The following is a 144,179-nucleotide window of genomic DNA, read 5'->3' on the forward strand; positions in this document are numbered from 1 at the left end:
TGGGCTTAAGGCACGCTGAGGCGGCGTTTGTGGACGAGTCATGTACCCATTGTGGGAAGATGACCGTCGCGGAGCTGCGGTCGAGACTCCACTTTCTGCAAAGGGGTGGAGTCCCGGTCCCGACGCCTCGTTCCAATCCTCCTCAGAGGGTTGCTTCGGGCGGCGGGGCTGGTGACTTGAGGATCACGGTGAGCGCGTTTCCTTCGGGGAACCAACCCCCTAGGAACCCTCACCCCTCTTGCGCTCCGCAGCCAGTAGAGCTGCCGGGGGAACGCGGTGGACCACCCCAGAGGTGTGTACCATCCGTATCCTTCGGAGCTCCCCAAGACGACCGGATGTCGATCGCTGCATCGGAGGGTGAGCCTGACGCTTCTGGGGATGACGATTCGGCGCAGCTGCCTCCCTCGGGAGTGACGACTGTGCCCGATTCAGACCCAGAAATGATGGCTATGCTTTCCCGGGCCGCCAACAGGGTCGGGCTCGTGTGGAACCCTCCACCGTGTCCCGAGCCCTCGAGGTTGGATGATTGGTATCTCGGGGTGGCAAGGGCTGGTTCTCAGCCCCCCACCCCAGTGCCTTTCTTCCCGGAGGTGCATGAAGAGCTCACTGGCACGTGGACGGCACCTTTTACTGCCCGAAGCCGTGTCGGTGGGTCCTCCTCCCTCACCACCCTTGATGGTGTAGCGGCTAAGGGTTATACGCGCATACCCCCTGTGGAACGGGCCGTTGCTATGCAACTGTGCCCTAACTCCACCTGGCGGGGGAGCCGTCTCTCCCTTCCCGGGCCTGTAAGTACTCGTCGGATCTTACCGGCAGGGCTTATCAGGCCTGTGGGGAAGCCGCTTCCGCCTTACACGCTATGGCGTTGTTGCAGGTCCATCAGGCCAAGGCACTGAAGGACCTGCACGAGGGTGGTCACGATCCGCAAGTTCTACAAGAACTTCGTGCCGCGACGGACCTCGCGCTCCGAGCGACGAAGGTTACGGCGCGGTCAGTGGGTCGTGCGATGTCCACCATGGTGGTCCAGGAACGCCATCTCTGGCTGTGTCTTGCGGACATGAGGGATACCGACAAAGTCAGGTTTCTTAATTCCCCCGTGTCCCAGACCGGCCTCTTCGGCGACGCGGTCGAGAACTTTGCCCAACAGTTCTCGGCTGTACAAAAGCAGTCAGAGGCGATCAGTCACATCCTGCCGAGGCGGTCAGCTGCTGCACCTCCACCGCCGGCGGCACCTCAGACTGCCCGTCGCCGAGGGCGCCCCCCTGCAGCCGCCCCCGCTCCGATGCCCCAGCAGCAGCAGCCTCCATCCAAGCGGCGTCGTGGAGCCGTGCCCAGCCCGTCCAGCCACCCCCTAAGAAGAAGGGTGGCAAGGCCAAGTCCAAGCGGCCCTAGGACGGGCGACCCGGAGATGGACGGGACTGCTCTTCAGGAGGTGGTGACCGCACCGCTCCTTCCCCCGGAGGAGGGCCGGGTGGAGAATCTTTTGTTTCCCCTTTTTGTTCCGCCGCTGGCTCAACGGCCAGCGGTACCCAAATTTTCAATAAAAGAGCAGTTTCCTCTATCTCCGGGTCTGAAGAGGGCTCGGAGAGCAGTGGGAGGGCTAGAACCTCACCACTCTCATCCACCTCTTCTGTCGCCAGCGGACAGCAGCGAGCAGCAGGTAGGCAAAACCTCGACTGCTCCCTCTGTCCACCCGTGGAAGCAGGTAAGTGTTGCACAGCACACTGTGACCCCGCTTCGGGCCGCCTCACACAGAGAGCCTCCCGGGCCGCGTCCCTGCGTTCCACCTCGCTGCCCCGCGGCGGGTACGCCGGTGGTCCCCTTGGTGTCGCTTGCGCGGTCTCTGGGAGCCTGGCTAGCGCTCCCCAGTCCGTCTCGCTGGCTCCTTCGGACCATCAGGCTCGGCTATGCGATTCAGTTCGCCCGGCGCCCCCCCAAGTTCAGGGGCATCCTCTTCACTACAGTGAAAGAAGCCGATGCCCCTGTTCTGCGTGCGGAGATCGCAGTCCTACTGGTGAAGGACGCGATAGAGCCGGTCCCTCCAGCCGATTTGAGGTCGGGGTTCTACAGCCCCTACTTCATTGTACCCAAGAAAAGCGGCGGGTTACGACCGATCTTGGACCTGCGAGTTTTGAATCGGAGCCTTCACAAGCTACCGTTCAAAATGCTCACGCAGAAACGCATTTTCGAGTGCATCCGTCCCCGAGATTGGTTTGCAGCGATCGACCTGAAGGACGCGTACTTCCATGTTTCGATTCTTCCGCGACACAGGCCATTCCTGAGATTCGCGTTCGAAGGTCGAGCATATCAGTACAGAGTCCTACCCTTCGGGCTGGCCCTGTCTCCCCGCGTCTTCATGAAAGTCGTGGAGGGAGCCCTTGTTCCCGTGAGAGAACAGGGTGTTCGCATTCTCAACTATCTAGACGACTGGCTTATCCTAGCACAGTCTCGGGATCAGTTGTGCGAACACAGGGATTTGGTGCTCAGTCACCTCAGCCAGTTGGGGCTTCGGGTCAACTGGGAAAAGAGCAAACTCGCCCCAGTGCAGAGGATCTCTTTTCTCGGTATGGAGTTGGATTCGGTCGAACAGATAGCACGCCTCACAGAGGAACGTGCTCGGTCGGTGTTGAACTGCCTGAATACGTTCAATGGCAGGACAGCGGTCCCACTGAAGTTCTTTCAGAGGCTCCTGGGGCATATGGCGGCTGCAGCGGCTGTAACACCGCTCGGTCTGCTTCATATGAGACCGCTTCAGCACTGGCTTCACGGCCGAGTCCCGAGATGGGCGTGGCAACGCGGCACGTTCCGGGTGCCAATCACTCAGGAGTGCCGCCGAACCTTCAGTCCGTGGTCGGACCCTTTGTTTCTTCGGGCAGGAGTGCCCCTAGAACAAGTGTCCCGGCATGCTGTGGTTTTCACAGATGCTTCTGCCACCGGCTGGGGTGCCACGTACAACGGGCATGCAGTCTCAGGGGTTTGGACGGGACCCCATCTGCATTGGCACATCAATTGCCTCGAGTTGCTGGCAGTACGCCTTGCTCTGAGCCGCCTCAAAGGCCTGCTTCAGGGCAAGCATGTACTGGTCCGTACGGACAACACTGCGACCGTTGCGTACATCAACCGTCAAGGTGGTCTACGCTCCCGTCGCATGTCGCAACTCGCCCGCCATCTCCTCCTGTGGAGTCGGAAGCATCTGAGGTCGCTTCGCGCCATTCATGTCCCCGGTGTGCTCAACCGTGTGGCCGACGAGCTATCACGAGCTGCGCTGCCCGGAGAGTGGCGACTCCACCCCCAGGTGGTTCAGCTGATCTGGAGAGAGTTCGGAGAGGCTCAGGTAGACCTGTTTGCCTCACCAGAAACCTCCCACTGCCAGTTGTTTTACTCTCTGACCGAGGGAACACTCGGGACAGATGCACTGGCTCACAGCTGGCCCCGGGGCCTGCGCAAATATGCGTTTCCCCCAGTGAGCCTACTTGCACAGACCCTGTGCAAAGTCAGGGAGGACGAGGAGCAGGTCTTGTTAGTTGCGCCTTACTGGCCCAACCGGACTTGGTTCCCAGAACTCTCACTCCTCGCGACAGCCCCTCCCTGGCCCATCCCTCTGAGGAAGGACCTCCTCTCTCAGAGACGGGGCACTCTTTGGCACCCGCGTCCAGACCTCTGGAAACTCCATGTCTGGTCCCTGGACGGGACGCGGAGGTTCTAGGTGACTTACCCCCTGAGGTACTTAACACCATCACTTCGGCACGTGCACTGTCTACGAGACGTGCTTACGCCTCGAAGTGGAACCTGTTCGTCGAGTGGTGTTCTTCTCGTCGAGAAGACCCCCGAAGATGCTCGATCGGAGTCGTACTTTCCTTCTTGCAGCAAGGGTTGGAGCGTAGGCTGTCCCCCTCCACCCTCAAAGTCCATACTGCTGCCATATCCGCTTACCACGACCACATAGATGGCAAATCTGTTGGTCAGCACGACCTGGTCATCAGGTTCCTTAGGGGGCGAGACGGTTAAATCCTCCTCGTCCCCCCTCCATACCCTCTTGGGACCTTACTCTGGTGCTCAGAGCACTCCAGATTGCTCCCTTTGAGCCTTTGCTGTCAGCAGACTTAAAGATTCTCTCTATGAAGACTTTGCTGCTGGTGGCATTGGCCTCCATCAAGAGGGTAGGGGACCTGCAGTCATTTTCGGTCGACGAATCGTGCCTAGAGTTCGGGCCGGGTGACAGCCACGTGGTACTGAGACCCCGGCCTGGCTACGTGCCCAAGGTTCCTACCACTCCCTTCAGGGACCAGGTAGTGAGCCTGCAAGCGCTGCCCTCGGAGGAGGCAGACCCAGCCCTGGCTTTGCTCTGTCCAGTTCGCGCCTTGCGACTGTACTTAGACAGAACTCGAAGCTTCAGGACCTCAGACCAGCTCTTTGTCTGTTACGGAGGCCAGCAGAAGGGAAAGGCTGTCTCCAAGCAGAGGATGGCCCACTGGATAGTGGATGCCATCGCCCTGGCTTACCAAGCTCAGGGCGTGCCCTGCCTGCTCAGGTTGCATGCCCACTCCACGAGAGGTGTGGCATCCTCCTGGGCGCTGGCTCGTGGCGCCTCGCTGACAGACATTTGTAGAGCTGCGGGCTGGGCGACACCTAACACGTTCGCTAGATACTATAGCCTTCGTGTCGAGCCGGTCTCCTCCCGTGTTCTCGCCTCAGGTCAGAGGCACGGAGAGGCCCCAGCTTAGTGTCGGCTTGCTGCGCTACATGCGCATTCTATTCTCCAGAGAGTCCCTACGGGCAGACCCTGTTGAGTCCTCCGGTTACCCTTCGGCAGCCGACGTGGCGGAGCGTCTGGCGCCAGGCCTATACTCCGTTGTATCCTTGAGAACCGGATTTAGGCTGGGTTCCATATGTGTGACCCTACGGGGATCCCATATGGCTTTTTCCACGGCTGCTCCTAAACGAAGCCCGTGTCTTTCCCTCTGGGAGAACCCATCTCTCATCGAGTGGAGTCACCCCAGTTCTTCCATATGTTGTACAACCTACAAGGTTAGTCCATATGTACTTATCCATATAACTCCTTCGGGGAAGGATATGGCTTCCGCAGCGTTCCTTATCACATGTAAGGCTACGCTTCCCAGCGTTATCCAATTGTCGCACTGAGTGGGTTTTGGGAACAACAGTGATCGACCCTCTCTGCGTGAGCCTGGTCCCACCGTCCTTAGGCAAGGGGGTTCAGGTGGCTCACGTCAGAGCGCTGGAAGAGGGCAGCTCCTGTGGTGCTTTGGTAGGGATTCCTATTCGTCGGTCTGTCCGACGTACGTCGAACGTGACCGACTGAATGGGAACGTCTCGGTTACATAGGTAACCCTCGTTCCCTGAAGGAGGGAACGGAGACGTACGTCCCGTCGCCACAGGCGTTGTCCTGCTGATGCTGCCGCCTGCTCGGTTCGGCTCCTCAGCGAAAACCTGAAGATGCAACGCACCTGCTGCTCATTATATACCCGCGCTGCGAGGCAAGCAGCTGATGCATATGATTGCATGCCAATGTGCATTGGCTCGTTTAGTTACACTCGAAGTAGATTGGCCTCTCTAGCGAGATTCCTATTCGTCGGTCTGTCCGACGTACGTCTCCGTTCCCTCCTTCAGGGAACGAGGGTTACCTATGTAACCGAGACGTTATGCCCCACAGCACATATCCCTAAACCTACCCGTCTCTGCCCCCTGGTTCTAGATCCAACTCCTCCCGCTTTACATATGAAAACATGGCTGAAACATTGGGCACCACCATCTCTCAGGACCTGAAGTGGGACAATCACAGTGAGCCACTGCGAAAAGGCTCAGCAGAGACTGTACTTCCTTCACCAGCTGAGGAAGTTCAACCTGCCACAGGAGCTGCTGACACAGTTTTACTCAGCTGTTATTGAGTCAGTTCTGTTCACTTCTATAACTGTTTAGTTTGGGTCAGCCAGCAAATCAGATATAAGAAGACTGCAACGGATTGTTAGGACAGCTGAAAGGATAATTGGTGTGCACCTGCCCAACCTTCAGGACTTGTACAACGTCAGAGTGGAGAAACGGGCAGGTAACATCATCACAGACCCCTCTCACCCTGGACACAACCTGTTTGCACTTCTGCCCTCAGGCAGACGTTACAGATCTCTGTGCACTAGAACGTCTACAGGCATAAGAAAGAGTTAAAATTATTTATGTAAATATATATATATATATATATATATATATATATATATATATATATATATATATATATATATATATATATTCATCCTGTTGTATATACAGTACAAATCTGTATGTCTTCTGTTCCAGATGTATACCACATTAGTATTATTATTTATTTTATTTTACTTATTTATTATTATTTTCTTAGTTTACTTATTTAAATGTTTCTGTTCTCATGTCATATGTACAGTTGTAAGAACAAGTATTTGAACCACTTGCAGAATCTGTGAAAATGTGAAAAATTTGATCAAAATAAGAGATCATACAAAATGCATGCTATTTTTTGTTTAGTACTGTCCTGAGTTTTCAAGCATTTTTTGCATATTTGAACCCTTTCAAGCTGTGACTATGATTTTTAAGTCCATTTTATCACACTCAACTATTAAAAAGGTTCAAACATTCACTGATGCTCCAGAAGGAAACACGATGCATTAAGAACCTGGGGTGAAAACTTTTTCAGTGGGGCCATGTGAATAATTTAAGCTTTTTTTTTTTTCTTGTGGACTATATGTAAACATCTTTTATGTAAAATATCTTACTCAAGACAGTACTAAACAAAAATAACATGCATTTTGTATGATCTCGCTTATTTTGTAAAAAAAAAAATTCACATTTTCACAGATTCTGCAAGTGGTTCACATACTTTTTCTTACAACTGTATCTGTGTACCAAGAGCTTCTGTAGAAAACCACAACAAATTCCTTGTGTGTTTTTGCAAACCTGGTGAATAAAGCTCATTCTGATTCTGATATACCTTAACCTACCTGACTCCGCCCCCTGAATCTCGAGTGCTCTGCAGTGAGGGGCTACTGGTCACAGAACAAGCCTCAGTGGCTCCCTCCGATCGCCACCAGAGGGCACTATTACCTGAGTACTGACTTTCCTGTGGACTTAAGCAGCTCTTTCTCTCTCTCTCTCTCTCTCTCTCTCTCTCTCTCTCTCTGCTCTATGCAAAGTTTTGTTTTGCCATGGCTGAAAATCCTGAGTGTTTTCTTCCTGTGTATTGTTTTCCATGTGTATGACCCTGAAATGTTTATTTTGTTATATGACCCATTGCTGCCTGCCCTTGATTTATTGCTCTGTTTGTTTGGATTATCGCTTCACTGTCTGCTGCCTGCCCTGACCACTTGCCTGCCTTGTGACTATGATACTGCTCTGCCTTGTTTTTACCTGTTACCAGTGATTGACCTTTGCTTGTTTGGACTATAATTGTTCACAATAAAGCCGCAGATGGATCCCAACTCCTTGGGATCAAAATCAAAATAATGACTTATTTTATGAATTCAACCAAATAAATAATTATTTTATTTAAATAGTTCTTTCATGTCAATTGTAAATAATTTTATTTCAAATGTTTCAGGCATGTTTCAGTTGAGAACTTTATTCCTATTTAAATTCATTTCTACTGCAAATAATAATTGATCTGATTTCAGCCATATCTGAAACATATCAACTGCGAATCAAATCAATTACATTTCTCAAGATCTGAGCAGAGGATGATTAAACAACTCCAAAAACAGATTATTACAGACCAGTTTAATTTTATTTCTTTCATAAGTTGTTTTATGTTTGAGAATTAACAGAGGTTTAGCTCCAAGTGATGCTAGTGCAAGTAGCTATATAACAAATTGTTCAAACTTTGACCTGAGGAGGGCAGAAATACACTTAGCAGCATCTACACTGTTAGAATTCTAATAGAGAAGAAGAAAAGAGCTAGTTCAAGATGAGCATTTATTGTTAAAACGTATATACGTTTTTTTTTTTTTTTTTACACAATATTCAGTCAATAGCTACCTCATCTTTTGCGGTCAAAACTGCATCCACGCCAGTAAATCCCGCTACATTAGTGCTGTTTTCGACAGTAGCTATACCTTTGTGAAAGTGTGGATTTAGCACTACTAGCATGAAAAACAAATATAGGCCTAGACACAGACTGCATAAAGATTTAAGATTAAAACTCTCTTCGATAGAAGCGAGTTATTGTTTTTAATGTTGATCATATACCAGTCCAGCAAGAATGCAATGTTTCCCGAATATCCACACAATTTCAAATGTGACATTGATTTTATACAACAGTTCAGTAAACAAAAGGGTGATAAGTGATATTAAGTGACAGTATTTTTGCTCTATTTTGCAATGAAAGCCACAGAACTGCAGCACACAAGCTGTGATTCGTGAACGAATCTGCGGCTTTGAACGAATCGTCAATGATTCAATGATCCATTCATAAATACAGCTGCTTGGTTTGAAACTGAAAGAATGAATGACTCGATGATTCACTCATAAAAACAGTGATGTACCGCCACCTACTGACGGATTTAATGTAATATTTAAAAGTATCACTTCATTTTTTTATCATCATTGTATTTATTTAAACTAGGGCTGTCAAATAGTTAATCATGATTAATCAATACAAAATAAAAGTTTGAGTTTGCATAATATATGTGGGTGTAGTGTGTGTAATTATTATGTATATATAAATACAAACACATTCATGTATATATTTGAGAAATATTTACAAGTATATGTATTAATTTATAGTTTTATATATTATATATAAATACAAATATTTTGTACATAAATAACATATTTCTCTTAAATATATACATTAATTTGTGTGTATTTATATATACATATTAATTACACACACTACATCCACATATATTATGCAAACTCAAACTTTTATTTTGTATTGATTAATCATGATTAATTATTTGACAGCCCTAATTTAAACATTTTTAAAGCATGATTTATTTTATAAAGGTAAAAAAAAATTCACTAAAAAAAACAATTCAAGAAGGCAAATATTGTCCCTTAATGGAAATGTGTAACTGCAGTCTAAGTGGAAAAGAGAGGGTACACAGAAGGATGTTAAATCCCTCACGGTGTACAACACTAAAAGGTTTGAGAACCACTGAAGAGGCCGGATATGTACAATTGCACAAGTGCTACTGCTACAAGTGCAATGTCAATGCAGCCTGTTACCTTGATTCAAATTTTTCATAAGCTTAAATGAATTGGTCTAAAGAGAAAAAATATGACCATTTTGTCTAAAGAATACTTATAAAATAGCAATCAAAATTAATGTTGGTAACTGTAGTTTGACTTAAAGTAATGACTTAAACTTGATAAAAATACATTGACTTTTCGTCGACTAAAACCAGAATAAAATCTTAAAGACAAAAATGTGACTAAGAATAAAGAGCATTTTCATCCGAAGATAAAGATTAAGACTAAATCAAAAATGGCTGCCAAAATTAACACTGATACAGTGTTCAATCCTCACCCGACACGACTGACTGAACAAGATATTTGTGTTTGTTGAGATGCTTATAGATTAGTTATCTGTTCATCATTCTGATGAGGAAATATGAGCACAAGTCCACTGTTTCCTTCTCATATTCAAATAACAAATGTATACTGTACAGTGCATTGTCAGACTTTCCACACATATGGCATTCCATATGTGTAGGTTTTTTTCTTCTCTTTTTCAGTTTTAACAGTTTGTATGTTACATTTTAAATACAGATGCGTTGCAGAAATCGGCTTGATTAAATTTTTATTTTTTTAAACTAGGATATTCTTCTCAAATTAGAGTCTATTATATGGAGCTTTTTTGTCTTTTGTGGAATGTGGAAAAAAACATTTTCACAAACCCACTTATTACATCACACTGTTTATTAGGAGGTAACTTTGTAACAAAACATGTATTAAAATAAAACAAAAATACAAGCAATTTTAAGATATCAGCTGTTCATATACTTATTTTAATAGTTTAGTTATAAAGGTAAATCCCCTACACCTATGAAACCTGTGACCTTCCCATCTGAAAATATATTTTACCATATGAATATTTAAATATAAAAAGGATCCTTAGAGAAGAAAGTAGCTTTCTGAGCTCAACGTCCTGTAGGTTTCAAAAAGGATTAAATAATACAGTTTATAAATTCTATTTAGCAAAAGTTTTTTTTTTTTTTTTACCATTTAAAGACATGGGCTGAGGCTACATTTAACATCCAAAACATTGATTCTGTGTATTTAAAAATAACATTTGTTACAAAGCAGCAGGGAAAAGGAGGAGCAAGAATCAGGATTGAGCAACATTGATTCCAAAAACACAAAGATATTCCACATCAAAAATCCAAACCAGGAACAGGAACAAAACGCAAGGAACAAGAACGTAACAGCTTTATGAAACATGCTAAAACAATGACATACTACATTCAGACTGTCAGTCCAAATCCAAATTTTGCCAAACATTGAATGCGATTTTTAAAAATCTGTTTCGAGCAACATTCATATGTGGTTTGAAATCCTATTCAAATTGCATTTCTAGAAATCCGTTTCAGTGAGTCTGGCTGCTCTAATCAGATTTTGTGTAGTTTAAGTGACTTTCTCACACCACGTAATGCCAAGTTTACACTACAGGACTTTAAACGTCGGCAGATCGCTGTGCTGTTCAGTCTGCATGACTTGCTGTGAAGTCTTGAAGTCGTTGTGGTGTTCACACTACGTGACACTGCGTAAATGATCCCCAACAGGGGGTTACACACTAGACGAGCTGACGACAACTGTCACACAACGACTTTATTTGAAAATGGACATTGGAAAGAAATTAGATTAAATTTTTTATTAAATTTAATAAAAATCAGATGAACCCTTTCACACACAAATTTAAAATATTCTGGCTGACCTTCCAGAGTTAAGGCCATCATTAGAATGTTTCCTTTATATTTTCCATGAGGATGTCATGATTGTCACGTGACACACCGCGGCCACACTGTACGACAGATGTATGCTTTTATCACCATGTCATCAAATATCTGATATTCCGATTCTCAAATATTTGCAAGTAAGTGTTTTGTCATTTAAAACATCATGATAATGCCGGTTTCACACCGCAAGCATCAGCGGTATAGATACTTTAACCCAAACTGAATAATTAAAAACAAGTTTAAATGAGTAAATCTTCCAGAAATATTTTTAATATTAATTTTCTTTCCTGACATACTTCAATTCTTGTTAAAACACACTATATATGCTTATCCTGTGCATTTTGAGCACTTTTTGTGTGAAATCATATTTATTTTGTCCATCAAAGGTGTACTTTCACTTTAATTGAGCGTTAGCAAGGCTGCCGCACAGCCTCTGTGTGTGGTGTGAATGCTCTCATCTGTTAACATGGGAGCCAAAAAAAAAAATATACGCTGCTTACGCTCTGCTGACGCATGTGGTGTGAAACCGGCCTAAATACACAAGGAAACCATGGGGCTAACGAGAGACAGGTGTAGGCAACAAGTGGCCACGGTGCGTTCCAAACGGGATATATCGCCCTCCGAAGGGCACTTCGGAGTGAAAATAATCATGGCCGCCATATTGAAGGGTCGTTCCATACCGAAGTGCTCAAAACTTGCCACTTCAAAGGGCCCTTCGGAATGAAGGATTTCGAAGGGAACAACTGATGGACACTTCGGGCCCCCATGATCCTTTGCACAGGGAAGTTGTTTGACGTCACAGAATGGGTACAGGAGGTTAGGAGTTCGATTTTAACTATAAAGGTATGTATAATATTTTTCTGTAGTACTGTAATATTTATACGAGTTAGATTTAGTACATTATTATGGTCAAAATTACATTGTACTTAAAAAAAAAACAAAAAACTTTACAGCTCATTTATCAGTCCATTCAAATGTTTCAAATACATAGATACAATATAGCCTACATGCGGTAAACCTAAAATAAATAAATAAATAAATAAATAAATAAATAAATAAATAACGTTAAACAAAAGGCGCAGCTTGCACAATTTATCATCCTTGATTGTCTCGTTAAGATGACGCTGAAGTTCCAAAAGAACAGTTTTTTTTACCCCTACACCCTTCATCCCTTCGAAGCTCTCACTCCGGAGGGTAAACCCTCTGAAGGGATTAGGGCATAGGGATGAGCCCTTCCGAATGGAACGCAGGGACAAGGACAACAAGGAACTAAACACAGGAAGTGAACACAGAAACAACTGAACAGAAAAACTTCAACAGAAAAGTCCTTGACAACATGACAACAACATCAACTGCAAATCAATCATGACAATCATGACATCACATGTATATTATGTACTTTATTTCCTGAAGATGCTGCTATCGTCCTCAGTGTTGTTTGCGTCCACAGCAAAGACATCTAAAGCATTTCCTGTACTGCTGCCTGACCTGGACAAGAATGAGACGAGAGGAGCTTGTGACATCAATTTAACCTCTGAAACTCATCAACCACAATGGAATTATAATAAACGGGTAAAAAAACAAAACAAAACAAAAACACAAGAAAAAAAAACAAATGTTTTAAGAGACTTTCTGAAGTAAACTGATACTTTTCTTAAATATACTGTTTGAAATGGATGAAACGGATTTCCTATGGAGCAGGATGATAAAATGGCTGAATTAATTACAGAGGACAAAATAGAAAAAAAGCCGGGCCTAAAAGTTTGAAGTCTTTTTAAAAGCTTGGAGTTTGAAAGCATTAATGCCATGCAGTTAGACAGACTGATCAGACAGTGTCTGCTTGAATAGTTTTGAACATTCAGTCACAGGAAGGAAATGGAAAGTAATACATTAAACAACTGCTTCTGACATTTCTCTCTAAAAGACATGGATTGACAAAATGACAGGAACTCCATGAAAACAACTGTAATAGTCTTTCATATTTAGATTTTGACATTGAATATAGTGGCAAATTGAGTGATGTCTGACCTCATTATTGAGGACACAATAGACCAGGAAGATGAAGGTTCCCTGCTGGGAGTTCAAGATCAGGAAGAGGATCTCCAGCTCCTTCCTGCCATTAGTGAAGAAACCCAGAATCCAGGGGCAACCAAGAACCACAAACTGAGCCAGTGTTTTAAATGTCATAATCCTGCAGAGAAACAGAGTTAATGTGTCTTTATTGACTGCATACATTTTTCAGTGGAGTGATCAAATCATAATGTTTGTTACTTGGTTTGTTTCATCTGTGAAACTTCAGCGTTCAGATTTTTGAGAGTTGAGTTCAGTTTGATAATGATGTTGATAAAGAGAATCATGTTTATCTGAAAAGCAGAAAAAGAAGAAATCACCTTTTTATCACTTATAAATTATATAAATTATATAAATTAAAATCATGAGAAATAAGTGATGTACTTACTGCTAGTATGACACAAACAGGACCCAGAAAACTCCAGATAAAACCTTTATCCATTTTAATCCAGCAGCTGTTTGGAGGAAAACAATATGAGAACTAGATGAGTTTGTCAAAAATACTATTTGACTTTTTTTTTTTTTTTTTTTTTATCTTGTATGTATCTATACAGAGTGTGTAAAAACGTCTAGGTTACTGGTGTAACCCCCGTTCCCAGAAGGAGGGAACGGAGACGTTACGTCGATACTGACGTAATGGGGTCTCGCTAGGAAGCCCAATCACCTCCAAGGATACAGAACAAGCCAATGGGAATTGGCCTGTGAGATTTACATGCCGGGCCCCTCCCCCGGCATCCGGGTATAAATAGGGCTGGCATACTCACCTTCATTCATATTTTTGCTGAGGAGCCGAGACAGGTATCTGGCCGCTCAGCGGTGGCTCAAAGCTATGGCAAGGGAACGTAACGTCTCCGTTCCCTCCTTCTGGGAACGGGGGTTACACCAGTAACCTAGACGTTCCCATTCAGTCAGTCACGTTCAACGTTACGTCGATACTGACGTAATGGGGTCCCGTGGAAAACGCCATAGCAACCAAACCACATTACGAGTGTTAGGGAGGCAGTGCCAAATGCAAATGCAGCCCATACTCGCAACCCTCCAGCGCCCAGAGCAAGCCCAGGAATGTCTTCCATACAGGTGGGGCGTTACCGTGGAGAAGTCGAAGCTGCTGTTCCTACCCCACGGGGAAGAGTGCTTCGGAACTCAATCCCTCGTTTTTCAGCAACGACAAAAACGCCAGGAAAGCATTCCCAGAGGAGGGGAAGGCTACGGAGACCACACCCTGCCCGAAGGGAGGTAACGTGTGGAAGACACATATGGACTGGTCAGAGAACAGTAACGCATATGGAAGATCTCTGATGTAGGTCCTACCTTCCGGGAGGAACGACTAGCAATCAGAGACGAGGCAAAGCGAAGCCGCCCAGGGAAAGACACGGGTTTACCGTCAGGGAAACCTTACCGTGGACAAACACACGAGGGATTACCCGAGGGGAATCACAGCATATGGGCATCTAGCCCAGTACAAGGGCAGACCAACCGGGCATACACACGAGTACTGGACCTAGCGCCGGACGCCTCCGCCACGTCTGGCCGCCGCAGGATGCAGGAGGAACTCCACAGGGTTCGCTGTTACGTGGAACTGAACTGAGGAGCGGAAAAAGTGCTCGCATTCCCTCTCCCGAGGGAAATGGCACAGCAAGCGAACACCCATGGCTATCTACGAGTAGAAAGCACACGGGTGGACATCGGTTCCACTCGGAGGTTATAATACCTCACAAATGTATTCGGTGTCGCCCAGCCCGCAGCTCTGCAGATGTCTGCAACAGAGTCGCCGTGCGCCAACGCCCAGGAAGAAGCAACACCCCGAGTGGAGTGAGCTCGCACCCCGAGGGGGCACGGCTCGCCTTGGGTCTGGTACGCCAAGACTATCCAGTGGGCCCACCTCTGTTTGGAGACATCCTTTCCCCTCTGCTGACCTCCAAAACAGACAAAGAGCTGCTCAGAGCTTCTGAAGCTCTGCGTGCGGTCCACGTAAACGCGCAGGGCACGAACGGGACACAGCAACGCAAGGGCTGGGTCTGCCTCCTCCGGGGGCAGTGCTTGCAGGTTCACCACCTGGTCCCTGAAGGGAGTGGTGGGGACTTTGGGCACATATCCAGACCGGGGTCTCAGGACAACCTGAGAGTAGTCCGGCCCGAATTCCAGGCACGAATCGCTGACCGAAAACGCTTGCAGGTCCCCAACCCTCTTGAAGGAGGCGAGCGCGGTCAGGAGCACTGTCTTAAGAGACAGATGTTTCAGCTCAGCTGACTCGAGGGGCTCGAAGGGAGCTCTCCGAAGGCCTGAGAGGGCGATGGAGAGATCCCAGGAGGGAATGAGGCGAGGCCTAGGGGGATTTAACCTCCTGGCGCCTCTGAGGAACCTGATGATCAGGTCATGCTTTCCTAGTGACTTGCCATCAAGCACATCGTGATGCGCTGCGATGGCGGCCACATAGACCTTCAGGGTGGAAGGGGACAGCCTCCGTTCCAAACCCTCTTGAAGGAAGGAAAGCACAACACTGACCGGGCATTTCCGGGAGTCCTTCCGGCGGAAGGAACACCTCTCAACGAACAGATTCCACTTCATGGCATAGGCGCGCCTCGTAGAGGGGGCTCTAGCCGAAGTGATGGTGTCGACTACCGCGGGCGGTAGGCCACTTAAGTCTGCCGCGTCCCGACCAGGAACCACACGTGGAGGTTCCACAGATCGGGGCGTGGGTGCCATATGGTGCCCTGCCCCTGAGAGAGGAGGTCCTTCCTCAGGGGGATGCGCCAGGGATGGGCTGTCGCGAGGAGCATGAGTTCCGGGAACCAGGTCCGGTTGGGCCAGTACGGCGCTACTAGCAAGACCTGCTCCTCGTCCTCCCTGACCTTGCACAGTGTCTGTGCAAGGAGGCTCACTAGGGGAAACGCATATTTGCGTAGGCCCCGGGGCCAGCTGTGTGCCAGTGCATCCGTGTCGAGGGTCCCCTCGGTCAGCGAATAAAACAACTGGCAATGGGCGGATTCCCGAGAAGCAAACAGGTCCACCTGTGCTTCCCCGAACCGGCTCCATATCAAATGGACCGCCTGGAGGTGGAGTCTCCATTCCCCCGGGAGCGTGAGCTGTCGTGAGAGCGCGTCGGCCACACGATTGAGCTCGCCCGGGATGTAGGAGGCGTGCAGGGACCTGAGTCGGCGCTGACTCCACAGGAGGAGATGGCGGGCGAGTTGCGACATGCGACGGGAGCGTAGACCACCCTAATGGTTGATGTACGCTACCGTCGATGTGTTGTCCGTCCGGACCAGTACATGCTTGCCCTGCAACAGCGGTCGAAACCGGCGCAGCGCAAGGAGTACTGCCAGCAACTCGAGGCAGTTGAAATGCCAATGGCGATGGGGTCCTGTCCAGGAGCCCGACGCCGACTGGCCACTGCATATGGCACCCCAGCCGGTGGTGGAGGCATCTGTTGTAACAACAACATGCCTGGACACTTGTACTAGGGGCACCCCGGCCCGTAGAAAAGGAGCCTCTGAAATTGTTTCAGTGGGACCGCTGTTTTCCGCAAGAACGAGTTCAGGCAGTTCAGCACTGACTGTGCACGCTCGTTGGTGAGACGCGCTGTCATGTTGACCGAGTCCAGCTCCACACTGAGAAAAGAGATGCTCTGCACGGGGCAGAGCTTGCTCTTCTCCCGGTTGACCCGAAGCCCCAACTGGCTGAGGTGCCTGAGCACCAGGTCCCTGTGTTCGCACAACTGCTCTCGCGACTGGGCCAAAATGAGCCAGTCGTCGAGGTAGTTGAGGATGCGAACGGCCACTTCCCTGAGCGGGGTAAGGGCCCCCTCTGCGACTTTGGTAAAGACGCGAGGAGACAGGGACAGCCCGAAGGGTAGGACCCTGTACTGATATGCCCGCCCCTCGAATGCAAACCGTAGTAATGGTCTGTGTCGAGGAAGGATCGAGACATGAAAGTACGCATCCTTCAGGTCGATAGCTGCAAACCAATCCTGGGCACGAACGCACGTGAGAATGCGTTTCACCGTGAGCACCTTAAACGGGAGCCTGTGAAGGGCCCGATTCAAGACACGCAGGTCCAGGATTGGTCGTAACCCCCCGCCTTTCTTGGGTACTATGAAGTAAGGGCTGTAAAACCCAGACTTCATCTCGGCTGGAGGGACAGGCTCTATTGCGTCCTTCGCCAAAAGAACCGCAATCTCCGCCCGCAGGACAGAGGCGTTGGGACCTGTCACCGAGGTGAACAGAATGCCGCTGAACCTGGGGGGACGCCTGGCGAACTGAATCGCATAGCCGAGTCTGATTGTCCGAATGAGCCAACGGGACGGGTTGGGAAGGCGTAGCCACGCCCCCAAGCTCCGTACGAGTGGAACCATTCGGACAACAGAAGTACCCACGGGGGGGCAGCATAGAGCACTGTGGCCCAACTCGGGAGGCAGTGTGTCCCGAAGTCGAGGCTGTGAGTGGGGTCCACTCACATGGCTCCGAGTGGGCAGGGTGGCGTGTGAAGGCATTGCGTTCCCGGGGCGCCAAGACCCTGCCCGTGGCGAAGGAAGGAATGGCTGAGAGAGAGACCTTCTGCAGACCTTCTTATATGACCCAGAGGTTTCATAAATTGCTCTTTTATTGAAAGGCCAGCGGCGGAACAGAAAAAAACAGACGGAGGCACGGCCCGAGGCGGATTGGTGGCATCATCACGCCTGGGCAAGATGTGTTTGATGGCCTCCGTCTGTTGCTGCACCGCCGAGAACTGCTGGGCAAAGTCCTCGACGGTGTCGCCGAAGAGGCCGGCCTGGGAGATGGGGGCGTCAAGAAAGCGAGCTTTGTCGACTTCCCTCATCTCAGCCAGGTCCAACCAAAGATGCCATTCCTGGACCACCAGGGTGGACATCATTTGACCCAGGGCGCGTGCCGTGACCTTCGTCGCCTGGAGGGTGAGGTCGGTCGCGGCGCGCAGCTCTTGAAGCAACCCTGGTTCAGCACTACCCTCGTGCAGGTCCTTCAGGGCTTTAGCCTGATGGACCTGCAGAATAGCCATGGCGTGCAGGGCAGAAGCCGCCTGTCCAGAAGCGGAGTAAGCCTTGGCAGCGAGAGCGGCCCTTGGCGGCTCCTCCATCGAGGGTAGTGAGAGTGGAGGAGGCAGAAGACCGCAGTCTGGGTGTGTGAGGTGCCAACCAGATCTTCTGGAGCTCCTCATGCACCTCCGGGAAGAACGGCACTGGGGCGGGACGCGGCTGAGCACTACGGCCCGACCCCAGAAACCAGTCATCCAGCCGCGAGCGCTCGGGACACGGTGGAGGGATCCACTCGAGCCCGATGCCCGCGGCGGCCCGGGCAAGCATGGATGTTAACTCAGAGTCCGCCTCCGACTGAGCAACCGCCCCCGAGGGCGGAAGCTCGGAGTCATCGTCGGACTCTGAGCCGTTCAACCCACTCCCCGATGCAGCGATCGACATCCGATCCTCTTCCGGAGCGCCGAAAGTGACTTGGGGCACCCCCGAAGAGGGCCCCGCGACAGCAGGCGGCATCTGAACGGCACATGGTGTTGTTGAGGAGTGGGAGGTTTGTGGGGACGGACCCGACGAAGTGGCTCCCACCGTGATCCTCAGATCTCCCAGAGCACTAGCCTGGCCAGCGGCCGCTACAGCCGCTGACGTAGTGACAGAGGGGCCTCTCACCTCCGTGTTAAAGAAGGAGAGGCGCGATCTCAACACCAACATGGACATGCCCTCGCAGTGAGGGCATGTACCATCCACGAGCGCCGACTCAGCGTGCGGTCTACCCAGACACGTGAGGCAGTGATCGTGGCCGTCAGAAGAGGTCAGGAAATGACCGCATCCAGAAACAAACGGACGAAAAGTCATCTTGAAAAAGACGCTGATCGCCCGTGCTTGCTCTTTCAGTATACCTCACCAGCCGAAGCACCCAGGGATGGGCGTAGCACCATCCTGTGGGCAGCGCGTCGTCACCCCCACCGCTGAATGTGCCTTCCCACCAGCTGGAGAGACTCGAGCAGGCCACCGGAACAAAAACAGGAAGTAGCAATTAAAATTGCTGTTTGCAGGACCGTGTCCTTATAGCAATTAGAATTGCTGTTTTTGCTCTCTGAAATTTCACTCTTTTAAGGAGGTGAAAGATGATCAGCCGATCGGCTCCGAAGCAAAAGTATGAATGAAGGTGAGTATGCCAGCCCTATTTATACCCGGATGCCGGGGGAGGGGCCCGGCATGTAAATCTCACAGGCCAATTCCCACTGGCTTGTTTTGTATCCTTGGAGGTGATTGGGCTCCCTAGCGAGACCCCATTACGTCAGTATCGACGTAACGTCGAACGTGACTGACTGAATGGGAATGTACTTATATCAGATATAAGAAATGTCATAAAAGCCCAAGCTGATTTATTTCCTTTTAATTAAATTTATTTCAAACATCAACTCACTGTTCGCTGCCGTAGCCTTCAGGAAGCAGCCCGACAGACACGGCCACCACAACCAGAGCAACCGTATATCCAATCACACACAGGAATCCACTGCTTAGCACCTCCCTCTTTTTGGAGCTGATCTGTGATAGGTTCCTCACGCAGATGAAGAGCAGCACAGCTTCAATGAACATCCACACAAAGCCGGAGAGAAAGAGGAAGTGCAGCACACCTGATATCATGGCACACAACACCTGGAGACCAAGAGAGACGGTTATGATGATTCTCAGTGAGGCTGTGTTGAGCTGTAGGGCTCCTTCATCATTCTCACCTGCTGACTGCGTATGAGGTCCAGGAACTGTTGTGTGAGCAGGAACAGAAGGTGAGCCAGCAGAAGACTGATGCAGATGTTGATCCGAGCCACATTATTCACTCCAGGACTCCACTGACAAAGGGCAAAGGTCGACAGGGCCAAACTGAAGAACACCAGCCCCACGATCACACACACCAAATTCAACAGATCCAGCTGTGAGTCGCTCTGAGAAAACATGTCAGAGTACATGAGTGCCAAATCTGTGCTGCTCTTCAATGGTCACTATGTAACTACTATGTTCTCGTACCTCTGGTGGTCTGCTGGTTTGCATGATGAGAGCGAATGTCGACAGATGAACACAGGAACACACAGTGTAGTTGCTGTTGGTCTCTAAAACAGAACAACCATCTACAATCCACTGACTGATATTCCAGTACACACAAGACAGAGAACCGTTGGGGTCGAACTCCTGCAAGATGAAGAAAGAACATGCAGAAATATTACAAGCCTGAATATTAGATGTTTTCAGATGTTCATCAGTTCTCAGGTTGGTCAAAAACACATTTCAGTCTCTCACTCTGATGTGTTTGAGGGTGAAGTTGACTGGTTTGGTAAGTTTAGTGTTGTTGGTTTTGGGAAGAGTAGCTGAGATCACAGTGGACATCATGGTTTTAACCGTATCATTTGATGTGTTGAAGAAGTCGGGCTTCAGTAGATTCTCCATTGTGTTGTAACTCATGAAAGCCACAGCAGCTGATCCTGTGTGACAGAAACAGAAGTTTACATGCAATACCATGCTAAAACAACAACAATAATAATTAAATAAAAAATAATAATAAAAAATATCAAAAGTGGTTTAGTGACAATGGTAAGACATTTCTTTCTAAGATTTTTTTAATTGCACAGAGACATTTCACATACCTTTATTGTTCTTGGCGATCCCAATGAGATCAATGTCCACAGAAGAATTTGTCGTGTCAAGTCGAGGGATTTTATTTAAAGCGACATTTAGTCCAACCATGAAGACTTCAACCTCTGATTAAAAACAAACAAGCAGTTGTGTGCTATATTAATTTATTTACAATATTTATCTTTTTTTTTAAATTAAAGCACAATTCAATCATTCAATTTGCACAAAAGACAAACAAATAAAATGACTATTCATTATTGTTGGGTTTTCATCTCTAATGTCATTTTGAACCCTTCAGTTTGCTTTCATTTTATAAAAATAATAAATATAAATCGAAGCACTATTAACTGTTAGGTCATCAGGAGGTCAAAGATTAGATCTTACAGCACAGTAAATTCCCTGTGTTAAATCAACACCGCTCTGTGTTGATATTGGAATCAACAGCAGGGTGTTAAAAGTAACACAGAAGCAGTTTTAGAGTTATTTAGATACTTAAAGGGTTAGTTCACCCAAAAATGACATTTCTGTCACTAAGTACACACTCTCATGTCATTCCAAACACCTTTGTTTATCTTTGAAACACAAATTAAAATATTTTTGATGAAATACAAGAGTTTTTTTTTTTTTTTTAGAAAGCAACAATTATGTTTTATTAATGTAGTTTGGGAGGAACAAGTCAAATAAGCTACCCAATTATCACGTCATCTCAACCAGGTGTCAACAATCTGTAATCAACATCTACCCAATCAGCATGAGTACAGGCCTATTAGGGGTTGCACAACTACTGATTTCAAAACAATACTCAAGTTACTCAACTACTCGTGGTTCATGCTACTGTAAATGAAAAGACATTAAATAGTTCTTATAAATGTTTATTAATTCATAGCCTAATGTAACAACTCTTCAACTCTCCTAATGCAGTAAACTCTCAAAACTTTAGAATTATGACATTACATATTTCAATTTTCATTTTCATGCATAGTAAAGGCAAATAAACGCGCGATAACCCAGGTTGCCTCAACAGACGATGATCATGTATAGACGATAGAGATATTGTCAAAAGCATCAAATATTGGCAATATTAAGAGGATTTGGCATTTCCTATTAATGTAAGCCTGTTACATTCTTCTAGTCTATTATTATTACTATTAGATTAGGCTAGTTTTATTATTAAATTAATATTAATAAATTTGCCCCGAAATAATTTAATAGCGCATCACCACATAACTGACTGAGGATAATAAAAGATTAGGATATTAGCTCATCTTTGAAAATGTTTTAAACATTTTTTAGGTCTATTATACTATAAATTATAGTCTATAATTAAAATTATTAATGGTCTATAATATTTCCTAACACTGACTGCAGTCATCAATGAAAATTAAGAGCTACTTCAAGCACCGACTTAAAAATACAAGCTGTTTAACACAAAATAATATTTTTCTCATTTGTTTCACTATATACAGGCCACAAGAAAAATAATGGATACATAACGTTATCAGCATATTATGCTGAAATTCATCTCTGAGAGAATATGGTCTGTTAATGCAGCGTCAGGCAGCTCCGTCACTTTTTACTTTCACTTTGAATAGCCTACCGACCAAGCTTTCCCCGGGATAACTCTTGCGCAAAGCTTGCACGTTGCTTCTTGTGTGATATCCATTGGCTCCGCTTTTTGGTTTAAAACCGACAGATTTACAATATTGTGATGTATCACTCTTTTTAACAATTAATTTATAGTTAATGCACGCTCGAGTAGTCGATTGTTTCCGACAGCGCCAACTAGTGGTTGAAGTAGTCAATCTCACGACTACTCGACTAGTCTATGCAAGCCCTAAGGCCTATATATAAACACAGTCAAACACACCTAAAGATCCTCGACAGTTTTCAGCATTTGGCACCGCCCTAAGATTCCAACATGTCCGAAGTTGATCTCTTTGTGTCCAATGAAGAATCTTTCACCCTCGAGGAATCTTTGCCACAATCCTCTGGCCTTAGGAACAATTATTCTCTGATCCCACGGCATTACGGCATCTCCTTCTGTGTATTTCCCTACTCCAGCCCATTCAATCATTACTTTCATAGAGAAATGGACAACAAGGCAGTCAAGCACTAAGCTTGAGTCTTGGGCAATGCCACCTCTTCTTGGAAGGAACGGGCCTTCTTCCAGCGCCAGGCCACCGCAGCAGGCCTTCAGCAAGCCAGAGCCGCGCCGCAGCGCAGATCCAGTTCCCAGCCAGCTCACACTCTCCACCCCATTGGCTCCACCCCACAAGAAGCACAGTTTAAATTCTTCTTGTTTTCTTTCCCTTATTGAATTTATTAACGATTTATCAACAAATCTCTTGGAAACGTAGTTTTAGTATGCATTTCTGTAACTTCAACCCACAGCTTCACTATTGGTCAAGAGACGCAGCACAAATTCTTAAAATCAATCTTTTGCTGATGTATTCAAATAGATCTTACCGTTCCTCTTCATCTGTATTTGATTTAGAACGAGCAGAAATCTGTAAGTAACGTAACGAACCATAGACCGATAACCAATGAATAAACTGTTATGTATGTTATGTTCCTACGCAATTTGGGTAAGTATGGAATTTGATTTGAGTAATTTCTAGGTCTGGATAAGTATGGGAAAGAAACCTTAAAAATAATAATAAATAAGTAAATAAATAAATAATATCATACAAGCAACGTGTTCATGGTAAATTTAGCGATTGTTGAACACAATTGAATAACAATATGAAATATCAAATTGAATAATTTTTTATTATGCAAAGCTCTGTCTTTTTACAAGTGAGTCTATTTTGATCTTTACTAAATTAAGGTGTGTGTGACTCAAACCAGCAACAGCTAAAAGAACAAACGATCATCTAAATCAGTCTGTACTTTGCTGTTTGCTGTTTCAAACAATGTACAAACAGTACTGTCATTTAGAGTATCAAACCATCTTGCCATCTTGAGGTGAATATATGCAGGTTATAAAGCATTTTAGGCTGCTTCTGAAAAAACGAGTCTGCAGTACTGGTGTGATGGTGCCTTTCAGCGTATTCCAGTGTTCCTGCCTTGCCTGTTTCACCTGAGCGCTTCAGTACTAAAAGAGTGTTTCCTCTAAAAGAGCTTCACGGATTTAAAGTGTCGTGACTTTTTAAAGATATCGTACTGCCCTCGGTTTCTGGGTGCGGACGATATATGGCTCCTCTTGGCGGCCATGATCGCTGTCTCACGTGTTTGGGCTTCCAGCACGCTGAGGCAGCTTTCGTGGATGGTTCACGTTCTCATTGTGGGAATATGACCATTAAGATGCTAAGATCGAGACTCGATTGCCTCAAACAGTATCGAGTCCCCTCTGCCACACCGAGGGGGCTATGTCGGTTGGTGGCCAGGGTGATCTGAGGGTTACGGTGTGGAACAACCCGATGAGTTAGCCTCCTCGGGCCGCACCCCCCTCCCAAGCATCTCAGCCGGTGGAGCTCCCGGATGGGCCTGCTGCCTCCGCCTCTGGAGGACCCAGCATCTCATTCGGGGTCCTCCACCCCGTCCTGAACGCTCGAGGCTGGATGATTGGTTCCTGGGGGCTGCACGCTCTGGTGAACGCCAGGGCCCCCCACCGGTTCCATTCTTCCCAGAAGTGCATGAGGAGGTTATCAGTTCATGGAAGGCACCTTTAACTGCCCAAAACCGTTCTGGTGCTTCCTCCGCCTTCACCTCCCTCGATGGCAGGGCAGCTAAAGGGTATTGTACTAAACTGAGGGCCAGTGATTAATATGTTCATTCATTCTTTGTACGTGTAATGGTTAATTTGCTCGTGTTATTTAGTCAGGCATCAGTCACTCGCCTATAGTTAGGACCCAGAAGGTGGAAAGGACCCGTATGCTGACGCAGTTTAGAATTCATTTATTATCGTCTTTATTATTGCTGCCGCGAGACGATACTAACAGTGATGATAATGCCGTTCTGCCGCGATACTGAGTAATCGCATGTGTGCGTGCATCAAAGAGTAAGTTTGTTCTTTATACTGTTTACATTTGATCGCGAATTTGTCCTTAAAGACGTGCTTATCGCGTCTGCCAAGCACATGTGTCTGTAAGCTAATCTTATTACACGATCGCTGTACAGACGTATTTTCAGTGTTAATGTCATAACAAATGTGAATATTATTCATTTGCATATTGATGTTTTATCAGTGTGTATATTTATACTTTATTGTTGTTTCTCTTTCTAGAACCACACTTTATTAAAGACTGTTCAAGTTTGCAATGGGTGGTCTATGAGTGGTGTGTGCATCTAGCTCCTTCTAAACGGACAACACTTAATTGTTCTGATCGGACACAATTTGGTGGTTGCCACCGGGTATTAATTGGCACCTAAGAGCCGAACAATTCTTTACATGGTCCTTCGAGCCGGATTGGGCAACTTCTGAATTAATATAATGTCCGTACATAGTGAGGAGAATAGCGAAGTTACAGTTCGCTCACGTCGCCGAACGCAGATGCCAAGGTATCTTGAAGATTATGAGGTGGATTATGTACCAGAGCAGCGATCAGCACACACACCCTCAAACCACTCCAACGTAGGAGAACAGCTAATAGGGGCTACAGGAGGTCCATTACCACCTCACAACACCCTGGTTGCTGGCATTGATCACTTTCCTGCCTATGAAGGGAATCCACACTTCTCTCCTGAAGCACTGCAGATGCGCTTGAAGGATCTGGAGGAGGAGAACCGTCAGCTCAGACGCAACCTCAGTGAACAGTCTGCACCTCACACTCCAAGGTCATTGTCTCCATCTCAACTATTTTGTTCACCTAGACACTTGACACGCAATATGGAGGATCGAACTTCACCGCCACATCACAAAGTAACGTCAACAAGAGATCAAAGAGATCCACGTTATGAAAGAGAAAGGTCAGTGAAACACAGTGAGGATAATTTGCATGCAGAACGTCAACGTGACAGAATTGATGAGATCATTCTTGAGCTTCAGAGGATGAAAGTGAGTTCCAAGCAATTCAGATCAACTTCGCCATCACCAGAGCATGCACCCCAGAGGGCCGAGCGTGCTGATGAATGCTACCACCAGCCAAGGCAGCTATCCACACACTATTACAGCCCTAGCTCCAGGCGACAGAGACCATTCATGCCACATCGTTCGTCATCGCCACCCAGTCAAGAGAACACTTATCGTGGTCCAACCCCAACCATTCCTAACTTTACCAAAGAGGATCCACGGGAGTTCACCAGGTTAAAAGTAGCTCTTGACAATCTCCCGCCTGCTGATGCAACAGAGCGCTTTAAATTCCAAATATTGATGGATCACTTGAAGCATTGCTGACTCCTACAGTAACAGCCGGTATCCTTACAGTCATACTATGCAGGCTCTAACAGAACTCTATGGGCAACCCCATCAACTTGCACTTAAACGCATTGCTGTTCTGATGGATGGACCCAGCATAAGAAGTGGTGACACCAGAGCATTCAGGCTTTTTGCACTGAAGGTACGGGCCCTGGTTGGAATGCTGGATCAACTAGGAAGTCCTGGACATACAGAACTGACTTGTGGGTCTCATGTCTCCCGCCTCCTTGCTAAACTACCTCACGACCTCCGAGCAAACTTTAAGAGGTATGTCAATCCACTCAAGACACCTATTCCTACCTTGACTGAATTTGCAGAATGGCTGGAGTATGAGGTGAGGGTGCAGGAAGACGGTACTCAGTTCAGTATTGACTCCAGTAGAGAGAGACAGAGTTTCCGCAAAGACCAGCAAAGAGTGCCAAAATTATCACACAAATCTACTGCCATCTTCCATGGAAGCGAGCAAAGTCCAGTTTCCAAGACCGAATCGGTTCGCCAGAAAACAGTGTCTGAGGTGAGAACACTAGAGAAACCAAAGAAATACTGCCCCTTTTGTAATACAACTCAACACTATCTAAATCAGTGTTCAAACTTCAAGCTACTGACCAAAGAGCAGATTGTGACTTGGATCAGATCCAATCAGAGATGCTGGAAATGTGGGCGTGATCATCAAGCAGGTCAATGTACTCTAAAGGCAAAATGCAAGAAGTGTCAAAGGAGACATTTAGAAATTCTGCATGAGGCCAACAATGAAACAAGTACTACTGATATCAAAGAAAGAGGAGAGATCACCCAGTCCACCAGCACCACAATAGAAACTCTATACGTCAATCGACCAACTGGAAGCAGTAGAGTGTTACTGAAATTGTGCAGAGTCATCATACGCAATGGAGACTTTTCACTTGATACATATGCACTGCTAGATGATGGTTCAGAGCGCACCATACTTCTCCATGAGGCAGCTCAGCAACTCAACCTCCACGGTAAGCCTGAAGACCTGTCTCTTCGCACAGTGCGCCAAGACGTCCGCATTATTCATGGCTCCACAGTATCATTCTCAGTGAGTCCTGCGACACAACCAGATCGCAACTTTGCAATCAAGAGAGCCTTTACAGCTGAGGAGCTTGGATTAGCACCTCATTCCTACCCAATTGAAACACTCCAAAAGAGATATCGCCATCTCAGAGGCCTACCTCTTCAGTCAATTGACCATGCACGGCCATTATTACTCATTGGGTCAGATTACCCACAACTGATCACCCCCGTTGAGCCAGTTCGGTTGGGACCCCCTGGAGGTCCAGCAGCTGTGAAAACTCGTCTGGGATGGACACTCCAAGGTCCATCAAAGTTCCTCGAGCACATCCCACACATACAACAGTGCTTGTTCACAGCTGTAAGCCTTGCGCCCAATGATCTGTTCAGTCAAGTTGAGCGGTTGTGGCAGATGGACATCTTGCCCTACCAAAATGAACGGCTTGTGACAAGGTCAAAGCAAGATGCTGAAGCTATTCGCTTGCTGGAGGAGAAAACAATGAGGGTTGATGTTGAAGGTGTGCAAAGATATGCTACCCCCCTCCTGTGGAAAATCAGTCCTCCACCTCTAGCCGCTCCAAAGGAAGCAGTACTGCCTCATTTGCGAAGGACTGAAAATCAACTGGCACAGAGCTCTGAGAAATCTCAAGTGTACAAGTCTGAGATGAACAAGCTGCTAGAAGCAGGCTATGTGAAGAAAATTCCCCAATCCACAGCTGTACAGACTCCAGGGTGGTACATTCCACACCACATGGTCCATCACAACGGAAAGCACAGGATTGTATTCAATTGTTCTTTCAACTTCCAAGGGCTGAGCTTAAATGAATATCTTCTTCCTGGGCCAACTCTGGGTGCGACCTTGCTGGGAGTACTACTCCGTTTCCGTGAGTATGCAGTAGCCATTAGCAGCGACATAAAGGGGATGTTTCATCAGGTGCGTCTCCTGCCAGAAGATAAAGCATTCTTACGATTCCTGTGGCGAGATCTGAAACCAACCAACGCCCCTGATGTCTACCAGTGGTCAGTTTTACCATTTGGCACCACGTGCAGTCCGTGCTGTGCAACCTTTGCTCTTCGGAAACATGTTGCTGATCACAGCCAACCAGACAGTGAGGTACGAGCATCAGTAGATCGTTGTTTCTATGTGGACAACTGGTTGCAAAGTATTCCCTCTCTTGAGACTGCCAGACAATTAGTAGATGATATGCGACATCTGCTGGCCGAGGGTGGATTTGAACTGCGCCAATGGGCTACTAACACACCCCAACTGCTACAACACCTACCGCAGCAAATCAGGTCAGAGAACCATGAGCTTTGGTTTAGTTCCGACAGGGCCGACCCCCAGGAGCGTACATTAGGACTTAGGTGGCAGTGTAGATCCGACACCCTTGGTTATAAACATGGTCATGTCGTAAAATCTCAGCCCACTATGCGACACATATATAGCATCCTTTCCAGTCAGTACGATCCATTGGGATTCATCACCCCATTTACCACTAGAGCTAAGATCATAGTCCAGAGGCTCTGGGACAAAAAAAGGGAATGGGATGACCCTGAATTGCCCACAGATCTCAGGAATGCATGGCTCACATGGGAAGATGAGCTTCCACAACTTTCCTGTGTCACACTGCCCAGATGCTACACTACAAAGGTAGATCCCTTGATCAGCTCAAGAAGTGTGCACACATTCTGTGATGCCTCAGAGCGAGCATACGGTGCTGTAGCCTATCTCCGCACTGAAGATAGCAAAGGACAAGTAGAGGTGTCATTCTTGGCAGCTAGATCACGAGTAGCTCCAAAGAAGCAGCAGACAATTCCCCGACTTGAGCTATGTGCTGCTCTAACTGGAGCACAATTGGCAGCAGTTCTGAAAACAGAGCTCTCACTAGACATCAGCAGTTTCAGATACTGGACTGATTCTACAACCGTTCTCAACTGGCTTCAATCAGACTCATGTCACTTTAAAGTGTTTGTAGGAACTAGAGTTGCGGAGATTCAAGAGCTAACTGATTCAAAATCATGGGTATACGTGCACTCACAAGACAACCCTGCCGACGATATTACTCGCGGCATGTCACTGGCTCAGCTAGCCAAACCTACCCGCTGGAAGAATGGCCCAGAATTTCTGCAGAAACCTCCATCATCTTGGCCCAAACTGCCCAATCTAGTGCCAGCTGACACTTCAAAAGAACTGCGTAAACCAGTATCTTTCCATCTTCTAATAACTGAGGCTGACCAGCATTCAGACAGTGCTTCTCAATATGACAACTTTCAAGAGCTTGTAGATGCAACAGCCAGAACCCTTCACGGGGCGGCCAGTCCCACAGACACTGTCACTGCTGATACATATAAGAAAGCCGAGCTCAGAATTATTCAACAGTCTCAGATGGATAGTTTTCCTGACGAATATGCTCAGCTTCAAGCAGGGAAACCTATCTCCTCAAACAGTCGTCTAAAGACTTTATCTCCCGAATTTGATTCTGAAACCCAGCTGATCAGAGTGGGTGGACGACTCCGAAGATGTCACTTGCTGAGCCCTGACATTCTTCACCCAATTGTCCTAGACCCAATCCACTCAGTGACTAAGCTACTTATTAGGCAGTACGATGCACAGCTCCATCACCCTGGTACTGAAAGGGTCTTTGCTGAAATTAGAAGACGCTTCTGGATCTTGAGAGGTCGTCAAGCTATTCGATCAATTCAATATCATTGTACTGAGTGTCAGAGGTGGCGAGGTAAGCCCAACATACCTAAAATGGCTGACTTACCCCCTTCCAGTTTAAGACTCTTCCAGCCAGCCTTTTACTCCACGGGCATGGACTGCTTCGGCCCATTTACCATCAAAATTGGGCGACGAAACGAAAAACGCTGGGGTATCATTTATAAATGTTTGACCACAAAGGCAGTGTACATCGACCTTCTCTCTCAAGCCGACACAGATTCTTTCCTTATGTCTCTACGCCGATTCATCTCCCGTAGGGGAAAGCCTCATGAGTTGTGCTCTGATCAGGGTACCAATTTCAAAGGTGGAGATTGTGAGCTTAAGGAAGCCTTCAACAATATTCACCCTCAGTTGCAAAGAGAACTTGCCAAGCAACAAATTGATTTTCAATACAATCCACCAAACTCCCCACATTTCGGAGGATCCTGGGAAAGGGAAATCAGATCTGTTAAAGCTGCACTATACACCACCATTGGTGCACAAACTGTCACAGAGGAAGTGCTCAGGACTGTCCTTATTGAAATTGAGGGGATTTTAAATTCAAAGCCGTTGGGATATGTTTCCTCGGATGTAGCTGATCCGGACCCAATAACCCCTAATTCACTCTTAATGGGCCGGTCAGACTCTGCCCTGCCTCAGGTAATTTACCCTGCATCTGAGCTGCTCAGCCGCAAACGCTGGAGACACAGCCAGATACTGGCAGACCAGTTCTGGAGCTGTTACCTGCGCAACTACCTGCCTGGACTCCAGTCTCGCCATAAGTGGCAACAAGAGAAAGGCAACCTGACAGTAGGGACAGTGGTTATGATTGCTGATCCGCAATTCCCTAGAGCACTCTGGCCCATTGGGACTGTGAAAGCTGTCCATACCGGAGCTGATAACAAAGTAAGAGCTGCAGAAATCCAGGTCAAAGACAGAACCTACATCAGACCTGTTGTCAGACTGATTAAACTCCCTTCACTCCCTGAATGATTGTGAGTTCTGGCCCAAGATACAAATCTGCAAGCACATTTGGGGGCGGCTGTACTAAACTGAGGGCCAGTGATTAATATGTTCATTCATTCTTTGTACGTGTAATGGTTAATTTGCTCGTGTTATTTAGTCAGGCATCAGTCACTCGCCTATAGTTAGGACCCAGAAGGTGGAAAGGACCCGTATGCTGACGCAGTTTAGAATTCATTTATTATCGTCTTTATTATTGCTGCCGCGAGACGATACTAACAGTGATGATAATGCCGTTCTGCCGCGATACTGAGTAATCACATGTGTGCGTGCATCAAAGAGTAAGTTTGTTCTTTATACTGTTTACATTTGATCGCGAATTTGTCCTTAAAGACGTGCTTATCGCGTCTGCCAAGCACATGTGTCTGTAAGCTAATCTTATTACACGATCGCTGTACAGACGTATTTTCAGTGTTAATGTCATAACAAATGTGAATATTATTCATTTGCATATTGATGTTTTATCAGTGTGTATATTTATACTTTATTGTTGTTTCTCTTTCTAGAACCACACTTTATTAAAGACTGTTCAAGTTTGCAATGGGTGGTCTATGAGTGGTGTGTGCATCTAGCTCCTTCTAAACGGACAACACTTAATTGTTCTGATCGGACACAATTTGGTGGTTGCCACCGGGTATTAATTGGCACCTAAGAGCCGAACAATTCTTTACAGGTATGCTGGGGTATCCCCTGTGGAGAGCTCGGTTGCGATGCAATTGTGTCCTCCGAGCGCTTCTACATGGCGTGCTGATCCCAAGCTCCCGTACAAGACCTGTAAGTTCTCGTCCACGCTTGTGGCCAGGGATCTAGTGCTCAGACACCTCGCCTGTCTGGGCCTTCGGGTCAACTGGGAAAAGAGCAAACTCTCCCCCATGCAGAGGATCTCTTTTCTCGGTATGGAGATAGACTCGGTCGCCATGTACTTGCAGCTTACGAGTGAGAGCGCGCGCATATGGCTTCCACAGCGGTAGTTATTCCACTGGGGTTGCTCCATATGAGACCGCTTCAGCATTGGCTTCACAGCCGAGTCCCGAGATGGGCATGGCAACAAGGCACGCTCTGGGTGACCATCACTCCGGCCTGCCATTTAACTCTCTCTCTGTGGTGGGACTTGGTGTTTCTTCGGGCAGGATTTCTCCCAGAACCAGGGTCCAGGCACATTGTAGTGTCAACCGATGCCTCTGCTACGGAATGGGGTGCCATGTGCAATGGTCATGCTGCGTAGGGTTCCTGGACAGGACTCCAACTTCAGTGGCATGTCAATTGCCTCGAGTTGCTAGCAGTACGGCTTGCTCTGCACCGCTTCAGGGCCCTGCTGAGAGACAAGCATGTGCTGGTCCGTACGGACAATACGGTGACCGTAGCGTAATCAACCATCAGGGCGGTCTATGCTCTCAGCGTATGTCACAACTCGCCTGCCATCTCCTTTTATGGAGTCGGAAGCATCTGAAGTCGCTTCGTGCCATTCACATTCCGGGCCGACTCAATCGTGCAGCCGACGAGCTCTCACGACAGCAGTCCCACCCTGGGGAATGGAGACTCCATCCCCAGTCGGTCCAGCTGATTTCGGAGATGCTCAGGTAGCTCTGTTTGCCTCTCCAGACAATGCCCATTGCCAGTTGTTTTATTCCCTGACCGAGGGCACTCTCGGGTCAGATACCCTGGCGCACAGCTGGCCGCAGGGTCTACGCAAGTATGCGTTTCCCCCAGTGAGATTCCTTGTACAGACTCTGTGCAAGATCAGGGAGGACAAGGAGCAGGTCCTGATGGTTGCCTCTTATTGGCCCGGCTGAACTGATGCTCCTTGCGACAGTCCCTCCCTGGCCGATTCCTCTGAGGAAGGACCTTCTTTCTCAGAGACGGGGCACTCTCTGGCACCCGCGTCCAGATCTGTGGAGACTACATGTGTGGTCCCTGTATAAGACGCAGTCGGGTTAGGTACCTTACAACCTCAGGTGGTAGCTACCATCACTTCAGCGCGAGCCTCGTCTACTAGACAGGTTTATGCGCTGAAGTGGAACCTCTTCGTCACCTGGTGTTCTTCCAGGAATGAGAACCCCTGGACATGTCCGGTCGGGTCTGTGCTTTCCTTTCTTCAAGAAGGGTTGGATCGAAGGCTGTCTCCTTCCACCCTTAAGGTCTATGTGGCTGCTATTGCGGCCCATCATGACCTTGTTGAAGGTAGGTCTTTGGGGAAGCACGACCTGGTCATTAGGTTCCTGAGGGGGCGAGGATGCTTTTTCCTCCTCGTCCCTCACAAATTCCCTCTTGGAACATCTCTCTGGTTTTATCTGCACTTCAGAGAGCTCCCTTTGAACCTTTGCTTTCGGCTGAGCTAAAGTTTCTATCTTTGAAGACTGGAAGATCTTTGAAGACAGCTTTGGCTTCTATTAAGAGGGTTGGGGACCTACAGGCTTTCTCTGTGCCTAGAATTCGGGCCGGATGGCAAACGTTATCCTGAGACCCCGGCTCGTATATGTGCCCAAAGTTCCCACTACTCCATTCAGGGATCAGGTGGTGAACTTGCAAACGCTGCCCCTGGAGGAGGTAGACCCAGCCCTGGCATTGCTATGTCCAGTACGTGCTCTCCGCACTTACATAGACAGAACTCAGTGCTTCAGGACTTCAGACCAGCTCTTTGTCTGTTATGGAGGTCAGCAGAAGGAGAAGGCTGTCTCCAAGCAGAGGTTAGCCCACTGGCTAGTGGATGCGATTGTCTTAGCCTACCAGGTTCAAGACCTGCCATGCCCCCTGAGAGTGAGGGCTCACTCAACCAGAAGTGTAGCTTCCTCTTGGGCATTGGCCCGTGGCGCCTCGCTGACAGATATTTGTAGATCTGCGGGCTGGGCGACACCTAACACATTTGCGAGATTTTATAATCTCCGTGTAGAGCCATTGTCCTCTAGTATACTTGTCCCTTCAGGCCAGTAGTTGGACCTGCTCGGTGTCATTTGCTTGCTGCGTCATTCCACTCTACGGACTGGATACGTGCGCCATTTCTCATTTGAGTTCCTGTTCAGAACACTAGGTTCCTCCAGCACTGTTGATGTCTACACTGGTGTGCTTGCCCCTCTGGTCAGCCCCTGCGTTAGACTAGGTAGACTGAAAGGGAACGTCTAGGTTACATATGTAAACCTCGTTCCCTGAAGGAGGGAACGGAGACGTTACGTCCCTTGCCACAATTGTTGTTTCGCTGATCAGCTGGGTCACTTGGCTCGGCTCCTCAGCGAAGACTTGAATGTGAGTTGCTCGCGCTGCTCCTTATATACCCACAGAGTGGGGCGGAGCTCGCGCATGCAAATTCTGCAGACCAAGATACTCTTTGTATCATTGGCTCATTTTGTTAACACTCTAAGGTGATTGGGCTCTCAGGCAAGACCCCATTCATCAGTCTCTGACGTAACATTTTAGTTCCCTCCTTCAGGGAATGAGGGTTACATACCTAACCTAGACGTTTTCAATCACCCTGGATAAAACCATGGGTCCAACCACGCTCATTAAATTTTTGGGCTTTAACTTAAATACAGTTAATTTTTAGGCCTCACTACATAAGGAAGCAATAGGATATTTTTTGTTCGTTTCCACCTTCCTAGATAGTCCAAGCTGTTCTAAACAGGAACTGCTATCTTTGCTCAGCTAACTTCATGATGCACATTTTTCTCCCCAGCTTCCCTCCACTTAGCCACACACTGCAGGTTCCCTGGCGCCACACCATATACAACAATGCTCACCTCTCTTGGCGAATGCCATCCCTCCTAGCGTGAGGATGCTTTCGCTAGCAGAGCAAGCTCAACTGTCTCAGCCATTTCATCCCGCCGCCTCTTACCCTACCCACTGTCTGTGGCCTGTAGACCCTAGCATGAGGATGCCTCCGCTAATAGCGCAGGCCCAGTCGTTAGTCTCAAACTCTCTTTTGGTCTTTGGTCTACAGCTCAACCATGGACCTTAGCGTGAGGCTGCCTCTGATAGCAGAGCAGGCACAGATGCCTTATTGTTCTCCCCAGCTTCCCTCTTTTCTACACTTCTTGTTCCTCCCCAGGCTCCAGGGGCCGACCTGAGTGTGAGGCTGCCTCTGTTAGCGTCACATGCCCAGATGCCTTATTATCCTTTCCACTTTTCTACCCTCCTCATTTCTCCCCAGATTCCAGGGGCCAGCCAGAGCATGAGGCTGCCTCCGCAAGTAGCCTCGGTCCCAGCCATTCCTCCAGCCTGCCTTTCCTGATTTTCTCAGCATTACTTTATTTATATATTATGTAAACAGCATTAAGAACCTCCAGCAGACCACTTTTCCAGTCATTCGTTCCGCATAGGAGCAGCAATCACAGCCGCCCAAAAAGGGCCTTTCCCAGCATCAGATTCAAACACTTGGTCACTGGTCATCAGAAGCTTTTAAGAACTACATCAATTGCTTCCACATTAAAGAAGCCCAACGAACACTTATCAGCTAAGTTTTCAGCTCCAGGTCATTCTCTCACACAAACCCGCAAGCCAACTATATCCAACTCAACTAATACCATCATTCCAATAAAATGGGAATGTTCTATCTCATTGCCACAGCAGAGATGTCGCCTCAGCTCCCGCAGGAGCTCAATTCTTCTGGCCCTTCTCTTCACTGCCACAGCAGTGATGATCTGCGGGAGCCGAAGGAAAAGTTCTTCTGGCTATTTTCTGTACTGCTGCAGCAGTGATGTCGCCTACGTTCCCGCAGGAGCCCAGCTCTGCCTAAACTTGCCCTCATCCAATGTTACAAGAAATCTCCCGGTCCTTCAAACTAACCCTCTAAACTTCACAGACTATTCAAACCACCCAGTCAAACCTCATATCAGTCCGGATCCAATCTGGCATTTCAGCAGAGCACTTTTCAGGCCACTGTTTTTGCATAGGTGCCGTAACTACAGCTGCCCCCCTCCCATAAGAACCTCAGAATCGGCCCAATTCTATTCTCGTTCGACTCTGGTGGGGCTTACCCATCCGATCGCTGGGAGTATTGAACTCCCGTCAGATGGCGCGAGAGCCCTCCCAGTCGAAAATAGCTAAACATTTTGCGTTTATGCCAGTGGGGGCTTACCCGTCTGATTGCAGTGAGTATTAAACTCCTGTCGGATGGCGTGAGAGCCCTCCCAATCTAAAATAACTAAACGTCCACCCCACCACCAGCGGGGGCTTACCCGTCTGATCGCAGTGAGTATTGAACTCCCAATCGGACACCGTGAGAGCCCTCCCAGTCAAAATAGCTAAATGTTTCATTTTCCGCCTCCAAGGGGCCTACTTGTTCGATTGCTGCGAGTATTGAACTCCCGTCGGACACCTCCTGGGCCCCCTCAGCCGAAGATTACCCATCCGATCGCTGTGAGTATGGAACTACCGGCAGATGCCGAAAAGCAGTTCCAAAATTCAAACTCCATCACGCACCAGCTGGTGGGGGGGGCTTATCCGTCCGATGCTGCGAGTATTGCACTCCCGTTGGATGCAGAAAGAGCCTCAGGTTAAAACAAATTTTCACCCGCCTTCCGGCCAAAGCTTACCCATCTGGTCGATGTTCTGGCCGGTGGGGTTTATCAATCTGATCGCTGTGAGTATTCAACTCTCGTCGGATGCTGCAAGTGCCCCCGGTCAAAATATCTAAACCTTATCATAGTTTGCCAGTCGAAGATGTTTATATTCATCTGTTCGCCGTGAGTATCGCACTCCCGTCAGATGCAGTGAGAACTCTCCCGATCTGGCAAACAGCTTTCTCCTTGCAAACACCACAAACATCAGCCTCATTATTTCTATTTTTTGGGGAGAACAGTTACAGTTCCTGGCTGCTGTCCATAGCTAACATTTTGCATTCTTTGAGGGGGTACTCTGTGTTTGGGCCAATTACCGAGCTCGGAGCCCTCTCCCCGGACAGCACGCCAAATACGTTTACCAATTAATTTATCTCACTTATTTGTAAGTGTGAACTCATGAAATTATGTTTTATTAACGTAGTTCGGGAGAAACAAGTCACATAAGCTACCCAATTATCATGTCATTTCAACCAGCTGTCAAAAATCTGTAATCAACATATCTATCCAATCAGCATGAGTACAGGTCTATATATAATATAGGTCAAAAAGTCAAACACACCTAACGACAGTTTTCAGAATCCCTCCACCACCACGTCTCCTCACACTCACTGGGTCACTTCCTGTTTTTTTAATGTAAGTCAACTTTCATTTTGAACTATATGTAGATTTTAGCTTGATAAAAATGTATTATTTTTTTAAGAGAAGGCAGACTAGGGAATGTTGCAACTGACGTCACTGCCATTACACGATAGGCTGAGAGGTGCCGCACGTGATTAAGTTAGCCGTTATGCTTTCTCCAGTGGTAAGAGATACAGACCCTCTTATCTCCCCATTATATACAATCTCTGTCCACAGTCCTGCAGAGTTTAGCTCCAACTCTAATCAAAATCACCTGAACAAGCTAATCAAGGTCTGAAGGGTTGCTAGAAAGCTATAGGCAGATGAGTTTTTATCAGGGTTGGAGCTAAACTCTCCAGGACCAAACTTCACCACCCCTGTCCTGAAGAATCACTACTGAATCATGTGCGGAGCTGCTCAATATTGTCAGCAGGTGTGTCTGAGAGCATCTGTACACACAGTCTCATTTAGAGCACAATCTCTGACTGTATGGGTGATGTGTTACTTTTATCTTATTATGACTGTGACGTCTGGATGGATCCGTTCAGCGTCAATAAACTTTGGAGTTTTCAGAACGCCTTTAACCTGATGAACTTTGTTTGTTAATCACTAACTCGGCTCCGGACGACTGTGACTTTTGGCAGGTTTGTGGACCTGTGAGGGTAAACAGAAAACTCCAACTTCCTCACTTTGGTGACTTCAAAAGGAGCACCCCCCCAGAGACTGACCAGATCCACATTCCAACACCCACACACACAAGCACACACAAAAACACACACACAGACACCTACAGAAACACACAAACATACATTTTTGACTGTATATGTAACAGACAATTATGCCAACATATACCCATCCTGTATTTTGAAGCGTATGCATGTTTTCTAGTGTTTAAATGAGTGTATTTGTGCTAGTATGCATTTTAATTGTGGAATTTTTGTCTGGAAACCATAACTTCTTTTATATGCATTTCTGATGTATCGAGTTTGATCTCTCCGTAAAGCTCCGGACTTGAGCTATTCACTGAGAGATGTCACATAGCTGACAGATGCATTTTTCTATGTGTTTAATGATACTGTGAAGAATGGACTCCATCTCGAAATCCGATTTGATAGTCATTCAGTATCCAAATTCATCTAGGAGACCAAACAAAGAAAGAGCTTGCCCGCCAACTTTGCATCAATGTCATTGGCCATTCCACCTCAAGGAGGTGTGTCGGCCTATCTGTCATAAAAAGGAACACCAAGATTCTCCTGTGTTCTCTCCCGATTGTCTCACGAGCACCTCGTGCACGTTTTTCCCGGACATCTCCGGTGACCACGCGCTGCCATCGTGCTCAGCTTCGGGACCACCATCTTCCAGCGAAGCTCACTCTCAAGTCCTCAGTTCAAACCTTCCCGCGGAACGGAGGAAGCCAACGAACTACACCAGCGCCAACCTGAAATTCGACCCGCACAACCAATGCAAGTATACTGCCGTTTCTCAATCTTAGATGATGAAACTGATTTCCGTGCTGGCTTAGGACTGGTTGTGAGTTTGCTACTTGCCTCCTACTTTCCTTCTCTACTTCCACTCTTGTACATAGGTGTGTATATTCTTGTATATATATTTAGAAGTATATTGTATATTATATTAACCTCTGTATTCGTAGTTTGCATATATTAAAACGTTATTCACGCTCGATTGTTCTGTTTGTCACTTTAAAGTTTTTTCGATCGCTTTATGCTTTGATGCTATAATAGGAATATTCTCTTGGCCAGAGAATAACTCCGTTTATAATATTCTGTGAGGGGCTTAGTTTGCTGGACAAACGAACAGTTTCTCTAAATAATTATTAAACCAGAACTAATCATATATGTAATTGATTATAATTCGTTGTAATTGATTCACAATATATGTTTAATTCCCCGTTGGGTCGATATATGAATCATGATTTAGTCATAAAACCATATGAATTATTATATTCATATTTCATCCATAAATTGAGTAATAACTGTTCGAACCGCTACATCGTTACATATTACATGACAGACCTGAGCTTCTTCAACTGAAGGATTTTTACAAGTTTCTTTGCTCAAAAAAAAAATCAATCAGACGCACAGAGACATTAAGAATCAGCATATGAATTAACAATGGTGACAATAAAAAAAGCTTCATGTTGCAGTGCATTCTGGGTCCACCAATCAAAACTCATCCATGGCTCCCAGCATGAATTGTGCCATGAATAAATTATGATCTTAATTGTCTTTCTAAGTAATTTCTTTTATTACTATTTTCTTTTATTTTTGATGTTTTTGATGTGACTTTTTAGTAGCTTGTTTTGTGATGTTCTCTGTTTACCTGAATATGCTGTTTGAGTGTGACCTTTGTTAAGATGCATATGCAAATTCTTGATGTCTCTGTGTGTCTAAATTATAAAGTAGTTCAAACCTTTATATGCAGAGTCTAATACTGTAAAGTTACAGGATTGCTATATTTAATAACACAAAGATTAGATATCAACCATATAATCAGATATCAAACTCTATATGAGATCAGAGAATCAGGTCACTCCACGGTAATTATGTCACTATCAAAACAACTTTGTCACAATAAATGTCCTTTAACCCTCTGGAGTCTGAGGCTGATTTGGGGCCCTGGAGAAGTTTTGACATGCTTTGACATGCTTTGACATTTGTGCTTTTTCAGTTGTTTATAAACATATTAATGGAAAAAGTGTCATTACACTGTATTTAGCACAAACTAGGCTACCATAATATGTGAGCAACATGTATGTGTTTGTATTTTTGAAGGAATAACGTTCATACGTGGTTATTAAAATAAAATAAAATACTTAAGTCACTGAAATAAGGCCAAAAAAACTCATATTAATCTGTGTTCACAAGACTTCTGGGTATTGGAAGTTGTAGACTAGATTTTTTGCAACTTAAATTAAGACACTTTTTGTCAAGAAACACAGTATGCATGGAGGCATGAATCTTCATTAATAATGCTGTGATAGACACCTAAAAAGACTAAGACCCACATAATGACCTGCATTATGACCAGCATAATGAGCCTTTCAGTCAGGTAGACCAGTGGTTCTCAAACCTGTCCTGGGGACCCCCCACCACTGCACATTTTGCATGTCTCCCTCATCTAACACACCCAATTCAACTCCTGCAGTCTCTAGTAATTAGATGATGACTTGAATCAGGTGTGTTAGATGAGGGTGAGATGCAAAATGTGCAGTGATGGGGTGTCCCCAGGACAGGTTTGAGAACCACTGAGGTAGACTATGTGAAAAAACCCTCTGTGAACATGTCTCAAACTTATATACTTTAAAATATAATGCATTTCTTTGATGCAAAGTGACTGAACATTCATGTTACCTCTATGGCATTTCATATAGGCTTTTAGCATAAAAACATGCACATTTGGATAAATATTGATGGATTCTCATATGTTTATGTCAATTTTCTATACAGAGGAGTAATACTATTCTATATTTATTATCATCACTATGAACGCTGGATACTGTGTTTTCACTTCATACTTGCAGCCAGAGGGTGCTCTGTGCACCTTTAGTCCAAAAATGACAAATGAAGAACAGGCATACCATGTGACATTCCAGGAACTAACAGAGGCTTCCAGAGACCGCATTAATCATAGCTATAACATGCAGATAGACACTTTTGAAGATAATAAATACACGACTGAGACGATGTATACATGTATTGCCTCAGAATTTGCATCTGAATAGCACTTGCTCCGTGGGCGTGGCTGAATTAGTGGATAATGAGCTGAATCACAGATGTCTGACAATGCTCTCTTTTCATGCAGATTACATAAACAGAGAATATTTGTTTTCGATATGACTTATACGATTTAAAACCTGATATTTCAATGTTTCTTTAGAAACAAGTCTTATTTTTGTGTCATTAGTATTCACTAAGTTACACTTAATTTTCTGAGAACTATTAGTGTACTTCGTTCAGAGGGAGACGATAGATCACACATCATGTTAGTTTTCTTTATTTTGCAAAAAGCACAACATTTTGTTTTTACTCTGAGTGTACACAAATAAAAGAAGACATTCTATAGTTTCAATTCATATATTAATTATGTCTCTATGACAAAAAATGACGGAGTATTTTAAAGGTGCCCTTGATTCAAAAATTGAATTTACCTCGGCATAGTTGATTAACAAGAGTTCTGTACATGGAAATGACATACAGTGAGTCTCAAACTCCATCGTTTCCTCCTTCTTATATAAATCTCATTTGTTTAAACGACCTCCGAAGAACAGGTGAATCTCAACATAACACCGACTGTTACGTAACAGTCGGGGTGTACGCCCCTAATATTTGCATAATGCCAGCCCATGATGTTCCCAACATTATAAAAGGCATTAGACAAGGGCAGCCAGTTAACGTCTGGAGCTGCACACAGCCAAATCATCAGACTAGGTAAGCAAGAACAACAGCGAAAAATGGCAGATGGAGCAATAATAACTGACATAATCCATGATATCATGATATTTTTACTGATATTTGTAAAGCCAGGGACACACCTAACGATTGTAAGGCCGATTATGAATGTAATTTGATACTTACGACTGATCATGTCCAATCGGCCCGAGTCAGAGCCAGTTGCTTTCAGTCTGTGTTTACAGTTGGTGCTTAAAATCGTGCAGTGTGCTGTGTCTAACGATTCTAGTCTTAGAATTTTAGAAACAGTCATTGCCAGTCCTCCTCACAAAGATTCTTTGATTTGATAATTCCCACTTCTGAAGTAGTGATTATGAGCAAATCGCATTCAAGTTTCGTTATTTATTTATTTTTTTTCAAGGAAAGTCATCTTTACAATAGCACTGAGAGCACGTGAAGGCAGCATAATATTTGCGACCGATGACGTCTCTGTTTCCTTGGAGACTGTGTCAGGCGATTGTAAACAAGCGGCGAAATGGCGTCAAAAACCGTTTGAAACATAAAAACACATTGGACAACCGGTATGGAAGAAAAACTGGTTGAACTCTGGCAAGAGTACAAATGTCTATACAACATATCTTCGAAGGAATACCATAATAGAAGCGATAAGGAATGAAGCTGGGCTGCTATTGCGGAAGCTTTGAACGTGTCAGGTAATGTACAGGGCCGGATTACCCATAGACGGCATTGGGCGAGTGTCCTGGAGCACCAGCCAATAGGGGGGCAACAAATGATAAAGATAATACTTTTTGTTTTTTATCATGTTTTGTATATATATTATTTATCTGATACGGATACAAAATTAACAGTTGATACAATATATACAGAGAGAATATAAAGAGCCCTGCCCCTTTGATCGTGAAAGTGCCCTTTGAGGTCGCATTGTGGTAGTATAACGTTACTTCTGTGGTAATTTAATGGTCTGTACAGTGCCGTTTCAAGTCGAACAAGCTTCATTGAGGATCGCAGCTTATTGTTGCTTAACAACGGCCAACACCACCGGAGTGCAAGCCCTAAAAATAGATTTAACAAAGTTTACTCACCTCAAATTCTCTCTGTAGAGAACAAATCCACGTTGCCTCTCCAGCCAGGACCTCACACATATCCTGCGCGTTTTTCCTCTTTTTTAGTTATTTTCCGCACAAATATAGCTGCAGATGAAGAGCGTGAGCTGTTTGTTTACATCCATTTTCAAGATCCCGCGGTGTGTTGCTTAGCAGCGGTCTCAATCATAAACGTTTGTGTTCTTCTCCGACTGTCAACGATTAAAATCGGCTCCAGTCGAAGGAAACAATCGGTATGTGTGTTCAGTTCAGTCATAGAATGTTTCAGCTAATCGTTAGGTGTGTCCCCGGCTTAAATTGTCTTTCTAAAAGTTCTGTTAGCATGTTGTTAATGTACTGTTAAATGTGGTTAAATTTACCATAATTTCTTACTGTATTCACGGAGACAAGAGCCGTCGCTATTTTCATTTTTTAAACACTTGCAGTCTGTATAATTCATAAACACAACTTCATTCTTCATAAATCTCTCCAACAGTGTAGCATTAGCCGTTAGCCACGGAGGACAGCCTCAAATTCACTCAGAATAAAACTTTAACATCCAAATAAATACTTTACTCACATAATTCTAAGCATGCATGCAGCATGCATGACGAACATCTTGTAAAGATCCATTTGAGGGTTATATTAGCTGTGTGAACTTTGTAAATGCGCTGTAATATAGTCGACAGTTCATGTGGCAGGGAGCACGCGATTTAAGGGGGCGGCACCGAGTGTAAATCAGTGCATTGTTAATGATGCCCCAAAATAGGCAGTTAAAAAAATTTATTTAAAAAAAAATCTATGGGGTATTTTGAGCTGAAACTTCACAGACACATTCAGGGGACACCTTAGACTTATATTACATCTTGTGAAAGAACGTTCTTGGGCACCTTTAAGTCTGTTTTGTTGCAATGTTAAAAAAAAATCCTGCAAAAACGTGCCGGCGTTTCCCGGCTCCAGAGTGTTAAAAGCAGCTAGAAAAAAAGTACAATATTAAAAAGTCAAGGGCCAAGAGCCCAACTAAAGCAAACACTAATCACCATAATGGTGACTTACAATTGTGACTCTTATTTCATTGATTCTGCTTGTTAACAGCAGGTGTTCATCACTAATGCTCATACATAACTCAATCAATGACTTAAATATCTCATCAACTTTAACACTGCTTCAGCGTTACTTTAACACACTTGAGTGTGGACTCAGAGCAGAGTTAATTTAACACTGGGGTTTTTGATATGTAGAAGCTTCCATGCATGTTTTGGAGCTGGGTTGGATTTAAACTCTGCAGGACGCTGGCCCTCCAGGAACAGGATTGGGTACCTCTGCCAATAAGACTTTAGTTCTTCTTTGGAACACAAATTAATATATTTTTTGATGAAATAGTCCATGTGACTACAGTGGTTTAACCTTAATGTTATGTAGCAACTTTTTGCGCACAAAAAGTAAGGACTTATTCAACAATTTCTTCTCTTCTGTGACAGTTTCTGACACTGTTCATGTGATCACCACATAATATATTCGCGTTATGCTGACGTAGAACCCCAAAGAGCTGCACTGTATTTACAATGTGTAGTAAATGCTGTCTATGAAATAAAGCTTTCGGATTTCATCAAAAAAAAAAAATTATTTGTGTTCTGAAGATGAATAAAGGTCTTACAGGTTTGGAACAACATGAATGTAAGTAATTCATGACAGAATTGGGGAATTTACTGTGAATTTACTGTGAGTATACTGTTTACTGAAGTACTGATTTTGCTTCCAAATCCAAATTTCCATAAATTCAAACATTTATGGTTTTTCGGGATGAGTGATTTTCAGGACACCTGTCCATCTGACATCTGTGTAATTTGACGAGCTTCTACCAAATGATGAATGAATGTCTGCTCCCTTTCAAAATATTTGTAACTCTTCACAATTAAAGAAAATGAACAAGAAAATGAAACACAACAAAAAATGAAACACAACAAATACAACTGACTTAAAGCCACACAGCCTGAAAGTTATAGTTCACACAAAAATAAAAAATTATCAGTCATCATTTACTCACCCTCATGGTCCAAAACAGTATGTGTAATCAAATAAAATAGTTCTTGTTGAAGCTACTTTTTTGTAATGTCTATTTGATGCTTCACACATAATGACTTTAAATTATCTTTTGGGAGTAATTTCTTAGCAAAATTTAATCTGAGATTAATTAGATAAAAAATCGGAATTGCTTGACAGCCCTACCAAAACCTGTTTCTTCACTTCACTTACCAACAGCAGCAAGAGCCAAACTGACATTGTCACTTGTGTCTGTCGGCTTCACCAATGTAGAGATTAGTTTCTCACTGGTTTTTAACACACGGTTTCCATGGGAGGCGAGTTCAGCTGGGCTGACTGATGATGATGATGAGTCTAAAATCTTCTCTGAAGCGTTGAAGGCCATAGTCAAAATGTTCGTCACAGTCTAGTTTATTGATCAGATAAATAGACGTCAAAAGAGCCAACACAGTCAACACTGTTTTGTCAATCATCTATTATCTACAGTATGTAACTGACAGATATTTGATTTTATCAAGACTTACAGTGACAGAGAGCACTTGAGATGATGTAATGTTCTCGATCTGCTCAAGTAGATTTTGGAAACAGTTCTGACTCTGAAATCACAATTGTGAAAGCAGTATTTGTTGATTTTGATCATGTTTTTCAAGATTAACAGGGAACCAAACATTTATTTTTACTGTACTGAAGAACGCTGTGAAGATCCTTCAGACACACAACACACATCTGTCAACAATAAATAAGCACATTCATATTTCAGTTATCTAAAATTCACATTTAATTGTACTGCTCTTTGGACTAATTAGCTCCAACTTGATCAAATAATAATAATAATAAATAATAATAATAATAATAATAAAACAAACATAAAATATCTCCATTTCTATTCCATGTGTTCTAGAGAGCAAAATTGCCAGTTCCTGAAAAACCGGCACAAAACACCAGTAATAAAAATGGAAGCTGCTGCAACCAGACATGAAACACAATAATAAACGCTGTCATGTCATCTTTTGTTTAGATGCCTGATGTTCATGATTATGTGTAACAGGTCTGGTAGGTAATTATACCAAATCATTTTGAGAGGCATTTCAGAATAACTAAAACCAAATTTTAGATGGTGTGTGATGAAACTGATTAGTTCAGTAATCACATAATCTTATGCAATATCCCAAAATGTGCATGGATGGAAATACATGGATGGAAACATGGCTATTGATAGAAGCTGTGAGTCTAACTCTAAAACTTAATTTCATAGACTTACTGTGCATCCTTCCTGCAGTGTTATATTTATACCTGCAATGGTAGAAATCAGACAAATGAATGAGATAATTCTGCAAATGAAAATTCAGCAGGGTCAAACAAAACTTTGGAAAATAATCTCATAAAGCCCTCGTATCCATTTGTAGTGTTTTATTACTTTGAACTTAGTCCAGAGTGAAAGTAAGTCAGTGTCTCACTTTAAGGCCGTTATGATGTTGCTCCATTAGGATCAAAACTCATGTTACCAGCAATATTAATAGATTAGCAGCAGTTAGAATTAAAGAAAGCAATGATCAAAAATAAAATGATGGATGCGACCATAAATGTGGGAATGAAGAGAAGCTGCTCTTTTTTCCCATATATGGACATAAAATCTCTCTCATCTCAGTCTATTGAAATAAATAAATAAATAAAAAACATCCTCAAACATTCAGCCAAAATGCAATCCAACAGAGGAAACTACATTACCAGCTGATGTCGTCTCTGGTGTGACTGTTGTAAAGGCTGCACTGATGTCAGTAACATCTGAAAAAAAGATGAATATCAATGAATTGGCAAATGCAAATAAATAAAATGTAAATATATTTACCAATACAGTAAGGCTCTAGCACAGTGGTTCTCAACTCCAGACCTCAGAACCCATTGCTCTGCACATTTTGTATGTCTCTCTTAAAGGTTCTCTAAGCCAGTGAATCTCAACCTTTTTTGAGGAATGGACCCCAGTCATATTTGGAACCATCCTCAAGGACCCCAGAATAAAATTTGCTTATTGGTATGATTAATTTCTTTTGTGACGACTAAATGCAATAAAGTATAATTTACTACAATGTTAGTTGACTTGTCCTATATTTAGTCATATCATCAGTTATATTATACATATATTATCTTCTTCTTTTATAGGAACTTGTCAAATGTCAAAATATACAAAAATTCATATTCAGATAAGTGATATAAGGACCCCCTGGCATTATGCCAAGGACCACTAGGGGTCCATGGACCCCTGGTTGAGAAACACTGCTCTAAGCGATCCTGAGCGGAGTAACTTCCTGTTGACGTTCCAAGTGTTGTCAAACAAAACAGAGGCTAGCTAGACTAGACCCTCCATCCGCCTCCTTCTCCCCTCCCATCCGTGCTTCCTGAAACAGTCATGAACGCGCATTTAAAATCATTCTTGTCGGTTTATTATGATTCGTGGTCCAGGCTGCACCAGTTTGTTTTTGTTGCCGTTTTTGGAGCTTGTGGTGACTACAGAGACCGCGTTTTTTTACAGTGTGTTCAGGGGACAGGCATCTAGCGGATAGTGAGGAGATGTTTGCTGTATGTGACAAAAAATGTTTTGGCCTAAAAACGCGTGACATCACTTAGAGCACCTTTAACTGACACTCAGTTCAGTTCATGGAGTCTCTCCTAACGAGCTGATGATCTGAATCAGGAGCGTTAAAGGGGTCATGAACTGCGTTGTTTTATTGTTTTATAATGTTTCCTGGGGTACACTTATAATGTTAGTATGCTTTTTACATCCAAAATTGTCATAATTTATAAATAAAAGGCATTTTTCCTACCCTGATTTTAGCCCTCTGGTTTGAACGCTCTGTTTTAAGGGGCGTGTCTGCTGTGAAACTTCAGTGTAATCGCCCTCTGCTGTGATTTGCTGACATCTTTCCATTTGAAATAAAGGTGTATTCACGCGGCCTTGTAATTCCTGTTGTTACGAGATTCTAGCTTGGAAAAAGCGTTCACGTCCTCGTAGACGTCGTAATTACATTGTAAACTGAGTTTTCTGAAAGCTCCTAACGTTACATGTACCACGTTGCCGCTGTACCACCTGACCGCTGTAGTAGATTAATTTAGGCATTGATAGTGGTGCCATGGAAACGCATAATTCCCAGACCAAGGACCAAAGAACGTGAACAGCTCCGAACGTGTTGTGTAAATACGACGTGGCGTGAATGCAGTATAAGGCCGTGTGTCCACCAGAGCGTTTTTAACCAGCTGAAAACGCTAGGCGCTCGGTTTAAAACGCCTGTCTGGAACCGCTTGAGAGCGCTTCTGCAGCGCAGCGGGGTTTTTTTCCGTTGAGACGCTTTGTTGTTATGATACGGAATATCAGTTGGTCAGTGTTGTATTTGTCCCGCCCCTCCTTCACTCTGATTGGACGGCTGGCTAAAAAGTGACAGTGATTAGCGCAGCGTTTTACTCAAAGTTGAACATTCTTCAACTCGAGGCGACCAGTAAAAAACGCTCAGCTCTCAGCGCTTGAGCGTAAAAAAGACGCTCAACGCCTCGTTACGCTCTCGGCGTTTAAAAAACGCGGCGCTCCCATTGAAAACAATTGAAAAAGTACGCTCGAAGCTGGAAAAAACGCTTAGGTGGACACACGGCCTAAGTATTACTCTCTCTTTTAGCGTGTTTTTACTATTACAGCTCTCAAGGTTAACTAATCGTGAAAGTGTTGCATTACATTTAGATCTATGGCTTATATTTATATCGTGGTATGAAAGGCTGCAGTGATGAACAGCTGATCACAGACATGTTGATTGCATGAAACCAGTGATCTCGTCATTACAACTCAATTTCTGTACACTAACAAATGCTTACATCTTCGCTAACAGTGCAAACGCGGTATAACTAATAGATTTGTTGAATATCAGCAAAGTGTTATTCTATAGTCTTTGATATCAGTCACTGATAAACTCGGCTGTTTGATTGACAGCGTCAGCTCGTGCTGCTCCAACAATTGCAAAGGGAGCTTTCTTTGGTCGCTTTCTTTGATTTAGAATTATCACAGTTACTTACATGTTGTCGCATTACTGTCGAGATCAGGCACTGCACAAAATTTTGTAATTCTCAACGGCATGTTTATTGCTTGGTAGCTTGATCCGGATTAGCACCACATAGGCCTATGTTACTTAGGCTACTTTTGCATGTCATGCGCGAATCGGTGGGCGGGGCTAAACAGGCAGGGATGAAGTAGGCGTTGATGTTCTTCTGCAAAGGTGGTGCTTTCTCTCCTTTGATGTCATAGATCCCCACTTTGTAAATCCTGTCCTTCACTGGGTCTGGTGTCAATTAAAGCTTTTATTGGACTAACAAATAAGTTTTCAGCTCTAAAACTTACAGGATATTCTTAAAGTATGATGACCTCTAATATGTCAAAAGCTCAAGGAAAATTTGATTTCTCAGTTCATTGCCCCTTTAAATAAGGGATACATACAAAATGTGCAGAGCAGTGGTTCCCGGGGACTGGAGTTGAAAAACACTGCTCTAGCAAATCTACTACAATAGATTAGAATTGTTTATGTGTTATCAGCTTGAGCACACTGTGTTTGTCTATTGTTGTGACTTGGATCAGATCACATTTTATGGCAAATTACTGCAGAAAACCAATTCATTCCAAGGTGTTCACATATTGGAGTCAGAAAAAACATTGTTTTCTCATATTAATAGTCCTGTGAAACAGAAAGCCATGGCTGGACAGTTTGATGCTGGTTTGCTAAAAATTGTAGATAACTGGGGACTGTTCCTGTGATTGACACCACATAGGAGAGCCATTTTCACTTTCAAGCACAAGAAAGTGCAAAATTTCTGAAAATTTACTTTCCTTTGCATTATTTCTCATTTACTTCAAATTTCATTACTAAAATATTTTTTGCCATACTTAACAAAAAAAATGTAAATAGCAGTGTCTGTATCATTGTTACATACAGTATTAGTTTTTAACAGTTAGTGCAAATATTTCCCTTTCTTTATTTTAGCTTAAATAACATTTAAATAATATATTTCTATTTCTATTTCTGCAGGTGTCTATAGACACCTGCAGCGCTTCTGCTCACACAGCTGAGGAAATGACCTGCAGGCAGGCAGGTTGAGACCACTGACATAACCCATAAAGAGATCGCAGTGTCAGAGAGTTTGTGAATATTCACACATTATTTTTACACATAAAAACATAATATTAGACTTTTAAAATCAACATTTTAAAAGAGATCAATACATCATGGTTGTTTAAACCAATAAGCTTTAAGCTGTGTCATCAGCAAGTCGTTTCCCATCGTGCTTTTGGTCAGCACAGTGGGTGGAGAGCAACACGTTTATGTCGGAATACCAGTGTAATACCCACGTCATTATACAAATTTTGTATCCTCAAATCATGAAAGCAAGTGTGCATACACACATAGGTGTTAATAAGGGTACAGGGTGTGATTTGGAACACAGCCTCTGAGTTTCAATTTTGAGTGCTGTTAATTCACGGTATATTGCTGTAGGCTACTTTCTCGTATATGTCAAATATTACCCAGAATACATTGTTTTCAACTGTATATTACTGTTTTAATGGAAAACAGCATGTTGCTGTCGAAATTTGGCCATTTGTTTCAGCAATTTTTTACAGTGTGGCAAGAAACTATTGTTGGTGAAAATAATCTATTAATAATGAAGAACCACTTTTGGTCAGTGATAAGATTAATGAATGATGCTACTTTATGATGATGAAAATTGTATCACCTGTCTTTGTTTCTTTTAAAAGAGGGGCCTTTTCTCATGATATTACATTTTTATGTCTGTGTGGTGTTTTTAACATGCTTTAAGACAGTGGTTCTCAACTGGTTTGACTATGGGACCCACATTTTCCCATGGTCATTAGGCCCCTTTTTCCCCTTTTTTTAAATTCAGTAGGTCACTACATTATATGACATTGCTCTGTCAGGACCCTCTAGGCCCTAAACTATTGTAAAAATAATATTTAAAACTTTTGAATAACAGCTTAAAAAGTAAAAACTTATTTTAATAAAAATTAATCAGTTCTAATGTTATTGAATTTGTTATATAATGTTATAATTTGACAATAAACATCAAAAAAAAAAAAAAAAAAAAAATTAAGATAAACACAAACACTGATAAACACTTCCAATCTGCCTATTCAGTTTGTGTTATGTAGATGTTCATTTTCTCCATATTAGGATTATTCTGCCTAACGTGTGAACCAGCTGTGAATTTAGAGGGCCAAGCCATAGCAAGTCAATTAGAGACAAATTTCAAATGACAGGAAAATTGATCAATCATATCATTCCTCTAAATGGGTGGGCCTTGTTATCACCAACGTTATGATGCTTTCTGCCCATTGTGGGGAACACGATCAGAAAAAAAAGGATAAAATAGCTAGCTAGCACTATTCGCTATGGAAACCGCAAGGCGCATTAATGAGGACATCGTTGCTAATTTATTATCCATGCCATTTTTAAGATTTACTTAAGCTGGAGTTAATCGGCAGAGGAAGAATCTGTCACTAATGAGCTTTGGTCTGAGCGCTGTCAAGTTTCAGTTGTGAAGGCAGTCTGGAGGGACAGAATGCTGTCAGATTTTATCAAAAAGATCTTCAGGATGAACAAAAGTTTTACAGGTTTGGAACAACATGAGGGTGAGTATTAACAGAATTGTAATTTTTGGGTGAACTAACCCTTTAAAAACTTTTTAGAAACAAATAATGTAACCAACTACATTGACAAATAAAGTAACCAAAATAAAACGTTTAAGAAATGTTGTGAAAATACCAACCTGGTATGTTTTCTTTTAAGCCCGGGATACACTGCATGATTTTAGCAATCCTATGGTCATTACAAATCACACTGTGCGACATGGACCTTTTAAACTTGGGTACGACAAGCATGTAGACTGTACGATGAGGCTATATGTGGCGAGGGGGGCGTGGTTCAGCGAGGTCTGCGGCGGGAGAGAGCATCGGGAGATCTTTGGTGAGTGAGCAAGTTAAATGTAAATCACAAACACCTGTTTCTCATTTCAGTAATTGGCGCGGAGACAGGTTAAAACGCTGCGAGAAGCAGGAGTCGGTGAGAGAGAGGGGAACTGCTGACTGAGCCGCTGGTGCACGACTAACTGGAGTGAAGCCCATTGTGGATTGTACGTGCTGTGACCAGGAGTGAAGCCCTTTGTGGATTGTATATGCCGTGACTGGAGTGTAGCATTTTGTGGATTATTTTGTTTTGTTGTTGTGCCTCGCACAGTTTTTGTTGGACTTTTCTGAATCTTGAAAATAAAGCTCAGTCAGCAGTTGAACGCCGACCCTGTCGCCTTCCTTCCTAGACTTAAGAATCTTATTTGTACTACTGGTGCCGAAACCCGGGAAGGAAGCTGGGTGGCCGCTGCCATGCAATCTTCGTCCTCCCCGTCGACATTTGCGGAAGTCATCGCGTCCCTCGCGGTCCTGCATCAGGAGCAACATCAGGCCCTGCTGGACCTGCGCACCAACCAAGAACGCCGCTTTCAAGCCATCGTGCAGGCCCAGCAGGAGGACCGCGAGAGGTTCCGGAGCTGGATTGACCGGGAGGTTCACCAGGAAACCATTGCGCAGCTGGCTGCACCTACCCACCTGCCAATGAACAAAATGGGGCCATCGGACGACCCCGAGGCCTTCCTCGACCTATTTGAGCGGTCAGCTGAGGCAGGTGGCTGGCCGCGGGACCAATGGTCCATGACGCTGGTCCCCCTCCTCTCGGGGGGAGTCTCAGGTGGCGGCGCAGCAGCTGCCAGCAGAGAACCTCCTAGTATTTGACGATCTTCGGCGGGCCATCGTCCAGCGGGTCGGCCGGACCCCAGAGCAACATTGCCAACGCTTCCGCTCTCTGGACCTGGGCGAGTCCGTCCGGCCCTTCGTGTTGGCCCAACAGCTCCGGGACACGTGCCGCAAATGGCTACTGGCTGAGGGAAGCGACGTGGACCTGGTTATCGATCGCGTGGTACTGGAGCAGTTTATCACTCGGCTCCCCAAGAAAACCGCCGAGTGGGTCCAGTGCCACGCCCCACGTCGCTGGACTCAGCCATCGAACTGGCGGAGGACCACATGGTGGCGTACCAAGGGATCGGCGAACCCCTACCATCTGCCTCTCTCTCTCCTTCTTTTAATTCCCCCTCTCACTCTAAACCTGTCCCTCTACCCAGGGGGGCGGGACTCCCTGCTGCCGGGCCGGACTCCGCTCCTGCTTCTCCCCTCTCTCCATGTCAACCATTTAACCCGCTCCCTGCCACAAGAGCGGCGGGCAGGTCTGGGCCGGCCTGTTGGCGTTGCGGGGACCCGGAGCACTTTGTGGACAGGTGTCCAGTGATGGAGGTTGATCTGGGTCCCGGACGATCCGCAGGCTGCCCCCGGTCAAGCTGGCGATTACCAAATACCTGTGAGTGTCAAGGGGGGTACCTATCAGGCTTTGGTGGACTCAGGATGTAACCGAACCTCGGTGCATCAAAGCCTGATTTAGTGAGCCGGGCGTGGTGGTTCGCAGCCGGCCGTATAGATTGCCGGAACACAAGAAAAATGTAGTTCAAGCAGAATTAGAGGCTATGCTTGAAATGGGAGTAATAGAAGAGTCCAGCAGTAACTGGGCGAGCCCGATAGTTTTGGTTCCCAAGACGGACGGCTCAGTTCGGTTCTGTGTCGACTACCGCAAGGTGAACGCAGTGTCGAAATTCGACGCGTATCCAATGCCTCGGGTGGACGAGTTGCTTGACCGGCTTGGTACGGCTCGATTTTATTCGACACTGGACTTAACAAAAGGGTATTGGCAGATCCCCTTGTCGCCATTATCCAAAGAAAAGACAGCTTTCACGACGCCGTTTGGATTACACCAATTCGTCACCCTTCTGTTCGGGCTGTTCGGGGCACCGGCTACCTTTCAGCGTCTCATGGATAAAATTTTGCGGCCCCATGGTGCATATGCTGCTGCCTATCTGGATGATATTATTATCTTCAGTAATGACTGGCAGTGGCATATGCAGCATTTGAGGGCCGTCCTGAGATCGCTGAGGGGAGCCGGGCTCACGGCCAACCCGAAGAAGTGTGCGATTGGGCGCGTGGAAGTAAGGTATCTGGGCTTCCACTTGGGGCATGGACAGGTGCGTCCCCAAATTGATAAGACGGCAGCGATTGCGACCTGTCCGTGCCCCAAGACCAAAAAGGAGGTTAGATAGTTCCTCGGGCTGGCGGGATATTATAGGAGGTTTGTTCCTAATTATTCGGCCCTCACCAGCTCGTTGACTGATCTAACTATAAAGGATGCGCCAGATACGGTCCAGTGGACGGAGTTATGCCAGCAAGCCTTCACCCAGGTGAAGGCTGCTCTATGTGGCGGGCCATTGCTTCACTCTCCTGATTTTTCTCTCCCTTTTCTGTTGCAGACTGACGCGTCGGACAGAGGGCTGGGTGCTGTCCTGTCCCAGGAGATAGAGGGAGAGGAACGGCCGGTGCTGTACATTAGCCGTAAGCTCTCAAAGAGGGAAGCTAAGTACAGCACCGTTGAGAAAGAGTGTTTGGCTATTAGGTGGGCCATCCTCACCCTCCGCTATTATCCCCGGCCTGAAGGGGGTCACACACCGGACACGTAGCTCGGCGCCGCGCCACGTCTTTTAAAATTCGAACACATTTTTCGAACACTTTTCTATGAGAGTACGCACACCGGCGGCAACATTCGGCGCCTGTCCGCGGCGCCCAGCTACCACTCAGGAAGTTGTTCAAAATCCTTCCGCGCCACAGAGCACCATTTCAAGGTTTTATATTAAATTTATATTATATTTCCCTCAAATCGTCAATGTACATACTTTCACCCTGTGCTACAAGATACACTTGTTTTACATTCTGAGTTCAACAGCTTGAGTAAGGTCTAAACATATTTGGGGAAAATGTATAATAAACGTAGCCCTTTCTAATATATTATTTTGCTCTTTTGTGCCATTTTTCCATACACTAACCTCAGTGAGGCGAAATAACAAAGCACAGGCAAATTCGATTGCCTCTATTTTTCAGTCTTCGACGTAAAAGTAGCAGTACAGCAGTTTTTTTTTTTTGTTGTCCGTCAATATTTGATCTGTTTGAGGAGGACATAAAAAACAGGGCATTCAAAAACATTCATAGTCTACATTGGATAAATATATAATATAATGTAATTATGTCCGTTGAATACTGCATAATTTAGAAGTTAATATTCTTTAGTACTGTGAAATCCCCACAAAATATGAAATATTAAATATATTATATATTATTATACATTAGTTATCATGAACTAATAATGAACTGCACTTATACAGCCTTTATTAATCTTTGTTTAAGTTAATTACAACATTTACTAATACATTATTAAAATCAAAGTTGTATTTAACATTAGTTACACTGAACTAACATGAACAAAGAACAACTGTTTTTTAACTAACATTAAGTTAACAAAGCTTAATAAATACTGTAACAAATGCTCATAGTTCATGTTAGTTAACCTAATACATTAACTATGATAACAAATGAAACTTTATTGTAAAGTGTTACTGAAATAACTTGCTTTGCTGACGTTTTTACTCGGACTAGCTAGTTAACGTTAGTTAATTAATATTGCTACAATGTAACATAGTTGCCTAGACAACCGATACAACAAAACAATAACAGACATAATGTGATATTCATTAATGAACCTTCAAAAGTCAGCTATTATTCAATACAAATAAAAAAATAATAAAGTAAGCTTTCATCGTGCAGCTCTTCTGTCAGAAGCCGATTCAAAATTGAGCTTGCGCGTATAGAAAGTGCGCGTCCGGTGTGAGATACCTGAGACGTACGCGTCCAGTGTGCGCGACCCCCTTGAGTCGGGCGGTGGGGGTATGTGGCGAGGGGGGCGTGGTTCAGCGAGGTCTGCGGCGGGAGAGAGCATCGGGAGATCTTTGGTGAGTGAGCGATTTAAATGTAAATCACGAACACCTGTTTCTCATTTCAGTAATTGGCGCGGAGACAGGTTAAAACGCTGCGAGAAGCAGGAGTCGGTGAGAGAGAGGGGAACTGCTGACTGAGCCGCTGGTGCACAACTAACTGGAGTGAAGCCCATTGTGGATTGTACGTGCCGTGACCAGGAGTGAAGCCCTTTGTGGATTGTATATGCCGTGACTGGAGTGAAGCCCTTTGTGGATTATTTTGTTTTGTTGTTGTGCCTCGCACAGTTTTTGTTGGACTTTTCTGAATCTTGAAAATAAAGCTCGACCCTGTCCCCTTCCTTCCTAGACTTAAGAATCTTATTTGTACTACACTATAATAAAACCTTATCAGCATGCGCTAGTGGTAAACAAAAGGACTGTGTTGAATCAGACTTGTAGTTTTTATGTGTGCTGAAAAAAAGAGGAAGCTGCAAAAGAGGAAGGTGAAAAGAGCTTGAGGTAAGCAGTTTTTAAGTTTTAGCGCCATGTCGCATTGATCGTTACTGTCACGACCGTCAGTGAGAGTGCCCGAATTAGCCACTTGAGGGCACTCCATCCTGGACTGTTTTCACCCCATTGACTACACTACCCATAACGCACTGCCGGACTCATTATCCCTTTATCACATCATTACACCCAGCTGTCATGTATTTTGTAATCATTGTCTGTCTATTTATACACTGTCTGTTTCTGTTCACATCCTGGAGTTTTCAGTTCACATTCCCTGGTCTGTGTTTTTTTCCTGTTCCCGTGTTTTGTTCTTGTTTTTTGATGGACTGATTACCTGGCTTTTGACCCATGCTTGTTTGTGGACTACGATTTTGGATTACCCTAAATAAATTACCTGCAATTGGATCTGTCTCTCGTCTCCGTGTTTGCACCCGTGACAGAAAACTCCAGCATCTAAGGATCCAGCAGGATGGGGATCCACATCACTCCTCCTACCACTGTGAGGGAACGGATGGCTCGCCTGAGCAATCTAACCACCCTGCGGCAACAGGGTCATCAGGTCGGTGGATTGGCACAAATGTTTTGGACCCTGGCGGCAGGGCTAGGTTACAATGATGCGTGTCTGATCGACCTTTTCAACGGTTGTCTGGATGACTCGTTGCCGTCGAGGGAGATAGATGGATTGGGTTACATGGATTTTTGGGGGTTCGTCTACTACCTCGAAGATCGGGGTAGGGGGACCTCACCCAATCTACCAGGCAGTGTACATGCTTCAGCCCATGAATCCGTTCTAGAAGTCACAGGGAAGGTAGGCACTGAGCTTCTTCTTAACCCTGGTAAAAGGAGGAGGAGAAGGAGGAAGGTTCCCTCCTTCCCCCAAGGTCCAGAGCCTGCTCCAGCCAGTGAGTCCACTCCAGAGCCCGCTCCAGCCAGTGAGTCCACTCCAGAGCCCGTTCCAGTCAGTGAGTCCACTCTAGTCAGTGAGTCCACTCTAGTCAGTGAGTCCACTCCAGAGCCCGCTCCAGTTAGTGAGTCCACTCCAGAGTCCGCTCCAGTCAGTGAGTCCACTCCAGAGCCCGCTCCAGTTAGTGAGTCCACTCCAAAGTCCGCTCCAGTTAGTGAGTCCACTCCAGAGCCCGTTCCAGTCAGTGAGTCTACTCTAGTCAGTGAGTCCACTCCAGAGCCCGCTCCAGTTAGTGAGTCCACTCCAGAGCCCGTTCCAGGCAGTAAGTCCACTCCAGTCAGTGAGTCCACTCCAGAGCCCGCTCCAGTCAGTGAGTCCACTCCAGAGCCCGCTCCAGTCAGTGAGTCCACTCCAGAGCCCGTTCCAGTCAGTAAGTCCACTCCAGTCAGTGAGTCCACTCCAGAGCCCGCTCCTGTCAGTGAGTCCACTCCAGAGCCCGTTCCAGTCAGTAAGTCCACTCCAGTCAGTGAGTCCTTCCCCCAAGGTCCAGAGCCTGCTCCAGCCAGTGAGTCATCTCCAGAGCCCGCTCCAGCCAGTGAGTCCACTCCAGAGCCCGTTCCAGTCAGTGAGTCCACTCTAGTCAGTGAGTCCACTCTAGTCAGTGAGTCCACTCCAGAGCCCGCTCCAGTTAGTGAGTCCACTCCAGAGTCCGCTCCAGTCAGTGAGTCCACTCCAGAGCCCGCTCCAGTTAGTGAGTCCACTCCAAAGTCCGCTCCAGTTAGTGAGTCCACTCCAGAGCCCGTTCCAGTCAGTGAGTCCACTCTAGTCAGTGAGTCCACTCCAGAGCCCGCTCCAGTTAGTGAGTCCACTCCAGAGCCCGTTCCAGTCAGTAAGTCCACTCCAGTCAGTGAGTCCACTCCAGAGCCCGCTCCAGTCAGTGAGTCCACTCCAGAGCCCGCTCCAGTCAGTGAGTCCACTCCAGAGCCCGTTCCAGTCAGTAAGTCCACTCCAGTCAGTGAGTCCACTCCAGAGCCCGCTCCAGTCAGTGAGTCCACTCCAGAGCCCGTTCCAGTCAGTAAGTCCACTCCAGTCAGTGAGTCCACTCCAGAGCCCGCTCCAGTCAGTGAGTCCACTCCAGAGCCCGCTCCAGTCAGTGAGTCCACTCCAGAGCCCGCTCCAGTCAGTGAGTCCACTCCAGAGTCCGCTCCAGTCAGTGAGCCCGCTCCAGCCAGTGATAACGCTCCAGAGCCCGCTCCAGCCAGTGAGTCCGCTCCAGAGCCCGCTCCAGCCAGTGAGTCCGCTCCAGAGCCCGCTCTAGCCAGTGAGTCCGCTCCAGAGCCCGCTCCAGCCAGTGAGTCCACTCCAGAGCCCGTTCCAGTCAGTAAGTCCACTCCAGTCAGTGAGTCCACTCCAGAGCCCGCTCCAGTCAGTGAGTCCACTCCAGAGCCCGCTCCAGTCAGTGAGTCCACTCCAGAGCCCGCTCCAGTCAGTGAGTCCACTCCAGAGCCCGCTCCAGTCAGTGAGTCCACTCCAGAGCCCGCTCCAGTCAGTGAGTCCACTCCAGAGCCCGCTCCAGTCAGTGAGTCCACTCCAGAGTCCGCTCCAGTCAGTGAGCCCGCTCCAGCCAGTGAGTCCGCTCCAGAGCCCGCTCCAGCCAGTGAGTCCGCTCCAGAGCCCGCTCCAGCCAGTGAGTCCGCTCCAGAGCCAGCTCCAGCCAGTGAGTCCGCTCCAGAGCCCGCTCCAGCCAGTGAGGCCGCTCTAACCAGTGAGCCTGCTCCAGAGCCCGCTCCGGTCAGTAAGTCCGCTCCAGCCAGTGAGTCCATTTTGGGTGAGCCACTGCCTCACCCTCATAAGCGGAGGAGAAGGAGGAAAGGGGCTTCCTCCATCCTACAAGGCCTGGAGACCACTCTAGTGGCTATTCGTGGGTTCTCCAAGCACCTTGCCCTGCCGGCGCCAACGAAGCGCCTTGCCCTGCCGGCGCCAACGAAGCGCCTTGCCCTGCCGCCGCTGCCCGAGCAGCCCGAGCCCGCTGCCGTCCCAGGGCAGCCCGAGCACGCTGCCGTCCCAGAGCAGCCCCAGCATGAGCACGCTGCCGTCCCAGAGCAGCCCCAGCCTGAGCACGCTGCCGTCCAAGAGCAGCCCCAGCCTGAGCACGCTGCCGTCCCAGAGCAGCCCCAGCCTGAGCACGCTGCCGTCCCAGAGCAGCCCCAGCCTGAGCACGCTGCCGTCCCAGAGCAGCCCCAGCCTGAGCACGCGGCCGTCCCAGAGCAGCTCCAGCCTGAGCACGTTGCCGTCCCTGAGCAGCTCCAGTCCGAACACGTTGCCGTCCCAGAGCAGTTCCAGTCCGAGCCCGCTGCCGTCCCTGAGTTCTCCGCTCTCCCTGATACGGCCACGGAGGCCGTCACCGAGCTGCTCGTTCTCCCTGATACGGCCACGTAGGCCGTCACCGAGCTGGCCGCTCTCCCTGATACGGCCACGGAGGCCGTCACCGAGCTGCTCGTTCTCCCTGATACGGCCACGAAGCACCCATGGCCAGCCCTGTCGCCGCCGTCCAAGCCTACTGCCCCGCCACCGTCCAAGCCTACTGCCCTGCCCCCCTCCAAACCTTCTGCCCTGCCGCCGTCCAAGCCTTCTGCCCTGCCGCCACCGCCCAGATCTTCTGTCCTGCCACCGTCGTCCAGGCTTCCTGCCCTGCTGCCACTGCCCCAGCCGTTGGAACCGTTGGAACCAGCCTGGTCAGTTCCTCCAGCACCACCCTGGCACCCAGCCAGGACTCTAGAACCGCTGGAACCAGCCTGGTCAGTTCCTCCAGCACCACCCTGGCTATCAGTTGGGGACCCTGGATCTGGCCCGCCATCCCTCCCCCTGATCCTCCTCCTGTCCACCTCCCTCCTGAGTTGCTGGTGTTTTTGTTTTTTGTTTTCTGGTGGAGCGTCTGGTAGCCGCTCCTTTGAGGGGGGGTAATGTCACGACCGTCAGTGAGAGTGCCCGAATTAGCCACTTGAGGGCACTCCATCCTGGACTGTTTTCACCCCATTGACTACACTACCCATAACGCACTGCCGGACTCATTATCCCTTTATCACATCATTACACCCAGCTGTCATGTATTTTGTAATCAGTGTCTATCTATTTATACCAGAAAATTATGTCTAAAGTCCCTGCCAAAGAAAGTAGTGCCTTTTAGCAACTACAGCTAATCGTTAGGTGTGTCCCCGGCTTTAATTTTCTTTTTTTTTTCTTTTTTAAGAGTGTGCAGGAATCTGCACTTTCAATTCTAAAGCCGGGGACACACCTAACGATTAGCTGTAACATTCTAAGACTGAACTGAACACACATACCGATTGTTTCCTTCGACTGGAGCCGATTTTAATCGTTGACAGTCTGAGAAGAACACAAACGTTTACGATTGAGACCACTGCTTAGCAACACACTGTGCGCGGGATCTTGAAAATGGATGTAAACAAACAGCTCACGCTCTTCATCTGCAGCTATATTTGTGCGGAAAATAACCAAAAAAGAGGAAAAACGCGCAGGATATGTGTGAGGTCCTGGCTGGAGAGGCAACATGGATTTGTTCTCTACAGAGAAAATTTGAGGTGAGTAAACTTTGTTAAATCTATTTTTAGGGCTTGCACTCTGGTGGTGTTGGCCGTTGTTAAGCAACGATAAGCTGCAATCCTCAATGAAGCTTGTTCGACTTGAAACGACACTGTAGACCATTAAATTACCACAGAAGTAACGTTATACTACCACAATGCGACCTCAAAGGGCACTTTCACTTTTGCGATCAAAGGGGCAGGGCTCTTTATATTCTCTCTGTATAAATTGTATCAACTGTTTATTTTGTATCCGTATCAGATAAATAATATATATAAAAAACATGATTAAAAAAAAAGTAACGTTATTATCTTTATCATTTGTTGCCCCCCTATTGGCTGGTGCTCCAGGACAATCGCCCAATCCTGTCTATGGATAATCCGGCCCTGTATATTACCTGACACGTTCAAAGCTTCCGCAATAGCAGCCCAGCTTCTTTCCTTACCGCTTCTATTATGGTATTCCTTCGAAGATATGTTGTATAGACATTCGTACTCTTGCCAGAGTTCAACCAGTTTTTCTTCCATACCGGTTGTCCAAACGTTTTTTGACGCCATTTCGCCGCTTGTTTACAATCGCCTGACACAGTCTCCAAGGAAACAGAGACGTCATCAGTCGCAAATATTATGCTGCCTTCACGTGCCCTCAGTGCTATTGTAAATATGACTTTCCTTGAAAAAAAAAAATTGAACGAAACTTGAATGCGATTTGCTCATAATCACTACTTCAGAAGTGTGAATTATCAAATTTGAGACTAATCTTTGTGAGGAGGACTGGCAATGACTGTTTCTAAAATTCTAAGACTAGAATCGTTAGACACAGCACACCGCACGATTTTAAGCACCAACTGTAAACACCGACTGAACGCAACTGGCTCTGACTCGGCGCGATTGGACATGATCAGTCGTAAGTATCAAATTACATTCATAATCGGCCTTACAATCGTTAAATGTGTTCCCGGCTTTAACGGCTAATATTGCCCATTACACATTGTGCTGTAGATGAGTATTCGATTAGAGCTACAAATATGAAATATGGCTGCAAGCAGCGATGGCGGGCCCAAGCCCGGTGACACCGCCAACCCGGTGACTTCAGGGCAACTGTGCACAACGGGCAATAAGCATTTAAAATAGGTAAACATAAAAGGACTATGTCAAAGTTATTTGAATACACCACACGCAGCTGAATCCACAAACCAGAACAACCACATCCATGAGATCATTTAAATTTAGATGAATTTCATGTCATAGAGGTCAATTTCAAATAAATGAAGTATATCATCCGAATCTGCCTTGTCTGTTTTTCTCAGACAACCTCTATAAAAATTCCAGAGCAAATTATATACTGTCATTTGCTCAAACTCCACAGTGCGCTGAGAAATCTAATCCAGCCTTAATGTGGGGGGCAGAGACACAGAGACACCCAGACAGAGGGTGCACAGAGAAAGGGAGAGAGAGGGTGAAAAAATCCACATTCAAACCAAAATATCAGACTTATGAACTAATGACTGTAAATAAGAAAGCAGTCCAGCTTAATGAGAAAAATATGTGTACCGGGTGTTGGTGACTGTAGTAGGCTAAACTAACCCACCACATTTTTCAAAAGGTGGCACTATAGAGGCCCTCCTTCCTGCCCATTTCTGAGGCTTTGCCCATGTCTACTGGATGACAATTCTGACATATGAGTCGAGTTTCATGCAATTGGAAGCATGCTAAGTTTCTCAAACCCATCCAAAACAAATATTGAAGTTTGATCTGTTGCTATGGCAACGGTGTTTGAAAAATATTAAAAATCTTTTTACATGTCTACATTTGTTATGTCTTGACATTATTCTAATGAAGTTTGAAGCAAATTGGGTAAAAATTAGAGGTTGATCTTAAAGCATTTTGAAAGTAACACTTCCTGCTGCCTGTTGATGGCACTATAACCTTGACTCACAATAGTCACATCCATGTGATCGGCTTCCTAAAATGAGTAAAGTTTCATAAAAATCAATATATGTAGACGTTATAAAACATTTCCTGTTTCCCTTTTCTCGCCATAAATTTGTTGGCTTACCACGGCCAAACCATTCGAGATATCAAAAATCTGCTGGCAATTTAGCAGCATCAGTGTCTTGATTTCCTGCTGACCAAGTTTGGCGGTAATCGAATCGTCTAGGAGGAGTATATCAAATTCCAGAGCATGCATTTTTCAAACAACCCATAATAACTGACTTCCTGTTGAGGTGGCGTATAACTTAAGAGCATGAAAGTTGTTCGGCCCGATGAGGTCTATATGTGTACCGAGTTTCATACTAATGCATGCAAGCGTGTTTGATATATGGACTAAGTTTTCGGACACCATTCAAGGGGGCGCTGTCGAGCCCCCCTGCCATGCCCGGGTCCCATCCTTTGCGGCCTCCTAATAGCCACAGATTCCAATGTGTGTGCCAATTTTCAAGAGTTTTTGAGCATGTTAAGGCCCCCAAAAAAACCCGGATGATGGAAAAAATAATTCTCCTTAGAAAAACAAAAGGGCCCTATGCCTGAGTGGCTTGGTCCCTAATAAAAAGTTTTAAAAAACTACAAACATGACGGATGTGCGAGACTGACGGTTAAGCAGAGCCATTAAGATAAAGGGGCTTGAGTGATTAATAATCAGTATCTAACCTGACAAAAAGATATTTACTAAATGTTATCCACATTATATTTCATCTGCAACAGCATTGTGAACTTTTATAACGGTGCGTTTGGTCATTAACTTTTAAATGCATCATTATGTAAAGATGAAGAGAGTTCTCTGCATGAAAGTCCCATGATTGGCAGATCAACGTGCAACTACATTTCTTTCCGAAATGGTATGAAATTAAATTTAATAGAATGTGGAGAATTTTAACTGTTACACGATGATTGACAGGGTAGTTTAAACAGTTACAGGTTGTGTAACTAAGCGCCATAACGTCCGTTAAAGACAATTATGATGAGGCAGTATGTCCAAAAGCTTGCATACTCTTCTGCTACACACTCAAAAGTATGTACTTTTTCTTTACAAAAACAGTACATACTTTTAGGATGTAGTATAAGTAGCAATAGTTTAACTTTATAATAGTTTCCTTCTCTTTCTTTTAAATAATTAAACATTCAAAAAAAAAAAAAAAAAAAGAAACATTTAAAACTAAAAGAGAAGTCACATAATAAAAAATATTGAATAAACAACAAACTTTCTGACCACATTTCTGCATACTGGCACAGCTCAAAAACAAGTGAGTATTCTTCTTAAATATTTATTCATAATGTTATTCACAATACTGTAAATATGTTAATTATCTGTAAAGATCTTTTTGTCGTTTTGCCAATCTAATGTTAAATTTCACTTTTTTCACCGATTTATAATGTTTTTTATTGTAAAGTTCTGAAATGCCCCCCCCCCTTTATAATTGTATAATTCCTTGTTGTTAATTAGCACTTGAGGTGGTCTGGGTTACAGTCTGAGGTAAATGTATAGATCCTTTATAGATAGATATTAATATTTTTAGTTGTTTAGCTGGTCTCTTAAACAGGTAACTTCACAATAATATATTTCATATTTTCTAAACTTTTAATGCAGTAAAGTGTTTGTTGGACTCACACAACAGATGCGAGCCTGTGAAAGGTGTTTAAAACTTAAAATCTCCTTTACACTCTTGAAAACGGTTCACCAAAGACTAAATTTCCATTCGGCAGAATTTTCTGCATACACGTTCACCACAGAGGCCAGAACGAGCATTTGAAATGTTAGAGCCTTATGTTAAATTTATTATATTTTTTGTTTTAATACTAATCATTGTATTTCAGGGCAGTTCGTGAAGACAGAGAAACATAAGAGATGTTGTGACAACATGGTCATGGACAGAAGTCAGTTCCAGGTCCACCTTCCACACCAGACTCTCTTTATATGGATGTCTGTCTATATATTTTGTATTCTCTTCAGAATTAAGTGCAGATATTTCTCAGGGACATGAACACTTGAAAATTGCAAGAATAGAGAATTATATAATTTTTTTTTCGTTTTTTTACACTGCCACAACAAACTCCAACAGGTTGAACACACTGATGCAACAAAACCAAATAAAGGTGTTATTTGTTTTTTGAGCAGTGTAAACTGACCATAATAACTGTATGTTGTTAAGTGTAACTTTAAGATTCATTAAACCTGCCTTTTTTTTTTTTTTTTTTTTTTTTTTTTTTGCTATTATACATCTATTTATGAGTGAACCAGTTTGAAACATAAGTTTCCCCACATTTGTTCATAAACGGATAGTTCACCCAAAAATGAAATTGAGGTAAAACATAATTCACCTCTTTTATTTTTTTCCAAACATGTATAATTTTCTTTGATGTTAGGCATACAATGTCTACCTGACCAATTTCATACTCTGGTTAATGCCATTTTCTTTAGTTCACAATCAGAAAACATGAAATCATCTCTATTTCTCTATTTCATCTTTAAATACACACACAGACATGAAGACACAAACATCATGAATGTGTAGAAAGAGCTCACGTGACGTGAATATAATTACCTGCACAGTATGCTGAATTGCAGACAGTTGGACTAACCAGCTTGTAGACATAATAACTGCCTGGACAGGCTTTGACTTTAATGGGATAAGATCCGTAAAAGCAGCAGAAACTTCTATAATAACCGCAGACATCTCGAGTGACGACTCCATCCTTAACTGTTGGGTGTCCACCACGTATCCACAGTGCGAAATCAGTGCCACAGCTACCATAAGCAACACACGTGTCTGGGATATGAGCACTCAGTCCGTTAATGAAGAGACGATACCAGCCGCTCCAGGAGACAGACTGGTCACACATTCTGACTGGTGCATATGTATTATTGATGGATCTCCATGTATCGTTCAGCACAGTGTAGTTGTAGCAGGGGTCTGTAGAGAGATAAACTTATGAAAACACCAATATGAAGTCATAATGTCAATATAAATACAGTATGTTCACGAAATACAATTCCCAAATGCATAAACTAATTGATATTCACAAAATCTTATTCCCAAATGCAAAATATGGTCACATTTTTTAATGGTCTTATATTTCCTGCATTTGCAAATTGTCACATACTTGTAAATCAACTTGAATTTATGTGTGAATATTTTGGGTTGTTTTTGAGCCCAAAATAAAAATAATAAAAAAAAAGATGTCCCATCAGATGTGTTTCTGAATCTGGCCAATCATAACAGGCCTATGAACTCTATGACTAAAGGGTCACATGTCATCTGTACAGAGCGGATGAATCAGATTTCATTCACAGCGGATGATCAACAGGATCTGCTCTAAATGAAGCAGAATTTCTATATTTTATAGTTCTTTATAATTGAAAACACAAAGAGGACTGTTTGTGTCAATGAAGTGTGTCATATTCAGAACTGTACAGTGAATGACAGCCAGCAACACCTGAGAACAATCTACAGGGTTCATACATTTCTACCAATACATTTCCATGATGTTTGAGGCGAATATTCATGACCTAACCCTCCATGAAATGTCTTTAAATACATGTGAATAAGAATAAAAATCCATGTTCAAATTTACCACAGCATATCTTAATTTAAAATTAATGTCAAGCTATGTGGTTTATTATAAAATAAACATTTATTTAAATAATGCTGACAAGACGGATCAAATAATGTGTCTAACCCTGAGAACTCAATGAGTTAACATAAATCAACTGGAGGCAACAATATGTTGCTACTGTATTTTTACGGTACTGGAAACCACAGCTTTACGTTCTTTACTGTATTATTATTATTATTTTTTTTTTTTACAATGTATTATACTGGTACAGTAAATATTTTACACAAGCACAGTTCTGTAAATACATTAGAAAACATTCAGAAAATAAGCCAATAGAGACAAAGTGTGTTACATTACCAGGTGAGATGGTCACTGGTGTGACAGCTGTAGTGGTAATGTTACCAGTGTCTGAAAGTTTGCATTAATAGTGTTTAATAAACAGACACAAATATCAATACAATAACAATATGAATGTGTAGAAAGAGCTCACGTGAATATAATTACCTGCACAATATGCTGAAAAGCAGACAGTTGGTCTAACCAGCTCGTAGACATAATAATTGCTTGGACAGGCTTTTACTTTAATGGGATAAGATCCGTAATAGCAGCAGTAATTGACATCAAAACCGCAGACATCTCGAGTGACGACTCCATCCTCAACTGTTGGGTGTCCACCACGTATCCACAGTGGGATAATAGTGCCACATCTATACAGAGGAACACACGTGTCTGCGACATGAGCGCTCAGGCCGTTAATGAAGAGACGATACCAGCCGCTCCAGGAGACAGACTGGTCACATATGTTGTTATTTATATTACTGATGGATCTCCATGGATTGTCCAGCACAGTGTAGTTGTAGCAGGGGTCAGAGAGATTAGCTGTTAATGAAAATATTTCAAGAAATTAACATGTTTCTGAAAAACATGTTAATAATAAAATGTATCCAAGTGCAGCTTAAGACATTATTTTTATTTATTTATTTAGCCTATTTTTACTCATTTCGGAGCGATTCATTTTCGATCCACATTTTTTTTAATTCATTTTTATTTAAATACCAATGTGTCTTAGACAAGAAAAAGCACAAGCTTAAGAAAGCAGAAAGTGTCGGACTTTACGTCTGTTTTCAGCTCCTCGACTGCGCGCGGCTACTCTCGCCGATCGGGCGCATCCAGCTGCAGCCGATGACGAACACAAACTGTTGCTGTCAGGGGCGGTGGATATTTCATAAAGACAAATAATTTAATGTCATAAAAAGTCTTCAATGCATTAAATTTTAAACCAAACGTCTTAATCATTTTAAGACGTCTTATATTTTGGGGATGAAAAACATAATTCGTGATACAGCCTATTGATTATTAAACTTCAAAAGGCTATTATTTCATTTAAAAAGAGCGCTGCACGTTGCAAAGTCACAAGGCTCAAGTCAAAATAAGAGTCCCGGTGTATCTCGGGCATGTTTATAATTAAAAGATTTGGTTTAATTTTGGTTACAAAATAAATTGTATTTAATTTAATTTACATTTAATTTATAGTACACTATTGTAGTCTCTGGCTGGGATGCTCCCCACAGGAATAAAAGCGTAAGAACATTTGACACATATTAGCCAATAAATAGCCTAGATTTCTCTAGTATCCGTATAATCTGTGTCCCATTCACTAAGAGACACACTATATGACATAACAAGGATAACTCTTCCATTATTAAATGCTGTAATTTTGCATAATTTTCAATGCATAATAATGCATATTATTTGTAATTAAATGTAATGGTGGTCTATGTAATTAAAATTTGTTTCAATAAATACAAATTTTTGTTAAAAATCACACATTATTTGTTGTTTGTCACAATTTTCGTGCCGTGGGTAATAGTAGGATTGACCACCGCAAGTAGCCTATATTTCAAACCTGTGGAAAGCACTGAAATATGATTATACATATGCGTGCCATTCTTATACAATAAGTGGTACAGTACAAAGAACAAAGAAAAAGTTCATTTGTAGTTCTTCTATTATTTTTTAATAATTAATTATTTAATCATATTTTATTCAATGTTTTGTTTATGCGTCATTGTGTCGTGACTTTACTTTGAGGGACACATCATTACTAACTCATGATTAATCAGCCTTACACATATTCAACTCATGGCTTGTTAATGCATTATTTTGTCTTGACTTTACTTGAGTCTGCCCATTATAATTAACTCATTAACTAACCATACACTAACATCATCAGTGTTGGGGGTAACGCATTACAAGTAACTTGAGCTACGTAATCAGATTACTTTTCAAGTAACTAGTAAAGTAACGCATTACTTTTTCAATTTACAACAAAATATTTAAGTTACTTTTTCAAATAAGTAACGCAAGTTACTTTTTCAAAAGTATTGACTGACAGCTCTCCTGTCCCCATGTTGAGAGAAATAAAGTGCAGAGGATGTTGTGTGCGCTGTGTGAACATGATGGTTATTGTAGTTTTACACTAAATGTGAACATGCATTTACTTATCTCACTTGCACGAAAACATTCAGTATTCCTCAAAATGAATAAAAACAGTGAAATGCAATCTCAGAATTTTTGCAAACCTGTAATAATTAACTATATTAAATTACACAAATATACTTTATGTATTTAATCTCAATTATTAACCAATGTCTTTGCTGCTGATCTTCATTATACCTAATTCAACCATACTAATAAGCAAAAAATATTTTAGATTAGAAAGGTTTGTTTGAGCTGCGCCCTCTACTGTACAGGTGTAAATATGCTTTTCCTATAGCCTGAGGCTTATTCATTTCACTTTTGGTGTGAAAGGGCCTTTTTGCCAAAAATAGAGCTTTTTTGTTGTTATTAAAAACAATCAAGCCCAGCCCCAGTGAGAAAAAGTAACGCAAAGGTAATGTAACGCATTACTTTTCATAAAAGGAACGCAATTAGTTACTTTTTAAGGGAGTAATGCAATATTGAAATGCATTACTTTTAAAAGTAACTTTCCCCAACACTGAACATCATAATGTTTATTACAAACCTGCAGTCGAAATTTTAAACTGATATATTATATATATTACTAATATTAAATTATTTAAATTTGTTTTAAAGTCAGAGTACTTTTTATTAATTCTTGTGATGGAATTTTTGAACTAATTAATAATGAACTAATATTTCTTTTCTTCTACAGGCCTAATTATAATCTTTGAAATAGAGAAATGGTCACTAGGACTGACTGTTGTAAGTGGAAAAATTCTGCTGTGCTGGCTAGACAGCATCCTTCTAAGGATAAAAAAATAGTCTTTGAGAAATTGTTTTAACCTATTGAGTAATCTCAACTATTAACCCTGAGACATTTTTTTGATGATCTAGTGATTCAGTTGTTCTAATCTAAATTTATGCGGGACAGAGGAAGTGAGATGTTTTTCTTAAATCTAAAACAATCGTATTGAGACTGATGATAATGAGTAATAGATCTTGCCATACTGACCGTGAAGTGTACCTGAAATCCAATAAAACCTGTTGTATTCCTTTGTTCGGAGAGATTCTCTGGAATTGACGAGAACTCTCCCGGCCGTTATTAAAGCTTTGAAGGACAAAAACCGGAGTCTCTGGTTATTGCTGCGCAGCAAGTCAGGTTAGGGAACAAGGTTTAAGGGGTCAAGACGTTGACCCAAAATATTATTGAGTGTCAATTAGGAGACGCTCAGGTGTCGATTAGGAGATGCCCCAGGAAGGTAACTTAAGTCAGGTGCGTCTTGAAAAAATCTACCACATTCTTAAAGAGGCTGTTTGATTTATTTATTTGGGTTTATCTATAAACGTTAAATAATACATTACCTATCAAACATGTATACTAATATGTAGTTAAGGCTGCCTTTCATGTCCATAATGACTCCAGTCATAGTTAATGATAGCTCTTCATAGGTTCATGATTAGTTCATGCTTTCAATAATCATTACGTCATGCTGAATTAAGCATTAATTCAGGTACATTAATTAGTACATGATTATTCACGTAGCCTACCCTTATTGTAAAGTGTTACCATTGTATTATTATTAAAAAATGTATTTATTTCCATTATCTTGGTCTAGAAAGGACCAATTAAAAATTACATAACATTTCCAGGTTTTCAGCAGGAATCTTGGGTCACAAAACTTTAATAAAATAAATTAAAGTAATATAATTTGACATTCAGTTTCCTCAGTGTTTCATATGCAAATAAAGTTTAATGTTTGCCAAATGATTTCCCTATAAAACGGCAGTATTTTATTTTATAGAAAATATGTAATGGTGAAGTTTCCATGCAACAAAAGTGTTTTATTCCAGTAGTGTCCTCATCCACGCTGTATTTAATCGGGTCTGAGTCTAAATTAGTGCTATTGTGAGAGAGACGGAGAGCTGTCATTCCCTCAGTGACAGTCAATGTTTGTACTGAGAAAAGATCAGGTGCTATGAGAAAAGTGTCAGTGAGAGTTACAGATGTAACAGAGAGCGGTGCGATCCCGTCAAGGGTGACAAGTAGCGCAGAAACTTTGAGAAAATGAGTGAATCATTTCACCTCTAAAGCTACAGACATGAATCCATAAAAAACATCAGCCAACAGCAGAGTACATTACCAGTTGCAGTCGTCACCGGTGTCACCGTTGAAATGACAAAGATAAGTCTTAAGACATCTAAAAAATAATGATGAATACAAATTAGCATATAAAAACACATATAAATATAACTGAAAAAAAAAAAAAAAAAAATCACCGTTGCAGTAATGTATACAGTATGATTTGTGTGTCATATTCCACATCTTCTAAAGTCAAACAGCAGCTTTGTGTGAGAAGCAGATGAAATTTAAAATACTCACTCAATCATCAAAAATTTCCAAAGATTACATTCAGGATGTTTTTAACACTTTGGAAACTGATAGGTTCAGTTTCCATTAACATTTATTGCATACAAAAAAAAAAAAAAAGGATATTCTTCCACTGAAGAAAGACAGTGTTATGGGTTTAGAGTGACATGAAGGTGAGTAGATCAGGGTTTGCTTTAGTTCAGCTCTTGACCCTTGACTTTTTAATATTAGATTTAGTTTGGCTGCTGTAACTGGGTTATAACAGCCAGACAAGCAATAATCATTATTTGACCTGAATCACCAAACTCATTTAGAGTCCAATCTCTGAGTTAGATTATTGATTACAGCAGTCCTGAAGGGCCACTGTCCTGCAGAAATATACACAACTGGAAGTTTCTAGTATGCCTAATAAGACCTTGATTAGCTGGTTCATGTGTGTTTATATAGAGTTTATATAGAGTAGATAAGAGTCAGGGTACTCAAGGCGGTTGCTAGGGTGTTATGTGGTTGCTAGGGTACTCGTGGGCGGTTGCTAGTGTGTTGCTATGTGGTTGCTAAGGTATCCTGGTTGGTTGCTAGGGTGTTGCTATGCGGTTGCTATGGTACCCAGGGTGGTTGCTAAGTTGTTGCTATGCGGTTGCTATGGTACTCGTGGGCAGTTGCTAGTGTGTTGCTATGTGGTTGTAAAGGTATCCTGGTTGGTTGCTAGGGTGTTGCTATGCGGTTGCTAGGGTACCCAGGGTGGTTGCTAAGTTGTTGCTATGCGGTTGCTATGGTAATCTGAGTGGTTGCTAAGCTGTTGCTGTGTGGTTGCTAGGGTACCCGGGGTGGTTGCTAAGGTGTTGCTATGCGGTTGCTAGGGTACTCAGGGTGTTTGATAAGGTGTTGCTAGGGTGTTCTGGGTGGTTGTTAGGTGGTTGCTATGGTAACCTGGGTGGTTGCTATGATGTTGCTAGGTGGTTGGTAGTTGTCACAGATGGTTACTATGGAGTTTTCATAGAGTTATTAGCATGTTCTTAGCTCACTTTAACACTTACTATTAGCATGTAGCTATTCACTGCTAGCATGTATAGCATGTTGGAAGTCCAGATTGCTAGCATGAGTCAAAAGAGCCAACCGCCATGTCTCTACGATGTTCTGATGCAGAGATATAGATTTTCCAAAATGGTTGCTAGGGTACTCTGTTTGGTTGCTAGGGAGTGGCTTGGCAGCTACCAATGATGATACTCCAAAGGCTGCTTCATAATATAAACCAACCCCCATGTCTGCACGATGTTCTGATGCAGAGATATAGATTTTGCAAAACGGTTGCTAGGGTACTCTGTTTGGTTGCTAGGGAGGGGCTTGGCAGCTACCAGTGATGATACTCCATAGGCTGCTTCGCAGTATGAATGTTATAAACCATTTAGATAGATAGATAGATAGATAGATAGATGAGTTTGAATGAGATAGATAGATGATAGATAGATAGATAGATAGATAGATAGATAGATAGATAGATAGATAGATAGATAGATAGATAGATAGATAGATAGATAGATAGATAGATAGATAGATAGATAGATAGATAGATAGATGAGTTTAAATGAGACAGATAGATAGATAGATAGATAGATAGATAGATAGATAGATAGATAGATAGATAGATAGATAGATAGATAGATAGATAGATAGATAGATAGATAGATAGATAGATGAGATTGAATAAATTATGAACTTAATTTTCATAGTAATTTCCTTTATTCTAAATATTTTACTTTATTTTTGCTGTTTTTATGTGACTTTTTAGTTGCTTGTTTTCTAATGTTCAGAGTTGATCTGTTTATCAGAATATGTTGCTGGTCACCGTTTTTGAGATTCACAGGCTGATTCTTGATGTCTGTGTGTACCTAAAATAGATAGGCTGTGTGTGTCAGTGCGTGCTTGCGTGCGTGCAGTAAAACAGGTAAAATTAAGCTTGCAATTTCAATGTGAAGGCTTATAATTCACACTTAAAAGTGATTTTTTTTCCCCATCTTGGACAACCTAACAATCACAGTCTTGAAAAGACTGTGTATGTAGCAACAGGGTCAGACCCACCTCCTCACTAAGATAAAAGGTTTTGTCTTTTCCTCGCTCAGAGTTGCAAAAAAAAAAAAAAAAAAAAAAAAACACTGTTTAGATTTACACTGATTAACAGAGATGAGAGTCTGTGCTTTTATAAAACCTGTTTATGAAGAAAAAGTCAATATAAACAACTGAAAATGTATTGGATTGAGTCTGAGAAAACTATATTCATCATACGTCAACAGTTCATGTCAAGGTTTTTGGGGTAATGAGAGCCAAACTTTTAAAAACGAGAAGAAAACTCACCTCTATGAATGAAAGCCATTGTCAGTTTTTACATTCCAGTTTATTTCTTTTTATCCACAAACCAGTTCAGAGGATGAGTTTCCTTTACAGTTCCTTTACAGAGAATAAAAAAATTAGCCATTGCATTGATACAATACTTTAAAAAAAAAAAGAAGCTTTGTTTCAAACGCGCATGAAAAATATGCAGCATAGCATTTATGAATCTGAATTAGAGTTCAAATTGAGGAGAGTTTTAATCCAGCCTGGTCTCATTGTTAATACGTAGGTATTAATACGTAACTTTCAAAGACACAAAACATGCATTTTTGTATGTTTTAATTATAATTACACAGCTGTAACATCCTATACACACATCTATACATGTTTTTGACATAAATATAGGCTGATGAGGAGCATTATGAGCAGAAAGATCTTACCTGAGAATAATAATAAGCTGATATACTGTGATCCTCATCCGACACGACTGACTGAACAAGATATTTGTTTGTTGAGATGTTAATAGATAAGTTATCTGTCCATCATTCTGATGAGGAAATATGAACACAAGTCCACTGTTTTCCATCCTTAAATTCAAATGTGCATTACACAAAGAAAATATCTTTCCATATATGAAAGATCAATATATTAAATGATTTAATAATATATTTGAAAATACGCAGGATAATACATTGTGTTAATATTACAATATATTGAATAATATTGTATCTTAATGACTGAATAATTGATATGAATACAGGGAGTGCAGAATTATTAGGCAAGTTGATTTTCTGATCATATTTTTTTTCCAAGCACATTTTACCAATTCCAATCCACATCAATCTTAATAACTACTATTAATATTGTTTTTAATCATTTATAAGTGATATATAATTGTTCATGAAGGCTGGAAATGAAAAATGCCCTATATTCAGGTGTGCAGAATAATTAAGCAGGTTTTCTTTTACAGATAAAATGAGCCAAAAAAGAGATTTAACTCAGAATGAAAAGTCAAAAATTATTAAATACTCATGAGAAGGACGCAATACTAATGTAATACTAGAAATTGCAAAGTTAAAGCATGACCATTGGACAGTGAAATGCTCATTGGGTCAGTGGGGTCATACAAAAACAGCTGGAGAAGAAAAGACACGTTAACTGCAAAATAATTAAGAATTAAGGTGAAGAATTAAGTGTGAAACCATCAGGAACCCTTTAGTCTCCAGTGCCACCATTTCCCAGTACTGAAACCTACCTGGAGTCTTCAGAAGTGTGAGGTGTCAGGATCTCAGAGACTTAGGTTAGGTGAAGAATCCTAAAAAGCGACCTGCTCTTAATAAGAATCACAAGCTGAAGTGTTATAAAGTACATGAAGACTGGGTTTTTATAGACCTTATAGACAGACAGCTTGAGAGTGACTCCTGAAGGACCAGCACCACATCCTCTTGTACCACTGTTTGAAGAATGTATCTTCCAGAATCTGGCAGTAAGGTGTGGGAGTTCACTTTTAGTCCATCTCTTATCCTGAAATGTCCATCTTGCAGAGATGTACTAAATGATCTTCCAAAACTTACTGCCAGATTCTGGAAGATAAATTCTTCAAACAGTGGTACAAGAGGATGTGGTGCTGCTCCTTCTGTTCCAACTTTATCTACTTTGTTATTAGCTCATGTTTTAGAAAACATTTCATAATTGTATTGTAAGGTTTCATCAGGAAGATTATTTTATCTTTATTTAGTTTATTATTATTATCATTACTAGCCTACTACTACTACTACTACTATTGCTTTTACTACAACTGTTGTTAATCATTTATGTGCTGAGATTGCTTGTGCCTAAACGTTTTTACAAAATAAGAATACTGACAAATAACTAGCAATTCAAAAGTACATTATTTTCACTAAAAGTAAACAAGATTATTAATATTGTTTCGTTTTTAAGCATGAATAAGCAAATCCTTCAAAATGCTTTAAATGTTTTCATCTGGGCGTTGGTACGCAAAGCAATGCACTGAATCTCCACAAGTCTCTCTCGCGCAATGATGTCAGTGGTCACGTGGAAAAAAACACGTGACGATGGGCCTAAGCAGACACGTCGTGTTAATGCGGCCACAATATTGTCAATTTAACGGCCTGGAGAAATAATTCCGGGTGTACCACTTACTACACCTTTTCCACATGTACTATTTCAAGATATTTCCCGTTTTTTATCCTTATTGTGTGTTCGCGTGTGTTTGCTCGCGTGCCCGAGAGAGAAAGAGCGAAAGGAGAGAGAATTTAGTAAAAATGAAAAGTTTATATTTATTCATATTTTATAACGCATTGTTTTCTAAATTGCAATATTTCTCTGCATATAGAGGCAAGAATGAGCTCAGAGCTGATTCACTGGAAAATCCATGTGGCTGACTGGTTGATGGCAACAGTTTCCAGGTGATCATCCCTACATTTCAAGGTTTATCTCACAAAAATGCACACTCTGTTTAACTTCCCCATTGCAGTAAAACAGACATTTTCACAATAAAGCAGATATGACATTCTCCTATTGAATCCTGTTGTTTTAACAGACAATGGAATTGATGCGGACACTTGAATGAACCTAACTGAAAACTATGATACCTAAAATATTCCTTAAATTGAAGGATCAAGTTAAATTCATAAGATTAGAAGAAAACCTAAAGACTGAGATGCCTACCAAGACCACACACACCATTCATGTGTAAGTTTATTACATCTACTCTTAAAGTTTTAAAAAAGTTTGTGGACACCTCTATTAATTATTATTAACATTTTTTAGTTACTTAATAGGTTGTACTGAAGAATTCAGTGACTAGCATTTTCTCACATGTATGTATTTAGTTGACACTGTTATCCAAAACAACTTACATTGCTTTAAACTTATATTGCATTCCCGTTTTGGAATGGGATGCCCATCAACTTGTATAGGTGTGATGGTTAGGTTTCCACATACTTTTAGCTAAACTATATTGCTATCATTACAAATTACTGAGCTGTTATTACCATTATAACATGCGCCTCTCTGCAGTTTTTTGTTTCTGTAGGACTTTATTTGGTATTTCACATGGATCAATCTCAACACAATGTATTGCTCAAACAGGGTGACCAGAAATGTATCAGCTACCCCACTAGCAATACAAAAAAACCTGAGGAGAGTGGAGATTTTTTTTCTTTATAAAATGTATTTATTACTTTTTTTTTTTATCACAAAGCAAATGGAGTTAAAAAATAATCTGTTTGATCAGATGTGCACATATATATGTTAATTCCCACAGTGAAGTACAGGTAAGTGCATAATTTTAAAGAAAGATGGAGGGTAAAATTGCCTTTCTTTAATTTCAGGTAAAACAAGCAAACAACACAACAAGGTTAGTTTTGCCCTGGTTACCAAAAACCAGTCTTAAGTGACAAGACTGGAAGAGTGTATGTAAGAACGTGTCAAAGAGCCCTGCAGTTTCATAAAGCCTTTGATAGTATTTTAAATAATATTATTTTTAAAGGAGTCATGGTGTCACGGACAGAAGGAGACAACAGAGGTAATACAGTTCACAAAGGTTTATTATTGCAGGTGGCAGAGATGGGGAGAATAAACAGGTTAGTAGAATGAATGATGACAGGTTGAATGAACTTAGCTGGATGATAACAGTCTCTTTGTATTTGTAGATGATGGTAAGCGGATTGGTCTGGACTGAAGACAAAGGACGATGAAGGTGAGGAATCTCAATTATGAGACGAACAGGTAAGGAGCCAGGTAAGTGACACATGGCATGAGATGCTTAAAAACTAATTCAAGAAAGATCACATTTGACTGGTATTGAAAAACTAAATGAAATTCGTAGCAGGTTTAGCAAAGTAAGGAAATGGGTTATTTTACCAAGGGTCCAAGGACTTGTGACACTAAAAATATGGCAAGTATTGTAGATGTAAGTATGTCAAATGAAATAACACCTTTTCACTTACATAGCTAATATATATAAACTGAAGGGCTCTTTGACATGTTCTTACATACACTCTTCCAGTCTTGTCTCTTAAGAACTGTGCCCGGTTGCATAAAGCACCTTAAAGGGTTAGTTCACCCAAAAATTAAAATAATGTCATTTATTACTTACCCTCATGCCGTTCTACACCTGTAAGACTTTCGTTCATCTTCGAAATGCAAATTAAGATATTTTTTGTTGAAATCCGATGACTCAGTGAGGCCTTCATAGCCAGCAATGACATTTCCTCTCTCAAGATCCATTAATGTACTAAAAACATATTTAAATCAGTTCATGTGAGTACAGTGGTTCAATATTAATGTTATAAAGCCACGAGAATATTTTTGGTGCGCCAAAAAAAAAACTAAATAACAACTTATTTAGTGATGGCCGAATTCAAAACACTTACTACAAGCCTGTGTAGTATTTTTGGCACAACTCGTGTTTTGAAACTTTGGCCCCGTTTAGCATGAGAATCCAATTCTTTAACAGTGTAAATAAGTCAGAATATAGCATTATACCTGTGACAGTCGTCAATGATTTGTGCTTTTCTTATTCCGTACTGAGGGTGGCGCTGTTGAGCGTATATACGGGGAACCAGGTAGGAAGTTATTTAAGGAAGTGTGATTGCGTCTCTCGCTCTCTCTCTCTCGCGCTCTTTAGTCTTTGTTGTCAGGCGCGGGTTATTCCCGGTCATGGTCACGCTATCGGATGGCTTGTGAGTATTGTTGTTATAGCCCGCATTGCATTTATGTGTTAATGCTACATTTAATGCGGCGGTCTTTTTTCTGCTTTTAATGCTCACGATTCATATTTTGAGGAATATGTTTCCCTCATTGAATTTCGTAAAGCATTGGGAAGTTGTGATGAGAGCAATTTGCCGATTTGCGTGTAAATGGAGCGTTTGAGAGAGAGCTTTTCCCATTCCGGTTATGTTGTGGTTTAGACGCTAATTCAGGGCATTATATGTAACATTAGTATATTTTGAGGAAGGTTTTTTTTGCATAGGGAGTTTTTTTTTCTTTTGGTGTTTATTTTGGCGCTCGAGTTGCCGAATTATTTTGTAAATATTGTGTGTGATGTAATGAATTGTGTTTCAGGCCCAGTAGTTCAATGAGTGACGGGGTAAGCAAATTAATGTTGTTGTTTTTTTTTCTTTTTTGTTGAACTTTGGATCCAGATGATTTTTTTTTTTTTTTTTTTCTTATGCCTGTTTTTCTCTTATGCGGTTGCTTATTTGTATCTTGATTCATTTTGTTCCTGCAGAAGATTTATTGCATTGCATTACTTATCTGAATTATTTAATTATTTGTTGATTTATCTGACACATTTATTGTTGTGAGGTAACTAAAAGGTAAATGTTTCTGGGCTTGGAATTAATAGTTGTGATTTATTTATTCGTTTTTTTTTTTTTGCTTTATATATTTTTTTTTAGTTGAACATGCTGTACTGAATTGTAATGTAATATGGCTGGAATTGAATTTGAATAGAAAACTTTTAAATCAACTTCCTTGTGGTTCCTTGTTCTATTTGATCTATATAATAGAATTGATAATGTCATTCCTATGTGTAGTGTCTTTAATGATGAACTTAATTTAATAATTGTGGTGGTTTTTACCCCTGGCGCCCGAACCCAACCGTTAAAGGGCAAATACTGTCACAGAAGTGGCGCCCGAACAGGGACCCTCAGATGTTGTGTGTTTATTGGCCTATTGTGATTATTTGTGTAATTATGGAACCCTGTTCTCCTCTTATAAATTTTACTGGATCCGGAGATGATAGCAGTGTGGGACCATTTCATGATAGCCCTTCCACTCCTCGGAATGTGGAGCGGTCTTTATTAGATGATGACACGGGTTTAGAACAACCATTTCTTGGTGTCCCTCTGATTGGTTCAGGGAACCAAGCAGATGATTTAACCATATTTTCTCAAGCAATTGATTCACTTAAAAGTGTATTTGTGGATACTGTAGCTTGGCAGAAAAAATGGTTTGAGGAAAATGCTAAACTTTGTGTTAAAGACATTCCTAAAGACATTCCTAAAGAGATATTAACTCTAGTTGAAAAGGCACAAACTGATTTTTTGGAGGTCCTTAATGATCGTATGCAAATTTTTACCAAGCAAACAATTGATGCCATTAAGTGGAATGCAAAACAGTCATGTACCGAGTTTAAGGAATTGTTTGATGATGCTAACAATTCATTACTTTCTTCTTTTAAAACACCTATCAAAGAACATAGTGTAGGTGGAAAGGAGTTGCAAGAAGTATGCAGTCTGAAGAGGCAAGTGTTTACTTTGCAAATTTCTCTTGATGCCTTTATGCAGAAAAGCCCTCAACTTGACAGTAAGGTAGTTGAACGGGAGGATGTTGCCCCTGATCCTTCTCAGGTATGTTTAGGCTCAACTGCACCATGTAGTACTGGTGATTTGGTCAGCCAGGTTTCTGTTCCATCTAATTTGACCTGTGGCCGTGTGCTGCCTATTAAGATGATATTTCCATCCTTTGGGGGGGTGCATGATGAGACCGATCCATTAGTTTACTTGGAGAGATGTAAAGACTTTTTGGCTCTCAGACCAATGTCAAATAGTGAAATTCTTGCAACAATGCGTAGTGTTCTACATGCTTCTGCCCGTGACTGGTGGGAGACGGTGAGATTTAAAGTAGACTCATGGGAAAGTTTTCAGCAAGCTTTTTTAGCTGTCTTTTTGCCAGAAGATTATCAAGACGTGTTGGAGGATCAAGTACGAAATCGGTTACAAGGGGCAAATGAAAGTGTTCGTGACTTTACTTTCTCATTTCAAGCTTTGTTTAAGCGTTGGAAAAAGGAAGCTACTGAGGATGATGTTTTAAAAGCCCTTTTAAAAGCTATGAACCCTTGTTTTGCTAGTCCGCTTCGAGGGCGTGCAAAGACTGTTGAGGAACTAGTGAGGCTGGGAACACAAATAGAAAGGGATTATGATCATCAGAGAAAGTATAATCAGCTTCAATTGTCCAAGAGCACTACATTTGACCAGAATTTACAGGCTAGAAAAATAAAGGAGGTAGAAATAAAAGCTATCTTGCCTTCAGAGCAACGAAACCCAAGTCTGTTGTGTTGGAGGTGTCATGAAAATCATTCTCCGGGTTCTTGTCCTAATTTCAAGGCTTCTTTGAGTGGAAAACACTCTGGAGGGCATGCACATGGTGGCAAAGAACCCCAGGGTCGAAGTCATCAACGAGGTGTAGTATCTGCCTATGATACTCAACTACTTGTAAAGAAAGATCCAATTAGTAGCAGACAGGACCAGAGAGTTGGCCCTGTAGTTCTTAAACAGTTAGTAGTTCCTTTAACTGTGAGGAACTGGACTGGGAAAGCACTTGTAGATACAGGGGCCACCTACACATTATTGCATTTTGATTTATGGAACAAGATGAAAGGACCTAAGGAACAACTTGATGCATGGCATGAAGGGCCACTTTATCTGGCTAATGGTGACGCTACTGTTCCTCTTGGACAGAAAATGCTTGATTTTTATTTGCATGATTTGCATTTTCCGGTTCCTACAGTAGTCCTTCCAGCTCAGAAACTTGTATATTCAATGGTGCTGGGGTTAGATTTCATAGCGTTGACTGGTTTGCAGCTTAATATTAAAGATCAGTTGTACAGTTTCTCAGGGGATCTGGAAAATCGAGTCTTTCCCTTTCAGCCACCTATTACCTCAGGGGATTCTTGGAGGTCTTGTAAACCACCTGTGGATTGCAAGCCCACTGCTTCTCTTTATTCCTCTGTTCCTCCTGTCCAGTTTGAGTGGTTCGTGAGTGAGTATAAGGAGAACTGTGTACAGGAAAAAACTAGTGTAGAACTTGTTGAGCTAGTGCAAAGCAAAGTCAATGAGAGTAATTTACCAGACAAAGAGTCTCATGTTGTTTTTACTCTTTTGTATGATCATCCTGAAGTATGTACTCCTACTCTTGGTAGAACTCATCTGGTTCAGCATAAGATCGCTGTCCGTACAGATGTGGTTGTTGTGCAAAAGCCCTATAGGTTACCAGTACATAAAAAGGAAATAATTAAGGAACAAATCGATGATATGCTTTCACGAGACATTATTCAGCCATCGCATTCTCCCTGGGCATCTCCTATTGTGCTTGTTCCTAAGAAAGATGGAGGCCAGCGGTTTTGCGTCGATTATCGACGATTAAATGCTGTGAGTGAAAGTGATGCATTCCCTCTCCCTACTGTGGGTGAAATTCTGGAGTCTCTTGCTGGAGCCAGTGTGTTCAGTACCCTTGATCTTAACAGCGGGTACTGGCAAGTGGCAATGGACCCAGACAGTATGGCTAAGACTGCCTTTGTGTCCCCTTTTGGGTTGTATGAAATCAGGGTTTTACCTTTTGGGCTAAAGAATGCCCCAGCCACATTTCAAAGGCTCATGAATAGGGTGTTGGCTGAATGTTTAGGACAGTGTTGTTTGGTTTATCTAGATGACATAGTCATTTATTCATCAAATTTCAGTCAGCATATACAAGATCTCCAAAGGGTTTTGAGGTGTTTGCAAAAGGCAGGATTAACCCTTAAACTTCAGAAATGTCACTTCTGTTTAACAGAAATTAAGTTTCTTGGACATGTGGTGACCACCGAAGGGGTGAAGGCAGATCCTGCTAAAACAGAGGCAATCCAGAACTTCCCTGTACCAAAAAATCTAAAAGAACTTCAGCGGTTCTTGGGGATGAGTGGATGGTATCATAGGTATGTTCCTAATTTTTCAGCTATAGCCGAACCCTTAAATGCCTTGAAAAGAAAAGGAGCCCGTTTCCAGTGGTCAGCTGACTGTCAGGCTGCTTTTGAGCATTTGAAAATGCATCTTTCTTCTTCACCAATATTGGGACACCCTAACCATACTTGCACATTTATAGTCTATACAGATGCTAGTTCAACAGGTTTGGGTGCTGTTCTTGGACGGCGACCATCTACATTTGGTACATCTGAAGAAGTACTAGCATATGCAAGCCGTACACTTACTGGTGCAGAAAGGAATTATTCCACCACAGAGAGGGAGTGTTTGGCCGTTGTTTGGGCGGTCGAAAGGTGGCGGCATTATTTGGAGGGCAAGTCTTTTATTGTTGTGACTGATCATGCGTCTCTCCTTTGGGTGTTTAATACTACCAAGGCAAACTCTCGACTGATTCGTTGGGCTTTGAAATTGCAAGAGTTTGAATTTACTCTCGAATATCGCAAAGGGAAGCTTAACAGTGCTCCTGATGCTTTGTCCCGTGTCAGTAGCCCAGACTCTACCCCAATAGTTGCTGCTTATACCAATAAGCAAACCCCAGATAGTCTGGTCTTACAGTTTCCTCTCTCTGACGAGGATATCTGGACAGCACAGCAGCAAGATGTAGCGGTCCGAAGAGTATATCAGAGTATAGTTGATAATATACAGAGTCCTGATGATTCCGGTTCTGGATTTGTTATTTTAGGTTACAAGGTTTATCGGAAGGTGATTCATCCTTCCAAGGGAACCCATTTTCAAGTGTATGTCCCACAGATCCTTCGCCAGACCATGTTGGAAGCATATCATTCCAACCCGTTAAGTGGGCATTTTGGCCATTATAAGACACAAAAAAGGTTAATGGAAGTTGCTTTTTGGCCAAATATGTGGAGAGATGTTGCAGAATTTGTTAAAAATTGTGTCAGTTGTCAACAATGTAAGCCTGAGTGTCGTAAACCAGCTGGCCTGTTACAGCAGACTGAAGCACATGAACCATGGGAATTGCTCGGCGTGGATCTTATGGGACCATTGCCTCGTAGTACGCAAGGTAACACCCAGTTAATGGTGGTAGTAGATTATTATAGCCATTGGGTGGAGTTGTTTCCGCTTCGAAAAGCTACTGCAGTGACAATTGCTCAGACGCTAAGGAAGGAAATATTTACACGGTGGGGTGTTCCGAAATTTTTGTTGTCGGACAGAGGTCCTCAATTTACCTCTGAAATTTTGCAGGAACTGTGTAGCAGGTGGGGAGTGGTGCAAAAACTAACAACAGCCTACCACCCCCAAACAAACTTCACAGAACGTGTGAATAGGACAGTTAAGGGGATGATATCATCTTACGTGTTTGGTGAGCATAATCATTGGGATCATTATTTGCCAGAGTTGAGGTATGCTATCAATTCTGCTGTTCAGGAGAGTACTGGATACTCCCCAGCGGAATTACTCTTGCAAAGAAGGTTGAAAGGACCTTTTGAACGTGTTCTAGAACCACACCAGACCAGTCTCAGGGTTCTTAAAGATTTACAGGAGATGGTAAACAAGAACTTGTCTCGAGCTAAAGAGAAACGGAAACGTTTTTATGATGCCGGTCGTAGAAATGTGACTTACTTCAAGAAGGATAGGGTTTGGATGAAAGCACATCCCCTTTCTAAGGCCTCTCAACAATTTGCAGCTAAGTTTGCAGCGAAATGGATTGGGCCTTATCGAATTGTTGAAAAATTAGGTCCAGTAAATTATCGAGTTGTGCGTGAGGACAATGGAGAGGACTTGCGTACAGTCCATGTGTGCAATTTGAAGCCTGCCTTTCCTGCCGCTGCAGAGTTTGATCGTAAGGAAAGGGAGGAAGTCTTGAAAATTTTTACTGAGGAGTCAGATGATGAGGATTTTCTAGGGTTTTAATATTGATGAAATTATGTCCTGGATTAATTACTTCATATTGCGAGGCCGAATGATTTACAAATGATTGAAATTTAAATGTTGAATGCAGGAACTAGTGTTTTATGCTGTTGTTGTTGCAGGGTTTTATGTATTGACATTTCCCTGTTGATGAGTATATATATTTATAGTATTGCAGAATATTAGGGGATCTTTCTCCACGGGGGGAAGAATGTGACAGTCGTCAATGATTTGTGCTTTTCTTATTCCGTACTGAGGGTGGCGCTGTTGAGCGTATATACGGGGAACCAGGTAGGAAGTTATTTAAGGAAGTGTGATTGCGTCTCTCGCTCTCTCTCTCTCGCGCTCTTTAGTCTTTGTTGTCAGGCGCGGGTTATTCCCGGTCATGGTCACGCTATCGGATGGCTTGTGAGTATTGTTGTTATAGCCCGCATTGCATTTATGTGTTAATGCTACATTTAATGCGGCGGTCTTTTTTCTGCTTTTAATGCTCACGATTCATATTTTGAGGAATATGTTTCCCTCATTGAATTTCGTAAAGCATTGGGAAGTTGTGATGAGAGCAATTTGCCGATTTGCGTGTAAATGGAGCGTTTGAGAGAGAGCTTTTCCCATTCCGGTTATGTTGTGGTTTAGACGCTAATTCAGGGCATTATATGTAACATTAGTATATTTTGAGGAAGGTTTTTTTTGCGTAGGTGGGTTTTTTCCTTTTGGGGTTTATTTTGGCGCTCGAGTTGCCAAATTATTTTGTAAATATTGTGTGTGATGTAATGAATTGTGTTTCAGGCCCAGTAGTTCAATGAGTGACATGGTAAGCAATTAATATTTTTTTCTTTTTTTGTTGAACTTTGGATCCAGATGATTTTTTTCTTTTTTTCTTATGCCTGTGTTTCTCTTATGTGGCTGCCATATTGTATCTTGATTCATTTTTGTTCCTGCATAAGATTTATTGCATTGCATTTAATTATCTGAATTATTTAATTATTTGTTGATTTATCTGACACTCATTTATTGTTGTGAGGTAACTAAAAGGTAAATGTTTCTGGGCTTGGAATTAATAGTTGTGATTTATTTATTCGTTTTTTTTTTTTTTGCTTTATATATTTTTTTTTAGTTGAACATGCTGTACTGAATTGTAATGTAATATGGCTGGAATTGAATTTGAATAGAAAACTTTTAAATCAACTTCCTTGTGGTTCCTTGTTCTATTTGATCTATATAATAGAATTGATAATGTCATTCCTATGTGTAGTGTCTTTAATGATGAACTTAATTTAATAATTGTGGTGGTTTTTACCCCTGGCGCCCGAACCCAACCGTTAAAGGCCAAATACTGTCACATACCCATGTCGAATCATGATTCGGATTGCGTGTCAAACCACCAAACTGCTGAAATCATGTGACTTTGGCACTCCGAACCGTAACTCATCATCACTATTTTAAGTCCTTATTTTGTTTTTCTGGCACACCAAAAATATTTTTGTCACTTTATAATATTAATATTGAACCACTGTACTCACATGAACTGATTAAAATATGTTTTTAGTATATTTATGGACCTTGAGAGAGGAAATGTCATTGCTGGCTATGCAGGCCTCACTGAGCCATCGGATTTCAACAAAAATATCTTAAATTAGTCCACTTTCAAATAAAATTTTCCTGATAATTTACTATTAAGTCTTCATCGAGCTGCATCTCTGACGGATCCGTGATCATGTCTCCCGCCGGCGGCCAAACATATAGTGTTAACTTACTGTATTTCATGTTATCCTTTATTCATTAATTCTGTGTTATGAGTTTATTCCGTGCCAATTCACTGATAGTGTGAGGATGACGCCGTGATTATGTAGTTGTGTGAATATAAGTTTACATACATGGCATGCATGAAATTGGAGTATTTACATTACCAGCACATAATTCAAAACGGTTTTGTGTAAGTGTGAGACTGCATGTGTAACGTACATAATTTGAAAAACGGTGAAGAAGCATAGCCTGTGTAAGTTTATTCATTTAATATAATCATTTACATAAGTATTACAATGTTGAACTCCATCATATCGCCAGGATGATAATCCTCCAGTCTAAAATGAACGCGTTTTTCGACGCAGATGCAGAAGTGAAGTCCTCTTCACCTGCACAAAACAAACCCCGGCACGGAAGATAGCAGCGTAGTTTTTCTTGTTAGTAAACCTCTGTACTTTATGTCCTGACAGGCTGAAGTTTGTGCAACCTCCACATACACAATAATTTACCATTACGATGATAAATAGAATACATAAACTACCGAAAACACACTGATTCACGGCCGCTGTTGCTAAATACCAATATATTCTGCACTGAATCAACACAGAGCTCTGCGAACATCTCCCTGTAGTGACGTAAAATGACGCGACGCTGAAAAAAAGCGTTTTTTACAGAGACCGTCGCTTTATCTACTAAATGAATGCCCTTTTGTCTCGCAAAACATTTTTAAACCCTGCAGTACCTTTTTTATATGGTATTTTTGTACAAGGTTATATATTCATCTCGAAAAAAATATTAAACCTGCAATATGCACTTTAAGTAACACTTAAAGGTGTTGCAGAAAATAACCGTTAAGTTTAAGGGAAACATAAGGGCGATCTTATGGGAAAATTACACTTAAGGTGCTTTATGCAACCGGGCACTGGTATTTTGTAACAATGGCTTAACACACCTTGTTGAATTGTTCGCTTGTTGGAGACCTGGAAATATAGAGAACTGTTTTTACTCTCCAGCATTCTCTAAAATTACGCACTTGCTTAATAATATATTTCTTTTGTTTTTGTAGATGGACAATCGGTCTTACCAAGATGTGTATCAAAAGAGGTCAAGGGCAGTTGGGGTAAGTGTCCCAGACAGAATCAACTTAAGTTTTTTAAGAATAGCAGACATGTTTTTGTGGGTAGATTTATTCAGGAGAAGATGATTAACGCATTGGGATCCACTTGGATAAAATGAAAACCAAATGCTTGGAGATCACCAAATCCTTTTAGAGGACTAAATGACACGGACAAAGAGTGAGAGGACAGACTATATGAAACATCACTCCACAAAGGAAATATTATCATGATATCCAGCCCTTAATGTCCCCTCAGTTGTGAGTAAAATTGTGTTTCAAATTATGACTTAAAAGCAAATAATAATGGAAATTATGTATCATTTAATACGTTTATATTGAATACATACATATTATATTGAATATAACATTATTCTCTTCTTGTTTAGGAACCACATACACCTAACCCTGTGCTGTATATACTGTAAATGGATGTGCCTTGGATGCAGTCTGTTTTAGAAATAATGATGCAAGGGGAGAAGGTCTGTTAATTAGACGATATGACCAGGTCACCACAATGTACTTCATCTTCAACCTTGAATATGCTTCAAAGCCGAGAAACACTCTAACATTCTTTGAAAAATAAAAATGTCCTGTTTAATGTCCTGTTTAAACATTATCTTAAAAATTATATATAAATTAAAAATTAAATGATTAAAAATAATATAAAAATTATAGATATTCAACTACATTCTGTTAAAGGTTGATGGAAATAGATTAATGAATGAAATTATTTATTTAATTATTTATTTGAATGATAAAAAAACAATATTCCTTTTTTCTCTGTCCATTGGTGCCTGTGCTCATTATATTTATGTATTAAACATTTTATAGACAATCTGTCAGGGTTCTGCCCTGGCAGCCTTGTCTGTGTTGTCTTTGTTTCATGTCTCTATGTTTGTGTTATTTGACAGCACATGGCTTTGTCTTTGTTTGTGTTTGCCATGTGCTCCTCTTGTCCTGCCTCCTTGTCTACTTTCACCACGCCCCCTTGTTTAGTCCTGTCTAGTCCTCGTTTCACTAATTGTGCTCACCTGAACCTTGTGTGCTTTGGTCCCTTTATATTGTGCTTCCTTCCCTCATGTCTTTGCTGGTTTGTTGTGTGTTCACCGTGTGTATTGTGCTTATAGATCCTGTCATTCATATCCTGAGTTTCCTGGCCACTGACTCCTCTGCCTGGCAGCAAGGACCTTAACAGCAGTCCACTCTCTCGTCAAGCCTCTGGTTCTGTCTTCACCAACTTGGACTGTGTCAGTGGTCATCAACCCTGCCTGTCGTTGTGTCGTCTGCCCTGCCCTGCTGTTTGACTGGTTCACACCTATTTCTCCCTGCTGTGCGCTGTCTTTAGTGTTGTTAATAAATCCCTTTATTGCTCATTCTGCGCCTGGGTCCTCACTCCTGCAAAACCCTGACACAATCATTGTGTTCTGTATTCAATGTTTTGAAATGGGATTAAGATATAGCTATATAAGTTATATATAAGACATATAGTTAATGTATAATTTATATTATATTTTAATAATTATTATTAATATATGTTATTGCTATCTAAAAGGAAAAGGTTCAAAATGGAACCTTAATGAGGCTTTAATGCGCCTTTAAGTGAAGGTTCCAATTAGAACCTTTTTTAAAAAGGTTCAAAAATGAACCTTTAAGGTTCCCCCACAGTTGCACAGGAACCTTAAAAGGTTAATTTTTGAACCTTTTCTTCTTAGAGTGTAATAATTCTGCACTCCCTGTATGTACTTACAGTTGAGCTCAAAAGTTTACATACCCCTTGCAGAATATGCAAAAATGTTAATCATTTTAACAAAAGAAGGATCATGAAAATTCCATGTTATTTTTTATTTAGTACTGTCCTGAATAAAGTATTTCACATAACAGATGTTTACATATAATACACAAGATAAAAAAAAAAAGAAAAAAATAGCTGAATTTATAAAAAATGACCCAGTTCAAAAGTTTAAATACCCTTGATTCTCAATACTGTGTCTTGTTACCTAGATAATTTACGACTGGTTGGTTGTTTGTTTTGTGATGGTTGTTCATGAGTCCCTTGTTTGTTCTGAGCAGTTAAACTGAGCTCTGTTCTTCAGAAAAATCCTTCAGGTCCTGCATAATCACTGATTTTCCAGCATCTTCTGCATATTTTAACTCTTTCCAGCAGTGACTGTATGATTTGAGATCCATCTTTCACAATGACGACAATTGAGGGACTTCAACACAAGGAAACATGATGCATTAACACGATGCCGGGGATGTAAACTTTTTGAATTGGATGAACAGGGTAAATTATACTTTTTTCTCTTCTGGTAAACATGCAAGAATCTTCTGTTGCTTCCAAAGGGCAGTACTGAATGAAAAAATATGATCTTTAAACAAAATAAGAAAAACTTGCACACCATCTTCTTGTTCAAATGTTTTCACTCCCCGACTTTTAATGCATCGTGTTTCCTTCTGGAGCATCAATGAATGTTTGAACCTTTTGTAATAGTTGTGTTTGAGTCCCTCAGTTGTCCTCAGTATGAAAAGATGGATCTCAAAATCATACAGTCACTGCTGGAAAGGGTTCAAATATGCAGAAGATGCTGGAAAATCAAAGATTATGCAGGACCTGAAGGATTATTCTGAAAATCAGAGCTCAGTTTAACTGCTCAGAACAAACAAGAGACTCATGAACAACCATCACAAAACAAAAAAACAGTCATAAATCATCTAGGTAACCACACACAGTATTGAGAATATTTAAACTTTTTAACTGGGGCATTTTTATAAATTCAGCTATTTTCTTATACCTTGTAGACTTTATGTAAACATCTGTTATGTAAACATCTGTTATGTGAAAAACTTTATTCAGGACAGTACTAAATAAAAAATAACATGGAACTTATTTTGTTAAAATGATTAACATTTTTGCATATTCTGCAAGGGGTATGTAAACTTTTGAGCTCAACTGTATGCACTATGTACTCATCTATGTAAGTGTGTGAATTTTTTACATTTATTTTGTCATTAAACATCTATGTCTGATGGATGGACACTATCCCCCCTCCACAACATAATTAAAGCTGCGACAGTTGAGCGCATGAAGTGTCCAACGCTCCACAATTCATTTTCCCCATTAATTTAGTGCATCATCTGGGTATTAAAGTGCACTTTTTCTTTTTGGAATTTTCTGTGTGAACGCACTACTCACACTATTTGTACTTAAGAACATCCTAGAATAATGCATAAATATGTGATCTGGGGCACACCTACAGTCTTATTGGTGATTGGCCAATCGTCAGCCTAACCACAGGCTCTACTCTTCAGCACAATGGTGACCCCAAAATCTCACACATACCAGAACATTAAACACTCCCTATAACATTAAACACATCTCCCCCTATTAATATTGAGCAAAAACATGAAATAAGACTTAATTTTAACATTTACTCTCCTTTAACAGTCAGAAGCAAAGCATGCTGGGAACTAGAAGTCTGTTATAACCATAGACTGTAAAAGGTTATAACTCATTCCATGAATATATGTATATATGTGTGTACATACATTCATGTTTATTTGGGAACATGTTTGTGGAATATATGTACACAATAAAGGATAAAACTTTATTAATATTACATGTAATGCTATTTTTGTCTTCATTTCTAAATATGTTCAATCCTCTGGTCCTCCTTGTTTAGGGGCCACACTTGGCTCCTTTGCAGTCAAAAATGACTGAAGCCCTGAAATGTAACTTTTTTTTTTTTCAAGAAAACGAATTTTGAGGATATTTTACTATGCAATATTTCATAATAAATAATATAATATAATTTTTATTAGCTATTTTTTCTAATATATTTGTCAGTATTCCATGTGTGGCAGAGTGGAAGGATCACACAACAAGGAGAGCTGCTTGAGGCCCCAGAGGGTGGATTTTATTGAAAGATAAGTGTATACGTGAGTGGTGGGGGTGCTCTTGCTTGCAGGAGTGCCCTCGGTCGTGTCCAGGTGCGGGTGAATCGTGGCGGTGCTGATCAGTCACACACTGCTTTCTGAAACGGGATAGAAAGAGAACATTAGTCTGCTGTCTCATGGAGAGGCTTGTTTGTCTGTGAGCATGCGGCATATATGCAGGCAGGTTGATCAGCCGCAGGTGTGGCCGATCAGCCTGTGACGACCTGTGAGCAGGTGCTCCTCGTGAGTTTCCAGGGCAATGCTGATGTGGACTTAGGACGCTCGTCACACATGTTAAAGGGTTAGTTCACCAAAAATGAAAATTCTGTCATTTATTACTTACCATCATGCCATTCCATACCCATAAGACCTTAAAGGTACAATATGTAAAATTTTTGCAGTAAAATATCCAAAAACCACTAGGCTAGTGTTATATTTTTTGTCCAGCTGATTACAAACAGTATCTCTAATGTTTTCAACTACTTGTAAATCATGAGAAAATTCCCATTCTAAACAGTGACACGGGGCAGTGCAGTCGCCTGTCAATGACGTCAGTTACCTTTGTTACCGCCTTTACTGACGTAGAAACCACATGACAACAGTGCCGTGGACAAATGCGGAAGTAGTGTCTAGCGTCCAGCAAACCACTAGCTCGCTTCAAGCAGTTCCTTATTTACTTCTTGCACGCTTTATGTTGGATTGTGTTACTTATTTATGGAACATAATTAGTGTTTACCATCTGCCGCTGGTTCTGTCGACAAGGACAGCTCCCGTAAAGTCATGACCGGAAAAGCGGAAGCGGCGCTGGCGACTATGTCATAATAAAAGTCCCGCTGCTCGTGAGGTGTGTGTTGATCAATCGCTCCAGCTCCTCGTTCAGCTCCCGCAACACTCGGTCCTGCTCTGCTTCATACTACAGTAACGTTAATAATCGCATCCACGAACATGAGTTCTTCCAGACTCCAATCCCTATTCTTTTGCACCGTCCGTTGAGATGGAGACCACATGTCCCAAGTTTCCACTCTAAAACTTTACGTCATCAAACTACGCCTTTGTTTTGAATAGGCTTCTAGCGACCTCTAGCGGAAAAAAATATCACAAATTGTACCTTTAATCTTCAGAATGCAAATTGAGATATTTTCTGTTGAAATCTGATGGCTCCATGAGGCCTATATAGGGAGCAATGACATTTCCTCTCTCAAGATCCATTAATATACTAAAAACATATTTCAATCAGTTCATGTGAGTACAGTGGTTCAATATTATAATTATAAAGCGACGAGAATATTTTTGGTGCGCCAAAAAAAAAAAAAAAAAAAAAAAAAGACCTATATAGTGATGGCCGATTTCAAAACACTGCTTCATGAAGCTTTGAAGCATAATGTGAATCAGCGTGTCGAATCAGATTTCGGCAGTTTGGCAGTTTGAGACGTGATTCGAATCATGATTCGACACGCTGATTCATAACGCTCCGAAGCTTCCTGAAGCAGTGTTTTCAAATCGGCCATCACTAAATAAGTCGTTATTTTGTTTCTTGGCGCACCAAAAATATTCTCATCACTTTATAATATTAATATTGAATGCTTAAAAGATTATTATTCCCGTCTGCACTAATGATGTTCGACTTCGCCAGTCAGAGATCACTAAAATTAACATTAAAGAGGTGTGTGAACTCGCAAGTATGAAGTCAGACACTGTAATTTGCTCTGGACCCCTGTCTGATCGTCAGTGATGAGACACTTAGCAGACCATCATTACTCAATGGCTGGCTGTCTAAAGGCCCTTACACACAGTCGCCGCTGGGTTCAGCGCAGCCCTTCAGATACAAAGTGATTTGTTCAACACTGGCCAGAGTAAAGTAGGCGGAATTTTCTAAACTTGTATCGAGAGTTCTATACGTCTAGTCATTTGATTGTTCCACCTTTCAGTCAGCAGCAAAGTATATGTCCTGTGCTAAAAAGTGAGCGATAGCAATAGCCCTGCTTGTAAGAAGAAGAAAGAGAGCAGCTCTTGACAGTGTCTGTCATGTCTACGTACATCAATCATTTTCGTTTTGGCCACAGACACGATGTAGGTGAACAGCAGCATAATACAATTTGGTTTTACAAACCACAGAGAATTTGTTGACAGTACACTGAAGAGGAGGAAACACAAGGCCAACTGAAAATTTTGCAACAAAACAATGTGGGATAAAATCCAATTTTGTAAGACACCTGCAGATGCACCACAAAGTGAGGTAAGTTATTAAGTCGGGAGCAAACATTTTCCATCCCAAACATAAGAGTTAGCCTTTGCATTTGAGTCTTTTTATGAGGTTAGAAAGCAGGTCTAAAATATGATTCGTATTTTCATTGTCATTGCGATATGAACATGTTATTTAGCGATGGGCACCGACACGTTATTAAACGGGCTGTGGGCCTGCAGACCTGCAGCCTCTGCTCTCTCTCTATCACTCTGTCGGCTCCTCTAACACTAACACTAACACACACACACACACACACACACACAGTGGTCTCGGTAAAGTAAAGAAGCGAGCTGACAACAGTTATTGTTATATTCATTACTGTATGTGCAATAAAACCTTTGTGAGTAAAAAGACAGTATTTATATATAGTGACTTGCTGCTGTAAACTTGAATCATGCTGCTCTAGAAACATTTAGGGCCTGTTTCACAGACGCCTTAGTTCTATGCATTTAAGCTTTTATAAACGTGCCTTAGTAAAAAAACAAAAAAAAAAAAAAAACAATGGCACTGACATATTTTAAGATATGTCAGTGCAAGCTGCTTTTAGTTAAAACAGCTCAAACATGCATTTTTAGTCTTGGACTACCTTAAGCTTTGTCTGTGAAACCAGGGGAATGTTTCTAATAGTATAATATTCTAATAGTGAATTTAAAAACAACCAGACAGCTAATATGCTCACTTAATTGTTTATCGCAAGTCATCAGCATTGCAAAAAATCGTGCAGCCCTATTAGAAAGGCATGTTGTGTTGCAAATCAGTGGATAGGTCTGCTATAATGATTTAAAAATAAAGTTAACTGTTTTACAGTTTTTCAATTCCAGCACTAATATAGAATACTGCATTTCTTCTCTCCAGGTTGGAGGAGTATCGGGCAGGCCAGCAACAGGGGGATTTACAGCTGACCATTGATACATTCCAGCGGCAAACATCTCAAGTTCAAGTGCACAGTGCTTCTTCATAGAGGCGGCTTGCCATCGACCAAGCAATGACCTTATCATTGGCTGCTGCCTGCCACTATCAATAGTGGAAAAATCAACATTTCAGAAATTCATCTCTGTAATGGCTGACATATGGTCAGATCGCACATTGAGGTCTTACCTGGGAGTAACAGCTCATGTTTGTAACTCCCTGAAGTCCTTCCTCCTTTACTGCAGAAGATTCAAAGGGCGTCACAGTGCTGAAAACATTGTACATTGTTTGATGAAATATTGGAAGAATACAATATAAGTGATAAGTCCTCCTGTGAGGAGTTGTATTAGCTACTACTATTATTATGTACTACTACTATAATACAAAATAATATAATACACTTTATTTATATAGCACTTTACAAAAAGAAGTGCTTCACAGACATAAAAACAATGCAAATGCAATATAGAAAAATAAAGATACAAGAAAATGAATACATTTCAGAAAAATAAATGCATGAATAAAAGCATAGAAAACTAATTAAAAGCCAACTTATAAAAATGACTTTTTAAAGAGTTTTAAAGAACTACTGCTACTTATACTTTAACTACAATTACTTCTTCTGCTGCTGCTGCTACTAGTACTGATAATAATACGTGTAATTGACTTTACATTATATTTTCAAGTTGTTTAAGAAGGTATGTATTTCTATCTTATTTCTTCCAGACAGCTTGATAGCTGGGGCAGAAAAAGCCGACCTGGAAAACATCCATGCCAGAGAGGGTCTACAACAGAACCACCTCAGGATTCTCCTCAAAATTCCAAGATTCCACGACTTCTGGCAAAGTATAAAACTCATAAAAAGAAACATAGCACTCCCACTGAGGAAAGCATTGTCACTCAAGTAATGAAATACTTTGAATATATCCAGAGCTCTCCGATAGAGAATGACCCCCTTATGTTCTGGTTTCACAAGGACAAATATCCACATTTGCATGAACTTGCTCTTAAAGTGCTGTCTGTCCCTGCATCTTCAGCACCAGTTGAAAGAGTTTTTAGTGCTGGAGGACTTCTTATGAGGCCCCATCGAGCAAGCCTAGGATCAACAAGATCAAAAAAGTTAGGACAACTTTGATTAAAGGTTTTGATCCGCTTCAAATGTTGACTATATTATACAAAGTATAAGTAATAACAAAGTGTATTGTTATTGACTGCAAAGTGTGTAATGTTTAATATTTGGAATAAGCCAAAGGTACCGAGCATACAGTATATACTATTACCTGTAAAATAATATATTCAGTGTATATTGCTTGTGTTTTCTGAAGACACTCATAATTATTTTAATGTACTTAAATCACAAATAAAGTGTACTTATAACACAAAGTGTACTCATAACAGAAATAAAGTATACTTATAACACAAATAAAAGTATACTTATGACAGAAATAAAGTATACTTTAATATCAGTAAGCAAGAATGTAATTAGTCCCTACACAGACATACTTAAAGTGTATTAAGTATACTTGAAGTTGTTCCAATTTAGCACACATAAGTATACTAAATATACTTAAAGTTTTATTTTAATGCTACTTAATTTCAACTTAAATATACTTAGTACAAAATTAGTTGTTTCAAAATAGCACACTTTAAATGAACTAATCATTAACACACTTGAAATATACTAATAATTAGTCTTGCTGCAAGTACACTTAGTATAGTTTTTTCACTAGGGTATTCATAGTATTTTGGTGACTTGGTTGTAAACAACTAAATAAAATATATATAAAAAAAAAAATAATATTTTATATATATATATATATATATATATATATATATATATATACATATCATGAAATTATATAATTAGTAATATATAATTATATAGTCATGAAATTTTATATATATACACTGTAAAAAGCCCTTCAAGTGTGTTGTCTGTAGGAATTAATTTTAAAAAGTATATTTTTTCCAATAAATTGATTCTCTTTTCTTTTTGAATTCATTTAAGTTGTATATAAGTAAAAAGTGTGAATGTATTTGTAACTTATTATTACCTATCAAAAAATTGATTTTACTGACCTTCACAATAAATTGCTTCTACAAAACTCTATTTAAGTGTTTATATCCAAAGTAAAACGTCACGACCCGCCCACATGCTGCAGCAGAACAACGAGACCGTTGCTCATTGTCACCTGTATCGGACCAGTTTCGGATTTCTTCATTCAGTTTCTAGTTTTTGAAGGCTTTATACAACGTGTAATCGAAGTAAGTAACTATTTACATTGCATAAAGTTAGGTTTTAACCGAATGAGCATGCATTTATTGCACTATAAACGTTAAGTTTGTCAGGTTTGCAGGCGCCGCATGAGGCCTTACCGAAGGTCTTGACATTAATATTAAACATATGTTAACTGCTAGGTTTGTAGTTACTGTTGTTGCCCTACATGATTGAAAAAGATGAGGACATAATATATTCCTGCCGCTTTAACTTAATCTGTTGATATATTTGTCTGAAATATTTTGAAACCATTTGTTCAAGTAGAAAGATTAAATATTTATTTTGCATTGTAATAACATCAATGATCCTGATATTTTAATAAATAAACTCTTCTTTCATTTGTGTTGCTTCTTTAGAAGACCATCAGATCTACTTGGAGGAGGAGTTCATGGAGTAGGTAAGCTCTTTAGTAGGTGGAATTGAGGTAAATGTTTCAGAGGTTTGTTGTTATCTGTCATTTAAATTAATTAAGGTAACCAAAAGTTATTGAAAGTCTGGAAAAAAGGAAAAAAAAAAAAATAAATAAATCTAATCCCTTTCTATAGAAACCAGCAAGAAAAGGGACGTTAAAAGCATAAATGCCGATGGCCAGGACATATAGCTGGAGAAGAATGGAAGTAGTTGTCCAGTCCCCAGATGTGGCAAAATTTAAAGAAAGATGGCCTGCCCTCTTTGAACCATTCCAGGTAAATGTTTTAGCACTGACATGCTGCTCATTCAGTTTTTAAAAAGGCAAATAATAGTGAACAAGCTTGTTTATGTAATGCTAGACACACTTTTTGCTGACCGCATACTGAAGACCCATCCCACATATTTTATGGAGTATTGGATTGCATAAAAATGAAAGTTTGCTAATTCTTTACACATCTTGAGTGTTCCAAATAACAGTCAAACAATTGATGTATTACAGATAAATGAAGAAAAAAAACATTTTTGATTACAGCTCCTAATTCATTTTAAGGTTAAATATTTAAAAAAATTAATATTTAATTTTTTTGGGTCTGATAAAGCTTATTTATATATATATATATATATATATATATATATATATATATATAAGCTTTATCAGACCCACACTGATAAATGCATTGTATGTTTGTAGTTATATGGCCTGCAAGATTCAGTTTTTCATTATTCACTTACCAACTATAGGATCCAAGTACCTCTGTGGTGAAGAAGAGAGACATAACTCTGAGATGCCTCATTGAATACATGGGAGAGAGTGAGCAAGAGCTCATCTCTGACTACTGTATTTTTTAAAAAGCATAGTTTGACTTTTTTGGGGGAAAAGCACGTATTCCTCAGATATCAATCTTATGTCTGTCTGAGTTTAGTACAGAGCTGGAGTTGGGGATTGGTTAGCTTGTCTTAGAACACATACTATAATTGGGTGGAAATGGCTAGTCTGGCTCTGTCAAAAATTCAAAAACAGACCTACAAACACCAAAATGTATGTGCAGGAACCAGTGTCCAACATTAACCTTTTGGTCTTCCAGTGGCTAGTAGACTTAATTTAAAAGATACTGTCATATTTTTCAACTGCAGCTTCACAGAAGTAAAATCTTTGTTTTATAATAATGCAGGAGTCATAATCATCTGATGATATAACTGTAAGCGTGGTATTTTCAGATACTTTTACTTAACCACACCTATGTGTTACCAGCTAAACCCCTCTCCCCTTTAAGGATTTAGGCCTTGGAGGTTACTTGTGTATGTGATGTAGTCTAGCAGGTTTGTTATGGCAAGTGAGTCTCTACTGAAAGTTGTACTATGAAGCCAGTTCAACAGGCCATGTTCAACAGGCCAACGTTTTGTGAACTTTTAATGTGTGATTTTACTGAAGGCTTTTGAAGATTGTTCTCTGCTGCCACTTATTGTTCCGTTTATGTCTCATACAGGGAAAAACGGAGAGCAGTGTCCACAAGGACTTGAAAATGCGCAATATGCAGATATATGTCTGCCGTGAACCAGATGCAGTGGGCATCATCATTGAGGGAATCCCAGTGCTTACTGATCTTGGAAATCTGGCCAGGGCATGTTGCCTGCTTCTGGGGATGACATATGCTCTGAACCTGCAGTATCCACCACAACTCTGCAAAACATTTGAGGTGTTCCAAAGACTTTTTACAGGACTTGACACACTGCACCCAAAGCCTTCCTCCCAATTCATGACACTAAACGACAAACTTCTGAGTAGGTTGGTCAAATGTCAATGTCAATCTTGTGTTTTTCAGAGCTTTTCAGAAGATTGTTCTGTTATATAAAAGAGGTTTCTGTAATTTTTAATGTTAAAATGTTTACATTACCATTATTGTGTTACATTAACATTAAAATTGATTACAGAAAATTAGTGCACCCAATTGTTTGTATATGGCAGCTGTTATATAGTAATAAAAGTTGGAAACGAATACCTCTCTTTCCTTATTTATTAAAGTTATGGCAATGCTAACTAATTATTTCAAGTGGATTAAAGAAATAATTTGTCTAAATTAATGAGAGTAAATGAATTCATTAAAATCAAAAAGTTTAATTTTTTATTTTAAATGTTACTTATTTTAACTAAGTACGATTTGGTCAATATGCTGCTCTTTGTCACAATGGCTAAACTCAAATGATTTGCTTTATCTTGTAGACTCTACTTCTTTTTTTAGCTTACAGTAAAATACATAATATTGATTTTTACCAACTCAAAATACCAAGAAGTTCACTAAACTTACAAAAAGTAGTTGGAAAATATTGCCTTAATTTTTTTTAGTTGAATTTAAGCAACATTTTTTACAGTGTATATATATATATATATATATATATATATATAAAGCGGAAGGATGGGTGGTATTTGTGATCCTATGTGGTGGTGGGCCGGTCTGGGCCAAAATTGGGTCCCAGTCCATCCCTGATTCTAATAAAGGTTATTGATGACATTTTGAGGAGGTGGAGTGCACAATAGGGCCCCTGTGGCGCGGCCTAAGCTTTTGTCCTTAATGGCATTTTTTTCCCCCTACATTACTTTTACTTTTATACTTTAAGTAGTTTTGAAACCAGTACTTTTACACTTTTACTTGAGTAAAAAGCTTGAGTTAATACTTCAACTTCTACAGAAATATTTTTAAACCCTAGTATCTATACTTCTACTTGAGTATTGAATGTGAATACTTTTGACACCAGTGATGAAATGATAGTCCGCGGTCACACTCCGGCGCTAATTAGAAGAAAAAAAAAAAAAAAAAAAAAAAAGGAAAAATAGAAAATCGGTTAGATTTCATTTATTCAAATGATTGTTTCTAAAGTCATAATTTAGCAAACCTATCTATTAAAGAAGTACATGAAAAACAAGAAAAATGAATGCCTGGTTTCAGTTTTTCATTTTTGCATTTGCATTGTATGGTCTGAAAATTGAATTGTGAAGCGTTACACGGACCAAACAGCACATCCACTTTTAGACTTTGGCAATGGGAATATCAAATATTTCATGCTATAGTTAACAAATTTGTGAATATTTTGAATAAAAAAGGAAAAATGAAATAAAAGCAGATCATCAGTCATACAGCGCTGCAGTGTGTCAAGCAACAAGCAATGACGCGTCACCATGGAAACAATAAAATTATAAACTCACGTGCGAAAGGGTTAAAGTGACGGGACTAATCTGTGTTTGACATGGGCACATAAACAATCTTTTCACAATTCTTGCTGGTTTGTAGGGGGTCAAATACTTATTTCACTTAATCAAATGCTAATCAATTTATAACCTTTATATAATGTGTTTTTTTTTTTTTCTAGATTTTTTTGGTTGATATTCTGTCTCTATCCGTTAAAATAATAGACTCATTATAGACTAATTTCTTTGTAAGTGGGCAAACTTACAAAATCAGCAGGAGATCAAATAATTATTTTCCCCAATGTATTTAGAAAGCAGGTCTTATTGCATTAGGCATATTGCGTGTTGCACTTTCTCCCATTCAAAACAATAGGAGTGACAAGTCTTGTGTTATTATTGTAACAAGGTCAGTAGATGTGGGAAGAAGGAGGCGGGAACCGGCGAACATTCAACAAAACTTTAATCTCAAAATAAACAAACAACAAAACGAAAGTAATGCCGGCAGACCCTCGCGGACGTCTGCCGGCCACACAAACATAATAAAACATAAAATAAAGTCCAGGCCTGGTCCTCTCTCGTCCTTCACTGTAGTCGCTCCTCCTTTTATGCTCCCGGAGCTCCTCCGTGAGGGACTCAAGGCCGGTGCGCCTCCCAGGTGAAGCTCATTAACACTCGCGCCACCGGCCTCGCGCCGTTCCCTCACGGCTCTCGCCCGCCCTGGTCGCCACATATATAGTCTTTAATGAAATTATTCCCCTGATAAGTAAATAAGGCAGATATTCAGGAAAACTAAAGAGTGGCATGGACACACATATCGGACCTGGACAGTTGCGATACACAGTGTGAACGTCAATAATTTTAGATCAATTCCAATCGGCTTCACAAACAATCAGATTTGGACTGACAGTGTGAAACAGGCCTAAAGACACAAGGAAACCATGGGGCTAACGAGAGACAGGTGTAGGCAACGAGTGGCCATGGTTACAAACGAGGATAGCTATGGAAACAGACAATGGAGTCAGGAACAAGGGCAAAAAGGAACCAAACACAGGAAGTGAACACAAACAATAGAACAGAAAAACTTCAACATAAAAGTCCTTAACCATGAGACAGGGGAATACAGGCTGGAATTATGACAACATCATCTATTAATGGCACTTGAGCAGTACTTTTTATTTCCTGAAGATGCTGCTATCTTAGTGTTGTTTGCATCCACAGCAAAGACATCTGAAGTACTTCCTGTACTGCTGCCTGACCTGGACAAGAATGAGATGAGAGGAGCTTGTGAGATCAATTTAACCTCTGAAACTCAACCACAATGGAATTATAATAAACAGGTAAAAAAAAAGAAAAGAAAAGTGTTTTAAGAGACTTTCTGAAGTAAACTGATACTTTTCTTAAATATGCTGTTTCTGGAGAGAGTAAAATGGTTTTACTATGGAGCAGGATGATAAAATGGCTGAATTAATTACAGAGGACAAAATAGAAAAAAAAGCTTGGGAAAGATGGGCCTAAAAGTTTGAAGTCTTTTTAAAAGCTTGGAGTTTGAAAGCATTAAAGTCATGCAGTCAGACTCTGCGTCCGAAATCGAATACTTCTCTACTATATAGTACACAAAAAACAGTATGCGAACAGAGTAGGATGTCTGAATTCATAGTATTCAAAACAAAGTAGGCGAAAAGTGCCCAGATGACTTACTACTTCCAGTGAGATTCTAAAGTGTGCATACGATGGACACTTCACTATCCCATGAGGCCATGGGAGAGGATTTGTGAATGGAGTAGAAGGGACGTAACTGATGCTGGTAGGTCATGTGACATTAACAACATGGCAGAAAATGTAAATTCAAATGTAGTACCAACTCAACAGTACGCAATTTCGGACACAGCTAGACAGGCAGACAGACAATAAGTGTTTGTTTAAATATGAATTTTTGACAGTTGGATATTGAATAGTTTTGGCTCATTTGAACATTCAGTCACAGGAAGGAAATGGAAAGTAATACATTAAACAAGTGCTTCTGACATTTCTCTCTAAAAAACACGGATTAACAAAATGACAGTCTTTCATATTTAGATTTTGACATTGAATATAGTGGCAAATTGAGTGATGTCTGACCTCATTATTGAGGACACATTATTGAGGAAGATGAAGGTTCCCTGCTGGGAGTTCAAGATGAGGAAGAGGATCTCCAGCTCCTTCCCAGCAAACACATTTACATTGTGGCAAAGTCTGTGGCACGTTGCATTTCTACTATGGCAACGTCGCGGTCTACGTGCCTACAACGTTGTGCAACTGTGACACGACGTTCTGACGTTTTTTTTTTTTAATGGTAGATTATAAATATTTCCCATTCTGCGTGTTATATTTTGTGGTTAATTTTTAATCACTCAACATTAGATCACTAGGCTATATAATACTTTTTTAATATATTGTTTATACTTATTATTTATGGGCAACAAATGAATCAATTATAATCAATTATAATCAACACCTGCAGCAAATGTACAAAATGACATACAAGGTTATATAAATCAACTTTATGAAAACTGCATATGATATTCTAATTATTCTTCAAAAGTTATGCATTTATAATAGCACTAAATTTATGTGACAGCATATTATACAGCACTTATAATAGCATGTAATAAATGTGACCGCAAATATATATATATATATATATATATATATATATATATATATATATATATATATATATATATATATATATATATATATGAGCAATATCACACTCGTAGCCGTGCGATATGGCTGTATATCAGCACGCTGTGATTCGTCCGTAGGCACGAGGCCGCAGTCCGAGTGCGATATTGCTAACTCTAAAATGTCACTTTAGAACTAGTAATGAAGGAACGTTGAGTCGCTTCATTGAAACACATTGAATTTTCTACAGTATTAGAGAGAGAGAGTAGGCTATTACCTGTGTCTGATATATTGCATTCGGGTGTGTCTCATACGTTCTGAAAAGTGAAGCCACGGGCTCTTTGATCGCCCCCTGGAGGCTGGATGCAGTACAGGTCATAAACCCCGCCCTCTCAATGCAGTCGAATGAGACTTCAGTGAAAACTTAAAAATAAATTCTGCTTCAAATAAAACTTTATGAAAAATGGTTTTGGTCATTTAAGGTAGTTGTTATCACACTGATATATATTCAATTGTTCGTTTTTGTGATGATTTAGATTTTAGCTAGCAATTTGATGCTATAAAAACGGGGCGTGTCGTCATGATTCGAACTTGATTGACAGCTCAGCTTGTCTGAGGACTGTCGGAGCTTCGAGGGGAGATTGAAGATGTATTAACTAACTGTTAATTTTCGATTTCTTTGTTATTTAACACCAACAAAATGAGTTGTTCAGCAGTAAACTGTACTAACCGACCTACAGGATCTGACGGATCACTGAACCTTTTTCTGTAACATTAAATATGGGTGTTATAAGCTAATTAATAAATGTTATTAGTTAAGATAACACACCTAATGTTAACAATGTCGGGAAAAAGCAGGTGATCGTTATCTGGCAGTTACTTATTATTTTTATGGGTATAAAATAATAATTAGCAGGACAAAACTAATGATAGCTTACTCTAATTACAGCAATCGATCTCCTGTAACATTAGTTGAACTTGATTTAAAATGGCAGGACCGTTTCTGACGATTTAGAGTTGTTTCTAGTGGCATATTATATTGATTTTATCTACTGAATTTGCTGTTTTAAAAGTATTATTGCTCTAGAAATAGAATAGCCTATTATTTTATAGGTAGAATTTTAAATTGTATATAATTTTTATAGTCTATTTAAAATACATGAATGATGACGCAGTCGTCTGGGCGGAAGTTTGATATCGCGACTCCGCCTCCGGCTCCACTGACGGTTCCTTCTGCGCATGCCCAGGCTCCAAACTTACGTATTGCGTAACATGTCAGCGCCCATTCGGTCGGCCATTTTGGCTTCAGTTCATTACAATGGAAGGAAGCGACGTCGCGTCGTCCATCTTTTTTTACAGTCTATGATTGCATTACATTCATTCTTCAAGTCGATGTCCATAATATTATATCCTTTATACAAGTCCGTTTGAATGTCCGCTGAGGAAAGCGATCTTTGTCTTTTTTACAGCTTTGGGAATTTTCCATAGCAGCCATTAGATTACACCCATAGACAGTAAAAGAAATGGACACAGCGACCCCATTGGAACTCAATTGAGACAAGTGAAGCCCATTTTTAGCGATTTTTAGCACTTCCGTTTCTGACGCGCAGACTCAAACTAAGCTTGATGACGTCAGCAACCTGTCTGACAGATGTAAATCTTCTAGTAGCTGTGCGTGCAAACTGCCATCGTTAATCTTGCAGAGACGGCGAGCTTGAGCGGGGAGTTCTTTGGCGTGAATGAGCAGGAGTAAGTATTCTGATTAATTATTTTGTATAGTATTTTAAAATGTAGCGCCATTACGCCATATTAAGTTAATGCATACTATTGCCTGCGAGCTTCTCCTCCTGTCTGTACGGTAATTTCTCTACTGTGCGACAGAGAGTCGAGTTGTTATGACGCAATCGTTAGCCTATTTTTACAAAAACTGTTTCTACGGGGCCATAATGTAACATAGAAGGTAATTGAGCCCTTTATACATTTAGAAATAAATAATGGACAAATGGAGTCTTTAAACGCCTCAGATGTAAAGTTATTCACTGTCAAAGTGACGCCAAAATGAATGGGAGTCAATGGGGATGCTAACGCTAGTGAAGTTCTGCTACAACATGGCGGCACGCGGCCGACTTCAACTTCCGGTCGACTTCCTTGGGCACTGATTACACCACAGCGCTAAAACAACTTCCTTTTGCAAAAGTTCCTTTCAATTTAAAAGTCTCTTGTGCTTCACTGACTCATTTTCCTGTACTCATTTTTCCATCTAATGGCGTATTAATGTAATGTTCACTCAATCCATATTACTTAATGGACATATTTATATAAAATAATATTTATTGAACAACAAATAAGCACAATTGTACAGTCCAGTCAAACATAAAGCACTAGTTATTAAAATAGGTCACCATTTATGCTTGTATGTGGGTTTTACAAATATTTAATGAATGAAAAGGATTTTAAAGAGCGTGTGACAAAACCTCCTAACTCCATTGGATCCTCAAACTGTCAATCAAACCTCATTAATCTGCCTCACCTCGTGAATGAAGTGCGCACGCAGTTTGGACATCTCTGTGCAATACAAAGGTAAATAAAGACATCAATCTGTTGTTTGAAAAAAAAAAAATTGTAAAGAGTTTTCTTTACTCAAAAAACCATATGTGTGACAGAGTGACCTGTCCCTGTTGGTTAGCGCAGCACACACACACACACACACTCAGCCCAACTTACCTCATCCTCCATTCCCTGCTGAGGCGTTGTGGGTGCACACGCACGCCATTGGCACGCTGGTCATCATACACGCAAACATATCCACTCCATTTCCATCCCCATCAGAATCCACGCTGCGCATAACAACATGCATACATACCTGAGTTGTTTTCGTTTTTGTTTCTATGTTTTGTCATGTTATCGTGTTAATACATACCTGAGTTGTTTTGTGGTTGTCAGCGTCTGTGTTGCCGGTCTTTCGCGTTGCTTCTCCACCATCAGTCGGCCGAACCCGAGCGTCACCCAGCGGCCAGGATAATTAGTGCCGGGATCGCTGTGTGTGGACGCGTCGGCGCGAAGCAACCGGAAGTCGGCTCGTCCACTGTCGGGGGGGGGTAATGGAAAGTTGCACTATTATTATGTGTTTATTATTATTTATGTCTATATTTGTATTTGTTATTTTGACTTAATTTTTTTTTGTTCATATATTTTTCGTTATTTTATGTGTGTAAATATTTATGTAATATTGCAATATACTCACCTGAATACTTACCCACTCATGTTGATGATGGTTTTAACAAATGGGTGGGGCTTGGACTATAAAGAGGAGCCCCAAATAAGAAAAGGTTGTCAGTTAACCTGGTGAGCAAGCGAGCAAGTGTGGTGCCGTGAGCGATTTATTTGACATTTTGACATTGAGGTAGTTTGCATGTATATATTTATATATATACATTTTTCTTTCTTTGTTATTTTGTGCAGTTTTTTTTTTTCCCTATTTGTTTTTTTTGTTTGTTACTTTTGTAAATAGCTTTGGTTGTTTGTCTACTGGGACTGTTTCACCTCTCGAGCACTGTAAATAAACATCACTTTACACTTACATCTCTGCAAGTATTGCCATATTTTTTTTTAGATTTTTTTTTTTTTGTTTGGTTTTTTTTTTTGGGCAAACCCAGTTTCGCCTGACAGCGGGCCTGCAAAGACCCGTTGTCCCACATATGGTGTCAGAAGTGGGATGGCTACTCGCAAAACTGCGCCGAGAGGCAGGAAGCCTAGGACGGGGCTTCGGTCCCAGACCCAAGCTGTCACTGAGTCGGATGTGGCCTGGGACACTGCTGAGTCGACAGAGGAGGAGAGAGAGGAGAACCCTCCACCAGTTCGTCCCAAGTCCACATCGCCTCAAGAGTCCATGTCTTCTGCTCCAGCATCTAGTGGTGGGATGTTTGCAGTGATGCGCGACTTCCTGAGCGCACAGGAGCAGAGAGAGCAGCGGTACGTAATGGAGCTACGGAGTCTGCGTGAGTCGATTATGCAAGCTGTCCGGCCAGCCGAGGTGTTGAGTGAGGCTGAAAGTCCACGGATGGAGCTTCCAACTCCAGCTCAACGTAGAAGCACCGCTGGTCAAAGAGATCGAGACTCACCGACGGACATGGGGTACTACCGCCAGCCAACACCGCGAACGGAGCCGAGGTTGCCAGTCCTCCAGCAGGGGGAGGACATTGAAAACTTCTTGCGCCGTTTCGAGCGTCTGGCCAGAACCTGGAGGTGGCCAGAGGATGAATGGAGTTACCATCTGGTTCCACTGCTGTCTGGGCAAGCGCTGGAGGCCTATTTGGCCATGGACGAGGACCGAGCGGAGGTTTACAACGACCTGAAGGAGGCGCTGTTGGAAAAGTTTAATATCTCGCCAGAAACTTACCGCCAGCGGTTCCGGGCCACTTCTACTCCAGCTGGAGAGTCACCGACGGAAACGTATAATCGACTGCGGAATTTGTACCGACGCTGGGTGAGACCTGAGCTGCGCACAAAGGAGGAGATCGGTGAGACAATAGTCCTGGAACAGTTTCTGCGTGTTCTACCCTATGAGATTCGAGTCTGGGTCAAGGAACATGAGCCGGCAACTGGACTGGATGCTGCTAAACTGGCTCAGCAGTACATCAACGCTCATCGTGGCAGTCAGCGCTCTCAACCAATGAAAGGTAACTTTAAAACCCCTCCCAGTAGTTCTGGGGAACCTAATACAGACTCTAATGTTACTCAGGCACAGAAAGTGGCTCCTGAGAAAAAACTTGTTTGCTTTTACTGCCAACAACTGGGTCACAAAGCAACAGTGTGTCCAGTGCGTAAAGCTAAACTGACTGGCTTTTGTTATGTCCCAAGAGAAGAGGACAGTATGAACAATGTGTGCAAAACCCAGAATGTGCAAGTGACTGTAAATGGAAAATGTATGAATGCTTTGTTGGACACTGGAAGCTCCTTGTCGCTACTAAAAAAAGTCATGTGTTACATGTTCCATTTGATAATTTGGTCAATGTACAATGTGTTCACGGGGATGTCAAGCAGTACCCCCAAACAGAAGTTAATGTATGTGTGCAAGACCAAACTTACCTGTTGAATGTAGCAATTGTAGATGACTTACCTGCTGATATGATTTTGGGAAGAGACTTACCAGTGCTCACTGAATTGTTGCATTCTGTTGGAACTTGTGTGTCCACCTCGAATGCTGTCAATGTTGCTTGTCCGGTAATGACACGAGCCCAGGTTAAAACAGGTCTGCAGCCATTGCCAGACTTTCATCATAGTCTGCTGCAAGGCGGGACCAAGGGCCCCAGGAAGACACGTCGCCAACGGCGACTGGAAAAAGGCCTGGGTACACCAGCTCCTAAGATCCAAACCGAGGGTCTGGGAATTCATGACTGGCAGGTCCCAGAGAATATTGCAGAACTGCAAAAAGCTGACGAGTCTTTGAAACCTCTGTTTACTAAAGTGTTGGAGGGAAAACAAGCTGACTTGTGTGGGGAAAAATATGTTGTTGTCAATGATATATTGTACATGCAAACACCTGATTCTACCCGTTTGGTTGTCCCTACATGTTGTCGCCCCCTTGTGTTACACCTAGCACACAGTGTTCCATGGGCAGGGCACATGGCACTGCAAAAGACCTATGCACGCATTAGCTCGCGATTTGTTTGGCCCTCCATGTACACTGATGTACAAACATACTGCACCACATGCCATACATGTCAAAAGACCAGTGCTGTGCGCCAACGAGATAGGGCACCATTACATCCTCTGCCTGTGATATCTGTCCCCTTTCAGCGCATCGCCATGGACATTGTCGGGCCGCTGGAAAGAAGCAGTGCAGGGCACCAATATATCCTGGTCGTCAGTGACTATGCGACAAGGTATCCCGAAGCTTTCCCTCTCCGTTCCATCACTACACCCAAGGTCATCAATGCTCTCGTCCAGCTGTTCTCCCGAGTGGGAATACCCGAGGAGATCCTCACAGATCAAGGGACTAACTTTACGTCACGGCTGATGAAGTTACTGCACCGGCAGCTGGGCATCACCGCTATAAAGACTAGTCCATACCATCCACAGACCGATGGGCTGGTGGAGCGTTTTAACCAGACGCTCAAGAACATGCTTCGCAAGTTTGTGTCAGACACTGGAAGGGACTGGGACAAATGGCTACCATTCGTGCTGTTCGCCTACAGAGAGGTACCACAAGCATCGACAGGCTTCTCTCCGTTCGAGCTCTTGTATGGATGGCGGGTTCAAGGACCACTGGATCTCCTACGTAAAGGTTGGGAGACTGCTTCATCTGGAGAGGTAACTAAGCCTGAGAAGGGCATTGTCCAGTACGTCCTTGAGATGAGGGACCGCCTGGAGAGCTACAGGGAGCAAGCCCAAGGAAACCTCCGACAGGCACAAAAGGCACAGAAGACATGGTACGACCAACACGCCAGATCCCGAGAATTGAAACCTGGACAAAGGTTTTGTTACTGCTCCCGACATCGACGAACAAACTACTGATGAAGTGGCAAGGCCCATACACTGTAGTTCGTAAGATGGGACCAGTAACATATGAAATTCATCACCCTGACAAGGGCAAGACTGTACAAACTTATCACATCAACCTCCTGAAGGAATGGAGAGAACCACCCAGCAAGCCAGAAACATCGCTGCTGATTCGTGAGGTGGAGGATGATCAGGAGGATGAACAGCCAGAGCCGAAGGTGAGAAAGCCAGCAGAGGTTGATCTCCGTCATTTGGGAGAGGATAAACGGGCTGAGCTGCACCACCTTCTGGGTCGATATCCCTCGTTGTTCCGTCAGAGGCCTGGGCGGACCAAATTGGTACAACACCAGATCCACCTGCTCAATCAGAACCCTTCACGACAGCGACCGTATCGTGTTCCAGAGAGGCTGGTGGCACCTCTGAAAGCAGAGATTGGGACGATGCTAGAGTTAGGAGTTATTGAGCCCTCTAAGAGCGAGTGGAGCAGCCCCATAGTTATCGTCCCGAAGAAGGATGATACATTACGTATCTGCATTGACTTTCGAAAGCTGAATGCTCAGTCAAGGTTTGATGCCTATCCAATGCCACGCATTGATGACCTACTGGAACGTATCGGCCAAGCCAGGTACATTACAACTTTGGATTTATGTAAAGGATACTGGCAAGTCCCCCTGGAGGAGGCGTCCAGACCCTACACGGCATTCCGGACCCCACTGGGACTATACCAGTTCACCGTTCTACCATTCGGGCTGCATGGAGCACCTGCAACATTCCAGCGACTAATGGACCAAGTCCTCAGAGGCTGTGAAGAGTGGTCAGCTGCATATCTGGATGACGTTGTCATATACAGTGCAACTTGGGAGGACCATCTTATACACCTCAGAGAAACCCTGAGCAAGATCCAGGAGGCTGGTCTGACTTTAAATGTGGCAAAATGTGAATGGGCAAAGTCTGAGACCAACTACCTTGGTTACCACCTGGGAAACGGAGAGCTAAAGCCTCAAGTGGACAAGGTAGAAGCTGTTCGACGCAGCCCAAAACCAAGGACAAAAAAAGAGGTCAGATCCTTCTTAGGACTGGTGGGGTGGTATCGACGATTCATCCCCAACTTCTCTACCACTGCTGTCCCACTGACCAACCTCCTCTGTAAGAACGTGAAGAACCCGATTATCTGGACTGAGGAATGTGAAATGGCCTTCAACACTCTAAAGAGGCAGATGTGTTCTGGCCCAGTCCTCATAAGTCCGGACTTCACAAAGGCGTTCATTGTTCAGGTAGATGCTTCAGCTGTGGGGATTGGAGCAGTCCTGGCCCAAGGAGACCTGGGCGAAGAGAGGCCCATAGCGTTCCTGAGCCGGAAACTGCTACCCAGAGAAAGCCGATACTCTACAGTGGAGAAGGAAGGTCTGGCGATCAAGTGGGCTGTGGAGAGCCTCAGGTACTACCTGCTAGGAAGGGAGTTTACCCTGGAGACAGATCACCGAGCCCTGACGTGGATCCACACCATGAAGGACCACAACTCCCGGGTGACTAGGTGGTATCTCTCCCTGCAACCCTACCAGTTTAAGGTCAGACATCGACCTGGACCCCAAAACAAAATTGCCGACTACCTGTCCCGAAATCCGGTCAGTTTGCGGCCTGGAGAGGGGGGAGGTGATGTGACAGAGTGACCTGTCCCTGTTGGTTAGCGCAGCACACACACACACACACACACTCAGCCCAACTTACCTCATCCTCCATTCCCTGCTGAGGCGTTGTGGGTGCACACGCACGCCATTGGCACGCTGGTCATCATACACGCAAACATATCCACTCCATTTCCATCCCCATCAGAATCCACGCTGCGCATAACAACATGCATACATACCTGAGTTGTTTTCGTTTTTGTTTCTATGTTTTGTCATGTTATCGTGTTAATACATACCTGAGTTGTTTCGTGGTTGTCAGCGTCTGTGTTGCCGGTCTTTCGCGTTGCTTCTCCACCATCAGTCGGCAGAACCCGAGCGTCACCCAGCGGCCAGGATAACTAGTGCCGGGATCACTGTGTGTGGACGCGTCGGCGCGAAGCAACCGGAAGTCGGCTCGTCCACTGTCTTGTTAATATGGGGGGGGGGGGGGTAATGGAAAGTTGCACTATTATTATGTGTTTATTATTATTTATGTCTATATTTGTATTTGTTATTTTGACTTAATTTTTTTTTTGTTCATATATATTTCGTTATTTTATGTGTGTAAATATTTATGTAATATTGCAATATACTCACCTGAATACTTACCCACTCATGTTGATGATGGTTTTAACAAATGGGTGGGGCTTGGACTATAAAGAGGAGCCCCAAATAAGAAAAGGTTGTCAGTTAACCTGGTGAGCAAGCGAGCAAGTGTGGTGCCGTGAGCGATTTATTTGACATTTTGACATTGAGGTAGTTTGCATGTATATATTTATATATATACATTTTTCTTTCTTTGTTATTTTGTGCAGTTTTTTTTTTCCCTATTTGTTTTTTTTGTTTGTTACTTTTGTAAATAGCTTTGGTTGTTTGTCTACTGGGACTGTTTCACCTCTCGAGCACTGTAAATAAACAACACTTTACACTTACGTCTCTGCGAGTATTGCCATATTTTTTTTTAGATTATTTTTTTTTGTTTGGTTTTTTTTTTTGGGCAAACCCAGTTTCGCCTGACAGCGGGCCTGCGAAGACCCGTTGTCCCACAATATGTTTATAAAGTTTAATGTTTTGCGTAGGGCAGTGTTACATAAAGCTTGTCAGAGAAACTGTAAGGAAAGTGAGCTTGACATAGTAAATTTCATTCATCACTAAAGGCGGCATACATTGCTGTGCGAGTTTCGGCTCAAAATCGGACGAAAATCACACAGTGTATGCCCGCCTTAATAAGGGTACTAAAACAATTAATTACACTTACCAACAAAGCAAAGGTTTATGAACAATATTTTGACATGCTCTTTCAAATAAAAAAAGTTTAATTTAAAAATGCTTCCTGAAGCAGTGTTTTGAAATCGGCCATCGCTACATAAGTCGTTATTTATTTTATTTTTTTGCCGCACCAAAAATATTCTTGTTGCTTTATAATATTAATATTGAACCACTGTACCCACATGAACTGATTTAGGTGTGTTTTTAGTACCTTTATGGATCTTGAGAGAGGAAGTGTCATTGCTGGCTATGCAGGCCTCACGGAGCCATCGGATTTAATCTAAAATATCTGAATTTGTGTTCCGAAGATTCGGTCTTTTTTTAATTATTTTTTTATTTTTTTATTACAACAAGGTACATTGAAAGCATTCAGTGCCAGAAGCACCTCCAAAAGGCATTAATTTTTCCATGTTTTCTACCCACAATAAACAAGCAAATAAATAAACAAAACAAAACCAAAAAAAAAAAAAAAAAAAAGGAGGGAAGCGTGGGAGGGCTCAAAGTTGAAGGAGTACATTCTTCTCAATATAGTTTATCAAAGGGTCCCATGTTTTGTAAAATGTTCTGGTTGATCCTCTGAGAAAATATTTGATTTTTTCAGTTTTTAGAAAAAGCATTATATCACTAAGCCATAGTGACAGTTTCCGAAGATTCGGTCTTATGGGTGTGGAACAGCATGAGGGTAAGTAATAAATGACAAAATTTTTGGGTGAACCAACCCTTTAAGTGACAGTATTTATGCTCTATTTTGCAACAAAATCCACAGCAGAACTGCAGCACACAAGCTGTGATTCGTGAACGAATCTGCGGCTTTGAACGAATCGTCAATGATTCAATGATCCATTCATAAATACAGCTGCTTGGTTTGATACTGAAAGAATGAATGACTCGATGATTCACTCATAAAAACAGTGACTTAACGCCACCTATTGGCGGTTTTAATGTAATATTTAAAAGTATCACTTCGTTTTTATCATCATTGTATTTATTTAATTTTTTAAAGCATTGTTTTATAAAGGCATTTACAAAGGTAAAAAAAAATGCACTGGAAAAATCGATTTAAGAGGGCAAATATTGTCTCTTAATGGAAAAGGTGTAACTTAAGTTAAGTGGAAAAGAGAGGGTACACAGAAGGATGTTAAATCCCTCAGGGGGTAAAACACTAAAAAGTTTGAGTACCACTGAAGAGGGATATGTAGAATTGCACAAGTGCTACTGCTACAAGTGCAATGTCAATGCAGCCTGTTACCTTGATTCAAATTTTTCATAAGCTTAAATGAATTGGTCTAAAAAGAAAAAATTATAATGACCATTTTGTCTAAAGACTACTTATAAAATAGCAATCAAAATGAATGTTGGTAACTGTAGTTTGACTAAAAGTAATGACTAAATCTTGACAAAAATGTGATGACTTACGTCAACTAAAACAAGACTAAAATAAAGACAAAAATGTGAAGAGCCTTCTCGTCTGAAGATAGATTGATAGATTGATGATGCAGAGTCAGAGGTTGGTGTGGCGAAAAAAGCCCGCACTCACCATTTTTGAGAAGACTGGCTGAAAGAATTCAGCTGGCTGAGGTACTACAAGCAGTCGAACTATATGAATTGCAAATACTGCAGCAGCTACCCCAGAACTGCGGGGAACACAAAGTTTGCCGATAGTACAGGCACTTCGCAGTTTAAATACAATACACTGATTAAACACAATCTCAGCCTAAAGCATCGAGTATGCCGTGACATGTTTATAAATCAAAAAGCAACGCCACTGCCGGTTGCTTTTAGAAGACAAATGACTGTAAATCAGATGGCACATGGTGCCCTGGTGGCCTGTATACAGTAGCCAGCACAAATGTCAACTTACATAATGTTACATAAAGCACCATCACTTCAAAGTCATAAATTATATTTGAAATTCTTTTGAATAATTCTGAATATATTACTATAAATTACAGCAACACCTCCCCCTTTGCCTTTCTGTCGAGGATTGTGCCGATAATCATAACCTTGAGGACTAGATTCATTTAAAGTAATGTAATCGTCTGGTTTTAGCCAGGTTTCTGTCAAACACAGCAAGTCTAGTTTATTGTCTGTGATAATTTCATTTACAATAAGTGCTTTTGAAGAAATAGATCTAATATTCAGTAACCCAAGCTTTATCATTTGTTTATCTGATTTATCTGTGATTTTCATTTTTTGAACATCAATTAAATTTTTACCCTTAAAAGGTTTCGGAAGTTTTTTGTATTTACTAGTTCGAGGTACAGACTCTATGTGATAATATCTAGGTGAAAGTGTTTCTATGTGCTGTGAATTATCTGAGTTCTGTGACGTGAGGCGGCTAGCAGACGGTCGGTTTAGCCAGTTTGTCTGCGTCCTGATCTGGGCCCTGGTTTGTCATGTTTCAGCTCTAAGACTATTTGCCAAATTTCTAGAGAGAAGAGCAGCACCATCCCGGGAGGGATGAATACCATCTCTTTTCAACAGATCAGGTCTGCCCCAAAAGCTTTTCCAATTGTCTATGAAACCTATATTATTCTGCGCACACCACTTCGTTGCTAAAGAGGAACTACCCTTCACCAAATACAAAAGCCAGCTCGACCTTCAAAGGAAGAATGGCTTAAAACTTAACGAAACATACAACAACGATACAGCATGCGCACAATTTGTTGGAGTAATTGCGGATACTCTGAAGGGGAAGACTTACACGAAAATCAAGGATGCTCGTATTTATCAATTATGATCGATGGGGACACGACGTTTCAACAAAGGAATGCAAAATCATATACACAAGGATCCTAAACGAAGGGAAACCAATTAATATTTTGATTGGCCACATCGAAGTGAAACATGCACATGCTTAAGGTAAGTTTAATTCAAATTATGTTTAGACCTATATCACTAACTTATTTAGCTGTCTTTACTTTGAATATTTATAAGTTTAAATAATCACTTAAAGGTACAATCTGTGATATTTTTTTTTCCGCTAGAGGTCGCTAGAAGCCTATTCAAAACAAAGGCGTATTTGATGACGCCAAGTTTTAGAGCGGAAACTTGGGACATGTGGTCTCCATCTCAACGGACGGTGCAAAAGATTGGAGTCTGGAAGAACTCATGTTCGTGGATGCGATTATTAACGTTACTGTAGTATGAAGCAGAGCAGGACCGAGTGTTGCGGGAGCTGAACGAGGAGCTGGAGCGATTGATCAACACACGCCTCATGAGCAGCGGAACTTTTATTATGACACAGTCGCCGGCGCCGCTTCCGCTTTTCCGGTCATGAGTTTACGGGAGCTTTTTTTTTTTCCCTTTATTAAATGAAAATAATTACAAACACACAAGGCATTAACCAGTTAAGCATATTCTCGTATACTGCAGTAAAGATTGAGCAGAATCAGCAATAACAATACCATACAAAACATACCTAAGATTATAGATACAGCCACAAAACAAGAAAAAAGCAATAAAAAATAATAATAATAAAATAAAAACATAACAAATGAACAAAACTTAACAGGGCCATTTCAAATTAACTTAAATGATTCAAGTAAAGCAAACAATTTAAGGGCTTTCCTTTCCTCCACAAGTTTAAGAGATTTACTTAGAAGATTCAACTCATTCCTCCAATGAGTCAAAGTAGGTTTGGTTTTATAATACCTGCATTTATGAATGAAAAACTTACCAAATAACAAAAGAGAATTAAGTACAAAGTCCACTTATTTTCATCAAAAACACCAAAAATAATTGTCTTCACAGATAAAGACAATACAATTTCCCTGGACATTGGCCAGCTCTGCATTTCTCTCCAAAAAAATTGGACTGGGTCACCGTAAAAGAAAAGGTGTTCTAAGGATTCAATGTTTTCTACACAGAAGACACAATTATTTAGATCGAAACTGAATCTCAATCTCAAGAATTCGTTTGTTGGGTAGATTTCATTTAAGATTTTGAAGTTGACTTCTTTTACTTTAGGTGGGAGTGGAAATGAAATGTAATTTTCCCTTATTTTCTTAATTTTTTCCACTTCAAAGTCCTTAAGTATGTAAAACCTTTTTACTGGGTTGGGATAATATTCTTTAATCAGAAGATTCTTAATTACTTTGTTGTTACATTTAAAATCACAAAAATCCAAACCTTCAATGCAGAACTGACTAAGGACAGGGGAGACGGCAGAGTATCGAGTGTCTTCTCTAACCATTGCTCTCAAAGAACTTGACTGGCTTTTAGAATTCTGTCATAATACTTAACATTACATTGAAGTTCATATTTTTTTACAGAATTCCTCATGTTGTAACATGTTTCCAGTCTCATCCATAAAATGTGCAACAGCCCAAATGCCCTTGGATTTCCATTCCTCTATATACACAGATTTTCTGCTGAGCCGTATGTACCTGTTATTCCAGACTGGAGTATTATGTGGCGTAAAATTATGGTTATAGATTAATTTCTAATAGAGAAGTACTTGCTGATGGAAAGCAGAGAGTTTAATCGGTAATGAGCTACATTCAAAGTCACAGCGCAGAAGAAAGTCTATCCCACCTATTTTTAAAAAAATCATATTTGGGACAGTGAACCAAAAGGAATTTCTATTTGTCAGATAAGACTTTAACCACTTCAGCTTCAGGACACCATTCATAATATCAAAATCAATCACATTCAACCCCCCGTCCTCATAGTTTTTAACCAAATCAATCTTTCTTATATATTGACATCTATTCCTCCATATGAATTTAAAATTAACAGTGTTTATCTTTTTAATCATTTTTGATGAGATGGGTAATGAGAAAGCCGGGTAAATAAGTCTAGACAAACTATCCATTTTCGATAATAACACTCTCCCAAAAATTGAGACATCCCTCTGCAGCCACCTATTAAGAATAGACTTACATTTGTCCACATTGTTACAAACATTCATATTTTCAGTTGTTGCTTTATCTTTAGAGATAATAATCCCTAAATATTTAACTTCCTTTTTAATCTTTATGTTGTATAAGGAATGCGAATGATAATCATGTAATGCCATAATTTCACATTTATTCATATTCAGCTGCAAACCAGATGCTTTTGAAAATTGATTAATAAATTGCAGTGCTAAGGGAATTTGCTCTTCATTTTTTAGGAATAAAGTTGTGTCATCTGCTAGCTGACTTATTATAATTTGTCTGTCCATCATATTTAGACCTTCAATATGACTGGTTTTAATTAAAATAGCTAAAATTTCAGCGACCATTATGAACAGTAATGGTGAGCTACCACACTCCTGTCGAATTCCCCTCCTAATCTCAAATCTAGAACAAGTGCCATGTCCTAAAGCAACAGAGCTATTAATTCCATTATATAACATTCCAATCATATCTATAAATTTTCTTCCAAAACCAAAATAATCTAAAGTCTTTAAAATAAAAGAGTGTTCAACAGAATTGAATGCTTTATAAAAATCTAGAAATAAAATAAACCCCCTTTCTTGAACCATCTGATTATAATCAAGCAAATCCAATACAAGTCTGATATTATTATGAATAAGCCTTCCTTTCAGAAAGCCAGATTGTGTCTCACTAATTATAGAAGAGATGCCTTCTTTTAGTCTTGCAGCAATCACTCCTGAAAGAATCTTATAATCTGTATTAAGTAAAGTGATTGGTCTAAGGTTGTCTAATATCCTTCTGTCTTTCCCAGCTTTAGGAATCAAGGTAATTAATCCTTGCTTCATTGTTGCCAATAATACTTTTTCCTCTATACATTCCTTAATAGCTTTAAAAACTAGATTTCTTACATCCTTCCAAAAGAATTGATAAAAATTAGTCGTAAGTCCATCTGTCCCTGGGGATTTATTTAAGGCCATCTTAGAAATAACTGAATCCAGTTCCTCGATTTTAAAATCTGAGTCACATATATCCATAAAGGAGTCATCAATGCAAGATCTGGAGTTCTTAATCTTAATAAACAGGATGTTGGCATCAACTGCCGAATAACGAATATACTTCTTTATTTTCTATTCCATTAATTATTAGACTTGTATAGAGTTTTTTAACTGTCTACTTTTTTCCAAATTGCTAAAGTATGCTGAGTTTTTTTCACCTGCTTCAATCCACTTTGCCCTTGATCTTATGAAGGCGCCCTGAGCTTTTTCAAGATAGAGATCATCTAATTTAACTTGTAACTCCATTAGTTTATTCTTCTCTTGAGAGTTTAATTCTACTTTACTACAGCACATATTTATTTCTCGAAATAAATTGCTTTCATTTTCCCTTTTTTCCCTGCTGAGTTTTTTGCTAAATTTAATAGTAAATTGTCTTATCTTAAACTTAATAAATTCCCATCTACTCGTATTATTTCTGAATGATTCATTATCTTCAATTTCTTTTATCAATTCTCTAATCTGAACACAAACGTCTTCATTCTTTAGCAATCTGGCATTAAATTTCCAATACCCTTTATTCCTAACTTCTTTCACTGCGGGTCCTAAAACTAAATCTATGAAACAATGATCAGTCAAGGGTGCTTTAGTGATTCTAGAACGTAAAGTATTTCTTAGAATGTCATCACTCACCATCCAATAATCGATTCTGGACTTGTTACCCCCATTGGGCTTAAACCATGAGTAACTTTCAACATCTGGGTTGAGACACCTCCAAACATCAGTTAAATTATTATCTGTCGTAAAACTTTTAATAATCTCATTACAATTTGGTTTGCATAGTCTTGGAGGCATCCTGTCCACCCATTCATCCGGAGTCATGTTCCAGTCTCCTCCTACTAAAATATAGCTAGTGGGGTACCACACTTTAAGCTCTGATATCAAATTTGTTATTTTTTCCATGAGTTTCTTGTTTTGTCCGTCATTATTATATCCATAAATGTCCCGTGCGCCGTCTCCCATTCGCACTGCTGCCTCGCAGAGTCTGACCTCACTCCGGGCCGCTCCCATGCCGTCTGAGTCGGGTCCCTCTCTGCCTTGCTGCCCCACCCCCGGTGCGTCTGTGGTGCCTTTGGTCCCGCTGGCTCGGAGTCTGGAGGCGTGGATCACGCTTCCCAGCCCGTCCCGCTGGCTCATTTGCACTGTCAGACTTGGCTATGCGATTCAGTTCGCCCGGCGTCCCCCGGTTTTCAGGGGTGTCCACTTCACTCAGGTGTCGTTGGACAGTGCACCTGTTCTCCGGGCGGAGATTGCTGTCCTGCTGGCGAAGGATGCAATCGAGCCGGTCCCTCCAGCCGATATGAAGTCTTCATTGTACCGAAAAAGGGCGGTGGGCTATGGCCAATCCTGGATCTGCTCGTCCTGAACCGGTACCTTCACAAGATGCCGTTCAAGATGCTCACGCAGAAGCGCATTTTCGAATGCGTCCGTCCCCGGGATTGGTTTGCAGCAATAGACCTGAAGGACGCGTACTTTCATGTCTCGATTCTGCCTCGACACAGACCCTTCCTCCGGTTTGCGTTCGAGGGTCGGGCATATCAGTACAAAGTCCTACCCTTCGGGCTGGCCCTGTCACCCCACGTCTTTACGAAGGTTGCGGAGGCGGCCATTGTTCCCCTCAAGGAACAGGGCGTTCGTATTCTCAACTATCTCGACGACTGGCTGATCCTGGCCAGCTCGCGAGAGCAGTTGTGCGAACACATGGTTTTAGCTCACCTCAGCCGGTTGGGTCTTCGGATCAACTGGGACAAGAGCAAACTCGCCCCCGGGCAGAGGATCTCTTATCTCGGTCTCGAGCTAGACTCGGTCGCACGGACTGCGCGTCTCACCGAGGCGCGCGTCCAGTCGGTGTTGAACTGCCTGAGCTCGCTCAAGCGCAGGACAGCGGCTCCACTGAAAGATTTTCAGAGGCTCCTGGGGCATATGGCATCTGCAGCCGCGGTCACGCCGCTCGGATTGCTTCATATGAGACCGCTTCAACACTGGCTCCGCGGCCGGGTCCCGAGATGGGCGTGGCAGTGCGGCACGCTCCGTGTCCCCGTGACACCGAGCTGCCGTCGCACCCTTGTCTGGTGGTCGGACCCTTCATTCCTGCGGGCCGGAGTACCCCTCGAACAAGTGTCCAGGCATGCTGTGGTCTCCACAGATGCCTCTGCCACGGGATGGGGGGCCACGTACAACGGGCATGCAGTGGCAGGTCTTTGGACGGGACCTCAGCTGCATTGGCATATCAATTGCCTCGAGTTGCTAGCGGTACGTCTTGCGCTGGCCCGCTTCAAGAAGCTGCTGTCAGGCAAGCACGTTCTAGTCCGCTCAGACAGCACTGCGGCCGTTGCGTACATCAACCGTCAAGGTGGTCTACGCTCCCGTCGCATGTCGCAACTCGCCCGCCATCTCTTGTTGTGGAGTCAGAAGTATCTGAAGTCCCTTCGGGCCACTCATGTCCCAGGTGTGCTCAACCGTGCAGCCGACGAGCTGTCACGGCAGCCTCCACTTGCGGGCGAGTGGTGGCTCCACCCCCAGGCGGTCCAGCTGATTTGGCAGCATTTCGGCAAGGCCCAGGTAGACCTGTTTGCCTCCCCGGAAATTGCCCACTGCCAGTGGTTTTATTCCCTGACCGGCGGCACACTCGGCACGGATGCCCTGGCACACAGCTGGCCCCCGGGTCTGCGCAAATATGCGTTTCCCCCAGTGAGCCTTCTCGCACAACTCCTGTGCAAGGTCAGGGAGGACGGGGAGCAGGTTCTGTTAGTGGCTCCGTACTGGCCCACTCGGACCTGGTTCTCAGACCTCATTCTCCTCGCGACAGCCCCTCCCTGGCCGATTCTGGGGGAGGACCTCCTGACTCAGAGACGGGGCACCCTGTGGCACCCGCGTCCCGATCTATGGAACCTTCACGTGTGGTCCCTGGACGGGATGCGGAGGTTCTGAGTGATCTCCCGCAAGCGGTCGTAGACACCATCACTTCCGCTAGAGCTCCTTCCACTAGGAGTCTCTATGCGTTGAAGTGGAAACTGTTCGTCGAATGGTGCGCCTCTCGCCGAGAGGACCCCTGATCATGTTCGGTCGGATCCGTGCTTTCCTTCCTGCAAGATGGGTTGGAGCGAAGGCTGTCTCCCTCCACCCTCAAGGTGTATGTTGCCTCTATTGCCGCACATCACCACGCAGTTGAGGGTAAGTCCCTGGGGAAACACGATCTGATCTTCAGATTCCTGAGGGGGGCCAGGAGACTGAATCCTCCTCGCCATTCCTCCGTACCCTCTTGGGATCTGACCCTGGTTCTCACAGCTCTCCGGGGTCATCCCTTTGAGCCTTTGCAATCAGTCGACCTGAAACTAATGTCTCTTAAGATGGTTCTTCTGGTTGCATTGGCTTCCCTGAAGAGGGTAGGGGATCTGCATGCATTTTCGGTTGACGAAACGTGCCTAGAATTCGGGCCCGGTGATTCTCACGTCATCCTGAGACCCCGGCCTGGATACGTGCCCAAGGTTCCTACCACTCCCTTCAAAGATCAGGTAGTGAACCTGCAAGCGCTGCCTTCGGAGGAGGCAGACCCAGCCCTAGCTTTGCTCTGTCCCGTCCGTGCTCTGCGCGTTTACGTGGATAGAACGCGAAGCTTCAGGACCTCAGATCAGCTCTTCATCTGTTACGGAGGCCAGCAGAAGGGAAAGGCTGTCTCCAAGCAGAGGATGGCCCACTGGATAGTGGATGCCATCGCCTTGGCGTACGAATCCCAGGGCGTGCCTTGCCCGCTCGGGTTGAGAGCCCACTCCACCAGAGGGGTGGCCTCTTCCTGGGCGCTGGCTCATGGCGCCTCGCTGACAGATATCTGTAGAGCTGCGGGCTGGGCGCCACCTAACACGTTCGCTAGGTTTTATAGCCTACGTGTAGAGCCGGTATCCTCACGTGTACTCGCATCCACTAGACGGTAGACGTGTTGTACCACTCTGCCTTAGGGAAGCGCGCTGGCTCGGGGGTGTCGGAACGGCCTATTTTGCACTCCGCGGACGGCCGTTCGTGGACACTCGGCGTCGCCCCCTAGCGTCCGCAATCCGTACATGGAAGTCCTATCTGTCCACTTTCGGCCTAATTTGCACTCCGTGTACGGCCGTTCGTGGACACTCGACGTCTATCTGTCCCCTTTCGGCCTATGCCAGGGGTAAGGGGCAAAACGTACACTTGGCCGCTCACTTAAGAAGGAAACGGGCGTCCATTTGTTGCAGCGCTCCCTCCAACTGCCTAGAAGTACAGTGGCAATCTAAATGAATGGGGTTTTTCCCACCAACGACCTAAATTCCCTTCGCAGAGCCAGCTCTGCTGTCACCTGTCAGATGAGTCTCCCCCTACCAGGTGGAGCCATCCCAGGGACTCCATATGCGTACTGCCCCCCGGGCCAGTCCATATGTGTATTTCCCACGTAAACTCCTCCCCCATTGGGTAGGTAGTGGTCTCCGCAGCGTCCCTTACGGGTTCGCTTCCCAGTGTAGTCTAGTTTACTTAGTGGGTATTGGTTAGACAGCAGTAGACTCTCTCGGTGTAAGCTCGCCCCCTTCACCACCAGCCGGTGCTATGGGCGGCTGAGCTTGCGCTGGGCACTGGAAGTGGTTTCGTAACTGTGGCGCTTTAGTTGGGATCCCAATTCGTCGGACACTACTGACGTACGTCGAACGTGACCGACTGAAAGGGAACGTCTCGGTTACGTATGTAACCCTCGTTCCCTGAAGGAGGGAACGGAGACGTACGTCCCGTCGCCACAGTTTCTGTACCCTCGCTGTAGCGCGGACACCAGTTGTCTCCTCAGCGAAAAACAGAGTGCGATTGCATCTGCTTCCTATTTATATACACCTGTCGGGGGCGGTGCGCATTATGCAAATATCGCACGCCAATTCCATTGGCTTGTTTTAGTTTACATGAAGCTGATAGGGCTCTCTAAGCGATATCCTAATTCGTCGGTCACTACTGACGTACGTCTCCGTTCCCTCCTTCAGGGAACGAGGGTTACATACGTAACCAAGACGTTTTCCAGCGCGCCTCGCTTGTTCAATTTGCGGCCACAAACGTCTTCTCTCCTCCCAATCCTCCCGTGGCAACATTTCAGCAAAGCGGATGCCTTTATCCTTGCAGACCTGCGAGTTCTTGGACCGACGCCAGATTTCTTCCTTCACCCATCTCTTTGCAAATAGAATGACAACGTGTCTGATCTTGTTATCCATCTTTCTCCCTGTTCTATGAACGACGTCAACTGCATCCTCCACCTTCGACTCAAGATCTGGTGCGACTTTCCGGAGGATTTCGGTGACTTGTTCTCGAATGTTCTCATCTCTATTTTCTTCCAAACCTTTAATCTGCAGACACCACCTCATCCTGTATCTCTCTTGCTCTCTCACTCTATTTTTAAGATCATCGTTATCCTTGCAAAGCTGGTCGTTTTGTTTCTTCAAATCTTCAACTTTCTTTTTGCATTCTTTCATTTCCTCCGCGTTGAACTGAACAGCTTTGGCTAAACTAGCAATCATGACGCTACTTTGTTTTGTCTGCTCCTTCAGATCAGCTAGTTGCTCATCCACTCTTTTTTCAAGACCCAAAATTGCCTGTAAAATGGCGTTGTTGGAAACTTCACTATCCTCACCGTCATCAGCTGGTTTGGGCTTTTTCTCTGCAGGATTTTTAACTGGCGTAGTTGGTAAGGAGTTGATAGTACGGTCCCTCTTGTTTAACTGAGCGGTGTCCATAGCATAGTCGTGCTCCGCAACACAAGAGTCACCTTTCCCACCGACTTCCCGCGGAATATTCTTTTCTTTGGAGCCCTTTATGAATTTGGCCAGTTTAATTAGTTTTTGTGCATCCATGACACCTCTTCACAATGGACTTTCAACTACTTCAAACTAACTTTGGGACTAACTTGAACGAGTTCCGAAAAAAGCGACAGCTCAATTCGCCATCTTGCCGGAAGTCCCAGAGTTTACGGGAGCTGTCCTTGTCGACAGAACCAGCGGCAGATGGTAAATAGTAATTATGTTCCATAAATAAGTAACACAATCCACCTGTAACACAGTTAAGTTCGTAGTGGGGGAAGGAAGAGGACAGGGTCGACGAGCAACTGCTGACTTAGACTTTTATTAACTTTCCACAAAGTTCAACAGAAAGACTGTGCAGCGCACAACAACGAAAATAAACAATCCACAACGGGCTTCACTCCAGGTTCGGTATACGCCATCCACAAAGGGCTTCACTCCAGGTTCGGTATACACAATCCACAAGGGCTTCACTCCAGGTAACTCGACACGACTCAGTCAGCAGTTCCCCTCTCTCTCTCACACACTCCTGCTTCTCACGGCGTTTTATCCTGTCTCCGCGCCAATCACTGGAATGAGAAACAGGTGTTTGTGACTTGTATTCAACCCACTCACTTACCACACGTCTCCCGCTATTCTCTCCGGTTGCAGACCTCACTGAACCACGCCCCCCTCGCCACACCACCATAAAACGTGCAAGAAGTAAATAAGGAACTGCTTGAAGCAAGCTAGTGGTTTGCTGGACGCTAGACTCTACTTCCGCATTTGTCCACGGCACTGTTGTCATGTGGTTTCTACGTCAGTAAAGGCGGTAACAAAGGTAACTGACGTCATTGACAGGCGACTGCACTGCCCCGTGTCACTGTTTACAATGGGAATTTTCGCATGATTTACAAGTAGTTGAAAACATTAGAGATACTGTTTGTAATCAGCTGGACAAAATATATAACACTAGCCTAGTGGTTTTTGGATATTTTACTGCAAAAATTTTACATATTGTACCTTTAAGGTTCTCAAGGTTGCCTCAAGGTATGTTTTAATTCACATTTTGTTTAGACCTATTACTAACTTCTTTAGCTGTCTTTACTGTGAATATTTATTAGTTTAAATAATCACTTAAGGTGCCATAATACTTCAGCTGTGAGGTGTGATGATGACAGAGGGAAAAAACTGTTCAGGCAACTGGTGTTTTCGTCCAGTGTAAGACATAATTGTACACCATTGTCATGTGCTTGCATTTTAAGGTGTATATGATGCCACCAAAGAGGCCTTTCAGCATCTAGGGACAGAAACAGGGTGGGTAGAGAAGACAGTTGCCATGGGAGCTGATGGTGCAGCTGTCAAGTATTTTCAGAATAAAGATAGGGTAGTAACCTAAAAAATGCATGTTTAATTTTAAGTTTAATTCATTGTAATTGTAGACTGGAGCTGGCAATGCTATCTGTACAAAGGAAAATTCCGATGGTGGATCATGTCTACAATCTCCTCAACATGGTTTGGAAGACATATCACTTTAGTAGCAAGTCTATGAGAGAACTACGAGCACTTGGAGAGGAGTTGGGTGTTCCTATAAATGTACCAGGTAGTGTCAGTGGGACACGCTGGCTACCACATGTGAACCGGGCCCTCCAAACCTTGCTAAAACCTGGAGAAAAGGATAAACATCTGCAGAACCCTGGCCAGTTCACAGCAGTGTATTACCACATGGAACATTTGACTGCATCATCCACCAATGCTGATATTGCTGGGAGATCAAGGAAGGTCTGTATTTAATTTCAAAATGATTTCATATTTGGAAGGCATACAAAATAACTGATATTGGTAGTTAGTGGTTAGTAATTGGTTATGTCTTGCTGGTCAAGAAGATGATGGAAGATGGAAGCTTTGTGGGTTTCTGTCACTTCTTGGCTGACTTGTTTGAGGCCACAAGTAAATTCAGCTTTCTTCTCCAAAGAAATTATGTTATTTTGCCTCAGGTAATGTTGACTTGTTACGAAGAATATAGTTAAACAAATAATTTTAATCAAGGAATATGTAGCTTTTACCCTTGTTTTTCACAAGGAAAATGTTTTACAGGCTGTGAATGGGATTGAGAATCTCCTTGCAACTATTGAGGCCATGTCAGAGAGATGCAAGCCAGGTGGTAGGCTGGCAGAATTACTGGCAGACCTTCAGGCCCAGAGAAGACAACAAGAGGGTGAGGGGGAGACTCACCTTTTCTACAAGTTTCAGGTGAGCAGTTTTTTTTTAAAGTAAATTTTAGATTTGGAGTTGATTTATTTATTTATTTATTTATTTATTTTTCTTGTCTAAATGTTGAATGTTTTTTGAACCCAGGGGATCACCATCAAAGGTGAAGCTGCTGGGCTGGGAAAGGGAGGACTCTCCATGGCAAGCACACCTAAGCTACAACAAGCAGTGAGAGCAACCATCGACTGCACTTTGCTTCATTTAAAGCAAAGATTCAGCAGTCTGCTTTGTAAGTGAAAGCACAGAATTATATATTTTAAAAAATCTGTGAAAATAAGATAAGCTATCATAATTTTTCTTTTTCTCTCAACTCTGTACTTCTATTCCTTGATAGATGAAGAGTCTACATCAGCATCAGCAAAGGCAGTGAAGTCATTCAAGATATTCAGTCATGATTCCTGGCCAGCAGAGCAACGAGAGCTGACAGACTATGGTGCAGAGGAGCTGGACTTCCTGCTAGACCACTTTTCCTCTGTCTTAACAAGGTTAGTGACTCTTTTTAAATAAAGATATAAAAAGTATAACACAGAGCAACATTTCAAACATCTACTTTGATCCTTAACCTAGATTGTTTGGTCAGTTTTTCCTTTCACTCTTTTCAGAAATGGCTGTGATTTCAATCTGGCTAGAGAGGAGTATCAATCCATGAAGACATTCATTTTTAGGAACTACATGGACAAGTCTTACCATGCCTTATGGGGGATGATGGTAACTAAGTTGCCATTCTGCTCTGATTACAAGGTACCCCATTATGATCATATCCTTGTTAAGTTAGTAATTATTACTTAAATAAAAAAACCTACACTAATGATCCATTCTTTGTAGAACATCCTACATCTTGTTCACATCATGCTGGTCCTCCCGGTCTCCTCTGCTATATGTGAAAGGGGATTTTCTGCTCAGAAGATTAAATCTGATGTCAGGGGGTCCCTGCATGTAGACACTGCGGAGGACTTAATTCGAATTAGCATGGAGGGACCTAGTTTACAAGAGTTTGATGCCAAGGAAGCTGTACAAACATGGTTCAGTCAGGGTAAAAGGTCCAGGAGGCCAAATTACAAGGGCTGGCCTTCTGAACCTCCTAGTGGAACACAGGAGGATCTGCTCTAAGGGGTAGTGAGTAAAGGCTCAAGTTGTTTAGGCCTACATGTTCTAGTGGAATGTTATTGGCCAGTGCCTCTAATGTTTACATACATTTAAGTATTGTTTGTAACTGTGAAATGACCAAAAGGTTACTTAGCACTTTGTTACTAAGCAATTTTTTTTATTCTGAATATATGGTATTTTGTTTACTATTTGTACTGTCATGACAGCGATGGTGCTGTCAGTTTACCTTGTTGTTGCATCTTCAAAAGTGCAGAATAAAATGTGACACTGAATTTGAAACAGCACATTGTAATTTCTGCATCTATTATTAAAGTATTTATTAGTAATACAGTGGAAATTAGTAGATTTGGTTAGCATGTTGATTTACGGTGTGCGCCCCTAAATTTTCTGGTTGTGCCCCTAAAATTTTCAGTTGGGGGCCAATGTGCTCCTAGTGAAAAAAGTTAGTCTGGAGCCCTGAGGATATTTGTGTTTGTTGAGATGCTTATAGATTAGTTATCTGTTCATCATTCTGATGAGGAAATATGAGCACAAGTCCACTGTTTCCTTCTTAAATTCAAATAACAAATGTATACTGTACAGTGCATTGCCTGCTGCCGGGACGGACCACACTCCTGCTTCTCCCCTTTCTCCGCGTCAGCCATTTAACCCACTCACTGCCACAGGAGCGGCGGGCAGGTCTGGGCCGACTTGTTGGCGGTGTGGGGGCCCGGAACATTTTGTGGATAAATGTCCGGTTATGGAAGTTGGGACGATGATCCGGGTCCTCGACCATCCACAAGCTGCCCCTGGTCAAGCTGCCGAGTACCAAATACCTGTGAGTATCAAGGGGGGTACCTATCAGGCTTTGGTGGACTCGGGCTGTAAACAAACCTCTGTCCATCAAAGCCTGATTTCATCCGGGGCATTGGATACAGGCCACATGGTTGGGGTTCGGTGTCTGCACGGGGATGTGGTGAAATATCCTGTAATGCCCGTCATAATTAAATTCAGGGGACAAAAGCAGAGTGTGGAGGTTGCAGTTAACCCGCACCTCCGGCATCCGATAATTTTGGGAACAAATTGGCCTGCGTTCAGTCAATTATTGGGATGTTTATGTTCGGATGCCTCTTGGGGAAAGAGAACGCAGGGTAAGCAAGCGCAAGTGCAGGTAGGAGAGACTGAGCAGGGACCGGGGAGCGCTGCTGCAGGGGAACAGTGAAGCCGGAAGACTAATTCTTCCGGAGCGCGATGATTTTCCCCTGGAGCAGTCTCAGGATGAGACGCTAAAACATGCGTTTGAAAAGGTCTGTGTGATTGATGGTCAGCCTCTCCAGCCTGGACGTCCGCTTGCTTATCCGTATTTCGCGATTATAAAAGATAGGTTGTACCGAGTGACCCAAGACACTCAGACAAAAGAGGATACAACCCAGTTATTAGTTCCAAAGAGCCGCAGGGAAATGCTTTTCCACGCGGCTCATTCTAATCCGATGGCGGGGCATTTAGGACAGGCGGCGACACTAAATCGTCTCATGACCCGATTTTTCTGGCCGGTTATTCACGAGAATGTACGCAGGTGGTGCGCGTCTTGTCATGAATGTCAGTTGGTAAACCCACCGGCCACCCCAAAAGCGCCATTGCGCCCACTCCAATTAATGCAGGTCCCCTTCAAAAGAATTGGTATGGACCTCGTCGGGCCATTGGAACGATCAGCAAGGGGACATCGCTTTGAATTGGTCATAGTTGATTATGCAACGCGATATCCTGAAGCCGTGGCTCTCCGCAACATTTCCGCTAAGAGTGTTGCGGATGCACTTTTTCACCTAATCTCCCGAGTGGGGATTCCAAAAGAAATCCTCACTGATCAAGGCACGGCGTTTATGTCACGCACGTTACGCGAATTGTACGAATTATTGGGCATTAAATCGATTCGTACCAGCGTCTTTCACCCACAAACGGACGGGCTGGTCGAACGTTTTAATCACACGCTTAAATCCATGATTTGTAAATTCGTTCAGGAAGACGCTAAAAATTGGGATAAGTGGTTAGAACCTCTGTTATTCGCAGTGCGAGAGGTCCCGTAAGCCTCCACTGGGTTTTCCCCCTTCGAGCTTCTCTTTGGATGCCAGCCCCGCGGGGTGCTGGATGTCCTGAGGGAAGCTTGGGAGGACGGACCATCTCAGGCCAAAAACGAAATTCAGTATGTGCTGGACTTGAGAGCAAAACTCCACACTTTGGGGCGGCTGTCAATGGAGAATTTGTTACAAGCCCAGCACAAACAGAGCCAGCTGTATAACAGACGGTCTAATTTACGCAAATTTGCACCGGGAGAGAAAGTACTTGTATTGTTCCCTACTTCAAGTTCTAAATTACTTGCAAAGTGGCAAGGACCCTTTGAGGTTACACGGCAAGTGGGCGAGCTCAATTATGAGGTGGTACGGTCCGACAGGAGGGGGGCACGTCAAATTTATCACCTCAATCTCCTTAAAAAATGGAATGAGGCAGAATCAGTGATGCTGGCGACGGTGATTAGCGGGGAGGATGATCTCGGGCCAGAGGCGAATGTAAAAACTCAATCCCTTACTCTGACCCCGGGAGGAGATCACCTCTCGCCCTCCCAGCTCACTGATTTATCTAAACTGCAAGCAGAATTTGCAGACGTGTTCTCTCCCCTGTCGGGGCGTACCAACCGTGGTTATTCGCAGCCGACCATATAGATTATTACCTGAGCACAAAAAAAAGGTAGTTCAGGACGAATAAGAGGCAATGCTTAAGATGGGAGTAATAGAAGAGTCCAGCAGTAACTGGGCGAGCCCGATAGTTTTGATCCCCAAAACAAATGGCTCTGTTCGTTTCTGCGTGGACTATCGCAGGGTGAATGCAGTGTCGAAATTCGACGCGTATCCAATGCCACAGGTGGACGAATTGCTTGACCGGCTAGGTGCGGCTCGATTTTATTCTACACTGGACTTAACGAAAGGATATTGGCAGATCCCCATGTCGCCATTATCCAAAGAAAAGACCACTTTCACGACGCCGTTCGGATTACACCAATTCGTTACGCTTCCGTTCGGGCTGTTCGGGGCACCGGCTACCTTTCTGCGACTCATGGATAAAATTCTACGGCCCCATGGTGCATATGCGGCTGCCTACTGTATCTAGATGATATTATTATCTATAGTAATGACTGGCAGCGGCATATGCAGCATTTAAGGCAAGGCAAGGCAAGGCATTATAGAAGGTTTGTACCTAATTATTCGGCCCTCACCAGCTCGTTGACTGATCTAACTAAAAAGGATGCACCAGATACGGTCCAGTGGACGGAGCTGTGCCACCAGGCCTTTACCCAGGTGAAGGCTGCTCTATGTGGTGGGCCATTGCTTCACTCTCCTGACTTTTCTCTCCCTTTTCTGTTGCAGACTGACGCATCGGACAGAGGGTTGGGTGCTGTCCTGTCCCAGGAGATAGAGGGTGAGGAGTGGCCGGTGCTGTACATTAGCCGTAAGCTCTCTAAGAGAGAAGCTAAGTACAGCACCGTGGAAAAAGAGTCACTCGTTGGTATCTGGCTCTACAGCCTTTTAAGTTCAAGGTGGTCCACAGGCCGGGTGTTCGGATGGCTTTGGCCGATTTCCTCTCCAGAAATGGGGGGGGGGTGTCTGCAGGCTGGACGGCAGTAGAAGGTCAGTCAGCAGTTGTTCGCCGTCCCAGACCTCTTCCTTCCCATACACGAACGTGAGCTGTGTTACACTATTATATAGAGCTTTTTTTTTTTGTCTTTTGTGGAATGTGGAAAAAACATGGTTCACAAACCCACTTATTACATCACATTGTTTATTAAGAAATAACAAAACATGTATTAAAATAAATCAAAAATACAAGCAATTTTAAGATATCAGCTGTTCATATACTCATTTTAATAGTTTAGTTATAAAGGTAAATCCCCTACACCTATGAAACCTGTGACCTTCCCTTCTGAAAATATATTTTGCCATATGAATATTTAAATATAAAAAGGATCCTTAGAGAAGAAAGTAGCTTTCTGAGCTCAACAGTGAACTCAGTCTTCACCCTCCACCAAAAAAAATCTTGTAGGTTTCAAAAAAAGATTAAATACAGTTTATAAGTTAATCATCAATAGTATTTAGCAAAAGGTAATATTTCTTTTACCATTTAAGGACATGGGCTGAGGCTACATTTAACATCCAAAACATTGATTCTGTGTATTTAAATATAACATTTGTTACAAAGCAGCAGGGAAAAGGAGGAGCAAGAATCAGGATTGAGCAACATTGATTCCAAAAACACAAACAAAGATATTCCACATCAAAAATCCAAACCAGGAACAGGAACAAAACGCAAGGAACAAGAACGTAACAGCTTTATGAAACATGATAAAACAACGACAGACACAAGGCAACTAAAACACAGGTATAAGGCTACATTCAGACTGTCAGTCCAAATCCAAATTTTGCCAAACATTGAATGCGATTTTTAAAAATCTGTTTCGAGCAACATTCATTTGTGGTTTGAAATCCTATTCAAATTGCATTTCTAGAAATCCGTTTCAGTGAGTCTGGCTGCTCTAATCAGATTTTGTGTAATTTAAGTGACTTTCTCACACCACGTAATGCCAAGTTTACACTACAGGACTTTAAACGTCGGCAGATCGCTGTGCTGTTCAGACTACATGACTTGCTGTGAAGTCTTGAAGTCGTTGTGGTGTTCACACTACGTGATACTGCGTAAATGATCCCTAACAGGGGGTTACACACTAGACAAGCTGACGACAACTGTCACACAACGACTTTATTTGAAAATGGACATTGGAAAGAAATTAGATAAAAAATTTTATTAAATTTAATAAAAATCAGATGAACCCTTTCACACACAAGTTTAAAATATTCTGGCTGACCTTCCAGAGTTAAGGCCACCATTAGAATGTTTCCTTTATATTTTCCATGAGGACGTCATGATTGTCACGTGACACACCGCGGCCACACTGTACGACAGATGTATGCTTTTATCACCATGTCATCAAATATCTGATATTCCAATTCTCAAATATTTGCAAGTAAGTGTTTTGTCATTTAAAGTCCTACATCATGATAATGCCAGTTTCACACCGCAAGCATCAGCGGTATAGATACTTAACCCAAACTGAATAATTAAAAACAAGTTTAAATGAGTAAATCTTCCAGAAATATTTTTTATATTAATTTTCTTTCCTGACATACTCCAATTCTTGTTAAAACACACTAGATATGCTTATTCTGTGCATTTTGAGCACTTTTTGTGTGAAATCATATTTTGTCCATCAAATGTGTACTTTCACTTTAATTGAGCGTTAGCAGCGCAGCAAAAATAGACCCAGTGCTGAAACAATCGTGGCATCGTTGCTTCTGCTCTGCTCCTGCTACGTGCTGCCGCACAGCCTCTGTGTGTGCTGTGAATGCTCTCATCTGTTAACATGGTCACGAAAAAAATGTGCGCTGCTTACGCTCTACTGATGCATGCGGTGTGAAACTGGCCTAAAAACACAAGGAAACCATGGGGCTAACGAGAGACAGGTGTAGGTAACGAGTGGCCATGGTAACAAACGAGGGTAGCTATGGAAACAGACAATGGAATCAGGAACAAGGGCAACAAGGAACTAAACACAGGGAGTGAACAGAAACAATTGAACAGAAAAACATAAAAGTCCTTAACCATGAGACAGGGGAATACAGGCTGAAATCATGACAACATCACATGTATATTAATGGCACTTGAGCAGTACTTTTTATTGCCTGAAGATGCTGCTATCATCCTCAGTGTTGTTTGCGTCCACAGCAAAGACATCTGAAGCACTTCCTGTACTGCTGCCTGACCTGGACAAGAATAAGACGAGAGGAGCTTGTGACATCAATTTAACCTCTGAAACTCAACCACAATGGAATTATAATAAACAGGTATTTAAAAAAAAAAAAAAGGTGTTTTAAGAGACTTTATGAAGTAAACTGGTACTTTTCTTAAATATACTGTTTCTGGAGAGAGTGAAATGGATTTCCTATGGAGCAGGATGATAAAATGTCTGAATTAATTACAGAGGACAGAATAGAAAAAAGCCGGGCCTAAAAGTTTGAAGTCTTTTGAAAAGCTAGAAGTTGGAAAGCATTAATGCCATGCAGTTAGACAGACTGAAGAGACAGTGTCTGTTTGAATAGCTTTGGCTCTTTTGAACATTCAGTCACAGGAAGGAAATGGAAAGTAATACATTAAACAACTGCTTCTGACATTTCTCTCTAAAAGACATGGATTGACAAAATGACAGGAACTCCATGAAAACAACTCTAATAGTCTTTCATATTCAGATTTTGACATTGAATATAGTGGCAAATTGAGTGATGTCTGACCTCATTATTGAGGACACAATAGACCAGGAAGATGAAGGTTCCCTGCTGGGAGTTCAAGATCAGGAAGAGGATCTCCAGCTCCTTCCTGCCATTAGTGAAGAAACCCAGAATCCAGGGGCAACCAAGAACCACAAACTGAGCCAGTGTTTTAAATGTCATAATCCTGCAGAGAAACACAGTTAATGTGTCTTTATTGACTGCATATATTTTTCAGTGGAGTGATCAAATCATAATGTTTGTTACTTGGTTTGTTTCATCTGTGAAACTTCAGCGTTCAGATTTTTGAGAGTTGAGTTTAGTTTGATAATGATGTTGATAAAGAGAATCATGTTTATCTGAAAAGCAGAAAAAGTAGAAATCACCTTTTTATCACTTTAATATAAATTAAAATCATGAGAAATAAGTGATGTGCTTACTGCTAGTATGACACAAACAGGACCCAGAAAACTCCAGATAAAACCTTTATCCATTTTAATCCAGCAGCTGTTTGGAGGAAAACACAATATAAGAACTAGATGAGTTTGTCAAAAATACATGAGAAATAAGTGACTTAAAATATTTTTAATCTTGTATGTGTTTATACAGAGTGTGTAAAAATGTACTTATATCAGATATAAGAAATGTCATAAAAGCCCAAGCTGATTTATTTCCTTTTAATTAAATTTATTTCAAACATCAACTCACTGTTCGCTGCCGTAGCCTTCAGGAAGCAGCCCGACAGACACGGCCACCACAACCAGAGCAACCGTATATCCAATCACACACAGGAATCCACTGCTTAGCACCTCCCTCTTTTTGGAGCTGATCTGTGATAGGTTCCTCACGCAGATGAAGAGCAGCACAGCTTCAATGAACATCCACACAAAGCCGGAGAGAAAGAGGAAGTGCAGCACACCTGATATCACGGCACACAACACCTGGAGACCAAGAGAGATGGTTATGATGATTCTCAGTGAGGTTGTGCTGAGCTGAAGGGCTCCATCATTCTCACCTGCTGACTGCGTATGAGGTCCAGGAACTGTTGTGTGAGCAGGAACAGAAGGTGAGCCAGCAGAAGACTGATGCAGATGTTGATCCGAGCCACATTATTAACTCCAGGACTCCACTGACAAAGGGCAAAGGTCAACAGGGCCAAACTGAAGAACACCAGCCCCACAATCACACACACCAAATTCAACAGATCCAGCTGTGAGTCGCTCTGAGAAAACATGTCAGAGTACATGAATGCCAAATCTTTGCTGTTCTTCAATGGTCACTATGTTAATGTTCTCGTACCTCTGGTGGTCTGCTGGTTTGCATGATGAGAGCGAATGTCGACAGATGAACACAGGAACACACAGTGTAGTTGCTGTTGGTCTCTAAAACAGAACAACCATCTACAATCCACTCACTGATATTCCAGTACACACAAGACAGAGAACCGTTGGGGTCGAACTCCTGCAAGATGAAGAAAGAACATGCAGAAAATATTACAAGACTGAATATTAGATGTTTTCAGATGTTCATCAGTTCTCAGGTTGGTCAAAAACACATTTCAGTCTCTCACTCTGATGTGTTTGAGGGTGAAGTTGACTGGTTTGGTAAGTATAGTGTTGTTGGTTTTGGGAAGAGTAGCTGAGATCACAGTGGACATCATGGTTTTAACCGTATCATTTGATGTGTTGAAGAAGTCGGGCTTCAGTAGATTCTCCATTGTATTGTAACCCATGAAAGCCACAGCAGCTGATCCTGTGTGACAGAAACAGAAGTTTACATGCAATACCATGCTAAAACAACAACAATAATAATAATAATAATAAAAAAAATTAAAAAATAATAATTTATTACAGAGAATCATTAATTCTACAGAGACATTTCACATACCTTTATTGTTCTTGGCGATCCCAATGAGATCAATGTCCACAGAAGAGTTTGTCGTGTCAAGTCGAGGGATTTTATTTAAGGCGACACTTGGTCCAACCATGAAGACTTCAACCTCTGATTAAAAACAAACAAACAGTTGTGTGCTATATTAATGTATTTACAATATTTAACTTAATGAAAGTACAATTCGATCATTCAATTTTCACAAAAGACAAACAAATAAAATGACTATTCACTATTGTTGGGTTTTCATCTCTGATGTAATTTTGAACCCTTAAGTTTGCTTTCATTTAATCCGAAAAACTGAATAAATATAAATCTAAGCACTATTAACTGTCTTCAGGAGGTCAAAGGTTAGATCTTACAGCACAGTAAATTCCCCATGTTAAATCAACACCGCTCTGTGTTCATATTGGAACCTTTCACAGACACGTCAGGTTCCACCTCACTCCAGTACCCACGCACCCAATCACCAGCGTACTAATCACCGCCACCTGAAGCTCATCACCTCAATCATCAGCACCAGCTCTTAAACCCCACACTCACACACACTCACTGTCCGGTCTCGTTTGTGTTACACCAGTTGTAAACTTACCTCAAGGACTCCCAAAGCGATACTTACCAAGCTTCATCATCTCCTTCGTCTCCATTGTCTCCAGTTCTCCTCGTGTTCCTACCTGCCAGTGTGTGTGAGTGTTCCCATCTGCCTTCTCCAGCGTCTCCCTCTCTCTTCATCTGCAACCAAAACAAGGACAGTATTATCTCTCATTTCACCTTAAAGATCCTCCACCACACCATTCACTACCCGTTTTGCTCTGCTGTTTGCTCAATAAACATCATAACTGCTTTTATTCCTGCCTCCGGTGTCTCTGTTATAACAGAAGACCGGACCATAACAGCTAAGCATCAGCATGAGCCACCAGGACCCATTCCAAGAGCTCGTGGACGTATTACGCCGAGCACTCGCCTCCTAACCACCGTCACCATCACCAGCACCCACTGCCGCTTCCGCATCCACCGCCACGGCTGCTTCTCCTGTATTCACTGCCAGTCCCATGGCTAAACCGCCGCCCTACTCTGGATCGGCGGAGGAATGCAGCGGATTCCTTCTGCAGTGTGAGTTGGTCCTGGAGATGCAACCGCACCTCTACCCCACCGACACGGCTAAAATAGCGTTTGTAATATCACAACTGCAAGGTAAGGCCCTTCTATGGGTGGATTCTCTCTGGACTCAAAGAAGCTCTGTCGTTAAATCATACCCTGCATTCGTCTCTCACTTCAAAGAAGTCTTCGGAAAACCCCTGACCGACTCGTCTACTGGTGAGAAATTGTACAACCTTAAACAAGGAAACAAAACTGTTAATGATTATGCCTTGCAGTTTCGAACGCTAGCCGCAACCAGTGGTTGGAACGAATAAGCCCTCATCACCACTTTTCGACAAGGGCTGGAGCCCAACGTGCGGTTGCATCTCGCTGCATACGAGGACTCCCTAGGACTCGAATGCTTCATTCAACTCGCCATCCGTGTGGGTTCTCGTATGCAGTCGGGTCTCTTAGAGCACCAGGGCCAGTCACTAACCACCACACTCCTCCGTCGGTCCGAACCTGTCAGCTCCCCAGAACCAGCAAGTGAACCCATGCAAGTGGATAACTCCCGTTTATCTACTACAGAAAGACAGAGACGGCTGACCCTGAATCTATGTCTATATTGTGGATCCCCTGGGCATGTACTCTCCACATGCCCAATTCGTCCTCCTCGACCCATGGTGAGTGCTATCATTCCCTCAATCCAAAAATGAAACCACTCACTCCAGTGGTGGCGCTCCTCGATTCAGGGTCAGCAGGAAACTTCATCTCCGGCGCCCTCTGTCGACACCTCGGGCTCAAGACCTCGCCTTCTCCGACTATTTACAAGGTCCACTCCATCAAGGGCAAACCCCTGAGCCGAAGAATGATCCGACGGGTGACTGGACCTCTTCAGCTGCAAGTGGGTATCTTCCACACAGAGAACATCCATCTGCTGGTTCTGGAGGAATCCACCGCTGACGTGGTTCTAGGGCGCCCATGGTTGGAACAACACAACCCCACCATCTCCTGGCGCACGGGCAAAGTCCTGAAGTGGGGCGACCACTGCTTCTACAGCTGCTTCCCAAACCTTCCTGTTCCAAGATCTCCTCTCTCCAAAGACATCTCCATGAACGCTACCTCCATCGAAAGTCCTGTGGATCAACGCTCCGTCGACATTCCACCCGATTATGCCCACTTCAGTGACGTCTTCTGCCCGCAACGCGCCTTCAAGCTTCCTTCACATCGGCCATGGGACTGCGCCATCGATCTGTTACCGGGTGAACCAGTGCCTAGGGGACGCATATACCCCCTGTCAGTACTGGAGGAGAAGGCCATGGAGGAATATATCAAAGAGTCCCTTAACCAAGGATACATCCGCCCGTCTACTTCCCCTGCTGCTTCAAGCTTCTTCTTTGTGGCCAAGAAGGACGGAGGCTTGCGGCCCTGCATCGATTATCGCTCCTTGAACAAGATAACAGTCAAATTCAGGTACCCACTTCCCCTCGTCCCAGCGGCCCTGGAACACCTCCGTGGTGCCACTGTGTTCACGAAGCTGGACCTCCGCAGCGTGTATAACCTCATCCGGATACGCGAGGGGGACGAGTGGAAGACCGCCTTCGTCACGCCCACCGGCCACTACGAGTACCTCGTTATGCCGTATGGCCTGGTCAACGCCCCCTCCGTATTCCAGGATTTCATCCATGAGGTGCTCCGGGAGTTCCTCCACAAGTCCGTACTAGTGCATATTGATGACATCCTTATTTACTCCCGGAGCTTGGCCGAACATCGCCACCACGTTGCGGAGGTCCTCCAACGCTTACGGCAGTTCCATCTATTCCTGAAAGCAGAGAAGTGCTCATTCCATCAGCCCTCTGTCCACTTCCTGGGGTACGTGATAGATCACAGTGGCATCCGGATGGACGAGGGGAAGGTTTCCGCCATCCAGAACTGGCCAACCCCAAGTACCATAAAAGAACTCCAATGCTTCCTTGGTTTCTCCAACTTTTACCGTTGTTTCATCAAAAACTATAGCACCATCGTCAGTCCACTCACCAACTTACTCCGTCATCAGCCCAAGTCTCTGTCCTGGTCCCAACCTGCCAACGAAGCTTTTGAACACCTCAAGAAAGCCTTCACCACCGCTCCCCTCCTCGTCCACCCCAATCCAGACCTGCCATTCGTCGTTGAGGTGGACGCCTCCACCACCGGAGTGGGAGCGGTCCTTTCACAGCAGCAGGGGAATCCAAGTAGGCTCCATCCATGTGCCTTCTTCTCCCGCAAGCTCAACCCGGCGGAGGTTAATTACGACATCGGGGACCGAGAACTCCTGGCTGTCAAGCTCGCCCTTGAGGAATGGAGGCATTGGTTGGAGGGAGCCAACCATCCGTTCCAGGTACTCACTGACCACAAAAACCTCGAGTACCTAAAGGCTGCCAAACGACTCAACCCTCGCCAAGCCAGATGGGCGATGTTCTTTTCAAGATTCAACTTTACCATTTCTTACCGTCCAGGCTCCAAAAATCTTAAAGCTGATGCTCTCTCACGTCTCCATGCACCCGAGGAAAAGAACGAAGACCCCGACACCATCCTGCCTGAATCCATCTTTATGAGCCCCATCGAGTGGTCAGAAGAGACACTCCCCTCCTCCAATGCCTCCTCACGAACTTCGCCGGGTTGCCCCCAGGGCTTGCGTTACATCACCCAGACACGACGCACTCCATTCCTGCACTCCATTCACTCTTCACTTGGCACTGGTCACTCGGGGGTCAATGAGACCCTCTCGCTGCTCAAACAGTGCTTCTGGTGGCCAAACATGGCCAACGACGTCAGGAGGTACGTGCAGGGCTGCAGCGAGTGCGCCATCTCCAAGAGCCCACGCCATCTTCCCACCGGCAAGCTCCATCCTCTGCCCGTTCCTGAGAGGCCCTGGTCACAGCTGGGGGTCGACTTTGTCACCGACCTCCCAGAGTCTGATGGTAACACATGCATTCTAGTCATCGTAGACCGTTTCTCCAAAGCCTGCCGACTCATTCCCCTGGAGGGTCTACCTACAGCCATGACCACAGCCGAATTAATGTTCAACCATGTCTTCCGTCATTATGGAATCCCCGAGGACATTGTCTCTGATAGAGGACCGCAATTTATCTCTCGAGTTTGGAAGGCTTTCTTCTCGCTCCTGGGTGTGACCGTCAGCCTATCGTCTGGATACCATCCTCAGTCGAACGGGCAGACGGAACGGAAGATCCAGGAGGTTGGCCGCTTCCTGCGTACCTTCTGTCACGGCCACCAGAACTCCTGGAACCAGTACCTGGATTGGGCCGAGTACGCCCAGAACTCCCTCCGTCAAGCCACTACTGGATTAACACCTTTCCAATGCGTACTCGGTTTCCAACCCCCACTGTTCCCCTGGAACGGGGAACCCTCCAACGTTCCAGCCGTCGACTACTGGTTTCGGGAGAGCAAGAGGGTATGGGACTCAGCTCACCACCAGCTGCAGAGAGCCCTGCGCAGGCGCAAGATGACAGCTGACCTTCGGCGCTCCCACGCTCCAACCTACCAACCGGGGCAGAAGGTCTGGCTGTCCACCATGGACATCAGGATGCGCCTGCCCTGCAAGAAGCTGAGTCCCCGCTTCATTGGCCCATTCACCATCCTGCGACAGATCAACCCCGTCACCTACCGGTTACAACTTCCTGCACAGTACAAAAGAATTCATCCCACCTTCCACGTGTCACTATTAAAACCTCACCACCCTTCTGTTCTTCCCTCCACAGAACCTGACGTGGTAGCCGTCGAGCCCCCCCTTCCACTCATCCTGGACGATGGAACTGCTTACGTGGTACGAGAGATCCTGGACTCCCGGCGCCGTGGTGGTCTCTTGGAATACCTGGTGGACTGGGAAGGCTACGGCCCCGAAGAACGCTCATGGGTCCCCAAGAATGATATCCTTGATCCTGCTCTGTTACAGACTTTCCACACCAACCACCCAGACAGGCCTGCCCTACGACCTCGAGGACGACCACCACGACGTCGGGGTCCTCGGCCCTCAGGAGCGGGCCGTGGGAGGGGGGGGTACTGTCACAGACACGTCAGGTTCCACCTCACTCGAGTACCCACGCACCCAATCACCAGCGTACTAATCACCGCCACCTGAAGCTCATCACCTCAGTCATCAGCACCAGCACTTAAACCCCACACTCAGACACACTCACTGTCCGGTCTCGTTTGTGTTACACCAGTTGTAAACTTACCTCAAGGACTCCCAAAGCGATACTTACCAAGCTTCATCATCTCCTTCGTCTCCATTGTCTCCAGTTCTCCTCGTGTTCCTACCTGCCAGTGTGTGTGAGTGTTCCCATCTGCCTTCTCCAGCGTCTCCCTCTCTCTTCATCTGCAACCAAAACAAGGACAGTATTATATCTCATTCCACCTCAAAGATCCTCCACCACACCATTCACTACCCGTTTTGCTCTGCAGTTTGCTCAATAAACATCATAACTGCTTTTATTCCTGCCTCCGGTGTCTCTTATAACAGAACCAACAGCAGGATGTTAAAAGTAACACAGAAGCAGTGCTAGAGTTATTTTTATTTATTTATTTATTTATTTATTTATACTTAAAGGGTTAGTTCACCCAAAAAAAATTCTTCATGCCTTAAAATAGCTTGAATGTAACTCTACACCCTTGCCTCATTGAATATACACGGATCAATGAATATGCAAATTAGCTCTGCCTCCACTCGCTCACACCAGCTCAGAGAGTCTACTGTTACTGTAGTGATGAGCAATTTGTTGTTTGTGTTGTGGATATTTAAGAAAAAAGCTTGCTTCACTTCGTATATTCAGTTTAACAGCTGTGCAACTGAACTGCTCATATTTTCTGACGCTTCAATTGTGTTTTAAATTATGAATTGGTAAAATGCCTTTGCAAAACAGTCTGAATCTACTTGCATTTGTTTGGACTGCTCTCTCACTGAATCACCTGAAGTGATTTCTCAGTAAAGCAAACCGTATCAAGAGAACAAATAGCCATTTTTCTCTGTGAACATTGTTGTGATTGGTTACAAGGTAGTCTGTGATGTCACAAACACCACCGATTTCAAACCGTGGGTTTTTTGTTTACTGCAGTTTCAAACATAAAATACTCAGCAATGGTGCTGACTTATGAATTTGCACATAGTTTGTCTCAAAGCATATTAAAAACACTACATAGGTATATAAACAACATTAAAAACTTGATTTTCACCACAGGGGGTCTTTAATGTTATGAAGTGACAAGACTCAATATTGTATTCCAAAGAAAAACGAAGGTCTTACAGGTTTGGAATGACATGAGAGTACTTAATGAGAGAAATTTCATTTCTGGGTGAACTAACCCTTTAAGTGATTAAGTGAGTGATGATTGTTTGATTATTGTAGACGCCTGATGATAATGAACAAAATCACTGGTGATTTTGATGCAAAGAATATTGCACCTGAAAGAACCATTTACTGGATCATCAAGAACATCAAGGTGAGAAATTCAACTGCAATGAAGATGGCTTCAGAACGTCCCAGAGTGTCCAGCAAGCGCCAAGACTGTCACCTCCTGAAGCATGGATGGCTAATATTGTTCCTAGAGAGCCACAGTCCTGCAGAAATTAGCTTCAACCCAAATCAAAAACACCTAAACAAGCTAATCAAGGTTTGAAGGGTTGCTAGAAAGCTACAGGCAGGTGAGTTTTTATCAGGGTTGCAGCTAAACTCTGCAGGACTGAGGCTCTCCAGGACCAAACTTCAACACCTCTGTCCTGAAGAGTCACTACTGAATCATGTGCAGAGCTGATCAATATTGGCAGCAGGTGTGTCTGAGAGCATCTGTACACACAGTCTCATTTAGAGCACAATCTCTGACTGTATGGGTGATGTGTTAGTTTTATCTTATTCATTATGATAGACCTGAGCTTCTTCAACTGAAGGATTTTTTAAAGTTGCTTTGCTCAAAAAAAAAAAAAAAAAAAAAAAAAAAAAAAAAAAAAAAATCAGGCACACAGACATTAAGAATCAGCATATGAATTAACAATGGTGACAATAAAAAAGCTTCATGTTACAGTGCATTCTGGGTGCACCAATCAAAACTCATCCATGGCTCCCAGCATGAATTGTGCCATGAATAAATTATGAGCTTAGTTGTCTTTCTTAGTAATTTCTTTTATTACTATTTTCTTTTATTTTTGATGTTTTTGATGTGACTTTTTAGTTGCTTGCTTTGTGATGTTCTCTGTTTACCTCAATATGCTGTTTAATTGTTACCTTTGTTAAGATTCATACGTCAATTCTTGATGTCTGTGTGTGTCTAAATTATAAAGTAGTTCAAACCTTTATATGCAGAGTCTAATACTGTAAAGTTACAGGATTGCTATATTTAATAACACAAAGATATCAACCATATAATCAGATATCAAACTCTATATGAGATCAGAGAATCAGGTCACTCTATGGTAATTATGTCACTATGAAAACATAACTAACACCTGATCGCTTTTTCTCTGGGTTTTCTTTGTCACAATAAACGTCCTTTAAAAGCAGCCAGAAAAAAAGTATAATATTAAAAAGTCAAGGGTCAAGAGCCCAACTAAAGCAAACACTAATCACCATAATGGCAATTTAAAATTGTGTGACTTTTCTTTAATTGATTCTGCTTGTTAACAACAGGTGTTCATCACTAATGCTCATACATAACTCAATCAATGACTTCATTATCTCATTAATTTAACACTGCTTCAGTGTTACTTTAACACACTTGAGTGTGGACTCAGAGCAGAGTTAATTTAACACTGGGGTCTTTGATATGTAGAAGCTTCCATGCAAGTGTTTTGGAGCTGGGTTGGATTTAAACTCTGCATGACGTTGGCCCTCCAGGAGCAGGATTGGGTACCTCTGCCAATAAGACTTTAGTTTCTTTTTGGAACACAAATTAAGATATTTTTGATGAAATCTGAGAACTTTCTGAACTCCCATAGATAGCAACGTAATTACCATCATTCAAGGCCCAGAAATATAAAGACCTCATTAGAATAGTCCATGTGACTACAGTGGTTTAACCTTAATGTTATGAAGCGACGAGGATACTTTGTGCGCAAAAAGTAAAGACTTTATTCAACAATTTCTTCTCTTCTGTGACAGTCTCTGACACTGTTCATGTGAGCACCACGGCACATTTGTGTGATGCTGACGTAGAACCCCAAAGCACTGTACTGTATTTACAATGTGTGGTAGTTGCTTTCTACGAAAGTAAGCTCTTGGATTTCATCCAAAAAAAAAAAAAAATCAATTTGTGTTCCGAAGATGAATAAAGGTCTTACAGTTTTGGAACAACATGAAGGTGAGTAATTAATGACAGAATTGGGGAATTTACTGTGAATTTACTTTGAGTATTACTCAAGGGATTCAGTTCCCAACTGGCTTTGCTTCCAAATCCAAATTTCCTTAAAATCAAACATTTATGGTTCCCTTTCGTGGGAACTGTCAACGCTGCGTGGCAACGCATTGGGAACCTTCTGCATGATGTCGTCACTGAAGCACTCATGTATCTAACCAATCGCGTAGCGAGACGTCAGAGACGGGTGACGTCACGGACCAGGAAACTATAAAGCATACCCGGATGCAGAGAACGCTAGCTTCTGTGTCTTCAGCAAGCACTCTATGTTATCGTGTGTCTTATTTGGTGTTGTTTGTCTTATTTCATATAAACAAGTCACGATATCTTTGTCTGAGGACAAGAGTATCTCACACCAATCCATATATATATTTATAAAAAAGACACGTATTATGGCGAGAAACAGCAGTTGAATGGGAGTTGAGTAAGCCCGGGCAGCTTCCGTCCGTGTGCACTATAAAAAAGAAACTCGCTCTCAGAATACTGTGTTCCAGTGTTCCCCGCGGATCGCGAAAAAGAAACCATTCGTGGGGTTCACAAATGGATCTGACAGAGGGGTTAGAGACGGGCGATGCCCTTTCTCTGCCCTTACCTGCCAGGTTCAGTGCCGTCTCCCAGGTGGAAGCACGCTCTGCGGTTTCTTCCCCGGGTTGAGGCACCCGTATTTCACATGCCCAGCTCTGAGGAGGTGGATATTGTGATATCG

The 144,179-nt window shown here is 42.6% G+C and overlaps 1 protein-coding gene across 1 annotated transcript; it reads right to left on the minus strand.

The window, feature by feature from the left end:
- Positions 1–12,365: 12,365 nt before the first annotated feature.
- LOC137027903 (adhesion G protein-coupled receptor E3-like) lies at positions 12,366–48,579 on the minus strand. The gene is made up of 14 exons (XM_067396521.1): positions 48,519–48,579; positions 46,191–46,247; positions 45,724–45,755; positions 44,993–45,058; positions 44,676–44,868; positions 20,637–20,750; positions 20,293–20,474; positions 20,023–20,184; positions 19,734–19,940; positions 19,424–19,656; positions 13,396–13,462; positions 13,209–13,300; positions 12,966–13,128; positions 12,366–12,425 (listed from the first exon to the last, which is right to left on the minus strand). Exons 1-14 carry the CDS (start codon positions 48,577–48,579, stop codon positions 12,366–12,368), a joined length of 1,689 nt encoding a protein of 562 aa, XP_067252622.1.
- Between the last annotated feature and the right edge of the window lie 95,600 nt (positions 48,580–144,179).

Source organism: Chanodichthys erythropterus, chromosome 2 (genome assembly GCF_024489055.1).
Source record: "Chanodichthys erythropterus isolate Z2021 chromosome 2, ASM2448905v1, whole genome shotgun sequence".
NCBI classification, from domain to species: Eukaryota; Metazoa; Chordata; class Actinopteri; order Cypriniformes; family Xenocyprididae; genus Chanodichthys; species Chanodichthys erythropterus.

What these genes read in the sequence shown, in the direction of transcription:
- LOC137027903 (XM_067396521.1), bottom strand. Translation starts at nt 48,579, where the DNA reads ATGCCGTTGAGAATTACAAAATTTTGTGCAGTGCCTGATCTCGACAGT. An exon ending in ACCAGAGACGACATCAGCTG is followed by an intron (nt 45,756 to 46,190) that starts GTAATGTAGTTT and finishes CTACCATTGCAG; the next exon opens with GTATAAATATAACACTGCAG. An exon ending in ACCTCATACGCAGTCAGCAG is followed by an intron (nt 19,657 to 19,733) that starts GTGAGAATGATG and finishes CTTGGTCTCCAG; the next exon opens with GTGTTGTGTGCCATGATATC.